Raw genomic sequence first — 121,896 nt, 5'->3', positions numbered from 1 at the left:
GTAAGGAAGCAAGCTTGATATCATAAAAAGAATTAAGAGCAAATGTAGATGATTCAGCATCTTGAGCCTGCTTGGCTATTCATCACAATCATGTGAAAGCAAAAGTGTCCTGTGCATGCAATCTGTGGCTATGTTTGTTCATGAAGCATTCTGGCAGAAGCATGCAAATCGTAGGTGTCCCTCAACTCCAAAGTTTAAGTGTTGAAGACCTAAACTGGTCTGAGGCTGCTGATTTGCTGATGTGAAATTGCGATGATGAAGGGCCAAGCAGGATGATAGCCATGGAGTATGCAGAGAAGCTATGCAGAAGAAGCAGTGGCAGCATGGCAGGGACAGGCATTTAGTGAGCAGTAGCCATCAGGCACCTGTTCAGTTTTGCCTGTTTTTGTGCCATTTAGTTTCTCAGGAGGAGAGGAGAATTGGAAGTAAGGCAATCTTGGGTTTTAGTGGTGTGTTAATGTATGTAAATAAAGTGATCTTCACTTAGTGGTAAAATTATGAAGTTACCATTTAAAGTTTCAAGGGGAAAATGGGAACATTTTTCTCAATGTTGAGAGTCTATTTTAAAATTTTCCCTTCATTTTGTCACCGCACTTGTTTATTTCAAAAATATACTTTATTTATTGAAATGTCTTTATATACATACATAGTTACTAAAGCAGTTCAGTTCTGTACAATAGCATAAGAAACAAATAAACATTGTACAGAAGTTGCCGGAAAAGCTCAGCAGGTCTGGCAGCACTTGTGAAGAAAAGTTTAAAGTTAACATTTCATACATATTTGAGGCAGTGGAGGCTCCGAAAACTAAACATTTAACTTTGGCAGAAAGACCTCAGGCTCTCCCCACTGTACCTTGGTGGCAGTTTCTCCAAGCTTTATGGTTCCCTCAGTAGGTAGCCCTGGACGTTAAAATGTCACCAGTCACAACACCAGGGAGGGGAACATTCTGCCAAAGGTGAGCCTGGTTCAGCCTCAACCAGAGTATTGTCTCCAACTCAGTGCACCACACTATAAGAGAGATGTGAAGAGAGAGTGTAGAAAAGATTCACAAAAATAGTTTCAGGCATGAGGAATTTCAGTCAGGTAGATAGATTGGAGAAGGAAGGCTGTTGTCCTTACAGAAAGTTGAGAGAGAATTTTGATAGAAGTATTCAACATCATGAGGGACCTGGACAGAATTCACATGTTAAAACTGTTCTGGTGGAAGAAAAGTCAAGCTCGAGAAGACCGTGATTTAAGGTGATTGGGTAAAGAACCAAATTCAACATGAGGAGCAACTTCTTTTAATGCAGATAACAAGGTGTCGAGCTGGATGACCAAAGCAGGCCAAGCAGCATCAGAGGAGCAGGAAGGCTGGCATTTTGGACCTAGACCCTTCTTCAGAAATGGGGGAGGGGAAGAGGTTTCTGAAATAAATAGGGAGAGATTGGGAGGCGCATAGAAGATGGATAGAGGAGAAGATAGGTAGAGAGGAGACAGACAGGTCAAAGAGGCGGGGATGGAGCCAGTAAAGGTGAGTGTGTTGGGGAGGAGATAGGTCAGTCCAGGGAGGACAGACAGGTCAAGTGGGCGGGATGAGGTTCGTAGATAGGAGATGGGGGCGGGGCGTGAGGTTGGAGGAGGGGATAGGTGGAAGGAAATACAGGTTAGGGAGGCGGGGACAAGCTGGGCTGGTTTAGGGATGTGGTAGGGGAGATATTGGAGCTTGTGAAGCTCACATTGATACCACTGGATTGCACGGTTCCCAAGCGGAATATGAATTGCTGTTCCTGCAATCTTTGGGTGGCATCATTGTGGCACTGCAGGAGGCCCAGGATGGACATGTCGTCTGAGGAATGGGAGGGGGAGTTGAAATGGTTCACGACTGGGAGGTACAGTTGTTTAATGTGAACCGAGCGTAGGTGTTCCGAAGGTTGCAGGAACAGCAACTCATATTCCACTTAGGAACCCTGCAGCCCAATGGTATCGATGTGGACTTCACAAGCTTCAAAATCTCCCCTCCCCTGACTGCATCCCAGAACCAGCCCAGCTTGTCCCCACTTCCCTAACATGTCCTTCCTCCCACCTATCCCCTACTCCCACCTCAAGCGCCACCCCCGTTTCCTACCTACTAACCTCATCCTGCCCCCTTGACCCGTCTGTCCTCCCTGGACTGACCTATCTCCTCCCTAACTCCCCACCTACACTCGCCTCTCCTGGCTCCATCCCTGCCTCTTTGACCTGTCTGCCTCCTCTCCACCTGTCTTCTCCTCTATCCATCTTCTATCCACCTCCCCCTCTCTCCCTATTTATTTCAGAACCCCCTTTCCCTCCCCCATTTCTGAAGAAGGGTCTAGGCCTGAAACATCAGCCTTCCTACTCCTCTGATGCTGCTTGGCCTGCTGTGTTCATCCAGCTCGACACCTTGTTTTCTCAGATTCTCCAGCTTCTGCAGTTCCTACTATCTCTGAAACTTCTTTTAATGCAGCGTGTGATTAGAATTTGGGATGTACTGCTTGAGAGTAAAGTGGAGGTATGGGGAGAAGGCTGTTGATTGTATAACTGAGCTGATCTTGTGGAGAGCTGGCATAAACACAAGTTGAACAATCTCCTTCAATGCTGTAACAATTTTATGATTCTACTCTATTCCCTAATCAAATTGAACAATAAAATGATTCTTTCTCTGCATTTCCACTGAATCCCTACAGTATGGAAGCAGGCCATTTGGCATATCGAGTACACACTGACCTTCAAAAAAGCATCCCACCCAGACTTCCCCACCCCCCATTCCTGCATTCCCCATGGCTAATTCACCTAACCTACACATCCTTGGACACTATGGGCAATACACCTAATTGTGGGAGGAAACTGGAGCACCAGGAGGAAACTCACGCAAACACAAGCAGAATGTGCAAACTCCACATAGATAGTGGCCTGAGGGTAGAATTGTACCCGGCTCCCTGGTGCTGAGGAAGCAGCGCTAAGCACTGTGCCGGTCACCGGACCCAAAACATTAACTCTGTTTTCTCCTCCACAGATGCTGCCAGACCTGCTGAGCTTTTCCAGCAACTTTGTTTTTGTTCCTGATTTACAGCATCCGCAGTTCTTTTGGTTCTTATGCCACAAATCTTGCTCCTCAAATCTTCCTGTGTTATTCCAACCAGAAATCTAATAACCCCTGCAATGTCATAAAACCTTCTTACCCTTAGATTCAGGGCTCACATATAGGACAGAAACCTGACCAAGATTTTGAGTGAGAAGCACCACTTGTGGAACAGTACTCCACGTGAGTTGACACTTTCAGGATGGAAGATTGGACATCATTTAGTTAAAAAAAAGTTGCATTTTACTTGTACAAAAGTGAAGCCTACGTATCGGGAAATACATTGTCTATCGGATATGGTCACTTCAGTAATTGTGTTCTGACAACTTCCCGGAAAGGACTTATCAACACAGTAATTGCATTGGGTCTGGCCATGTGTCCCAGGCTTTGGAAATGCATTATTAACTGACTGAGGAAGCTGGTAGTGCCATTGTCTGTAATTGCAGCCCCACCCAGAAATCTCCTGAAAGGAAAGCTGCTAATTCAACAATGCCAGTAATCATGAGAAGTCTCTTCTGGCATATAAAATAAAATGTCTAGAATTGTGTCAAATCATAGCATTGACATAGAAAAACTCTCGTAAGACTCGTAGGCGTCATTTCAGTTCAGGAACCCACTGAAAGTAATGATGAGAGGACCATCGGCACAATTTTCCCACTTTCAGCTAAAGTGTTTTGCTGAGTGAGATTCATGCCATGGCTCACAGTGACATTTGTCTCACAATTTTTCACCTTTCGCCTCTTTAATTTTATAACTGGGATCTTGGCCGACTTTATTGGGATCTCAAACAGCAGGGCCTTTTGCACTTATCAAAGACTGCTGAACTTTTAACTTATTTTCTTATTTTCCTAGTTTAGACTATGGAACATTTTAATGTAAACTATGACCTATCTCTTTATTTTTCTGCTATTCCATGAAGTAATGCCTAGCTTTCAATGCTCATTTCTATTACTACTATGTACCTAAGTTTTCTTTATACCTAAGTACCCAAGATGGCACCCTGTGTTAGGACATTATAGCCTTTTCACCGTACTCCTGAAATTCTGTACTTGAATACACGTGACAATAAGATCTAAAGTCTAAATCTAAAATCTACTTATAGCTGACACTATATATAATGCTCAGATAAACACACCTCAGGCACCATAAACCATTAACCACTCACGTGTTTCTCAAGGACATGGCCCAGAGGAAAGGAAATTTTTTCGGGACCTGGACGTCTTGATGGAGTGGAAGGTCAGTCCTTTTCCGGGTTGACTGTCAAAGAAGGCCACACCATCAGCAGAAGGCATCAGCCCAGGTCAGTGTTGTGTTCCAGGTAGAAAGGGACAACACAGCAATGCAGGGAGAAGGTCAATAGTCTTCAACGGTCTGCAAGGGTAAGTGCTGCCATCTTCTCTCCATGACCTCGTTCTCACAAGGCCCCCTCTCACTTATAACTGTGCTGCTGCAGACACATCTCATCAAGGCTCATGGACTACAACCCTCAGCTTTGCATGCGTGGTATCTACATAAGGACTCCACCCACCTCAAGCTTCCCAGTTACTAACCCTTCCTGCCTTCTGAACTTACTACTCACTCACTGGGGACACTGCATCCACTTTGGCATCACCTTTAACTGCTATTCCATCATACTTAATCCATGCTTTCATCTCATTGGAGGAAGAATTGGTCCACTACCCCATCCTGCCCCAGTGGTGTCTCAAAAGCAGTCTGACTAACCTGAGTGTAACCCCTGGATTGGTTTATCTTGATCTATAGGACTGACCGAAACACAATCCCCAGACAACAAAGATTTATGGCCTAGTCTGGTTAGACCAGCCCTCTGGACTGGAATCAGATGGGCCCCTTGGCTAACTGTGGCAGTACTTCCTGACTGACAGTAATGCCTCCTAACTGCACTAAGGATTGCTCCCCTTTGGCTTTGACTTTCACGCATTGCTATTAGTTTGAAGCACAGGTAGTATGTCTTCTTTTGAACTGCAGGTGCATACTTCAGGTGTGATGTCAATGTTGCTTGGAGCCACACAGCAATATGTCCACCTCCTTGACAGCTCAGTGCTCCCCATTGTGACAAATTGCCTGGCTCTCCCTCAGTGCTAGAAAATGCAATGCAAGCCACAGACTCCAGAAGCCTGTGTGTCAATGCTGAAGTCAGTCGATGTGTTCTAAGAGAGTGCTGTTAACTAGACAGAGGTTGTCAACTTGTGCAAAGAAGGCAAGCTATGAGTCATAGACTGCATCCTGAGTAAATGAATCAAATGCTTGCGTTGCTGCACACAAAGCAACTAGCAGAAGTATCTGAGTCATATGTGTCCCTAAACTCCAATGTAAAGTTTAAAGGGCTGCAGTAGTGCTTGAGTTGATCCATGAGAAGCTTGATATGTGGTGAGGTTCATGGTTTGCTCCTGCTGACCTGCATCAATGAAAGATTGTGGAGGATTGTGGTCATGAAGTATACAGGGCCCTTGTCGTTAGAAAGCAAATTTGATGAACTACAGTCACCAGACACTTGCTATGATTGATTTATTGTTGTCACAAGTACCAAGATACAGTGAAAAGTGTTATTTAGTGATCTACATGCAGATCATACCATGCAACATGTATCAGAACAGACTGCAGAATACACTGTTACAGCTGCAGAGAAGATGCAGAAAGAGAGATCAGACTTAACATTTAGAGATCCATTCAGAAGTCTGATAACAGCGGAGAAGGAGCTGTTCTGGAATATATAGTACGTGTGTTCAAACTTTCATGTCTTCTGCCCAATAGAAGAGAGTTGAAGACAGTCATTGTCTTCATGAATATGTTGGTTGCTTTCCCGAGGCAGAATTCATGGATCAATGGATGGAAGGCTGGCTTATGTGATGGACTCGGCTGTGTTCACAACTCTCTGCAGTTTCTTGCAGGCTTGGAAAGAGCAACTGCCAAACCATGCTGTGTTGCATCTAGATTGAATGTTTCCTATGATGCAATTATAAGATTTGATAAATGTCCTTGTGGACATGCTGAATTTCCTTAGCCTCCTGAGGAAGTAGAGGCATTGTTGTGCTTTCTTGACTGTTGCATCAATGTAGTTGAACCAGGACGACTGTTGGTGATCATCATTCCCAAGAACTTGGCATTCACAACCATCTCCACTTCAGCCCAATGATGCAGACAGGGGCGGGTCCTCCATTCTGCTTCACCTGAAGTCAACGATCAGCTGCATTGTTTTGAAGATATTGATGGACAGATTGTTGTCTCTACACCATGCCACTAAGCACTCAATCTCTTTCCTGTGCTCTGTCTCATTGTTGTTTGAGATCCAACCTACAAAGGAGATGTCACCAGCAAATTTAACAACATAGTTGATATTTAGTGAAGCTGTCGGCTGTTTCTTTAAGCTAACCTTCAAAAAATTTGGATTGCATTTTCTGCCAGACCATTGGATGATGGATGACATGGAGCTGTCCTTATATGACAAATACTATTTGACTTCAGGAAATACTCAAAATTCCAGCTGGTAAATGAAGGCCAGGTAACTGTGACCAACACTGCTGGGAGTCCATGAATTGCAAAAGATGGACACAGTTTTTCTATCATCGTCCCCGTGTTTGACAAATGAACTCTATGCGCATTCAATCATTTTGAGTGGGTGTCCACAACAACTAGGAACATTGAGCCCATGAAATGACCTGCATACTTGACATGTCCGGAGTCCAGGCTTTATCTGGCCATTCCTTCGAATGCGGGGAGCTGCTAGCAGTAATTTTTGTCCTTGATAGACTCTGGGCACTGATCATACCCCTCCCCCAACTCCCCAACGCAGCTATGTCTGCGTCCAGTCCTGGCCACTAGACATAATTTCTCATCAACATCTTCATTTTGGAAACCACTGAATGACCCTATTAAGCGTTCAGCCAGTATCTGGCGGCTATCTTTGCTTGCAACAATCGCTCTTGCTCCCCATAATAATGTTCCGTTCTCTACTATGATCTGGTCTCTCTAGGTTCAGACAGGCTTCAATTCTGGTTGTGACAGCCCTTTGGTTTCCCCATTCGCCACCAGCTGTTTCAGTTATGCTAGAACCAGATCTTTCTGTGTCCAAAGTCTGACATTGTCAGCTGTGACTAGAAGTGCGTCCAAAAAGTTTAAAAACATTATGAACTCTTCCAATGACAGTACCACTGGTGGTGTATCTGCCAGGGGGAGGCAACTCTATGCATCTGCATTTGCTACTTGGCCTCCTGGGCATTGTTCCAACTTGTTATTATATGTCCTTAGTATTAGAGCCTGATGCTGAATTTCACCTGAAGCTATGGATGGCATTGCCTTGTCCTCTTTAAGTAGATCTGGCAGGGGTTTGTGATCTATTATTATTACAAATTTACATCCGAAAAGGTATTGGTGGAACTTCTTGACTCCACGTATGACTGCCAAACCTTCCTTCTCTATCTGGACATATTTACACTCTACATTAATCAAAGTCCTGGATACATATGCTCTTGGGCAGTCCTCTCTGTTGGGCCACATATGAGCTAATATTACCCCAATCCTGTCTGGGGAGGCATTACATGCCAATACCAGATCTTGCTTTGATAGCTGTTCCTTCACTTCCATGAAGGCTGTGGCTTAGCTACACAACCATTTCCAAGGCTGATCTTTTTTTAAGAGTTGATGCAAAAATGCCAGGATGGAGGCTAGGTTATGTACTAGTTTGCCATCCCAAGAAAAGAGCTAAGCTCTGGAACTAACGTGGGAACTGGGGCACCTTTGATTGCCTTTGCTTTATCTTTCAATGGGTGTAACCCAATCTTGTTGACTTTGTAGCCCAAGAAAGTCACGCGGGATGCCCAGAACACACATCTTTCCATTTTAAGGCATATGCCCACCTGGGAGAAATGTTTAAGAACTATGTCCAAGTACTCTCGGTGCTCCTTATTGATCTTCCCTGTTATTAACACATCATCTAGACAAATGGCAACCTGGGGTAGACCTTACAAAATGCTCTCCACATGTGCTGAAATATCACATAGGCTGATGATAAAAATGCTAGTATAATATGTTGGTATAAACTCTTACGAGTATTAATTGTAGCATACTTCTAGGAATCCTCATCTAACTGCAGTTGCAAGTAGGCGTGGCTCATATCCAGCTTCATGAAAGACAGTCCTCCTGCCAGCTTTGTCTGCAAATTCTCTGTGTGAGGGATTGGGTATTTATTCAGCTGTGAGAAGCAGTTTACCATTTGTTTAAAATCCCCACAAAGATGAAGTGACTCATTGGCCTTTGCAACTGGCGCGACTGGTGTTGCCCATTCCGCAAACTGGACTGGTTTAACGATTTCTTTGCTTTCCAAACCCCTGATTTCTGCGTCTACGTTTGCATGTGGCAAATGGCACTGGGTGGGCCTTGGAGAATTGTGGAATTACTTCCTGGTCAACACGCAAGGTGGCCTTGGCTCCTTTGATAGCCCTTAGACTGTCCTGAGAATGTTTTAGGTATTTGATTAGGACTTCACTCAGGCAGCTATTTTCTAATCAAAAAAATGTAGAGCCAGTCTAGGTGAATCTTTCTCAATTTTGCCCCAGCAAGCTTGGGTCCGAGCCTTTTACTACAATCAATGGAAACTGAACCAGCTGCTTCTCATAAGAAATTGGAACTAAAGTTGTACCTTAATCTGTAAAGGTTTCCTGGTATAGGTTCTCAGTCTAGCCGAGTATTGCAAAAACTCAAGACTTTGAGCCCAGAGCAAATTTTGTTAAACAGTGGTTCTGCAGTCACTAAAATAGCCGTACCAGTATCAACCTCCATTAGAATCAGGTGACTATTTAACCAGATGTTTATTTTGATTGGTTATGATTTGGATGTTGCTGAGCAATTCGATTGTTCCAAACCTGACGTAGGTGGACTTGCCTGGGTGTGCACTCTCTTGGGAACCAGCCTATGAGTTCACTTACTCAATTTAGGTGCAGTGGGACTGTTTTGCTATCTCGAGCCTGCAAACTGGCAGCAAGTACAATGGCTTGCTGGCCTGGATCCTGAAAATAATTTTAACTGTTTGGCTGAGGCTTGGCTTTGTTTCAGATAGCCTCACTCAGGACATATGTAAATGCCCTTACTTAAGTGGTGTTTCCCAAGTTCAAACTGGTGAGAGTATCCACTTCCATCAGAATATCATGTAATATGTGCTCCACTTGCCACATCTTCCAACGATAAAGCTAGTTGTAGTGCCTGTTTGAAGTCTCTAGTTCAGCTTTAACTAGTGGTTCTTTTGCACGGTAACATCATTATACCCACTCTCATTGCCAATGAAATAGCTCCATAGAGGCTGGTGTCCAATCACTAAGGCAGACTTTACTTACACGTGGAGAGTCTTTGACACTGACCCAGTTGCCTCAGAGCCAGCTGTCAGAGTGAACAGAACCTCTGACACAGAGATAATGGGAACTGCAGATGCTGGAGATTCCAAGATAATAAAATGTGAGGCTGGATGAACACAGCAGGCCAAGCAGCATCTCAGGAGCACAAAAGCTGACGTTTCGGGCCTAGACCCTTCATCAGAGAGGGGGATGGGGGGAGGGAACTGGAATAAATAGGGAGAGAGGGGGAGGCGGACCGAAGATGGAGAGTAAAGAAGATAGGTGGAGAGGGTGTAGGTGGGGAGGTAGGGAGGGGATAGGTCAGTCCAGGGAAGACGGACAGGTCAAGGAGGTGGGATGAGGTTAGTAGGTAGCTGGGGGTGCGGCTTGGGGTGGGAGGAAGGGATGGGTGAGAGGAAGAACCGGTTAGGGAGGCAGAGACAGGTTGGACTGGTTTTGGTATGCAGTGGGTGGGGGGGGAAGAGCTGGGCTGGTTGTGTGGTGCAGTGGGGGGAGGGGATGAACTGGGCTGGTTTAGGGATGCAGTGGGGGAAGGGGAGATTTTGAAACTGGTGAAGTCCACATTGATACCATATGGCTGCAGGGTTCCCAGGCGGAATATGAGTTGCTGTTCCTGCAACCTTCGGGTGGCATCATTGTGGCAGTGCAGGAGGCCCATGATGGACATGTCATCAAGAGAATGGGAGGGGGAGTGGAAATGGTTTGCGACTGGGAGGTGCAGTTGTTTGTTACGAACTGAGCGGAGGTGTTCTGCAAATCGGTCCCCAAGCCTCCGCTTGGTTTCCCCAATGTAGAGGAAGCCGCACCGGGTACAGTGGATGCAGTATACCACATTGGCAGATGTGCAGGTGAACCTCTGCTTAATGTGGAATGTCATCTTGGGGCCTGGGATGGGGGTGAGGGAGGAGGTGTGGGGACAAGTGTAGCATTTCCTGCGGTTGCAGGGGAAGATGCCGGGTATGGTGGGGTTGGAGGGCAGTGTGGAGCGAACAAGGGAGTCACGGAGAGAGTGGTCTCTCCGGAAAGCAGACAGGGGAGGGGATGGAAAAATGTCTTGGGTGGTGGGATCGGATTGTAAATGGCGGAAGTGTCGGAGGATAATGCGTTGTATCCGGAGGTTGGTAGGGTGGTGTGTGAGAACGAGGGGGATCCTCTTGGGGCGGTTGTGGCGGGGGCGGAGTGTGAGGGATGTGTCGCGGGAGATGCGGGAGACGCGGTCAAGGGCGTTCTCAATCACCGTGGGGGGAAAGTTGCGGTCCTTAAAGAACTTGGACATCTGGGATGTGCGGGAGTGGAATGTCTTATCGTGGGAGCAGATGCGGCGGAGGCGGAGGAATTGGGAATAGGGGATGGAATTTTTGCAGGAGGGTGGGTGGGAGGAGGTGTATTCTAGGTAGCTGTGGGAGTCGGTGGGCTTGAAATGGACATCAGTTACAAGCTGGTTGCCTGAGATGGAGACTGAGAGGTCCAGGAAGGTGAGGGATGTGCTGGAGATGGCCCAGGTGAACTGAAGGTTGGGGTGGAAGGTGTTGGTGAAGTGGATGAACTTTCCCAATTCCTCCGCCTCCGCCTCATCTGCTCCCACGATAAGACATTCCACTCCCGCACATCCCAGATGTCCAAGTTCTTTAAGGACCGCAACTTTCCCCCCACGGTGATTGAGAACGCCTTTGACCGCGTCTCCCGCATCTCCCGCGACACATCCCTCACACCCCGCCCCCGCCACAACCGCCCCAAGAGGATCCCCCTCGTTCTCACACACCACCCTACCAACCTCCGGATACAACGCATTATCCTCCGACACTTCCGCCATTTACAATCCGACCCCACCACCCAAGACATTTTTCCATCCCCTCCCCTGTCTGCTTTCCGGAGAGACCACTCTCTCCGTGACTCCCTTGTTCGCTCCACACTGCCCTCCAACCCCACCATACCCGGCACCTTCCCCTGCAACCGCAGGAAATGCTACACTTGTCCCCACACCTCCTCCCTCACCCCCATCCCAGGCCCCAAGATGACATTCCACATTAAGCAGAGGTTCACCTGCACATCTGCCAATGTGGTATACTGCATCCACTGTACCCGGTGCGGCTTCCTCTACATTGGGGAAACCAAGCGGAGGCTTGGGGACCGCTTTGCAGAACACCTCCGCTCAGTTCGTAACAAACAACTGCACCTCCCAGTCGCAAACCATTTCCACTCCCCCTCCCATTCTCTTGATGACATGTCCATCATGGGCCTCCTGCACTGCCACAATGATGCCACCCGAAGGTTGCAGGAACAGCAACTCATATTCCGCCTGGGAACCCTGCAGCCATATGGTATCAATGTGGACTTCACCAGTTTCAAAATCTCCCCTTCCCCCACTGCATCCCTAAACCAGCCCAGTTCATCCCCTCCCCCCACTGCACCACACAACCAGCCCAGCTCTTCCCCCCCACCCACTGCATCCCAAAACCAGTCCAACCTGTCTCTGCCTCCCTAACCGGTTCTTCCTCTCACCCATCCCTTCCTCCCACCCCAAGCCGCACCCCCAGCTACCTACTAACCTCATCCCACCTCCTTGACCTGTCCGTCTTCCCTGGACTGACCTATCCCCTCCCTACCTCCCCACCTACACCCTCTCCACCTATCTTCTTTACTCTCCATCTTCGGTCCGCCTCCCCCTCTCTCCCGATTTATTCCAGTTCCCTCCCCCCATCCCCCTCTCTGATGAAGGGTCTAGGCCCGAAACGTCAGCTTTTGTGCTCCTGAGATGCTGCTTGGCCTGCTGTGTTCATCCAGCCTCACATTTTATTATCTTAGAACCTCTGACACTCCTGTTTATCTCTGTCAGTCAGGGGGTCCCGGATTGGACCAGATAAACTGCCCCAAAAAGGAACTCATATTCTATGAGGTCCACCTGGCTGACCTTATTACAATCACTCTATCACTCCCCTTCATTCTTCAAAGCTTCAATTAGTACTACTCAACCACTCCTCATAAGAAAATCACTCCATGCACATGATCAAACTAGTGAACCTTATCTGGTCTGTTTCAAATATCTTTCCTTAAATAAGCAGACCAAAACTGCTCACAGTATTCTATATGTGGTTTAAGTGCCTTGTGCAATTATAGCAAGATTTCTCTGATTTTATATTCCATTCCCTTTGAAATAATTGGTCTTCTCTATTACCCACTGAACTTGGATGCTAGCTTTTTGTGATTCATGCTGTTGGCTCTCCCAAATTCCTCTCTGCAGAAGTTTCTGTAGTCATTCACAATTTAATTCATAGTATGATTGCGAGAAACGTTTGAGGTCTCCCAAAGGCCCAGTTGTTAGATCCAAAACTGAGACTTCCAGATCACAGGGTCGTTATGTTTGATTCACAGTTTATACAAAATTATTTGATGTTAGTTTGATTAGCAATAGATGCCTTATAACAGGACTCAACTCTCTTGGAAAGGAAAGGGAAGAAAATCAGTCATGAGATCATACCGTTTGAAATTTACTGCTTCCTGCCAGAAAGTGTTAATGCATGCATGTGCATAGAGGAGGATTGAGGTTGGCAACCAGGCCTTTATTCACGAATGATGGGAAGAGCAAGGGTTTTGAGATATTTGATGGAATTTACCCAGGGCCTTCTAAGAAAAAAAGATGATAGACTATTTTCTAAAAAAAAATCACTTTAAAGTGGAGGAAAATTGAACAGTAAATTTACAGGATTCATTACAGAATGAAATTGAAGTGTGGAAAAATGGGCCAGGGACCTGCCCTTAAGCTGATCACTTCCTGAGTGCTTTATATTACAGAATGCCTGAGTTTTGGGTAATCTGCGATGATCCACCCTCAGCACAATTGGATACAAACTTTACCGTTATGTGACAATACTGTGGCTTAAGAGGTGTATTTTGTTCAGTGGAATGTTTGCATGCTTAGAGCCACTATAATGTATATGTATTGTAGCATACTAATAGCACAAGTCTAAGGTTTTAAAAATGAAGCCATCTTTCTATATTGATAGGTTTTTTTTAAAAGCGGGGAGGTGTGACAACTTCAGAGGTATATTTTGTTGTGGTTTTGTTTTTTTTTATGACGGTTGAGACCGAGGTACTGAGCCATCTGCTCAAAGCCAATAAACAGCTTGTGAGGCCTTGGGGGTTTTATCCTGAATGGGTGAGGTCAAGCTCCCACAGAGCCATTTGGAAAGAGTTACAGTTAAGTCAATTCTTCCACCTTGTATTTTAACTGTAGTGTAAAAATGAAGTGTGTTTTGCTTAAAGTTGAGTAGTTTGACCAATCAATTTGCATCTGGAATGCACCACCTTACACTTAGCTTTAAAATAAGAAAAAGCTAGGATCTAGGTTATCTTCTCAAAAGATTTTGAGGAGGTTTGGTCTGGTCCATAACAGTTATCAAATAGGCCAAACTTCCGAGACAACTGAGGAAGGTCACTCGACCTGAAATATTAACTCTGATTTCTCGCTACAGATGCTGCCAGACCTGCTGAGCTTTTCCAGCAGCTTCTATTTTTGTCTCTGAGACAACTGTCTAGTCATCATCATTTCTGATAGCGTTGTACTTTGTACAACCTAATTGTCAAAAACAGTTGGACGCTTGCAATGAAAAAAAATGCTTTGGGTCCTAAGGATTTAAAGTATATTTAAATGAGAATAATTATAGAAAGAGATAAAGAAGCTGGTACATGTACATTCCCCTTGAGCATGTCAGATAATATAAATCCATATTAAAAGCCACTGTTTTGATTATCTTTGTAACAGTTATGTGGTAGCTGGAGGTATGTTTTCTCCTCTGAATGTAGGTATGAATTATATTAAGGCACTGGTGATTATGTTCTCCACACTCCTGGGCATTAAACAACTGTCCAGGGCAACAGTAAACTGAAATAACAGCTTCAATGGACATGATAAAAGATATTCTGCTGGTAAATTGAGACAGGCCAGGGTAGCCGATCCTCTTGGTTTCCAATGTTTTAGCAGTTGCAATGACAAGGTAGGAGATTTTAATTTAGTTTGAGAGAGCTGGTAGTGGGATGGTGGTATGGGCCTGGAATAAAAGCGTCAATTCATTCAGTTATGACTGGCATTGGTGAAAAGTCTAGGTTAAAAAGCCAACATTAAAAAGAAGGGTGAAAGTTTGCTTTTTGAAAGGAGGTGGCTACATAACCTCAAGATACCTTTACGCAAAACGCAATTCTTGCCCTGGAAGAGGTTAACCTATGTAATGAAAAAAAATGCAGAGTGCAAAGGTGAAATTTTACTTTTGGATGGAAAAGCGAAATATCATGGGGAAACTATGACACAAAGTACTGTCAGAGTCTGCAATGTTCAGTATGTGTCATAAATGGAAGTCACTTAAATTGTTTTACAGCCGGATCTGATTATAAAACACCATGCAAACAAGATACAGAAGTTTTTCTACTCCCTTCTCCTCTAAACTAAACTAGGATGTACTATCCAATTGGTTTTGTTTGACAGGACTGAAGGTTAGTACAACCTGATTAGTGAAATTGCAAGCAATCTATTACATCAGATTAGGTCAGTTAATGTTACAATAATTGTGGAGTTGGGTTTTACATGATCATTGAAAGCACCCTTTGATCAGTATAAAGTCAGGTGATGTGTGTAAAATCCTGCCATTTGCGGGGTTACATTCTTGGAAACGTCACGAAGGAATGTGCAAATGGTGAATATATTTTATAATGGCAGTCATTTGGATAGGTTCCAACTGTCAAAAATTTGATAATAACAGTAGACAGTAAAATGTTATTGACAATAAATAATGTTTCTAATTTACATAGATGTCCTCTTGAAAAATGTGTTTAATCAAACAAAAAAAATCACACTTCCTCATTATAAAGCTCACCAGCAGAATATGCTGATTATAATCACAATGAATACTCACATTCAAACTCTCTAAGCAAACAACATGGCAGATAAGGCACACCACGTGCACTTTCGAGTCCAGGAAATACAGTAGTGTGCATCATGGACACCTTCAATGTCTTAGAGATAGCAAAAACTGCAGATGCTGGAGTCCGACAAAACACTGTGAGCTAGAGGAACACAGCAGGCCAGGGAGCATCAAAGGAGGGACAAAGTTGACATTTCGGGTTGAGACCCATCTTCAGAAAATCATTTAATTATATTACATCCATTGAGGCACTTCATTTTCTGATATTTTTGTGAAATTTGTTTTCCTCTGAAAACCACGGATGAGCAAACACAGGCCACACAATGGTCAAAATGATGTAAGTTTGGTTTGTACAGATCAGTGAATTCATGAATGAAGGCATGACTAGCAGGACTTTACTGTTGTTTCTCCATTCTTAGCATAACCAATCAGTCACGTGCTGAGAGTTGTTTGTTCCCGTTCAGATCAAGGAAGCCCACTTCAACATTTACAGCAGCATTTTGCAGTAATTTTTTTCTGCATTTCTTTCTTTCCTGTTTCCATTTACAGTAAGCCCTGATGGTGGGTGGCGAGGTATCAGGAATAGCTGGAAGTAAATGACTACTCATATACCAAGGGCCAGTATGTATGATTTTTTCCACTGCTGACGTCATTGACATGTGCCTATTGGTTAGTGCTAGTGTTAGTTTGTGCCTGCACAAGTGGTGAGACTGCTTACTCGGCCACTTTCTCCAGTGCATCCTGTCCACCTCTGGCCCTGTTTTTCCACCAGCCCTGTGGCCATGACACGCCACGGTGTATCTGGCAAGGACAACGAGCAGATATTTCACACAGCCAAAATAACACGGTGTCCACGGCAACCTCGACACCTTTCACACTAAAATAAGCTCTCGCAAAATGCTCATGAAGAAAATTATAGAGCATTAAGTATGTGACAATATTTGTCATCTACAAAAAAACATGCAAAATGTAACCTTGTATACAGAATTTATGGACGGGCATTTGGGTTGTTTCTCATGGGGTTAACACGTTACTCCAGACAGATTTCCAAATATCTGTGTACTGTTTGACTTGCTGTGTTTGATCTCAATAACCAGAGCTTTTCAGTCACTGGCTGTGATACCTCAAGCAGAGCACAGACACATGCAGGATGTGCACCCTCTGCAGGTGATATCACCAAAAACACCCTTCTTCCAAGTTAACAAAGTGTGAAGCTGGATGAACACAGCAGGCCAAGCAGCATCTCTTCTTCCAAGTGGTTTGCTGCAGCCATTTAAATAGATACACAACATTTGGACAGCAGATTTCCTGGAAGTTTTAGAAGAGGGCAACAAGGTGATTTCAGCCAAGTGCACACCTATAAATATCAGGTAATGGCCACCAGCCACAGTCTCAGCTGGAGCATTAAAGCACCAGATCAAAAGGTGTACCATCTGCAGTAGGGTTGGGGGGTGGGTGTGGGAAGGGTGAGGGTGGAATCCTACATGTAAAATTCAGAAGGCAGTCCAGTGACAGGGTACCAACTGCTCTTCTTCCACTACTGAGCATACTGTTGTCCTATGTAGAAGGGTTGGTCGAGGTGAACAAGCAGGATGAATCTTGTCATGACCACTTCATTCAACAAATGGCAGTGACTCATAACACAAGGTGCAAACAGGTCAGCTTTGGAAACAGAGAAGAATATTTAGTCAGTCATCTTCTCTTATCTACTTACTTTTAACTGAAGGCCAGCATCACGTGGAGAATGGGCAGGCAAAGCTACAAGGAAATAGTGAGGGAAGAAGGCAGTGTTAGACAGCTCTGAGGAATGCTCCATTCCACATCCATGGATACAGGCATTAATACCATCAATGATTAATCATCAGCTGAAAGTTGAATAGGGTGAATGAAGTTGAGAGTTTCATTAAAAAAAATAGGGTTAGCAGATCCATATTATTTGAAGTGAGAAATATCACAGAAAAGACACATTTGTGGTCTTGGGAAACTGGAAACAGGAATCTCTTATTCACTTCACACTTCTCACAACTAATTGTTTTGAGCCACAGAGTATGTTATAGTTTCTAATGTGGATGTGCAACTATCTTTAGTTCAACAATGGCCAAGTCCAACTTAAGCAACTAGCGCATAAGACGGATGCAATTTCTGTCTTTGATGATTTTTGGAAATTTCCAGTGAGGGACATTGGATGGGTAGCTGGTATTGAAACTTATTCTGTGTAACAATACATTACTTAAAAGCTAGGAATACTTGCGTAGGAAAGATTCAGCTTCCCAAACCTGACAGTTCAGGTCTTGAAGAACAGAAAACCCACCAAAAATGTTTTCAAAGTGCAATAAGTTTAACTGCTTTATTTTCTTTGAAGAGCAAGTGGGGCAGGCTTTGCTATTAGGTCAGTGTGCTTACAGTGCGTAGTTGAATCACATTGACCATTAAGTATGTGGATATGGCTTGCAGGCTGGAATTTTCAAAGGGTCTGAGACTGCTGGATTTTGAAAAAAATCAGTTTTAAACTCCCAATGCCTCTGGGATATTTCAACAAACCAGAGTAGCAGAGGGAGTAGGGAAGATGCTCACATCCAATTATCAGAGCCTTAGGGGGCTTTGAAAGAGGCCTCCTTAGAACAGAAGGAAAGTTTCAAAATGTATCCTGGCAAAATTGAATTTTCCTGCACATGCCCACTGCACAGCTGTCAGTGTCACTGTGGAGCCTGAATAAATTTCTTTTCAGATAGCTTTGAGAAGTATCTGTGCAGCCAGACAGCACCGACATGTGTGAGCAGTGTTCATTACCTTGTTGTACAATGCTGCTGTGTCTCCTGATCTCCTAGTCCCCTGGGGAGCTGCCTGCCCAAATTGGCAGGGCAACAGTAGCTCCCAAGATGGCAATTGCCAAGCAGGCAGCAGTTGCAGTTGGTTATCAAATGTGCCTCCAGGTTATATCTGGAGCATGATGCAGCGCATGCACAGGTTTAAGAACTGGAACCCCTCAAGTTAAAATCTGGTCCGAGTCTGTGGAAATTAGTTGATGTCAGCCAGGGTGAGTCAATTAGGATTTTGACCATGTGCGGAAATGCCTGCACATGCCACCTTCTCCATTCTTAGTTCTACCCTTAAACAAGCTGCTGACAATCAGAGATAATGGAACAGAAAAGTCATGACAACTTGAAGGCTTATGGAGGACAAAGTTCAGAGAGCTGGATCTAGCAGAGCGTCAATATCCTCAGGAGGGGATGGAGTAGTATTAAATATTAATCTCTTGGACAGAGTGGAGGGCAGTGGAAAGAGGGGTCAACCCAAGGGTTAACTGAATGATGGATGCGACAGAACTGTTACAGATGAGGTACGGTAAAAGATGAGCGCAGCGTACAAATAACAGATCTCCAGGCAGGAATAGCGACAAGCAGCAGTGGCAGCATTGTAAAAACATAATGATTGCCATTATCTGGACCTTCAATCTGAGATACAGTAAGTATTTTTGACTTGAGTTCAGAGAGGGTTCAGAGATTTGAGACGAAAAACAAGCAAAAGATTTACTTTGGAAAAATTTGGTCCTTCCTCATTAATTCAACTTTACCGTTGTTTCAAACTGGACATTCAATTAAATTAATTGCATTAGTAATTTATACTCTTATTGTAAAGTGTTTCTGTCATTCAGATAAGTAATCAATAGCTTATTTTGTAATTTGTACACTCATTCATGGCTACATTCTTTGTGCGTGAATCTGCTTTAAACTGGAGTTTGCCTTTGTTTGACTGATTACCATAAAAGGAAGTGTTCTGGACCAACTCATTGCGGAGACAGTGCCATCAAGTGGACGCAACAGACGTTAGGCGTTGCAGCACTGAGTGAGTGTTTCATGTAGAGTATATCAATATGTTGTAGCCAGGCAGACCAAGCGATACCCCAGTTTTGGTTCATGGGAACTAGGTGGGTTCTACAACTAGTCAAGTATGATCAAAGTGGGAGAGGTGTGCAGGGTGAAATGAGAACAAAATCACTGATCAGGTTCCTTTCCTGATTATTATCCATTTTTCTGTGCTGAAAAATGCTCATGAGTGGAGGGAATATGCCCAATTACAACTTCACTTCAAAGAAGGTGTGCGCTTTGATAACAACCTAGAGGCTTGTCAGCATATGAGCATTTATCACCCTAGTTAGATTGCACAATGTAGTGAAACAACTTTAGGTGTTTATCAAAAATAGTTTTTAAGGAATATGCAAAATGAGGGCAGCTGGAGAAGTTTAAGGAAGCAACTTCACTCACAGCATCTAACAACTGAAGGCATAGCTGCCAGTGGTGCAGAGATGTCAATCAGATGTATAACAGGGCAAACAAGCTGGGCAAAGATCTTGGATGACTGCAAATCTGTGGGAGATTACAGAGATGTGAGGGTGAGACCTTGGAGGAACGTGAAAACGAGGATCAGAAACTTTAAAATCAAAGAGATACAGAAGGATGACTGGTAAATTAACCTTGGTATGGCTTAACCAATCAATGGAATAAAACTTTACTCAGAGAAGGAAGTATTATTCAAGTTTTAATCCTCGTAAAATAAATGACGGTTTGCTTTTTAGTGGCAATGCTTAGGAAGTATATGGATATGACTTTTAAACAAGGCGTGTCTGTTCTCATTCATGATTAGGTTATAAAAATCTAATCTCTTAAAAAGAAATTTAGTGCAAGTCAAAAAGAAATTAGAGAGGCATTAGGACAGGTTACATTTAATGAAAAATTTGCTTTCTTGTGAGCTTTACAAGTGCTGAAGCCTAGGGAGGTGATGGCCTACTGGTATTATGGCAAGATTATTAATCCAGAGATCCAGGAAATGTACTGGGGATCTAGGTTCAAATGGCAGATGCTGGAATTTAAATTCATTAAAATAAAAATTCTGGCATTAATAATCACCATGAAACCATTATCGAATGCCCCAAAAATCCTGTCAGGTTCATTACTGCCATTTAGGGAAAGAAATCAGCCATCCTTGTTCTACATGTGACTCCAGACTCGCTGCAATGTGGACGCCTAACGTCCCTTTAGGCAGTTAGGGTGGGGCAATAAATACTGCCCCAGCCAGTTATGCCCACATTCCATGAACGAAGAAAGCAATAAATATTCAAACAGGACAACACTTTATGGGAGATAAGTTCTTGTAGTGTGATTGCTCCTTTTCATTAAATGGCAGGCAAGCAGTCATGATAATAGCAAACAACTAGCTAGCAGCTACTGCCTCTTCTTTGGACTGCACTATAGATCTGCTGTTAAATACATGGTTCTTACAATTGAACAGAACCCATGTGCTAACAATATAACAGCATGAAAATAAGCTGAATTTCACAAGTTTTGTATAAATTGAACTGTGGAACACAGAAGAAACCTCCAATCAAAGTCTGTACCAGGGCTTGAATCCAGTTTATACAAGTAAGAAAAAGCTTCCTTTATCTGACTGTTTAAGCACTTCAATGAAGTTTCTTGGAGTCTACGCATTTCACACACACAAAGACTACAGGATAAAGTACAATTCTACAATTTAGATGTGTTCATATTGAAAAATTTATTACAGACTTAGTCAGATATACTAAAAATAATAAAAATTGAAGTGCAGGGTGTAAAGTGAAATGATTGAAGGCACTATGACTGTAAAAAAAATCTGAAATTCTCAGCTTTTGAAACAAAAAAAACCCACCTCATTTACACATGCCTGCACTCAACGGAACACTGTTAGAAATTTCAATACATTACTCTCTGATTGCCCTCTCTCACCTGTTTTTCATTTCAGTCGTCTCTCGTTACTCTCTTCAGTGAGTAGCAGTCAATGCCTGCAGATGGGATCACAGCACAGCCAGGCTCACCCTCTATTTGCACTGTAGGGGCAGCATGACTTCCACTTGGCTGATTTTTGTCCCTCTTTTGTTTCCTTTTCCTCCAAATGCACAGCACTTGCCCAGAATAACAACACAGTCACGTGAAAGGGCTGAAGAGAGAGAAGGCTTACCGATTTGTTACAAATTTCCTCGGGAGTTGGAATTCACACCGATCCCTCAAGCTCAGAAATACTGAATACAGAAATAACTCCATTTTACTTTTCTTTCTGACAGCTAGTTACAAACTAATGTAGTATTAACAAATGGATCTTATTCACAAAAGCTTCAAAATAATCTAATTCCATATTTGATAGCTTAATGGCTAAGTATGAATTTCAAGCAGCCAGTTATTACACACCAAGATATTGATTGTGTCTTGCAGGTATTGATCATTATAATGGTAAATTTACAGGCCATTTCCAGTAATTTACTGAGCAGCCAAAGCTGCTCTTGTAACAAATCCTTGTGGGCCCTGCGGTTTGCTCCTTTCTGCAGCCATGTGTTCAAGGCGTTCAGTGTAGAATCCATTAAAATCTAACCTGCAATGGATAAATAGAAGAGTGGTTTCAGATAATTTTATCTGTTTAGGTAATAAAAGGAATTTTAAAAACTCTGAATTGCAAGGATGATTGTGAGAAATTCTTCTCAGTCCTCTAAAAAATTCACTCAGTGGCATGATAGGAGTTGAAGCATTAGTATGAAAAAGCTGGATCAAGTAGCATTAACTCTGCAATGACATGCTAGTGCCTGAACTGTGGCCTGAATTTCACAGGTTCATAGTCCCAAATTGCTCATCACCAAATGATAAGCTCGTTCATTCTTAACTCTTCCACTAGATGGCAGAACATCATATGTTTGGAAAGTGCTCTGCCAGTCATGTTACAATAGCCTCTTTTATGTCAACATTTTGATGTACCGCCTAAATTATAACTGAGGAGATGCCTGCAGTGCCTCTAATGCCTTCCTTCTACCCAATTAAAAAGGTTGAATGCTAATAATCACACCCGTGAGGAAAACAGGAAGCAAAGCCTCATGATTTATAGGCCACATATCAAAAGGATTAAATCGAATATGTGCGTTACTAAATTATCTTTCTAGTCTCCAGAATATATTCCCATTTACTTTGAAGAGTCAACATGATTTTCCCAATTTACCAATCCTGGCTTCTCAATCACTAATTTCACTTGCAGAGATTAAGCCAGTATCTACTAGCAGAGTAAGTTACTGAAATTTCCTTCAGGGGTTATCCAGGTTGGCTGGAGTAACTCCAGTGGAAACAGGATAAACCTTGTGAACAGGAATATTGCTGATCTTCTCACAGTGTTGTGAACCTAATTAAGAATGCTCAATATCCGGCATGCATCTCTTTAGTTGCTAGAAAGCCTTGTGTTTTCAAAATCTCTTTTCATCTCATGAGAATGTTGTGTTATGAATTGAAGTTATAATTTACTTTGACATGATTTAAAATTGAATAATTTGATTCTGATAGTAGAAGACATTCAGTTGTACCCAATTACTCTTCCCTGGAACACGAACATTAGTCGTCTCCAATAGAAAACGTTTCGGAGATTAATCTTGGTATATCAGTGGGCATCATTAGAACTGAAGATCAACAGGAAGAGACAAAGTATTCGAAATGCTCCTTGCACCTTACGCAGGAGTAATTGCTGGGGCTTCATTATGATAAACTAGAGAAATTAGAAATTACATCATGTTATGTATTAAAATTCAATACTGGATCATAAAAGTGGATATAATTTTTGCTCCCCCCACTGTCTGCAACAAGCACTCCCACGTCTTTCCAGTGTGCATCCCAATCCAGCTCTTACAACAGCATATCTACTGCGTCATTATGAATAGTTCTATCTTCTTCAACATCCAGCCCCTGATTTTATCAATTTTTGCAAAATTGGGGGTTCATTCTGATAAACAAACAGGGTTGCAGTTACCACGTTAGTTTGATGAAGAACCAGTTCATGCCAGATGGGATAGATTTAAATTGCAGCTTCATGAGTTTTTAACATCAGACTGTGACACACAAATGGAGGACGAAGGATTGAGCAATTAAAGGAACTATTAGGAAAATATCATTTCCCACACAGGTGTTAGAATATGAATTCTCTGGTACAATCATTGCTGAAGCACAGACCACCAATCTGTTTGAAATAGAATTACACTTCCTCTTTAAAATTCCTAGGAAAAAGAACGGCATGAACAGGGGATTGGGATTACACAAGATAGTTAATACAGAAAATAATACCAGGGAAAATAACCAGTTTCTGTGCTATTATTTTCCAGGATTCTATCAATTTTAAGCTAATAAGAAGAAACTATTAAGTTCACAAAATAAAAACATTAACTTTTCAGAAAAAAATTAATCGTAGGCTTGAGAGACAATATGATTCTTACCACTTGTTAAGACTGGCTGTTTTTGGCTATTTTTATGCAGAACAATCAAACGACAAATGACTTCAACATCAACAGTAATATACAGTTTTCAAATGCTGTATGTGGACAGTAAACCAATCTTGTGACCTACCTGTATATTATATTGATCATACTATGCTCGCAGTCATTTGTGCTTGAAATGCTTAATCTGTCCAGCAGGTCAAGCAGATTGGAAGAGAAATTGTTGTCAAATGTGTTCACTGTACCCTCAAATCCAGGTGTCGAATGCAGTGCATCTACATGCTCTGCTACAAACTGTGAAAATAGTCAAACTTCAATAATACGGCTAGACAACAAGCATTTAATGTACATTGAACCATTGTTTGGTTTGTAAATTAGATATGAAGGAACTGATGACAAACAAATTAGGGAAATTAGAAATTACATCATGTTATGTATTAAAATTCAATACTGGATCATAAAAGTGGATATAATTTATGCTCCCCCCCATTGTCTGCAACAAGCACTCCCACATCTTTGCAGTGTGCATCCCAATCCAGCTCTTACAACAGCATATCTACTGCATCATTATGAATAGTTCTAACTTCTTCAACATCCAGCCCCTGACTTCATCAATTTCTGCAAAATTGCTGGGGGTTTATTCTGATAAACAAACAGGGTTGCGGTTACCACATTAGTTTGATGAAGAACCAATTCATTCCAGATGGGATATATTTAAATTGCAGTTCCCAAAGTCAAAAGGGCTATGTTCTTTTCATACCACAACAATAATCCACAAGAAGCTGAATTTTACAAGATTACTGTATTTTTAATGCATAATATTTGTTGTTAACATGCTAAGTACATTGTCAGGAATTTTAAAAAAATCTATTAGAATATTTGCCTTTTTGGTGAGCCTCTTCTTTTCAATCTCTTCAGTTCGTTCTAAGTGAGTTGGTGGACCTTTCATTGTACCATGTTCCAGTGTCAGGCGTGACATCTCACTATCAATCTTTATGCTTTGAGTAAACCTCTGAGGATAAAGTGAGTAAATGTAAAACTCCAGTAGTTCAGACAATCCTAAATTAAACATACACTTGAGATAGGAGACCACAATAATTCTACTGTCACTGTCATGATCACACTACGTAGGCCATTAGAGCGGTGCATGAATTATGAGTTTATATAACTCGTTTCTATTCCCTTTGAGTGTTCCAATTTTGAAATAACTAGTAGTACAGCATTATGCTTTAATCAAAATAAAAGGTTATTTTATTACCACACAATTGCTGAAAGGTATCCAAGTAAAAAAAAATACAGTTATGAGCTAAAATACAAATACGAAAATTTAAAGTAAGGATGGTTATTCCTTATAAAAATAGAAGTCACACAGCACCAGGTTATAGTCCAACAGGTTTATTTGACCTGATGAAGGAGCAGTGGTCTGAAAGCTTGTTATTTCAAACAAACCTGTGGGTCTATAATCTGATGTTGTCAGACTTCTGCCTTTGTTCACCCCAGTCCAATACTGGCACCTCCACATCATGGCTACCTTATGAATATGAAAGCAAGATGAGTCTCTAAGATTACTGCAGCCTTGTTTCTGACGCAAATATTCTCTTTCCTAAGTGAAGGGATTGAAAATCTGAAGCCAGAATTCAGTCACTTTTGGGTGGACAGGCCACAGCCTAAAGGGTACTACAAGGATCAATACTTAGGCCCTAGTTTCTCATTGTCTAAATCAATGATTTGGGGGAGGATCATAAATAATATTTCCAAGTTTGTGGATGTCACAGAACGGAATGTGTTATGAGGAGTATGCAAAGAAGCTTCAAGGGATTTCTTAGATGTGTGCGAGAACATTGCAGATGAAGTATTATCTGGATAAGCTGACGTTATCCACATTGGTAGGGGTGTATCTTAAGTAACAGGAAGTGTTGATATCCAAAAAGACCTGAGTGCCCTGTTCATACATTGCTGAAAACTAACATGCACGTGCATCAAGCAATTAGGAAGGCAAATGGTATGTGGCATTTATGCAAGAGGTTTGAATACAAGAGTAAATATGTTGTTATGTTTCTTTTATATAGACTAGTGAGACTACATCCGAAATATTGTGCATCGACTTAGTCTCCTTACCCAAGAAAAATCCTCAAACTTATCCACCCACTTGCTTAGAGAGAATGCAGTGGATGTAGAAGATCATTTTGAAGCATGTTTGAAGGACTTAATTTCAATAGCTTTGTTGACTTTTTTCTTCGATTCAACATTTATTTTCAAATGCAGCAGTCATTTGTTCAAATTTTCACAGAGAATAATTCATTAGATGGCTTGATATAATTATTTAAAGAAATAATTGTTGCTATGGAAGAGAGATTAGAGATTACAAGCCCACTTTTCTTAGAGTTGAGAAGAGTAAGAAGGGACCTCATTTTACGAATTAAGGGGCTAAACAGAGTAGATACAGAAAGGATGGTTCCCCTACCTGGCTGTCTAGAACCAGGGGAAACTATCAAGTCAGAAAATTCAACTCTCTCATGCCATTCACAGCTAGTTTAGCTGGTTGTGGAAATGTTTTCACCCTGTTTCCTGACATCTCTGAAAGTATGATGGTTCTTTCAGCCAGTTTATAAAGCAGAATTAAATAAACAAAATGACTGCAATGTTAACATTAATACATTATTGTTCCATAAAGGAAAGTCAATTCTGCCGGTTAGTCTGCAGTAAGCCAATAGACTGTTCAGCCTGCTTTACAAAACATATAATTTCACACTCTCAACACTGAACACAGTCTGGCTTTGCTTAGGACTGAGGTTAAATACAATTAACAAATCCTGGGCTTTCGGTCCAGGGCTTGCCATAATTTCAAATTACGTAATTTGTTTGAAATTATGCTAAATGGATGCTCAGCAACAGGTTCTCATTTGTGAAAGACAATTGAGGTTTGATTTTGATCTCTGATTTTGCACTTTTAACCCAATGAAGGAGACATATGACATGCATATTTTATATCTGATCTATTATTCTACAGTTAGAATTGAGAAAACAAAAACTTAGTCAACTAACTTGGTGATGCCCCGAACTGGCTCCATGGATATGGAAAGAATCAGTTACAGAGTCATACAGACCTTTTGGTCCAACCAGTCCCTGCCGACCATAAACCCAAACTAAGCTAGTCCCACCTGCCAATGTCTGGCCTATATCCCTCCAAACATTTCTTATTTATGTACTTATTCAAATGTCTTTTAAATGTTGTAACTTTTCTCATAGCCACTAGTTCCTCCATAAGTTCATTCCGCACACAAACTCGGTGGTTAGCACTAATGCCTCACTGCACCAGGAACTTGGGTTCGATTCCACCCTCGAGTGACTGTTTGTGTGGAGTTTGCAAACTATCCCCGTGTCTGCATGGGTTTCCTGCCACAGTCCAAAGATGTGCGGGCTAGGTGGATTGGCCATGCTAAATTACCCATAGTTTGCAGGGATGTGTAGATTCAGTGATTTGTGAGGCGATGGGTCTGGGTGGGATGTTCTAAGGGTTGGCGTGAACTCGTTGGGCCAAAGAGCCTGTTTCCACACTGTAGGGATTCTATGATTCGATGAACCACTTGTCATTGGATAACTTGACATGATTTTTAAAGAATCACCTATTTATAAGTCACGTACTCCAAGGAAACCTTCAGAGAAGAAAACATAATTCTGTTAATCAGGTCTGTGATGATGTCGGTCTCTAAAAGAAAAGTCCTACGTGCAAATAGCTTCTCGGTCTCAAGACATCCTAATTAATGAAGTAATTTTGACTGGCAAGACACTATTGCAATGTAAGAAATGTGGCAACCAACTGGTGCACAGCAGATAGCATAGAGATGACCACCAGATAATCTGTTTTGCTGGTATTAGTTAGAAGATGAATGCACATTAGGAAGCTGGCCAGAACTCTCTTACCCTATTTGGAAATAGTAAGGTGGCAGGGTCCTCAGTTTAATGGTTCCCTCAAAAGATGACATTACCAATTGTACAGGATTACCCCAGTGGCTTAAAATTTATTTTTTCTCCAAAAAAAAAGTATGCTCTTTCCAGCTGCTTAAAGAATGCTGTTATGTTTGCACTAAAGTACCTTATATTGTTTGGTATAATTTACACACTAACTTAGGATGGATGGAATAGGCTCTTCAAAAGAAATTTAGTAATTGAAGAATGAAGCTTGGAAATTTTTTTGATATATATGGGGATCACTAAAACCTCCAAAATGCAGCCTTTCCACCTATTTTTAAATGGAAAAGAAAGATGGAACAAATTTAAACAGATGGTTTCTTTTTGACACAAAGCAACAAGTCAACAAAGGCTGAGACTGTAGATAAGTTTGAGGATTTGGATTCAACCATCGACACTTGCCTTATTTACCAAGTGATCAGGGTATGTGTACAACACAAGTTGTGTGTTAACTGCACAGTAATTGGAATCACTTACCACATGCAACTAATTTAAATTGTACCAGTTTTAATCCTTTCACTTCTAAACCTACTGGCTACATTTCAAAAGCTGAAAATACTTCAGAAAGCAGGCAGACGTTCTTAGAACGTTGTATAATGAATATTGAACATCAAGGTCAATTGGAACTAAAGCATTTCTGTACTTATTATGCCTTTAATAAGTCATGTGTTTTTTTCTCATTTCTGTTGTCTAAATTCTATAGATTCTTGAAAGGGTTAGCAAGCAAGGGGTAATGATTGTCAGTCAACGTTTGCCTGGAACTTTAGCAACAACTGTTCAGAAGTCTTGGCTTTGACATTCAGTGCAACCAGAGTTGATGTCAGATGGGACAATGGCTCACACACATGAATTTAAACTAGTGCCTCTGGGTTAGGAAATGAAATACTTGGTGGTACCCCAGCTGCTTATCCAAAGCAGAGGTGACTGGCTTCAAAACCATGATGTATTACATTCATTAACAGTTGTTCAGATTAGAAGTGGGGTGGTAATTGCCAATTCGCTCCTTTCTTTTACTCTGAAATGGCAGCCTCTGCTTTAACCTACTTTGTTGATTCAATGCTGACCAGGAACATTTCCCAAGCCTGAAGAAACACAGCAAGTTAAAGTGAGGCAAATACAGCTTCAGGTGAAATTGCTTCTCACCTGCCATTTCTACCACCAGACTACCTAACTGAGGGCATCTCAAACATCTGTCTGCCTCCCTAACCGGTTCTTCCTCTCACCCATCCCTTCCTCCCACCCCAAGCCGCACCCCCATCTACCTACTAACCTCATCCCACCTCCTTGACCTGTCCGTCTTCCCTGGACTGACCTATCCCCTCCCTACCTCCCCACCTATACTCTCTCCACCTATCTTCTTTACTCTCCATCTTCGGTCCGCCTCCCCCTCTCTCCCTATTTATTCCAGTTCCCTCTCCCCATCCCCCTCTCTGAAGAAGGGTCTAGGCCCGAAACGTCAGCTTTTGTGCTCCTGAGATGCTGCTTGGCCTGCTGTGTTCATCCAGCCTCACATTTTATTATCTTGGAATTCTCCAGCATCTGCAGTTCCCATTATCTCTGTCTGGCCACCCAACCAGTTACAGGCAATTTTTCAGAGATAGTACGAACTGACAATGCTGGAGTCAGAAATAACACAGTATGAAGCTGGAGGAACACAGCAGGCCAGGCAGCATTAGAGGAGCATGAAAGTTATGTTTTGGTTCGGCACCCTTCTTCAGAAATGTCAGAACAGTCCTGACCCGAAACGCCGGCTTTCCTGCTCCTCTGACGCTGCCTGGCCTGCTGTGTTCCTCCAGCTCCACACTTTATAGGCAATTTTTCTGTGGCTGTACTCCCTCAGCCAACAGGAGGTCAGGCTTATCAATCACTATTACTCCAGATAGAGAACCTATCAAATCAAACTCACTGAGCTGTCAAAACTCCACAGCAAACTGGGAAACTCAAATTTCCAAGTTTCTCACTGGAAACTCAACTCCTCCCAACTGTCCTCGGCTTCTGTTACAGCACAGCATCACTGGTCTTGACAGTCGCAGACAGATAGCTGATTTGACGAGGAAGAATGAAGATGGGACTACGATATAAAACAGCATCAAAACCTCAATACTCATCAACATGTACAATGAAATCGGAGTGGGCTTACCTGCATACAGTTGGTAAACATGACACACACTGACATAAGTTTTGAAAAAATCTTCAGCAGCACCGTATTAGTCAACATACAATCCTTCATACAGTTGTCCAGAAAACTGGTATGATAGCTCAAAACTTCGTCAATATTAGATGCCTAATGAAGTAGTAAACAATAACACAAATTATGAAAAGTACTGATTGACCATAGGATACTTCACATACTTTAGTTAAATACTGCTTTATGATTGAGATGATAGGGGAGTGCTGAATGTTATCCATAATTTAAACCTTTAAAAATATGTTGCTTGAGTTCTAAGAAGCTTCATTTAAGAGTTACAAAACTGAATAGGTAACTTCATAGGTTCCTAAATTGTGTTTAGTAGGTAAACGCAAAAGTTTTCTTTGGGTCATTGTCACGATCAGCCACTGGAGAAACATTTGCAAAGACCTCAAGTGGGCCATAGGAACAAGTCTGCAATGATCTTCAGTTGAAGTTCCGGTCTCTATTTAGGTGAACAGCTATTTTGATAGGCCAGAATGCCAACCCCTTCCACCTCCAAATGTAACGCTGTCTCTAAACAGTGCTAATTATTATTCAGCATGCAAAACAATGATGCACAACATCAATATACAAAATTAGTATCCAGTAACTGGTTGGAAAAAAAGTTTTAAATTTATTCATAAGATTTGGACATCACTGGTTGAGCTAACAATTATCATCCATACTTTATTGCCTTGGAGAAGACGATGGCGAGTTTCCTTCTTTAAATTGCAGTCTTTGCGGTGTAAAGACACCCATAATGCTAGTGGGAAGGTAGTTCCAGATTTTGACCCAGAGACAGTGAAGGAACATCCAAGTCAGGATGGTCTGGAGCTTGCAGGTGAAACTGCAGGTTGTGTTGTTCCCATACATTTAATGTTCTTGTCCTTCTAGGTGTTGGATGCTATAAATTTGGGAAGTGTTGTTCAATGAATCAGTGAGTTGTTGCAGTGTATCTTATAGATGGTACATTCTGCTGTCATTGTGCTTGAGTAGTGGAGGGTGCAATGTTTAAGGAATTAGACAGGGTGCCAATTAAGCAGGCTGTTTTGACCTAGGTGGTGTCAAGCTTCTTGAGTGTTGTTGGAACTGCATTCATCCAGGCAAGTGGAGAGTATTCCTTCACGCTCCTGAGGTGCTGCATCTTTGAAAGGCAAATCAGGGTTGGGCTTATACACTTAATGGTAAGGTCCTGGCGAGTGTTGCTGAACAGAGAGGCCTTGGAGTACAGGTTCATAATTCGTTGAAAGTGGAGTTGCATGTGGATAGGATAGCAATGGTGGCATACGGTATGCTTGCCTTTATTGGTCAGTGCATTGAGTATAGGAGTTGGAAGGTCATGTTGGGACTGTACAGGACACTCATTAGGCCACTGTTGGAATACTGCCTGTAATTCCGGTCTCCCTGCTACAGAAAGGATATTGTGAAACTAGAAAAAGGTGTTCAGAAAAGATTTACATGGATGTTGCTAGAGTTTGAGGATTTGGGCTATAGGAAGAGGCTGAATAGCCTTGGGCTATTTTCCCTGGAGCTTCGGAGGTTGAGGGGAGACCTTACAAAGGTTTATAAAATCATGAGGAGCATGGATAGGTTAAATAGACAAGGTCTTTTCCCTGGGTTGGAGGAGTCTAAAGCTAGAGGGCATAGTTTTAATGTGAGAGGGGAAAGATTAAAAAGGGACCTAATAGGCAACTTTCTCATGCAGTGGGTGGTGTGTATATGAAATGAGCTCCCAGCACAAGTGGTGGAGACTGGTACAATTATATTTAAAAGGTGCCTGGAAGGGTTGAAAGAGATATGAGCCAAATGCTCGCAAATGGGACTAGATTTATTTAGGGTATCTGGTCAGCATGGGTGAGATGGACTGAGGAGTCAGTTTCCGTGCTGTACATCTCTATGACTCTATGACTTATGCCACTGTAGATGGCACAGGCTTTGAAGAGTCAGCAGGTGAGTTACTTGCTGCAGGATTCCTGGCTGTTGATCTGTCAAAACGGCTGATACAAGTGACTTTCAATAAACCACAACTACTTTCCTTTGTGCAAGTTACGATTCTAATCATTATGAAGGCTTCCCGCTGAGTTCCAATGTCTCTTGTTTTGATAAAGCTTCTTGATCCACTTTGGGTGAAGTGATGCCTTGTTGAGGGCAATTACCCTTAAGGTCATTTTTGTCCACATTTGGACCAAGGCTGTAATGAGGTCAGGAGCCAAGTGGGCTTTGTAGAAAAAAAACTAAACCAACATCTTCCATCACTTTGCTGATGATTAAAAGCAGACTAATATAACAGTAATAGGCTGGATTCAATCTTCCTGCTTTTTGTGGACAGGACATCTCAGGGTAATTATCCATATTGCTAAGCAGGCGTCAGCGTTGTAGGTGTACAGGAATAGTTGGCTAGTCAGTGCACATAGGCTTTGCAATATTCAACCCTTTCTTGACATTATTGAAATTAATTTTATGCTAAATTATCTTCATGTCTAGAACCAGGTAGTTAGCAATTAAATAAACATCTTGGTCCTAATCAAAAACATATAGATTCACGGATTGTAACTCAGGCAAATAGCTTATCATTTCCAAGTTATCATAAGATACATGAATATGCTTTAGAGTACCGTGATCTTTACATCATTCACTTTCTGGATAGAATCAGGAAAGACGGAGCAGCAATCAGTATTATTATTATAAATTAGGTTTGAGACAAAAATGGACAACATTAAAAAAAATTCAGGCACTTGCATACTCTAATGAACTGACAACACCACAGAATGCAAAGAACTGCAATATAACTGAGGAAGCCTAGGAATAGCCATTCCACTCTAGGCTTCAAGGATGGCAACTTTCCAACTTCACCAACAAATGTACCCAGACTTCGAGCAAAACTTCCGGCACCAGGCCATTTGCCTAATCAGAACTCATCACACTTAATTAAATCCATTTCTGGTATTGCACAACTGCATGAAATCTAGTCGCTTACTGAATAATCATATGTTCAATCCAAGGACGATGCAATGTTTTCTTCTTTCCCGGTATGTCTATGAGCAGTTGAATTGATGTAGAGTACGTGTAACAAGCAGAAAGCACAATCTCAGACCAGTTGCACTCATCTTAGTTAGCAAAACCATTTCAAAATCCATTTCCAGAAGAGCACCATACCACCGAATACGCTGGATCCTGAATTGATTGAAAGTAATCAGACATCTGACGTATAACTGCAAGCTGACCCAAGTTCCAGGAATTTGCACACAAAAGGCATTTATACTATAGTTCTGAGCACCTTTCTAGTTGCTGATGATTCTCTCTTTACATATGCTAACACATTGTTTAATGATCAGTAGAACAAAGAAATTTTGGGGTCTATGTGCTTAAATTGTTGAAAATGGCAGGGTGGGGTTGAGAAAATAGTTAAAAAGGATTATAGGATCCTGGGATTTATAAATAGAATTTAAAAAAAAGCACCACACTTCCAGAAAAATATGAAGATTTTAGAGAAGGTGCAGAAAAGATTTGTGAAAATGTTTCCAGGGATGAGGAACTGCAGTTACCAAACAGGCTGGAGTTGTCTTCTTTAGAGAAAAAATATGATAATAACATGCAAAATAATGAGGGGTCTAAACAAAGCAGATTGAGATAAACTATTACCATAGTCAGAAAGGGAAGCCCAGAAGACAGAAATTTAACATGATTGACAAAAGAATCAAAGACGACAAGAGGAAGGACATCTTTAATGCAGTTAGGCTCAAGAAGGCAGTCTGTGCCTATGATGGAGGCAGATTCAATGATAGTTTTCAGAACGGAACTGGATAAGCAACTGAGGAGAAAAGAAATGTCAGGACTACGAGGAGAGGGTAGTGCAGTAAGAGTCGTTGACTTGTTCTTGTGAGGAGACAACATGAACATAATGGGTTGAATGGCCTCCTGTGTTATAATCAATGATTTTGTTCTATGCTTCCATGAAAAATAACATTTTAAAATTCTTTTTCAGTGTTAACTACAGAACAGGAAATGTCCTGTACTTCTGGGCACCAAAGGCCAATTTCTTTACTTCAATTTCAAGCATAAATTACCCTCTCAAGGCACAGTACAAACAAACACAGCTGCCATTTAAAGTCATACGCTGTGTGATCAAAGGAAAAGCTGTGCTCAAATCACCAATGACAATATTCTACTGTATAAATTTTGGCGTCTATGGTTCTAAGCTACAATCTCAGCCGACGTCCTTTTACTTTAAGTGTGAACAACACTAATGTTTTAAAACTGGAAACAACGCTTGACTGAGATTGAATGACCCCCGAATGTACATCTGAAGTATCTATAAACCAAACATTTTTATCCTTACTACTATCCATAATAAAGCAATGATGAAATTCTAACAAAAAATAACCAAAAACAATAATTTCAATGTGAAAACATTGAAGATGTACTTCTATTTCAAATACTTCCAATTATAAATATTAATAGGATATACAGTACAGGCAGTATTAACAAGGGGCATAAATAACTATGAAATCTTGTCTAAATATTTTATTAAGTACCATGAGACAGTATGACAACAATATGGTTAGCGTACATTTTGATTTAATTAGCTGTCTCTACAGTAATGTCTTCCACATTTAGCTTACAATTCCTCAGCAATTTTTCCATTATTGCCAAAAGGTTTACGTGAGGTTAGTGAGTAGGAAAAACAAAACACATTCAGAGTATTCATTAAAACTAAACGCTTTTAACAGCAGGTAATTTATATTTTCTTAAATGTAATTTGCCTCATGATTATAACCGAAAAGAAATGCTGAGCTAATCTTTTCCACATTGTCCAAGTTAAAAGCTGCACAGCGCAAAATACAGTACCAACTGTCCAGGAATTTGGCAATATTTTATACATTAAAATGGTTTCAGCAAAATACTAGGTGAAAGTGTGGTACCATTAGACTTTGTTAATTGCTCTCCAGCTATTTTGAAGATTACTTACGGATTTTAGATTATTTTCCATAATGTGCCAATTCGGCTCCATAACCTCAAACATCATGTAATACTGAATGTTCTGCACAAAATTCAGCATTCGCTGTCTCAAAGTGAAAGCTGCAGCAAACCTAATGGAAAAAGCAACACTTATGGTGAACACCTAAAACCTGAACTATCGAAATCCTATAACTAAAATCCCTATATTCAGGACAAAAAGGTGAGAATAAAATTGATTTTGTCTATCACTTTTTCACAATAAATACAGTTTATTATTACAATACAGTGTATTACAGCCTTAATACAGTTTATATGTCAAGTTATTCCTCAAGTTTAAATGGCTATAATTCCCCGTTTTCTTCCTCAAAGAAGTTCAGAGTCAAACATGCTTGTAAAAAAAAAATTACCCAAAACTAAAATGTATTGGAGACATGAACTTTGGCTCTGTGGTACCATTTCCAATCAAGTCAGAAGGCTATGCATTTGAGCTCCACTTCAGGCAGTACCATTGAGAAGAGAAGCAAAGCTCTGATGTCTGAATAGCAGGTTTATACCTAGCAGGACACTCATGTTTGAGGAGAATGATGTGGCTCTACTGTAGCAAACAGGAGGCAGAGCTCCAGCACCCAAATACTGAATTGACAAGTCATGTCCGATGGGGCATTGGGTGATAACTTCCTCACTACCTGCAATATATGCCCAGGCACGTCTCCTGGTTACAGAGTTGACTCTGGCTAATGACCTGCCCATTTATGAAGGGACTTGGTTATGGGAATGGTTGGCTCATCTGCTGTTTGACAAGAGAGAGGATGACAGCGTGATTGGACAAGTTAACATCTGTTTCTGTTGATACCAATTCTGAATCCATGTCTTCACAAAAACAATGCGTTATACTCAAACCTTTAAAGGATTAAAATACTTTTGAGGAATAGACATTTTGCATATTAGGTTTCAAATATTTATAACAGTCTTTGAATAACTGGGAGTAATTCACATAATGAATACATATTTCTAAATTGCGACTAACTTCAATTTAAGAAAGAATGAATCAATGTGGTTAACATTAAGAACAAGTAGACAACGTCTCAAAACAAAAAAAACGAGACCATGACAGATCAAATTGAATATTCATCCAATTACATGTCTCAAAAGAATTCTGTCAGATATTTTCTTGTGGTTTCACCCACTCCACAGCTGAAATTATGGGAACTGATTGGGTAAACCCAAAGAAGTTTCCAGTCAGTATGTTTTGTGCATATGAAGTTTGAGCCACACCTTGTATTCTGCGCAGATGGCAATGATGGAGCTCAATAAACAAGTTGGGTGGATAAATGCTACAAGGTTTCTCAATTTACAAAAGAAAAATCTGCTCAATGGAATTCTCATGTAAGAACCGCAATTTTTAGGCTTGGTTTCAATCAGCTAAAGTGTATTTACTTTATTCAATATAAATAGCTATTAATTCATATAATATTTAAACAAAATGCCAAAAATGAACAAGTAGCATTTTAATAAGTGGATCCGTATGTTGTTCTCCACATTCTTACCCTATGCTCTTATGACTGGCTAAATTACATATTTCATATCTTCCATATAAAAAGTGGATGTATTTTAAAGGACATTTGTCACAATGCAAGCTCTAATTCTCAGATCATTGATAATGTGAACCTATATAATTTTGTACAATTTACACAAATTGCAAGACCATTTTGCCCGTGAATTAAATTGAAATGATGCTATTTTCATTCAAGCAATGTATGATGTGTAACGGAAAGCTCTATTAGAGAAAAAAAATGGCTATGCTGTAAAATGTGAAAGAATCTGAACACTTCAAAATTGGCTTATGAGCCAACATATCCAGAGATGGAGGCTTACAATAGTTGGAAATACACTATTCCAGTAGCAATACAGCAATGCACTAAATCTTGAGAACGCATGGTACACCTTGTTCCAAAACATACTTACCATTTAGCCGAGTGTAATGAATTCTGTTTTGCAACTTTATTACTGATCCACACGTTGCACAGCTGCCGTTCCACATGTTTGCAGTAAAACATATGTCTGAAGAGCATTTGATACCTAGTCAAAGCTTTCCTATTGAGAATAAACAAATGAATAGTAAGCTTACAGAAATGCAACACTAGAAACAGAAATGAGATCTTTATTGTCAATGTTTGTTGGAACAACTACATAAAGCCTCTTTTAGACGGATGTTTAGAATGCATCTTATGGCATCATGTTTTCAAACTGTACACATATAATTTTAAATCTCAGTATTCTGCTAAAAAAATTGTTGCGTTATTGTTCCTAATGCCTTCTAGAATTTTAACTCATAGAGGGGATTGGTTAGCTCAGCTGGTTGAACGACTGGTTTGTGAAGTGGAGTGATGCCAGCAGCATGGGCTGAACTCCTTTACTAGCTGAGGCTACCATGAAGGTCTCACCTTCTCAATCACTCCCCTCTCCTGCGACATGACGACCCTCAGGTTAAAATCACCACCAGCTGCCTCTCTCTAATGAAAGCAACCTGATGGTTCTCTGGAACTATGGCGACTTTGCCTTTTAATATGCAAAGTAATTGGAATCATCCATGAAATAATAACAGAAAGTCTCTCGAGCATTTGTTGTGAAAGTATCAGGTTTGCTTTTAAAGTTAAAACTAAACAATTATTCACTATCATAAAGTTAATGGTTATAGTGGTCTCTACGTGATACTTTAGAATGATACGATGCTTATCGTACTTTCAATATAGTTCATCTTCCATTTAATCAAATAAATGCTCTCACACAAAACACATTTTAGGAAACTCATTCATACCATTCCAGGGCATTTAGCTTCAACTCCATCGTTTTAAAGAAGTCTTGTGATTACAGGTAGGAGGAGAGCAAAAATGGCAAGAAATCAAAAGTACAAAAACATGAAATATAATAACAAGCTGCATGTGCCTGAGAAAATTACTGAAGGTAAGAAGGGCAGTATTTACACACTGACTCAACTCGAATCAAACAATGAGGGTCAGTCACTTACTTATTGCATGTAACACATTCATGTCATTAACTCCCATGTTCTCCACTCAACAAGTCAATTGTGTGCAACATGTAAAACAAAAGTCTTGGAAACAATATTGAAGCCAGTTTGCAGCACAGCAATTGATAGCTTGAGTGATTAGATCAAGTCAATAATGATTTCAGATTTATTATTCCAAGTATTTATTTTGCAAATAGTGTTAAGCTTTCTATATTTGACCAGCAACTGTCACAAGACTTCAAAGCTGTTTCAATCTTTGAAACGCTTTGAGGAGCCTAACACAATTTTTAGATTAGTTCATGGGATGAGAGTGACGCAGACTAGACCAGAATGTATTTGTCCATCCCAAATTACTCTGCAGAAGGTGATGGTGAGCAACATTTATGGACTGCAGCTGTTCTTGGGGTTGGGGATGCCTAAGGGCTGTTAGGAAGGGGGTTGAGAGATGTTCATTGAAGTTTGACCCAGCAGAGTGGAGGAACAGCAATATCATTCCAAGTCAGAAACAAAAACAAAGTTTCCAGAAAAGCTCAGCAGCTCTGACAGCATCTGTGAAGGAGAAAACAGACTTAAAAGTTTCTGGTTCAACCTGAAATGTTAACTGTTTTCTCCTTCACAGATGCTGCCAGTCCTGCTGAGCTTTTCCAGCAACTTTGTTTTTGTTCCTGATTTACAGCATCCACAGTTCTTTCAGTTTTTATTCCAAGTCAGGATGGTGCCTCACTTGAGAGGTGAAGTTGCAGGCAGTGAGGTCTCTAGATACCTGCTTCTCTTACCTTTCTGTTGTACAGGTTGGAAGTGCTGTTGAAGGTGCCTCAGTAAGTTACTGCAGTGCATCTTGTAGATGGTACACTGATGCCACTGTGCACTGGTGAAGGAAATGAATGTTCAAGATGGTGATATGGTACCCATCAAGCAGGCTGATTTGTCCTGGATAGCGCTGAGCTGCTTGAATGTTGTTGGCACAACACCCATTCAGACAAGTGAACAGTAATTCTATTACATTCTTGACTGGTGAATGCTGGACAGGATCTGGGGAGTCAGAAGCAAGGTACACACCCAGAATTCCTACTCTCATATCCACAGTATTTATATAGCTTTTCCAGTTTTAATTTTTTGTCAATGGTAACTCTTAGAATGTGATAGTTGAGGTGCAGCAATGGTAATGCCATTGAACGTCAAGGGGCAATGTTTAGGTTCTCTCTTATTGGTGATGATCATTGTCTGGCACTTGTGCAGCACGAATGTCACTTGCCACTTATCAGACCAAGTGTGCAATGATGTCTATATCTTGCTGCACTGGGACGTAGACTGCCTCAGTACCCGAGGAGATGTGAAAGTACTGAATATTGTGCAAACATTAGGAAACGTCCCTATTTTGGTTCTTATGATGGACAGAGGCCATTTTTAAAACAGCTCAAGGTGGCTGAGCCTAGACCGCCACCCTAAAGAACTCCTGTAGTGATGTCTTTGGACTGAGCTGATCTATAATCAGAACCATCTCCCTTTATGCTAGGCAGGACTTCAGAGTACACAATTCCCATCGACTCCATTAAAATCAAGCTTTGTGATGTCAAGGGTTGTCAAATAATAGGTGCTTTACAAATACTATTTTTTCAAACTAATTTCCTTATTGTAGCTTTGCAATTAAATTTGATATTTTTGCCACAGAAAACAAAAAAAAACCCTCCCTTGGTTGTCTCAGTACAAAGGATTATTAGCCTTGCACATAGTGTAGATCTTACTCTTATTTAATTTTAAATTAAAACAGTCAAAACCTATTTTTAATAAAATCAAAAATCCTACAAAATAAATCTCTGAAATACATTGAACATTAGCTAATTTAATGAGGGATTCAAATTTCATATAGACATTTCCTGCCAAGCTTCCCAGGTATCTGTAATGACCCTGAATTCCATTGAGTATCAGCTAACCGAACTTCCTGCCAGGCAGATGATTGCTGGCATATGAATTCTCAGTAAGCTGGGTGACAGATCCTGCCTGGAAATCAGTCAGAAAGCTGAATGTCACAGCATAATGGGTTGTGGTAACAGTAAACAGAAAAAAATCCTGTTAACAGCAAATCTTTTCCACTGTTATCATGGTTTTATAATAAAAAAAGACTTAATATGCTGATTAAAAAAACTAAGTACCACTGGAATGAGAACTTACAAACTAGCTTCACTGCTATTTCATGATCAATATGAAAATTTCAGGAAGTTTTGAACTATCTTTTTAGATCTGAGTTAACTTACATAATATGGATTAAAAATACATCAGAAATTGGAAGTGGTTGCTCAAACATGCTTCACCTAAGTTTCACATAACTGATGTATCCAAATGTGGATCAGCTGGTGCACCTTAATTTATGATGGTGGCTAGGGTTTTGAGAGTGCAGGTTTCACTATATTATGGCTGCAGACACTTCAATGTTAAGTTAACTAACTTTCCAGGGCTTGTTTACCTTCCTATTAGGGCTGAAACCAATAATATTATATAATTTAATGAAGAGTTAACCAATTAATTTAATTCTTGTGTAGTGTCAGCTGAGGGAGAAACATTGGACATGAATCATCTTTGAATATTTTCTTAAATTCATTGATGAGATCTGGGTGTCATTGGCTGGGACAGCATTTATAGCCAATTCCTAGCTGTCCTTGAGAAGATAGTGATGAGCTGACTTCTTGAACCACTGCTGGGCATTTGGTGTAGGTACATCCACAATGATGTTAGGGAGGGAGTTCTGGGGCTTTGACCCAGTGACACTGAAGGAAGGTGGTTCGAAATCTGGATGGTGAGTGGCGTGAATGGGAAATTGCAGGTGGTGTTGTTTCCATATTTTACTGCACCTGCCCTTCTAACCAGCAAGCCCTGAGAAGACTTGCTGAATTTCTGGATTGAAACTTGCGCATAGCACAGGCTCTGCTTTTGAGCAGAGGTATTGGTGGGAGTGAATATTTGCTAACATGGTGCCAATCTAGTGAGCTGTTTTGAACTGGATGGTTTCAAGTTTATTCAAAGTTGTGGGACTGCAGTCATCAACTGCAGGCAAATCGGGATATTCAATCATACTCCTGACTTGGCCTTTCAATGGTTGGCAGGCTTTGGGGAGTTAGGAGGGGCGTTACTTTGTCAATGATTCCTAGCCTCTGGCCTGCTACTGAAACCAAAGGACTTATATTACCAGTCCACTTCAGTTTCTGGTCTTTGGTAACCCACATGATGTCTATATTGGGGGAAACAGTAATGGTGATATCATTGAATGTGAAGGAACCGTGGCTAGACTGGAGACAGTCATTTCCTGGCACTTGGATGATGTGAATATTACTCCTAGATACTGTCCAGATCTTGCTGCATTCGGGTATGGACTGCCTCAATATCTAAGAAGTCATGAATGGTGCTGAACATTCCCATTTCTGACCTTCCAATGGAGGAATGTCATTAATGCAGCAGCTGAAGATGGTTGGGCCTAGGACGCTATCCTGAGGAAACTCTGTAGTGATGTGCTGGAACTGAAACAATGGAACCCCAACCACCACAACCATCTTTCTCTGTGTCAGATATAGAACATAGAACACTACAGCGCAGTACAGGCCCTTCGGCCTTCGATGTTGTGCCGAGCTGTGAAACCAATCTGAAGCCCATCTAACCTACACTATTCCATTATCATCCATATGTTTATCCAATAACTATTTAAATGCCCTTAAACTTGATGGGTCTACTACTGTCGCAGGCAGTGCATTCCACACCCTTACTACTCTGAGTAAAGAACCTAACTCTGACATCTGTCCTATATTTATCACCCCTCAATTTAAAGCTACGTCCCTTCATGCTAGCCATCTCCATCCGAGGAAAAAGGCTCTCACTGTCCACCCTATCTAATCCTCTGATCATCCTGCATGTCTCTATTAGGTCACCTCTTAACCTTCTCCAAACTATGTCTTCAAAGTCACATGTGGCTCAGAAAATATGAATTAAAATGCTGTCCATGCACTGAAAATTCATGGTGAACTTGGAAATGAATATTAATGTTGCTGGGTATGAAGTTACACAAAGTCGCACTCACATTCAATATTTACTCAAATGTGCATAAAAACGTATTGGGAAACTATTTTGGTATTAAAGTTATAAAGTACAACAAAAGTTGCATCTATGTTAAAAAAGTTACTGAAATGTCAGGTAGTGACCTATGCTGAAGATTGCCTGACCATGTAGATTAAAAATCCATGTTGAAATCCTTCTAAACTCACTCCAACCAGTACAGAGTTTCCCCTTGATTCTTACTGATTCCAGCTTTGCTGGAGTTTTTTGAAGCCACATTAAGTCAAATAAGCCTTGGTGTCCTGGGCAGTCACTCTCACTTCATCTCTAGAAAACAGCTCTTTTACACTTTTGACTAAAGCTGCAATGAGGTCAACAGCTGAGTGGCCTGTCAGAGCATAAACTAGGTGTCAGTGAGCAGGTTATTGCTGAGCTATTGATAATTAATAGCACTGTTGATGACACCTTCCATCACTTTACTGATGATTGAGAGTAGACTGATGATGTGGTTATTGACCGGGTTGGATCTGTCCTGCTTTTTGTGTACAGGACATACACGGGCAATTTGCTACATGGCTGTGCTGATCCCAGTGTTGAATTTGTACCGGGACAGCTTGACTCCAGACTCAGCAAGTTCTGGATCACTGGACTCTAGTACTATTGATGAATGTTGTCAGGGCCCATAGTCTTTGCAGTATCCAGTATCGCCAAGTGTTTCTTGATATCACATGAAATGAATCAAACTCTCTGAGGGCCAGCACATGTATCACTGGGGACCACTGGAGGAGGCCGAGATGGTTCATTCACGTGGCACTTCTGGCTGAAGATTCATGTGAATGCTTCACACATATATTTTGCCTTGATGATCGAGGCTTCCTCATTACTGAGGATGGGATGTTTGCACAGTCTCCTCTGTGAGCTGTTTAATTGTCCACCACCATTCAAGACTAGATGTGGCAGAACTGCAAAGCTTAGATCTAATGTGTTGATTGCAAAATTGCTTAGGTCTCTCTATTGATTGCTATTTATGATTTCTAGCATGCAAGCAGTCCTGCTTTGTGCAGATTGACAATTCATTCTTAGGTATGCTGTCTTTCCCTCCTGAATCAGGGTTAATTTCCTGGCTTGTTGGTAATGGTAGAGTGGGGCATATGCCAAGCCACAAAGTTGCAAATTGTGTTGGAGTACAATTTGGCTGCTGTGGATTGCCCAGCACACCTTAAGGATGCCCAGTTACGAGATGTATTTGAAGTCTATCCCACTTGGCACAGTTATATAAATGAAAGGGATATTTTGTTTCCATTGGAGGAGGAATGCAGTGCCTCTGTTGAAAGATGGTACCCCCAACAACCTTCTCATTATGTTATCTAACTTTTGTAGATAAATCTGTAGTGAGTCTTAATGCTACATCCAAGTCAAACTAACATTAACCAGATTCATTCAGTTGGTGAGCAGCATATCTTTTTTAAAGCTGTAGTGAAATTCCAGAAACTAAACTATATTCTAAAGAAGGACTTAAGTTTCTATCATCACAAGAAATCTGCATTGCCTTGATCAAGTATTGTTCAAGTATTGTTCGAGTCCCAACCAAACAAATAAGTTAACTGAGGAGGACTTTTCTGGTAGAACTGCATGCTGCACTGCAGCTAAACAAGATCAATTACCTATTTATAATCAACGAAAGTGGCCATTTCACAACATAATCAAAGGAGAAAGCTTCCAGGCCACTAAGAGCAATCTCTGTTGGATCTGCATTGATGATAGCTTTTTCCTGTTTGGTTTCAATAGCCAGAACCCGCAGCAGCTGAGTAATGAGGTCATGTGGCATTAGATTAATCTGCAGAGGAATAAAATCATTATTCAGTTTCATCTACTGAAACAAAAACTCAGACAACTGGCAGATAGAGTAATGTAAGATTTTGATTAATAAAGCTGAATAGGAATACAGTTTAAGCAATGGTTTTGAAAGTTAAGACCACAAAACATATGACCATAACATTTAGCAGAAGCAGGCCATTCAGCCCATTTAATTGCAAAACAGATTCAATGAGATTATGACTGATCTGATAACCCTCAATTCCACTTTCCTGCTTTCTCCCCTTAACTCACTGATTCCCTTACTGATTAAAAATCTGTCGATCTCACCCTTGAATATACTTAACAAGCACTGAAAGCCCTCTACAATAAAAACATTTCATAGATTCACTATCCTCAGAGAAGAAATTCCTCATGTTTTAAATGGATGACTCCTCATTCTGAGATTATGCCCTTTGGGACCAGAGTCTAAAACATGGAAATAACCTCTCTGCATCTACACTGTTAACCAACACCCCACCCCCCCCCCCCCACCACCACCACCACTCCCACCAATAGCACCACTAGCCACCACCCACCCATCTCCAATGCAAGAATCTTTACATTTCAAAGAGATTGCCTCTCATTTTCTAAGTTCCAATTAGTACACGTCCATCCTATTCAACCTCTCTCCATGAATCAGTCCATACCCAGTATCAGCATAGTGAATGTTCTCTCGCTGCATCCAATGCCAATATTTGTTTCCAACACCCAAAATTCGTCACAGCATTCCAGCTGTAACCTGACTAGTGCCTTGTACAGTTTTAACAAAACCTCCCTACCTTTGTACTCCATTGCTTTTGAAATAAATACCAACATTCCATTTGCCTTTCCCGTTACCTGCTGAACTTGGCTAACATTTGTGACTCCCAAAGCCCTCTGTGCTGTTGCTTTCTGCAGCTTTTCTCTATTTAAATAATATTCAGTTCTTCTCTTCTTCCTGCCAAGTTCATAACCTCATATTTTCCCACATCTCATTTCACTGACATGTTTTTGGTGTCTATGCAGGTTTTGGTGTCATCCACATTACACGCTTTCCACCTAATTTTATGTCATCCACAAACTTGGTTACACTCACATTTTCCTCATCCATGTATGTTGTAAATAATTGTGGCCTCAGCGCTGATCCCTGCAGCACTCCTGGAAATGCCCTCTGCCTTATCTAAAATCTTCTCTATTAGCCAAATCGCTATCCTTGCTAATATACTACCTCCGACACTACGGGCTCTTACCTTACAAAGCAGCCTAACATGTAAAACTTTATCAAAAGCTTTCTGCAAATCCAAACATATCCCATCCACTGCTGCCTCTTTATCTACCTGCTTGTTGTCTCTTCAAAGAATTATATTAAATTTGTGAGGCACGATTCCCCCTTCATGAAGCCATGCTGACTCTGCGTGACCATATTACGTATTTTTAAATGCTCTGCTATTACATTCTTGGTAAATGGCTAACATTTTACCAAGTACGTTAAGATAACTGGCCTATTGTTACCTGTTTTTCGACTCCGTCACTTTTTAAAAAGAATTGTTAGAGGAGCAGTTTTCCAAACTTCAAGAACTTTTCCAGAATCTAGGATTCTTGGAAGATTACTATCTGTGTACGTACTATCCCGGAACCTACCTCCTTTCATATCCTAAGTTAATTCCCATAAGGACCGGGACTATCAATCTTTGGCCCATAATTTTCCGAAGCACTTTGTTTCAAGTGATAATTTTTTGTATTTACTTCCACTCATCCCTTTTCGCTTGATTATTTAGCAATTTTGGAATGCTTTCAGTGCCTTCTACTGTGAAGACTGATGCAAATTATTTATGCAACTTCCCTGCCATTTCCTGGTTTCCCCATTATTATTTACTCAACCTCATCCTTTATTTGGCCTTATTCACTTTGGCAGCTCTCTTCTTTTTTATGTATTTAAAGAAGGTTTTGATATTATCAAAGTTAAGACCATAGATTTGTTAAATGCTTTGCAAAACTACACAAATTTAGCAGATCCTCAACACTGAGGCTGAACCTATTAAATATTTATTCAATTCTTTCTTGTTTACAATATATATTTGAACAAATGATGACAGTGAGAGAAAGTTTTGGGGCACTAAAAAGCAAATACAGTGTGAAAAATGGTTGTACACCTGTCTGTTTGAAGTTTGAAAGTGTTTGTGAAAGGAAGGAATGTGTTAAACATGTAATAGCAAAGCATTTAAAAATGCATAATACAATCAAACAGAATCAGCATAGCTTCATGAAGGGGAAGTCATGCCTGACATATTTACTAGGCTGTTTTGAGATGGTAACAACGAATGGATAAAGATGAACCAGTAGATATAATACAATTGGATTTTTGAAACATACTCAATAAAACATATCATGCACAAGGCTACTTAATAGTCTATGGTGTTGGGATAGTATTTGAGCATGAATAAAGAATTGGCTAACTAATAGAGGACGAAGTTTGGATAAAGGGGAAATTTTCAAAATGACCTCAATTTCTTAAAGTAATTTATTGGTGCTGTTTCTGCAATGATTTATGGCAAAGAATTTCACTATCAACTTGTGTATAAAGATTGCTGTCTTCAACCAGTATAAACCATCTAGTTCACTACTTATTGCATCACAATCCCTCATCATATCAAAAAGCTCTATTAGGTCATCCTTAAATCTTCTCAGCTCAAGTACAAAATCTCGAGCTTCCCAAGTTTCTTTTCAGAATTAAATTCTCAACCCTCATAATGTCTCAAATAATTTACAACTACTTTTAAATCCCCCACCTATAATGAAGTATCAAAACTGTACATAACACTTATGTAATATGTTGCACAAAAATGTCTCCTCTTGCTTTTGCATTTAGATACAAAATTAAGACCTCTTTTTCGATTGAAAGTTTAACAAACTCAGACAACTTTCCTTTCTCGGAAGTGGTAAATTTAAAAAGACATTGTATTGCATTTGTAACACATCAGCCTATCATGTTAGACTACGCCCTTCTACAGTTTCATATGATCCTCATGACAAATTGACATGATCCTTATGACAAAATCCCACTGTTCCAATTTCAGAACTTCCCCAATTGTAGGTCACAACCTAGGGATTTTGGGGTTGTGATTTCCAAAATAACAATGGTCACCATGGTGCTCTGCTTGCCTGTTCGAGTTCAGCTCCAAAAAACACGCAGGAAGTTCAACCCTATCTGGAACAAAGCAGTCCGCTTTATTGATACCCTATCGACCACTGCCTTAAATGTTCACTTCCCCTGCCACTAACACACAGTAGCTGTGCATCACGTATTGCAACAATCAACACTGGCTCTTTTCATCCAAGCATGCTACCTCCATCATCTAATAGAAAGGGAGCAGATGCAGGAGCACCACCAGCTGCATATTCCTGACATGGGACTATACCACTGTTCACTCACTGGGTCAAAGTCCTGGATTTCCCTTTCTGGCAGCACTGACAGTGTACCAACATTACAAATCTGCATCAGTTCAAGGCAACAGATAACTAACACCTTTGATGGTTAATAAGGAATGAGCAATAAATAACTATTGGCTGAGTCAGCAATGGCAACAACCCATGAAAGAATACTTAGGGAAGAAAACTGTGAAGGTTCTGTACCTTTAGTTTCTCTTGGTGTCTTAGGAGATACAAACAAGCAGGGCTGTTTTTTTGAGGGTGTGGGGTGGTGGATAATATTACTAAGTATACACAACTTTCCGATATTGAATAGAGTTCTGTTATATGGGCCATTGAGCTGCCCTGATACATAATTTACTGAGATGCTCAAAATTATTTCAATATTCCTGAACGTGTCCAGTGAATAACAATAATAACATGTTTTCAGCTCAGAAATTGTTCTGCACAGTTCACAAAGCTTATATTATTGTAGAATTTGCCTAATAATTCCACCAAGTACAATGTTAAGACAGGCTCATTCTGACCCTAACCCTAACCCTAACCCTAAACATTTTTCCACAGCCCTTACATTAACAGGAGTTATTTTAAGGTTCCATTAACTATGCTCCAACACACCTTCAAATCATCTTTAAATGGGTCAGTGTTGGCCGTGCTCATTCTCAGTGCCAGTTCCAGCAGGGCTTCTAGTCTGGTAGGAATAATGTCATCTACAGACTTTTTCAGCTCCTCTTCCGTAAGGTCCATGAAGTGGACAAAGAAATCCCCTTGGTCCATGAGGAAATAGTGTTTTATTGACCTGGACAAATAATAATCAACACAGCAAGCATTTTATTGAAGAACCATATTGATGAATGCATGCTGTTTTTATAGTGTAGTACAGCATAATGATAATTTTCAAGCATAAAACCCGACTAAGGAATGACAAAATACATTTGGAAGCAATTTACTCAGTCTTATTATGTTAGCACAGAACACGTAATGAAATACAGCTTTTGACAATGCATGTTAGAATTAATGTGTCTCAAAACTTCTCCAGCAATATCCCTCATTCCCAACAAGACAACAAGTCACAATTAAAGGGGCTTCCAAACAGATTAAACAGGATTAGGACGGAATGGGTACCAATACCAATCAATCATTATATTGCTGAATTCAGTTAACTAAGAGTCATATCAGAGGAACTGAGAAAAATAAAGACACAGTCAATTTTCTTCTCAGAAATTCAAACAAACATTACAGAAACAAATCTATGATTTGCAGTACTTCTATGTAGTACAGTTTAATAGTATTTTTTTTTAAAATTGCATGTCAACAAACTAACCTTGCTTGAATGGCATTTAAAACAAATCAACTGTGGTATTCAGCAACAGGGGATTACAACCCTTTACAGGGTTCAAAATAAATTCTGCTTTTAGGATTTTTTGAAAAACTTTTCTTTGGACAAGTGTAAAATTCTCAAAATACATTCATCTTCTGAGAGGGTACCAATGCAAATTAGGATTAGGAATAGGCCGCTCAGTCCTCGATTCTGCCCTGCCATGTTGCTTTATTTGGATGGTTAGTGCTGACAAATAGAGTGCCTTTAATCAGTCATTATATTTGCAGACTCATGAACAAAAGAGACCCCTCAACATTCAAACCACATTTTGACAATGAACCTATCTTTGTATTTGGCTGAGCAAAACAATGAGATTTTTATAGAAGGGAGGAAGCTTCACAATGCACAGGTGTTATTCTTTATGTTCTTTACTATCAAGAAATATAATACTTCAGCTTGCATTTGATATATACAGTTAAGGATTTGCAAATTGGGGAAACACAAAAAGCAGACTGCCAGCTACAGTGGACAGAAGAATGTTGCATCAACTAGTCAGTCATGAAGGAATTCTGCTAGTACAGCTAATTTAAATAAACATCATAAACATAAAAGCAGATACTTTGTAGAGTTTTTCCCTATACAAACCTCATATTAATAGTGTTTCAAAGAGTAGGATAATTGGTATTTACTGCATTTTTAACATAAATCTTCATTATACTGATAAAGAAATCTCAACAAATGTCATTCTACCCAAGAGCCGCCACTATACATTGCACACTAGTCACAAGGATTTGGCAAATCTTTTTCAGTGAAGAAGAAAAAACTAAGCCACCCAGCAAATGAGTGAAGAATACATTCACTAATTTGCCTCAACTGAAAACAGAATAGGGTCTCGGCCTGAAACATCAGCCTTCCTGCTCCTAAGATGCTGCTTGGCCAACTGTGTTCATCCAGCTCCACACCTTGTTATCTCAGATTCCAAAGTTATACTGTTTGGGTGAAGTTCCAAATACAACTTTATTTATTTTAGCAAATATTCATTTTTTAAAAAGTCAACATTTGAAAAACTATTATGAGTAATAAAAGATGTGACAGTAATTTTAGTTCTGCACAATAGTCATTCTGGCCTTCAACCCTGCATCTTTGATTTAAATGAGCCACAACTTGTTATGAGAAGTAACCAGTCAAGTAAAATATTTCCTCATTCACCCAAAGACAGTAACAACACATCAATTCCGAATAAACATCCCTTTTACATATGCAATAGGTTAAATTAATAAATACTAATTATACAAGTCGAAACTCACCAGGAAACTATGAAATGCACAATTAATTCCATACGTGGTTTATTATTTCATGGGATTATTGGCTATGTAGTCTACTAGATTGCACAAATCTTGTACAAAGTAGTGCAGTTAAACTAACCTGGGAAATTAACAGCCATTTTACGATGACTCAAATACCATAGGCAACCAACATATTGAAAAAGGAATTTTTTTAAAAACAATTTGAAGCCTTGTACCTGAGTCGTGCCAGGAGTTCTTTTTCCTTCATTAAGAAGTCTAATAGAACTTTGCTGGCATAGTTGTAAGATTTTTCAATTTGTTCCACATATGCTCTTTCCTTCAGAGTATAGATCACTTCCTTGGCATCGGGACAGGTCACATCACGACCACATTCTCGAACGACATTAAGATATTTTCCTATGGGGGACGAAACAACTATTACTGAAAACCGACTGGCCAAGGTAAACTCATTCATTTCTTTACAGGACAGTTTTGCCCCTGGGCCATCAAGTCCAAGGTGGAGGAAGAACAAATTTTGGAATGGACTGTTTAGAAAAAATAATTGACTAAAATATGATCAAACAAAATAGGAAAAAAACAAATTTTGTACTTTCTTTCATATAGAAAGGAAGGGACCACAGAGTAAGGAAGATTTTCCACTTTCAAACTCTTGCAGAATATCAGGAAATTGCACACTTCTACCCAGTGATTGTCTGCCTACTAATTCTAATGAAAGTTACAGGCGAGAGTGTGCAATCACAAACAGCGTCTCTCAATGTGCCTTGGGGAAAATATCTGATACCTACTACCTTTTTTTTTGGAAAAGACTTTCTTTGTACATATTTTAAAATTTAAATGAAAGTATGTTCTTTAATGGTGAACCATTCCTTGTTGTACCAAGCCTGAAATTGCACAAATATGGCAAATATTTAGGGTGAATGTAATTGTGACAGATAACTTAAAAGAAAATAACTAAAAGGAAAAAACAGAATGTTGGGAACAAAAATTGTTTAAATAAAGTTTTCACCCGTAGAGCAACTGGCAGTTTGGGTATAGGCCATGCTCACTTTGAGAAGTGTTCCTTCTTCTCGAGTTTCTGCTCAAACTAACATGAACCAGCATAACTGAATGGCTTTTTAGCACAACTTTTGAAAAAATGCATTAAAAAATATTCCACAACATATTTAATTGTGTAAAATCTGGTGTTGTTTGATTGCCATCTGAAAATGTCTATCACAACAAAAGCATTTCAATGAGAGCATCAAGACCACCAGCTATGAGCAATCCAATATTAAATAACAGAAAATTACTTTTAAAAAAACAGGAAATTTACTGGTTACATTGGTGTGCAGTAGTCAGTTCTTTTTGCAAAAAAAGAGCAAGTTAGAAATAAATTATATCTGAAAGCTTTTTAGAAGTGTCCATGAGCATTTTTTTTCTTCTTTTAAATGGAAACAGCTCAATTTCATTTGAATGGTTTTCTCGATGGTGATTAATTCAACCTTGAAGCATGGCCAACATTGTGTAACTCTAGGCCAATGCTTCTTAATCTAGCCCTAAATATTGTATCAGTCAATCTATGGGGGGCATAATATGCACTCAAAATTCTACTATCACTTGTGTTAGCTTGACTATTTTGAGAAACTGTGCCACAAGATTGGAAAGCTATGTGGAAAATTCTGACAATTAACTGAAAGTTACATGCGTTGAATTAATAATGGGTGCTACAAACAATCTGTGGACCTTCTTATCTCAAGGCAAGGAGGAGGGTTTCTTTTCCTAACTATAGTAGAAATTTATAAAGGGTGCATATTTACATCAGAAGAACATTTGAAAGTTTAATTTCATCGCTGATTCTATCAACTTTTTACCATACAGGAGCATAAACCAAATCTTACCTTCTTTCTTGGATAGAAATTTATTAAGTAGAACTAAGCCCAAAGACATAGTCTGCTTCTTCGGTTCCTTTTTGTCAAAAGGATTTCATTTTCTGTGTCCCTGGAGCCAAAACATGCAACTATTTTGTCTTCCTAGTCATCATGCTAGACCAGTCCATAATCCTTCGCAGGAAATAAGTACTATTGTTGAAGAATAATTATACTAAAGCTACAACTCCCATTAACGAAGCCTTTCTGAGCTGCTACATACAAGGAAGCTCTCACGCACAAATCGTGATCTTTAAGTTCCCAAACAATCCCTTGAAAAAAATCTCTTTTGATAAAACTCATCCATGCAGTTTGTGTGAGGTACTGTTATGCATAAACAGCACACAAATAATTTTCCACAAGCAAACACAGCTTGATTGCACAGTAGTTTAATGAGATATTCAGAGCCTGAATGTGGAGGCAGCATGAAAATCTAAGCTAACAACAGTTAAATAGTCATAGCAGTAGTGTATTTTTATTACCGTTCATTCCTCAAGAGATACAAAGGAAGTCTGTCTAATGTTTTAACAAAGACAAATTAATTTGCTTCAATCCTACGCAAAGATACAAATTTAATTCTAATTTAAACTGATGGTAAGTCAACCACATAATACAACAGGACAAATAGATAATGGGAAGAGTATACAAAGTATTGTAAAGACCTGTACTCAGTATCTTGTCAGCTAACTTCTGCAGGAACGAAGGGATTCGGTGCTGGATGATGGTGTACCTCTGATCCCAGTACTTGTCATTGTAATCCTCCTGAATTTTCTCTTTTTGCAATTCATGTTCTTCCACCATGAATTCACTGTAAACCATAGAGTAACTTGTTTATTTATACACTAATATTACTTTGCCGATCTTAAGATGCAGATTACCACTTACAAACTAACCAAAATATTTTAATCTGAGCAGATGGGTATATTTTTCCATACACAGCATTATTGACCCCTTTAATGAGCCACATTCCCTGCAACATATAGACAACATAATCTGTTACCACTCTGCCTAATAGTCAAGTGTTTAATACTTCTGGACAGTAAGATTAATTCCCATTAATTCCCAGTCACACCAAGCAGTAACAACATTAACAAGGTGAAGCGACAAAGTTGGGGTAGAATTTACTCCATGAAATGCAGAGTCCAGGACGGGGCAAGGGCACAGAAGAATTTTGTCTGAGCAGAATGATAGTGAAGAAAAGTAAAAGGGTTTGATCTATTTAGTAAGACCAACATTTAAAATAAACTCAAGGGAATGATGATTTCCAGTGGCTAACCTTGTACCTGTAAGGATCTTGTATGATTCCCCTGTAGATCCACTTCTCTAAAATTTCAAAGTATGGAACACTGGCTGCTTTAGTCAGGTAGAGACACAGCTCTTGTGCCTGACTGTCTCCTGTGTAGTTAAACGTCCGATCATGGAGTACACTTAGTGTTGAACCCCCCATGCACTCTCCTTTCTCCACAGAAGTAGCTGATACAAAACAAAGAGAAATAATATCCTTTTATTAAGTACACTTATTTTTCCATCTTTTTACTTGCATAAACTATTTATTGCTCTTTGCGGCTGGGAGATAAAAATCCTGTTGGCTATGTTGGCAGTGACAAGCATTACGTTCCCATCTTTCTAACCGGGCTGTTCACAATACTTGAGGAATTCTTCCAATTATAAATATTTTAGTACAAAGAATTAACCTTCTACAAATAGTTGCTGTTTTGCTTGCGATTTCTTTTAATCGAGATTGATATGCATGGCTGAACTTTGCCTTCACCTTTCTTCGACAATTTTTGAAAAAACAAATTAAGTTGAAAACAAACATTAAAATACCGATTGAAGCCAAGATCTGCATTGTTCTTATAGTTGGCTGGACATAAAACCAAAGTTTTTGTAACGAGAGCAGCCCTTGTCGCTGTAAATGTTCCAGTTGTGTCACGAGGATCATGTACTCCTTCACAAGAGTCCGCATTGCTGCAGCCAAAGCGTGGTTTACTTGACCATGTTCAAAGGAGGACTTATCTTCAATGAACCTGAGTAGAGACACAAAGCAGAGTTACAACAAAACTCAAATATTCTCACATACTTATTTGTCAAGGTATAGCCTGTCATAGTCCTCGGTCAATTTAGAGGACACGACAGTTTGGGCTGTCCAATAAAAACTGCGCATTTTGTTTTGTGCATAAAGAAGTAATGTAAATATCAGGTCACTAAGCTCACCTGGTGACAGAGGAGTAGCTGGCTGCTATTGGAAGGATCCTATTTACAAGTTCTTTAACAGACATGTCCAATGTGGGATCAACAGTAAAGGATCGACTCTGCCTTCCCATTAACGGTTGTGCTGTGATGTACTTCCCATCTACTCCAATCAAAACGTACAGCAAATCTTCAACTATCATTTGTTCTTGCGCAGGAAGAGCTAATGTTCCTAATGAGGTTCGATATTGAATTAGATAAATTGCATCTCAGTTTTGATGGTTACAAATAGCTTATTCCAGAAGTTTCTGAACCAGAATTTTCCACAAGTTGAATCATATCACTGTTAATCTGTATAACTATATATTTAAACCCACTGACAAAATCTTCTGATCTCAAAAGTAAACAGCCAAATATGTTTTGTATACAAGGGAAATGTATGTATAAAATAACACTTCATGGAACTTAGCAACAGCTTTACAATATACATTGTCCATGGCATTCCTTAATTATCTTTCTGCAATATGTCATGCTTTATCAGAGATTTCAAAGGGAAAGAATAAAAGGAAATTAGTTCCAGCAAGTTAGAACTTTGCTAGGATACAGCATATTTTGATTTGAAGCTGGCACTACTGGGAAATTAGGCAGTTTTATATCAATGAACAAAGCACAAATGTTACACAACCTAGTTATTTTAATAGCATGACAAGTAGTTTAACACAAAGAAAGGAAGTTCTCATGTACAAAATCAAGATGTCTCTAACACCCAAAACATAGGTAAAACATAGCTGTGTGTCAAGGTTTCAGATGATATAAATCACAATGCAAAATATACATTGCCAAAATTGGAAATCAAATCACTCAGGTAGCTCTGACATTTCCAGAAACCAAATATAATGGAGAAACGCTGTGCTATTAATAGATAATAAAACTGAAGTACTGACAAACGCCTCACTACTATTGTTACAGTAAACAAACAAAAGGATTAGTTTTTTGGCAAACCGATATTGTCCAGGTCTGCAGTGAACTGCAATGTTGCATGGGTGGCATGGCAGCTCAGTGGATAGCACTGTTGCCTCACAGTGCCTGGGTTCAATTCCAGCCACCGATGACTGTCTGTATGGAGTTTGCACAATTTTCGTGTGTCTACCTGGCTTTCCCCCAACATTCAAAGATGTGCAGGCTAGGTGGATTGGCCATGCTAAATTGTCCATTGTACCGAAGGACGTGTGGGATATGTGGATTAGCCTTCTACAATCCAGACTTACGGGGATAGGGTAGGGGTCTAGGTGGGATGCTCTTCAAAGAGTTGGTGCAGACTGAATGAGCCAAATGACCTCTTTCCACACTGTAGGGATTCTAAGATATATGGAAATTTTGCACTAAAGCATCTTGAAGCTAATGGTTCAAGCCCTTCAACATTTGAGTCATGTATGAAGATATTGTTACGGTAAAATGTTAACAATTGGTGGAATTTTCAGAAATAAAGTAAGAATACAAAACAGTTTCATCGCAGCTTTGACAAAATGCAACTTTTTTAGCAATACAGATAGTCGCTGACAGAACAGCACCCCCAGTTTCAAAGTTTTAATTCAGCACTGATAAGATTAAGAACAAACAAAATAGTCAGTGTATACTCCACATACCTATAGAGACTACTGTCTCAGTGATTGGACTGGAGCTGTTTATAAAGTCTCCCAGAAGGGCTGGCCTTTCATACACCCATGGAGGGAAATGTGGAATTATCAGCCCTGGATTTCTCTTGTTATGCTTGTCACGAAGGAGCTTTCGGATTACTTCAAGTGGCTAGAAATTACAATTTCAAAATATGAAAATGATTCCAGAGTTCAGATGTACAGTACAACTTAGCCAGAAAAACTAAGACCCATCAAAGATTCAAACATTCTAACATAATTATGGGAGTCTACAAATTTGGTATTCTAACTCCTGACAGTTTGGGGCCAGCCAGGACCACACAGCTCCTGATCCCATCACAACTTTAGTTTAGATAAGGATAAAAGAGCTGAATTCCAGGTGTGAGGTGAGGGTGACTGCCGATTCATTCACCACCCCTTTGATATTCAAACAGTTTATGTCCAAGAACAGCAAAATCTGGACAATATCTGGGCTTGGACTGACAAGTGGCGAGTAATGTATGCAACACAAGTCCTGATCTCCAACAAGAATCTAACCACCACCACCTTGATTTTCAATAGGATTACCAATGCCGAATACACCACTGTGAACAGGACTAGCAATATAAGTACTTTGTGCACAACAGTAGGTCAGGGGCTAGGAATCCTGCAGTGGATAACTCTTCTCCTGACTCTCCAAAGCCAGTCTACCATCTACAAGGTACACGTAAGTAGCACAAAAATCCTTGTAATTTAGAATACTGGACCAAATCCCTGAATTTTTAACAGAACTTTTAAAACAAAAAAAAACAGCCGGGGTATGCTCTGAAACACACAATCACAGTAATAGCTATCTGGAACCATGGTTCAGTTAGAAATTCTGTTCCCACCTCATCCCTAAAGGAAAAAATGAACCAGGCCTAAGACGACAACTTCAGACATTTTGGACTCTTCAGAGGTACCAAGGCATTCGACTTCAATTAATATTGGCAGGAGTTTCTGGGTGTAATTGAGGACACAGTACAGAGGTTCATCCCAAAGAAAAGAAAGGTTATCCAGGATGGGATTAGACAGCCATGGCTGACAAAGGAAGTCAGGAAATATATCAAAGAAAAAGAGACAGCCTATAAAGTGGCCAAGAGCACTGGGAAATCAGAGGATTGGGAAGGCTACCAAAACAAACCGAGGATAACAAAGAGAGAAATAAGGAAGGAGAGGATCAAATATGAAGGTAGGCTAGCTAGTAATATCAGAGATGATAGTAAAAGCTTCTTTCAATACATAAGAAACAAACAGGAGGCAAAAGTAGATATTGGGCCGCTCCAAATTGATGCTGGAAGGCTAGTGATGGGAGATAAGGAAATAGCTGAAGAACTTAACAAGTACTTTGCGTCAGTCTTCACAGTGGAAGACATGAGGAGTATGCCAACAATTAGGGAGAGCCAGGGCGCAGAGTTGAGTATGGTAGGCATTACAAAAGAGAAAGTGCTAGAAAAGCTAAAAGGTCTAAAAATTGATAAATCTTCTGGCCCCAGTGGGCTACAGCCTAGAGTTCTGAGGGAGGTGGCTGCAGAAATAGCAGAGGCTTTGGTTGTGATCTTTCAAAAGTCACTGGAATCAGGGAAAGTCCCAGATGATTGGAAAATTGCTGTTGTAATCCCCCCTTGTTTAAGAAAGGATCAAGGCAAAAGATGGAAAATTATAGGCCGATTAGCCTAATGTTGGTAGTTGGTAAAATTCTAGAATCCATTGTCAAGGATGAGATTTCTAAATTCCTGGAAGTGCAGGGTCAGATTAGAACAAGTCGGCATGGATTTAGTAAGGGGAGGTCGTGCCTGACAAATCTGTTAGAATTCTTTGAAGAGGTAACAAGTATGTTAGACCAGGGAAAGCCAGTAGATGTTATCTATCTAGATTTCCAAAAGGCCTTTGATATGGTGCCTTATGGGAAGCTGCTGAGCAAGGTGAGGGCCCATGGTGTTCGAGGTGAGCTACTGGCTTGGATTAAGGATTGGCTGTCTGACAGAAGGCAGAGAGTTGGGATAAAGGCTCTTTTTCAGAATGGCAACCGGTGACGAGTGGAGTCCCGCAGAGTTCAGTGTTGGGCCGCAGCTGTTCACCTTGTATATTAATGATCTGGATGAAGGGACCAGAGGCATTCTGGCGAAGTTTGCCAATGATACGAAGATAGGGGGACTGGCAGGTAGTACTGAGGAGGTGGGGAAGCTGCAGAAAGATTAGGAGAGTGGTCCAGGAAATGGCTGATGAAATTCAATGTGAGTAAATGTGATGTTTTACGCTTTGGGATTCTCTCAAGGTTAACTTGCAGGTAGAGACTGTGATTAAGAAAGCAAATGTAATGTTGTCACTTATCTCAAGAGGGTTGGAATATAAAAGCAGCGATGTGCTTCTGAGGCTTTATAAATCTCTAGTTAGGCCCCATTTAGAATACTGTGTCCCATTTTGGGCCCTACACCTCAGGAAGGACATACTAGCCCTGGAGCGTGTCCAGTGGAGACTCACACGGATGATCCCTGGAGTGGTAGGTTTAACGTATGATGAACGGCTAAGGATCCTGGGATTGTACTCATTGGAGTTTAGAAGGTTGAGGGGAGATCTAATAGAAACTTACAAGATAATGTACGGCTTCAAAGGGGTGGATGCTGGGAAGTTGTTTCTGTTGGGCGGGGAGACTAGGACCCGTGGGCACAGCCTTAAAATTAGAGGGGGGGTAAATTTAAAACTGAAATGAGACAACATTTCTTCAGCCAGAGAGTGGTGGGCTTGTGGAATTCATTGCCACAGAGTGCAGTGGAGGCCGGGACGTTGGATGCCTTCAAGGCAGAGATTGACAAATTCTTGATCTCACAAGGAATCAAGGGCTACAGGGTGAGTGGAGGGAAGTGGAGTTGAAATGCCCATCAGCCATGATTTAAATGGCGGAGTGGACTTGTTGGGCCGAATGGCCTTACTTCCACTCCTATGTCTTATAGTCTAATATTCATTCACAGAAATATTGGACATTCCATTTAACCAAAACATATTTACATCTACTCTAAACTATCAGGAAGCCAATTCACCACAAAAGGGACCACAGAAAGACAACGGATAACACAGATTTGCAAGGTGATAACGGCGCACACAGTCTGTATACCTGCTGGCCGTGATCTCGGGGAGAGAGAGCCAACCCTACATATACCAGCAGAAGAGGGATCCCAGGCAACTACTCTTGCCGAGAACTTTCTGCACAGCTATCCCCCTGAAACTTACCAACACAGGGCTGTTCCGTACCAGGGAAACCAACGGCAACTGATCACGACCAGCAGATCTGACGCCGATGACCTCCGAAAACTACCAAAATGATTGACAAGGCCTCCAACACATCCTGAGGTGAAAACCAGTTCATAAAACCACCACAAAGAAAGAAAACCCAGGTTCTCAAACCAGATTGAACACTGCCCGAAATCTTCAGTGTAGCACCGGCTACAGCAAGTGGGAACAGTCAACTGTATTTCAAAACTGTGTTTATTCCGAGCAGTGAGCCTATTTCCTTTGAGACCCAAAGCATCCAACCTAGCTAGTAGGGAGGGGAAGGTGGATTGGTAACAGTGCAGGGAGCCCTAACGTCAGGAAGTCTGATTAAAATGTGTGCTTTTGTGCTCCTGAGATGCTGCTTGGCCAGCTGTGTTCATCCAGCTTCACACTTTGTTATGCTGAAACTACTGTTTAGTTTCTGATAGTAATTAGCCCGTGTTAATAACTGATAGTGTCAGTTTTAATGTTTTGAATTTGCCTTTTTAACTCTTGTATTTTTATTCACCTTTGTTTATTTCCCTGTTTATTATTCGCCTTTTTATTTCTTGTGGTTTTATAGATGCAGAGATTCTTTGCCCTGAAACACCTGCCTATAGCCTTCTTCACATTCCTCAATTAAGTCCAGTGTCAGGGCCAAGGATCTGGGGGTGATTTGAACCACCTAAAAATCAGCAGATTACTGATCACAAACCAGAATCCCTACAGAATGGACCCACAGCAGAACAATGACAGAAGGAATTCAATGCTGTAGGAGGTGTTACAGAAGCAAAGTCTCTGATGGACGAGACAATCTCCTCCTATGTGTTCAAAAAAGTGAATATATGTAATAAATGGATCCTGGATCTTTTGAGAGCAGAACATCCAGCAGAAGCAGCAGCCCAATTAACTGAGAGCCAGGAGCATGAGCACTCCATAAGGAAGGCAATCTGGAGCTTCTGTCTCCAGCAACAGGTTCAGGTGCTGGTCAGGAAAGTCAGGGAACTGAAGGCAGCGTTAAGAGATGCAGAGGAAGGGAGCAGGACTGGGGAAATGCTGCATCCAGACCTGCAGCGAGAGGGGCAAGACTGGAGGAATGGTACAGGAATCAGATTGATTACCTGCAATGTCAGGTTACAGAACCCAAGGCAAATAAACAGACACTGAAACAGGGCAATCGCTGAGGTGGAAACAAGTTAAAGAGCAGGAGGAGAAGCTGAGTGATATCCAGGCAGCCTAAAGGTAGCCTGCAGTGAAGGGTTCAGTCACAGAGAGCATTGCCAGGAGCAGATCTGTAAGCCAAGCCTAGTTCTGTCCTAGGCCAGAGGCATTGTTTGCCGGATCAGCCCAGGAGCGGCCCAGACGGTAAGGGAAGAGGAAGGGAACAAAGGAGCCTGCTTGACTCGTACCAAATCCGTTCCTTCTATCACTGACGCAGCAGTGTTACCATTTACAAGATGCACTGTAGAAATTCACCAAGATTCCATCGACCGCACCTTGCAAACCCACAACTACTAACTTCTGGAAGAACAAGGGTAGCAGATACATGGAAGCAACATCACCTGCAAGTTTTCCTTCAAGCCACTCATGATCCTGACATGATACTGCTGTTCCTTCATTATCACTGAATCAAAAATTCTGGAACTTCCTGTTACTCGCCCAAGCCTAGATACGATACCTGCTGTACACCTATCCACATGCCCTGAATTTTTAAAAATTAATCTGGAATATTACCTCACGGTAATATTCTACATTACCAGTGCACTTTAATCCACTGTGAAAATGAGTTTACATCTTTTTAATAAATAAGACTGAACACCACAAATTGGGACTGAAAAAACTTATGAATAAGGTAAATTCAGATTTATCACATCCCAATGTTCAATTTTTGTTACTCAGAAGACTTTGTATCTCCAGTATACACAAGAATATCAAAGATTGCTTAAATAAAAAAGCTGATGTTCAATTTCTTTACCTGCTGTGAATTTGTAGTTGTAGTGACACTACCGAGCTGTTTACGAAGTTCTTCAAGTTCCTGTATCGAGAGTTTGGCAGTCGTAGTTGGGATGTTGAACGTTGCACCACTGCTAGCTAAAACATTGGATGAATGTTCTGCTCTGTCCTTAGCATTCTGTTGCAAATACTGCAGAGTCTGTAATAAAAGAGAAGACAAATCTGTTTCTAAGCTCACAGTAGTTAAATACCTATGGAAAAATCTGTAGACCTCACAATTTCATGGTTATAACTGTTAATCAAAATCAAGGCAAGATATCAGGATTTTTAATTTTTTTTTTAAAAAAAGTTTAACAAACTGAATTACTGAAACTTTTAATCATTTTTACCAAAAGCTTTTTTCCCCAACCTTACTCTTTTGCAACTGTAATGAATACACAAACATTCAAATCAGAATTGGGAGTAGACCAATTCAATAACAAAATGTTAGGAAAAGCGTTCTTTATTGGATCTGTGCAAACATTTGTCAAAAACAGCAACAGGATAAAACCAAAACTGACCTGTTCAATAACTTTAATCAGAACTTTAAAAGTAATACTGTTATTCCCAAACTTTTCTTATTCGTTCATGTGATGAGGGCGACACTGCCTCGGCCCGCATTTATTGTTCATCCCTAATTGTCCAGAGCGTACTTATTAGTCAACCATATTGCTGTGGGTCTGGAGTCACATGTAGGCCAGACCAGACAAGGATGGCAGTTTCCTTTCCTAAAGGCCATTAGTGTACCAAATGACCTATGGTGCTACATTAAAATGACCTATGATGGTAGATTGACAACAACCTTCATTGGAACTGTATTAAACTATATGGACAATCACTTCAATTTAAGTTTGCATTTATGTACTTTTATGTTCACTGTGAACTGAACTGCGTGTACATAATGCAAGTTTGCATTTCCAAATTCTTATTCTTAACTTGTGCTGAGTTTGCCTAGTGCACACTTGATAACGGCAAAACATAAGAATATTTAAGCACTGCTGACACTCGTGATTAAACGTTTATCATGGAATGTAAACAGAAAGCGCTTTAATTTCAAAGAAGAGGCATATTGGGCTCAAAATGTTAGCCCTGTTCCTGTCCCAACAGATGCTGCCAGACCAAGAGTCACTTCTGTGCTTTACAACTGCTGAATTTCTCTAGCACTGTTGCTATTTTAGATCTCCAACATCTGTACTACTTTGCTTTAATTTTATGCTGTGCTGTGAATTGACAAGGTGCAATTTGCAGTACTGCACCATTTCCGTGGCAAGTTCATAATCAATTATGCTGTCTAGCAAAGCCAAAAAATGGTGGCCAAGTTACATCGCACATTTTACCAACTGCCCTCAAGGCAGCATCAGTAACAGGCCTAGGAGCAGATGACCATGATACTTCACTCAGTCAGAGAATACAAGACAGCATTCACAGAAGGCTGAAAGAAGAAAGCAAATTGTCAAAAATGATAAACAAAAAGATAAAATTCCCATATCACTTAATATTGTTGGGAGACCAGAAATGATGGTCCAATAAACTAGGTAAAAAAAATTTACCCACATACAAAAAATCATATTGGAATAAAGTATAACATACGCGGAAAAATTACAAAAGAACTGTGGATGCTGGAAATCAGAAACAGAAATTGCTGCAAAAACTCAACAGGTCTGGCATCATCTGTGGAGAAAAGTCAGAATTCCTCCACTTCTGAGAAGGAGTCACTGGGCTCAAAACATTAACTCTGATTTCTCTCCACACTTGCTGCCAGACCTGCTGAGCTTTTCCAGCAATTTCTACTTTTGTTGTTGTTGGAAAAATTACAATGTTTTATAGAATTAAAATTATAAAGGTTGCAAAGGCACAGATAGCTCTACAGGGAATTTCTGAATGGCCTGCAGATTCTTTCCAGCTTTTACTGAAAACTAGAAATAAAAGCAGAACCAAAACATTTTGCCTTTATCCAAGCTCTTGGTCTTACAAATTTCTGGTTGCAATTTTTCCCAGGCAAGATAATATCTATAGACACAGACTCAAATTTAAATAGTGGTTCCAAACTAAAATTCTACCTTCAGCAAACTAACAATGTCACAATAATCTGGCTGAGAATTGGGTTAGATTAAATTTAATCTTGTTTGGCTGCATCACTATTTAGCACAATGTCTGAAGGAGTCGTCACTGGGGCTCAGACAAGATACAAATTTTGAAGTGTAGACAATGAAGAGCACAGAATCTAGTATTCTGTAATGGTACTGGATGAGGTTGCATAGAATAAAAGAAGTATTACCTTATGATCAGAAATTGAAGTTGAGACAAACATGATATAAGGTTGAAAATTAAATATTGGATTTTGTCCATCAAAATTCAATGTAATTTTGATTTACAGATACCCTAATCTACTTTTGAACAGCTGTAGTCTGTTTTACTGAAAAGAGTGGAAACATTGAAATCAATTTACCAGAGTGACGTAAAAATATCCATCACTGAGAACTGATGAGAAGTCAAGGCAAACCAAGGCAAGTCACTATATCTCTCTTTAAGACAAACAAGTAACATTTGGGTTGAATCAATGCCACAAAAACTATACAAGCACCATCTATGAAATGGGGTGTTTCAAAGGGAGCCATCTCCATACCACAAAATGAGGCGCAAATCTGCAGACATTTTTGGCAAATCCATGTACGACTAAATTAATTAAACAAGAACTGGATTTTCTCTGTTAACCATCTGATGGTAACAAGGTGGTTAAAATTTAATTTTTCTTGGGACATGGGCACCACTGATGATACTGGCATTTGTTGCACATCCCAAATTCTCACAAACTGAGCTAGGTCATTTCAGAGATGAGTTAAGAATCAACCATACTGCTATCAGTCTGAAGTAACATGTAGGCCAAATTAGGCAAGGACAGAAAATTTTCTTTCCTCAAAGCACATTAGCAGGTAAAGTGAGTTTTATGACGACGGATCATAAATTTTATAGCCACCATTATAGAGGCTAGTTTTATATTCTTGAACGATGAATTGAATTTAAATTTCACCAGTCCTCATAGTGGCATTTGCACCAATGACCCCAGAGCATGAGGCTGAGCCTATGGATTTGTGACATCACCACTACACCATTTATTTCATGAGGAGATTTGTTCCTAAGTTTATGTTTCTTCACTTCAACGCCACCTTCAGATCAACAGTCATTTCGAAGGAAACATTCAATCACCTACTACCATAATTTACTGAGCTGTCAACTCTCAAACAGATCGGTGTACCAGCAGGTACATTTCATCAAATGAGCTGGAACGTTACTTAGGAAGGAAGAGAGTGGGGCAACAATGCCCACATCCCAAGAAAAAAGGAATTTCAGCATTCTTGACACCATAAAAAGGCTAACAGAGATAATCCAGTTCTTCCTGAATTAATTTTGGATCTTTTGGAACATTGTTTGTAATAATTAACAGAGTGTGCAGCACAGAGTACACTTAATAGTCTGGTTCATTGTCAACGTGTTTTGAAAGCAGAGGGTACTTGAAGAAAATCTCAATCCACTCACACTGTCCTCCAGTGCAGAGTGAGGAGTGCAACAGTGTACGCATTTTATGTCTGGATTCCAAAACTGCAAGTCACGTCACAGCTATGTTTACCAAATGATTCCAATAATAACATCAATCAATATAACAGGAAGCAGGCAGGTTCATGCAATAAGAGGTATGAATTTTATTGCAAATCGTATCAAACTGGCTCAGAAACACTAAAGATATACTCAAGCCTCATTACCTCTTTATCTTCAGTAAGCTTTGATAACAGGTAAACCAATGGATCCACGTTCCGTACATTTATTGATTTCAGTTCATCATACTTCCTAAGAAATTCCTCAGGAGTTCTTGAAAACTCGGCTATTTTTACCTGAAAAATAAAAATATTAAAAACGCATCAATTTTTAAGCAGTGGACACAGCTTTACTCTATTCCTTCCCATTCAATCTGCCCTGTAGCCTGTCCTTGGTTACAGAAGCCCAACATCTAGCTTTACCTTCCAAGCACCAATGCATCCTTTATTTAGCAATCCTTTACTTTGGCTCAGTATTGATTGCACACAAGTGTTCAAACTCAAAATCCAAACTTGTCACCTCACTCTTGAAGCAGGTGGAAACTAATCAGCCCATCAGGCGAGTGCTAACATTTTGATAAAGTTATCCAACTAGTCCCATTCCTCTGCTCTATTCCTGTAGATCTGCAATTTTTTAACCGTTCAAGTACATATCCAACTTCCACTTGAAAACTATTATTGAAACTCTTTTCACTAATGCTACATTTTCACACTATGTTTTCAGGGTAAGCATTCAAGATTATAACAATAACGGTATTCTAAATACAGCAATTCAAGTTCCTAGAAAGGTGAAACAAATACTTCGCGGATCAACATTGGGCATATTACCTTTGCACTATGGGAGGACACAGTAGTTGTGACGTATGGAGTTCTATTTTTTTGAAGAAGATCAATGTACACTTCAGCTCCATCACCACCACGAACACGAAGCAAACTGATCAGTTCATTTACATCATGATGGATTCGAAATTCACTCATGATTCTTTCCTATGTTAACAAGAAACTGTAAGAAACTGCTGAAAAAGGTCCACTGAAAATGTTAAATAATTTCATTATATCTACTGTACTCTTACAACAATTTATTTCAGTAGAACATTTTACAGCCCAGTATATTGAAGACCAATTTTAATTCCTCCAAGGAACACATTTAAAACAAAGAAACCAAAACTAGCAAAGTGGTAAATCTGACAAAATGTGGAAACAAATGACTGTGTTCCAAAAGCTGCACTTTTGAATCTCAGAAATGGTGCAGTGCTAAATAAAGGTCCCATTTCAAATAAAGGAACTTTTTTTCAAAACTCAATAAACACATACATTCCAAATGAATGTGCGTTATGGCAGCTGAGATACAATAAACTACACTCGTATTGAAACAAAAGTTCCTAAAAAGAAGACATTTCAGAAAGGAATCACAACTATAAAGTAAAAGTTTAGGCCACCCATTTCATAGATTTACATCTAGCACATGTTATTCAATTACACTGAAATCAATTTTGCCTGAACAGGTCTAAAATTCTCTCCTGTCATTTACACAAAATAAAATTGTACATAAGCACAAAATAGAAAGGGCAACAAGTTGTCTATATATGCCAAGACTAACTTTGCACAAGATTACAAAACAAAACTACTTGCAGCTATGACAGGCAGCACTTTGCTTAAGGAATTGGCACCGAGTTGAAACTAAGAATGCTTAAATCAGACAACAATATACAGTAGGTTGGCTACAAACTTAGCAATTATGGCTGGGAACTCACCACATGCAAATAACAGCTTAAAGTCATTAGTAAATTGTAGGCCGTGAGCTTTCCCGAATCTCAGCAAGATACTACTTATTCTGGAACCACAAAATCCTCAACTACGGATCAATATTTGAGCACCAGCTTCTACAGTCCATATTTTAGTAGTTACAGGAGCAAGAACTTGAACATAAATAATCACTGATGTTTGAATTTAGTAACTTACCTCTGTCTACAAACATTTTCTCTAATAATGCTACAATCACTTAAGTTAATTAAGCGGCAGTGATATACATTAAGCAAGGAACAAAAGAAAAAGATCTAAAATCTTCTAATCTGGAAATTAATATTTGAAAATCCATAAACTGCAGTATAGTAATTATAAATGAAACAGGCTTGAAAATTAAGTTTACACAATTTGAGGTCATTCTCTGTTTCAATATCTAGTCTAGTAACTTCCAGCCTTGATATTCTCTACCTTTTCCATTCCTCCCCTTACACTCTTAAATTCCCTCTCTCCATCACTCTAAGCTCTTTAACTCTCCTTCTCAATTCTTGTATCAAGTTTCATCTCTCCTTCTTGATTTCACTGTTACTGGGATTGCAATAATGTCCCAAACTCAATGATCATGCATGTTGTGTTAACTGAACTCTTCATGATATAAAGCCTCACTGAAATTTCTTCTTCATTTTATGGTATCAATAATAACATCAATCCATTATGAATCCAACAATCAGGTAAAGTGTATTTTCTAATAAATGTTTTCAACATTTGCATAAATTCAAGGATAGAAAGCAATTTGCTGGAAAGGACTGATACAACTTGAGTTGCAGAAAACTGCTACAGATGCACTGCTTACAATAAGGCAAGGTCCCAACCTTACATACAGCATTTATTAAAGTAAAACATTCCTAAGCCTTTTACAAAAACATGTCCAAAAAATTCCTTTGACACCAAGACACAATGGGCAATTCAGGACAGATCAGGACACACTTTAAGAATAAGGGGTCTCCAACTTAAGACAACTATGAGGAGAAATGTTTTCTCTCAAAAGGTCATGTGTGCAATTCTCTTCGCCACAGAGTGGAGAAGTTGGGATCATTGAATATTTTTAAGGCTAAGTTAGAGAGATTCTTGACTGACAAATGAGTTAAGGTGAATCAGGGATTGGCATAAAAGTGGAGTTGAGGCTAATATTAATTCAGACATAATCTTGTCAAATAACAGAGCAGGCTTGAGGAACCTCATGATGTGCTTCTGAGTCATTGATTGGGAAAAGAAAATCCTGGTCCAAATAGTAGGTCTTAAGCCATGCTTTAGGAGAATCAGATAGGTGCAGCATTTAGGGAGGGCGGTTCAGTGGTTAGCACTGCTACTTCACAGCGCCAGGGGCCAGGGTTCAATTTCACCCTTAGGTCACTGTCTGTTTGGAGTTTGCACATTCTCCCTGTGTCTGCATGGGTTTCCTCCCATAGTCCAAAGATGCGCAGGGTAGGTGGATTGGCCATGCTAAATTAACCATAGTGTCCAGGTGGGTTAGATATGGGGAAATGGAGGGGTAGGGGAATGCGTCAGGGTGGGATGCTCTTTGGAGGGGAAGTGTGGACTTGTTGGGCTGAAAGGCCTGTTTCCACATTTGTAGGAATTCTTTAAAAATCATAGAGGTTAAGGCAAGAATAGTAAAGCAACCAAAACACAAGTGCAAGATGGTCGAATTGTCAGAGTGCAGAGATCATGAAAGCTTGTAATAAATAAAAGCAAAATTTTACGAATGCTGAAAATCGAAATGACAGCAAATGTTTGAGAAACTCAGTAGGTCTGAACGCTCAAAGATTTTATTTTTATTTTACATGTCCAGGTACCAGTGTATTTTGCTTTTGCGTACAAGAACTTCGTCTTTATTACTAAAGGTCTGAGGGGTCGGAAAGCGATTTAAAAACAAAGTTACAATTTTTTAAAATGGGGAAACCCGCATGAGGTGGGTGCGCACCTGATGCGATACAGTAATGCAATGACCTGTATTCGGAATATAAAAACATGAGGCCCTGTGGTTTCCCCCCGCTTCAGATATTAATACCCTCGGTTTGTGGAGGGATTGAGGTAAACTGTTTATTCCAATTCTACCCCAAGACTGAGCCTGCACGGGTTAGGGGCAATACAAGAGGCTGCGAGAGGAGGAGGTCGACCTAAGGCGCACATCGGGAGTTAAGAGCCTGGAAATGCCCCTTAGCTTTTTCAGTCAGGGCGGTTTGATTTTAGACCGGCAGCGGAAAGCTGGTCTCCCCGGATCAGGGCCCTTGCAGCAGCCCGGCCTGTTTACCAAAACAAACAGCCAGACCTGCTGGGGGAGATCGCGCTCATTTTTAAATATAACCCCTTCCCAACGCACACGGAGACAGAGGCCCAGGCCGCTCCTCCCGCTCTCTGCCCGGGGCCGAACCTCACCTTTCAGCTGCTCCACTCACATCAAACAGACAACAACATCCCCTCTCCTCCGAACAATTGCAACCGCGCCGCCACTTCCCCCTGGAAAACCCGAGGCTCCGCCGCTCTGTTCCACCTGAGTTTTGCACATAAAGAAAGAGGCAGGGAAGAGAGTAAGGAGGCAAGGAAGACGCTTGGAAGGGGCCTGATGTCGACGGGCGCTTGGACCCAGACGGAGACGTCAAGAAGGGACGCGCGCGGAGGCCAGATGACGGTTACTACGCACGCGCACTGAGGGGGCAACGCGGCGGCGGTTGCTGAGCATGCGCAGTGGTGAGTCCGCCGACTGGATGAGTGTACGCATAGTGGGTTGTCGGTCGGTTGTTGCTGATGAGAGGGGATCTGGACGCCTTGGTCTAGGCCAGGCTCGCTACTCTGGCCGGCGGTGGCGTTCGTTGAAGCCGGAGGGGATGGGGCGGCTGGCGAGTCAGAGCTGGGGCCGTCACCTTTTACTTTCAGGTCCAGGAGGATCTTCCTGCAGAAAGAGGACGAATTTTTCGAGGTTAGTGGCGGCACGTTAATTAAACTGAAACCTTGAGTCCTTGGGGCGGGGAGTGCAATGTTGGTGTCCATTCAGTTGCATTTAAACAGGTCAGGTCATTCCCTCGTTGCTGTATATATGTGTGTGTGAGACAGAGAGAGAACTTGCTGTGTGTAAGCTGATGGCCGTGTTTCCTTTATAAGTAAAAACTTGTATTTCTGTAGCGCCTTTTACGATTTCAGAGCATCCCAAAGTGTTTTGCAGCCATTGTAGTAGCTAATTAACGGAAAATCCCGCAAACAACAATGTGATAATAATCAAAGCGTTTGCAGATTTCCTTTCTGAGAGCTTTCTCTTGAACATCAGGTATGGTGAACGGCCCAAACAGTTGCATCTTTAGAATTGTGGAGAGGTTCACTAGAGGTTCACTACTTACTTAACTACTTACTTCGTGCAGGCGAACAGCCAAGTATTTAAAAAGTGATGGACATGAGATTTATCGATGTATTTGTTTTAACCACAATGTGCAGTTTATATTGAGCCCCCAGCACCTTCCAGTCAGCATTAATCAAATCGGCCAAACTGTTAAGGGTTTTCTGAAGGAAAGTCCCAACCCGAAACGTCAGTTTTCCTGCTCCGTAATGCAGCTAATTTGCATTGATGCCTAGCTGACGTTTAGGTAGCGACTAAAAGGATTGTCACACTGCAACAAGTATATTTCCTTACCCTTGGAACTAAATTACCTACATAATAAATGGAGTTGAAATTGACCTTGCTGTAAAGAAACTAAATTTCATGGACACCTTTAGCTGATGACTGCATTCACTTTGATCGTTAGAGATGGTGGTTTTGGTAATAAAGGAAATAAATTTAAATTATATTCTGACAATATGAGCGTATAGTAAAAGAAGCATTACTATGGGATGCCTTGTTGGATGATTTGCTGGCAGTCAAAACGTGGGAAGTATGTCCTTGGCTAGTCAGACATTGTGATAAGTTTCAATGGATGCTGATAGTGTAGAACCGTTGATAGCTTTGTGTCTTCTGATTATATTACCTCTAGTTTGGGTTTACTATCTCATCCAACAGTCCCACGGACTTGGCTTTTCAGTGCATTACTGTGTTTGCCCAGTGTTGATAATATTAGCTATTAGATGTATTGTTGCTTACCTTCCACTACAAGAAGGTTCTTTTATACCAATAAAAAATTGAAGTTTGTATGTAACTGATTAACTTTTAACTACTTCGCAAACCAATGATTTATTGAAAATAATTTAACCTATTGTTTTAGGATGGTGATGTCTGTAGACATTTATATCTGCAAAATTCTATAACAAATGTGGAAGAAGCAGAAAGACCCAAGTAAGTAAAGCTGTTTGCATTTGAGGATTGCCCCTTTACTAACTGGATTCCACCAAAGCCATTTTAATTGTCCGCTACTACTTTTCTGAAGAACTAACTTATGTATATTTATGTTTCCATTTTTTAAAAAAATATCTAGGGTTTCTGAATTCTGTTGCCAAATAGCAGGTTGTAGTCAACTGTTTGATGCCTTAGAAAACTACGAACATCATTATAATACATTTCACCGCAATGTCTGTTCCTCCTGCAAGCGCTCTTTTCCTTCCAGTCATCTGCTAGATATTCACATCCTGGAATGGCACGACTCATTTTTCCAAATTTTGGCAGCGAAACAGAACATGGTAAGTGATTATGAAACTCTAAATCCTGAGTTCTTCACTGGTGTGTGTTAAATCTGTCAATATTTGCTGTAATGTATAGAGTTGTCTGAACTCCATGCAGAACCGTGTGCACTTGTCTCTGTACAAAGGCAGGATGATCTAAGCAGGAATCTCAGTAACTTCTGCTGATGCAATACAGTGATGATGAACTGTCTTAAGAGGAACCATTTGGATACTGCCAACTCAGGGTACATTGTGACTGTTGAGTGGGAGAAAATGAGAGCAAACACTTTTTATTACTGTTACATCTTTTCAAATTAGCCAAGGCAAGATTATGGGAAAAGAATTGTATCAGAATCAAGCATTCAGAGGTGAGAGCTATTTAGGAGTCTTACTATTCTTCCCTAACATCAGAGATTGCATTTGTAATTGCCACCAGAGTCAAAGATTGTAGCAATTCCATTAGGAAACTAGGTTATTAATAGTATCCTTCATGTGAGATTAAATGAGGGAATAAAGTGAACAATAATGTTCCTGTGGCATTATTCACATCCTTATTGGCTCATATTCTATCAAAGAACCCTTGGCCCTGACTACTACCTTGACCTGCTGAAGAGGATTTTGGAGACATTTATATTTGTGAAATCTCTAGATCGTCTGCATGTAGCTAGAGTAACAAACTGTACTACACATCAACTTAGCAGATCTCCAATTCTTAAGGAGGGTCAGGAATAAGGCATGCTAGTACTCAATGCTTTTTCATATCTCTACTATGCAGAGTAGAGACAGTAGTGGTGGTAGGTTTACCTAAATCAATATAATTTATAAGGACCTTGGCTACCCTGGCTGCAACACAAATTATGACCAATGTACAAAAAAATTGCTGAACATCGAATGTAAGTAAGTCCATCTCTTGATTTTTTCAAACATGGGATATCAGCCTTTGATCCATACTTTGTGCAATGCAAACAAACATTGTTTTTAACTTGAAAAAACATTGTGAAAGCAACTTTAGTCAGTTAGCAATGTCAGCAACCCCTAGTCCTTACTGACTAGAGGGAGCACTTTTCTTTATTAGCATGATTTAAGGTCTGTCTAATCTGTGGTACCGAAAACCTTTCCACATGTGACACTTGGATTTTTTTTCTAATAATGAGATTGTTGTTCTTTTTCATACTGTAATGTTTCCCATGATGGTTGTCACCTACAGTATGATGGGTTCTCCTTTATTTTGTAATATCTTAGCATTGGCTTGTTGGTGATTTTCAAATGTGATTTTGTTGCCCTTAAGGGGAAAGCAATGACATAGTGGTAATATCTGTAGACTACTCATCCAGAACCCTAGGCTAATGTTATGGGGACATGGATTCGAATCCAGCCATGGTGCCTGATCAGATTTGAATTCAATAAAATTCTGGAGTGAAAAGCCAGCCTCATGGCAACTTATGAGACTATTGTCGATTGTTGTAAAAATTGATATGCTTCACTAATGCCCTTTTTAGGGGACAAAATCTGCCATCCTTCCCAGGCCTGGTCCAGGTTTGACTCCAGACCCACAGGAATGTGTTTGATGCTTAACTGTCCTCTGGGCTATTAAGGATGGGCAGTAACTGCTGGTTTAGCCTACGATGTCCACATCCCATGATCAAATTTTTTAAAAATAAAAATGGTATCTCGATTAATATACATCATTTCTGATAGTCCTTCAGTTATGCACTAAAGTGTCAACCTAGATTATGTGCTCAAGTCTATAATAAGCACTTGACCTTCTGATCATTTCTGCCAAAGCTTTCTTTATGTAATCAGTATTTTCATGGTAATTAGGCATGTAATAAGTAAGGAAATAAAACTACTTTGTCAGTTAAAATAAGGGATTCATACAGCGAAAGGACAGATTCTGCACAGAAGTTAATCGATTAAGTCAAGGACCCTGTCCCCAGTTGCGCCAGGGTGGGAATGGAAAGAGTGTCTCATGACCATGAATGTCTATGGATTATACAGTGTTTAATATATTAGTGCTGCCATTCTGCACCAATAGTGGGAGGGAGGCCCAGGATATGCCAGGAGGCAAAGTTGGCTATAATCTTCTACCTTTAAGAATGCAAATGAAATGTCCAATCAGGTCACTGACGTCTGTTAGATTGATTTCCTTTCCTGGAGAAGCTTTTGAGAATTTATATGGGCATACTGAGCAGATTTCCTACGGTTGTGTGGGAAGTCATGACCCCCCCCCCCCCCCCCACCAATGCCCAAACTAGGATTTATATGCCACAATCCACAGGGCAGTATGAAATTTGTCTCCAAAATTCGTGCCATCTTACATCATCATAATGGATTTCTGGAAAAATCACTGTTTGTAACTGAAATGCTATCTTTGATTTTCCAGTATATGTGCTTTGTAGAGAGTTGTAAAGAAAAATTCAAGGCTCCTGGTGACCGGAAGAAGCATTTGATCGAAGTTCATGGTTATCCATCTGACTTCAGATTCAACAAACCAAAAAAACCTAAATGGTAAAGAAATTGTTCTTTGCGGGGTTTGCATTAAACTTACTGGTTTGGATTAATAAACTATACAATGTGTATAGCGTCTCAATAATACACCTGTGGTTCTTAAATATCATCGTCTTCAATGAACTTCAATGGCTTATTATCTTAGAATGTATACTAGCTGCGGAGCAATCAGTTGAAAGCAATCAGTTTTGTTGGAAAAACTGAGGTAAAGAAATTTCAGTTTAATACTGCTTAAGCAAATGCAATAAAATCATAGAGTAATATAGCACAATCTGAGACCATTTGACCCACCTTGTCTGTACTAGCATTTTGATAACATTATCCAATTAATTCCATGTTTTGCACTTTTATTATTCAGATAATTATCCAATTCCTTTTTTAAATGTTAATATTGAATCTAATGCCTCTCCTTTTCCAGACAGTGTATTCCTGATGACAGATACTCATTTTGTGGAAAAAAAAATTCCTCATGCCACGTCTGATTATTTTTGTATTACTGTGAAATCAGAGTTCTCTTGTTAATGAACAACCGATCATTGGAAACAGTTTCTCTTCCTTTTCTCTATCAAAACCATTCATGATTTTGAACATCCTTTTCAAACCTTTCCTGTTCTAAAAAGGACAACCCCAGTTTCTGTACAGAGCTGAAGACCCTCAGTGTTAGTGCCCTCTAATAAAACCACTGCTGCATCCTGCATTAGGCATTGGCTTAAATCCCAAAGTACTGCATAGTACCCAGAACTGAACAATATACACTAATTGTGACCTAACCAGTCTGGCTAAAGTTTCACTGCTTTATTTACTCTGTTGCTGTAACAATTAATTAGCAAAGTCAGGGATTTTTTTTAAAACACCGTATTTCCCTTGTCCTGCCATCTCCTAAGATTTATATACACAAAAACCTCAGGTGTCCTTGATAATGTTTTAAAATTGTATCATTCAGTTCCTATTGCTCTTTTGTATGCCTTAGCATTAGCTACATTTCTAAGCTTTATATCAGCATATTTTATATGGAAGTCCTGTGTGTTTGTATCAAAAAGGTTAGCGGATCTATTACCAATCCTTGAGTAACACCATTGAATATTTCCCTCATTCTGAAAGACTGCTGATCACGGCTACACTCTGCTTTCTGACACTTAACCATGCTGCTACTGTCACTTTAATGCCATGGGCTTTAATTTTTGCACTTAATAAGTGCCTTTTAAAAGTCCATATGCACAACAGTCAACTTCATCAATCCACTTCATTACCTCATCAAAGAACTCAATTCAAGTTAGTCAAACTTGACTTGTCTGAGACAATTCCATGCTTGTTTTGCATTTAGAAAATAATGCTTTACTGTGCACTAACTAATTTTGGCTTGAATTAACCCAGTGTCACCCCTTAGCAAAATTCCCTTTATAGGCTAAGTTTTCTGCCTCACAGAAACAGTTCTAATAATTATTCAGAATATATTGAGATTAGCATCTCATCTTTGAGAAACTGAGTCGCAGACAAACACACATTATGTAAATATATATATCAAGATAGTACCCAAGTGATTATTCATTGTTATTGGTAGTAGAGCGCAATATCCATCTGTCTGATTCATTACCTACCTGGAGTTATCTCTCATAATCGTCGTTGATGTGTTTGCCCTGGATTACCTTGGGGTCCACATCTGTAGTAAGTGTTTGTAGCTAAAGGAAGCTGCAGAGATTGAGCCACGTCAGGGAAGGGGAACATTAGTTGGACACTTGGCTCCAGGATGCAGGCACAACCTTCAGACCAGGTAATTCAAATTCAGATTTGTTCTGTGATCAACGTTAGGAAGGTATAACTTCAGGTGAGGCCGGTAGGGTGACGATTGAGGAGTCTCAACCCCTGCAGTTGCCCAGCAGTTGAGGTTCCTGCAAGCTGTACGGACGCGAGTAGGGATTGCGATAGAATGATGCGACTGCTCCGATGTCTTACGGTTGGTAAGCCTAAGCCTAGCCACTGCACCACGAGGGCCCTAATACAAGTGTATTTATTACACCTTCACTTTTTTGGCTCAATTAGAGTGGGAAATTAAATCCCCGTGTCTGTTCATGATATGATTAGCAATGCATCCCTGCAGCAACCACAGATTATTTAAGGAATGAGAGATGAACAGATTGAAACTTATAGATCCTAATGACATAAAGATATATGGAAATAAGTATGGGAAAATAGCATTGTGATAGACAATTATCCATGATTGAGAATGGTGGTGCAGGGTGAAAGAACAGAATAGTCTACTCCTGCTCCAATATGTTTCTAAGCAGCTCAGTTCAGATCAGCCACGTGACACAAAGTGCCTTAGTCTCAAGCAGACTTTATTTCTTTTCCCACTTAAAAAAATCAATGCTAAAGATGAACTTGAAATCATAGCCCTCTTTTGAAAATAGTAGTGTGGTTACTTTGCTCCTCACCGTGGCAGTGCAGTAAAATAAACATGTTATTTTCCTCCCTGTCCACAGCAATCAAAAGAATCAGAGCTCACATGACATAGAAATGGAAACTTCTAGTTGTCAAAAAGAAGCAAATGATACTTTCAGCAGAACATCCACTGAATTAATGGACTATGCACCTGCACAAACAATGGAAGCTGACAGTCCCTCATTGTCAGAAGAGAAATCCAGTATTCCTATAGTGCAGCAAAGGCTGTCCTTCTCATGCAGGTTATTGTTACTCTATCATCTTAACTTTCACTTTTGAATGTTGTAGCATTTTTAAAGCATCAAGTATATATGATCATATCATCTCTATTTAAAATAAATAAGAGTAAATTGCTGTCAACTTATTTTGTTGTTTCAATGTTAGTCAATGTGTGATTTTTTTAAAATCTCTGTACGTAATGTAAAATGTAACGGTTGTAACAAAAACAATAATTCAAATGCTGTAAATCTGACATAAGAACAAAAGACTGCTGGCTTAACTCCATTAGGCAACTTCAATAGCGAGAGACAGTTAACATTTCAGGTCATTGGGGGAATAAAATACCAGAAGTTGTAGAATTTTTGCAGCTGTGGTGCAGCTTCTTACCTACCCAACTGCATGTTTCCTCCAATCCCTTTCAAAGCTGCTAAAATTCAGTTGCACAGGCGCTGTTGGCCCTCCAGGACCTCATTCAAGTAGCAGTTCTTTGTATGTACTTAGTGAATACTGAAAGATATTTACAGTGAGGGGTGTCAGAACTGAACCCACCATGTTGTCCTTCCCGCTAGCATCAAAACACTTGGGCGTAACATAAGGAATAATTGAGATCACAAAAAGAAGTGGAACCTGGGCTGGATTTATTTTATCCCATCTCCATAAACCTGAGCACTGAAGCCAATTTACATAACCACAGCTGCCTTGGTTGAGATGAGGTAACTGAGTAAAGACAGAAAAATTCCTGATCTCAATGGCTCTTTTTTTTTCTTTTTTAGGGTACCAGCAACAATTTGTTTTGGCCATGGATCAGTGCGTGGCTTTAAAAACGCAAGGAAAAAGAAGTGATCTGTATTTCGAAATAACTAGTCAGTGGAGAGGACGACTTTGTACTGTAAAAGATTTCAGTTCTAAATATGAACTTGGAAGAACATTTTGTCATATTTCTCCTTATGGATTTGAAGAATCTCAGCCTCTGAGAGGCAGCCTGCTAAAATTATTGGTCGCTGGTCACAGTTGTTATCTTTTAAAGGGTTCTCTGAAAACACATATTAATTACTACTAAAGTAAATGCATTTCATTTCCACTTTTTTTTAAGAGGCCCATCGTTTCCAAGCCATTTCCACTGGTTTTGTTTTGGGATATTTCAAATTAAAAGGTTGAGATTAGATTTTACTACACATTTTCAAAGGAGATGTTAAACTAAGGCCTAGTAGGCCTCTAATATAGATTCAAAAGAGCCCACAATAATATTCGTGAGAGGAAAAAGAAGGAACTATCTCTGGTCTCTTAACCAATATTTGCCCCTCAATTAATATTTGAAAAAAGATTATCTGGTCATTATGTTCTTTGTGGAATTATACTTTTTGCAAATTGGCTGCTGTAGTTCCCACATTACGAAAGTGACTACTCTGTAAAAGTACAACAAACACTTTATTAACTGACACCTGTGAGACCAGGAGCTCACCAACTGATCAAATATTCCAGATAATCAAGAGATACATGTAACCGCAGTAAGCCTGGACAAAGCAAAGCTTTGAGACATCAACATCTATCAAACAATCTATGTAAAAACACACAGTAGTAATAGTAACATAAAGGGGTCTACATGTTACTGTTATACTTTATTTACAGCATAAATGCTTGGACATGGCAGTACTTGAGGTATATTATTTCTGCTGGTTTATCAAGTGTGTTGGTTGTTACGATGCTGGTTAAAGCAAAATTTGCTGTACTTTGTTAGCTCTCAAGTGCTTTGAACCATCTGATGATTGTGAAAGATGCTATATCAGTGCAAGTATTTTTTAAATTGATATCCAGTATTCTAAATATTGATTTCCTGGTTGTATTTTTGGATTGCTAAAAGGTACGAAACATTTTCTCGTGATTTGATTGCATTGATTCTCATGATTGAGATTTCTTACTGTAGAAAAATATTGAGTATGGTGACAGCTAATGTTTCTGCCATTTTGTTCATTTGTTTTTACCAAATGAGTCAAAATACTTTGATTTAATTCTGTTTTTATTTGGATATTTTCAATTAATAGGCAAGTCCAAATTTTGAGCATTCTGTTTATCCCAACCTGGGTACTTGCCACAGTCAAATCCAAAGAGATCAGCTGTAACAAAGTAATGTGCACTAACTGTGGTAATGATATTGTTATACATATATGGACATAGTTAAAATATTTTGCACCAAATGTATAAAATATGCAGCTGGCCCAAATTTGTGAGGAAATTATTTTATCTTGCGTTTAGTTATAGGATGAAATAAAGAAGGTAATCATATCAAATGAAAAGGCAGGAACATGGAGTTGAAGATTCAGATTAGCCATGATTTCACTGAATAAGGGAGCAGAATTGATGGGTTGAATAGCCTGTTTCTGCTCCTACATCCTATAGTCTTATTAAATTAAAGCAAATTGCTGCGGATCCTGAATATCTGAAATAAAAACAGACGGTGCTGGTGAGACTCAGCAGGTTTGGCCGCATCTGTGGAGAGAAGAATAGAATGAACATTTTGAATCAAATATGGCTCTTCAGAAGTGTCATGGGTCTCGAAATGTTTAAGTACGTTTCGCTGTCTGTAGATGCTGACAGACTTTGTGGGTTTCTCTAGCACTTTGTTTTTATTTATGATAATTGAATCAACTAGGTGAAGTATACAATGGGGAAAGACTTGACAGGAATAAAACAAATTCAAAAACTGCATTTGAGCTACCTAAGGCTGAAGTTATTTCTTCATTATAACATGAATTTTGTTATGAATGTAATTGTGAACACCCTGGGTATAAAGGGCATAAATAAACAATATTATTAAAATATAGATAACTAAATAATTTGTGCCAAAATCATTATACTTATCCAAGTTTAGACATTCTTGAAAGAAGTTTCACATTGACCTGGTCTTTTCTCTGGACTGAGGTTCCAACTATAATCTCAGTATTGCAAATTTCCTGAGCTGTGAGCCTGGTGGATTTCCAAAGCTTCTGAACAGAATGTGAGAGAATGTAACATGAGAATTATCGTCTTCATCCTTCTTTGGAACTACATATGCCCATGGTACATACTGCTAATTCATGTCAAAATGATAAGGAAACGTTGGTGCAGGCTTTCCATCTGTAATGATAAATTCTTGGTGAGGAGAGAAAGATGAATAAAGAACAGTGTATTTTCACACAATCTGTGGCACCACAATCCACACTACATAGCTACACATTGTACTTATACATAGCATGAAAATATTTATAAGTATTTTATCTGGCCAATAGTTTGTGCAATTTAAACTGTTAAATCGTAAGCCAAAGTTACATCTTGGGAGATTTTCCTTTGTGTTAACCAATGTTTGAACTACAGCCAGACATTGAAGTTAATATTTCAGGTACTTGGAAATTGGGCCTCATGCTCTACAGCTAGTCTGCCTACCCACATTCCAAGTGCTATTATTAGAATCTCACTGGCATAGTGCTGTACCAATGGTAGCCTCAGCAAGAACTGTCCATTCTTTTCTAGAAGAGACAGACATAAAATGTTCTTTTGAACCATATTTTAAAATGGCTGATAAATGTGATTTTACAGTGATAGAACACAGTCACAAATATTAAACATAAACCATCTCTTAACTTCCCTCAGGATGTGAGCATTACTGACTAGGTTAGCATCTATTACCTACTTTGGTGGTAAGCCACTTTCTGAAATACAGCGAGCTGCTTGAACTTCACAGAGTGGTTAGCAGTCAACCAGGTTGCTATCAGCTTGGGTAGCAAGCAAGAACTGCAGATACTAGAGTTAGAGATAACAAATTGTGGAATTGGAGACACACAGCAGGCCAGGCAACATCAGAGGAACAGGAAAGCTGACATTTCAGGTCAGGACCTTTCGTCCGAAAATTTTTCTGACAAAATGCCAGCTTTCCTGTTCCTCTGATGCTGCCAGTCCTGCCGTGTTTCTCCAGCTCCACACTTTGCTATTTCTATCAGCTTGGAGTCACCTATAGGCTAAACTGGGCAAGCACAGCAGATTTCCTTCCCTCAAGAGCAATGGGTTTTGTGATAGTCCAGTAGATTGTGGGCAATTTTGGTATCCTTTTCTGAGGAAGGATGCTCTTGCTCTCAATTGCAGCAACAGTTTACCAGGCTGATTCCGGGGATGGTGGGTCTGACATGAGGTGAGGTTGACTAGGTTGGGATGTTTTCACTAGAGTTCAGGTGCATGATGGATGATTTCATAGAAACATAAAATTCTGACAGTACTGGACAGGGATGATGTTCCTGATGGTGGGTGTGTCCAAAACCAGGGGTAACAGTATGAAGATTTGGGGTAGATGATTTAGGACAGAGATGAGGAGCCATTTCTTCACCCAGAGAGTGGTTAGCCTGTGAAATCCATTACCACAGTTGATGCCAAAACATTGAATATATTCAAGAGGTGATTAGATATAGCACTTTGGGGTTAATGGAATCAAAGGTTATGGGGAGAAAACAAGATTGAATTGGACAGGCAGCCATGATCGTGAGTAATGATGGAGCAGGCTCGAAGGGCCAAATGGCCTCCTCCAGCACCTATGTTCTATCTTTCACAATTACCATATTTAATACTTAACTCCAGAGTTGGTGCTTCCTGAAATGGGACTACACCATAAGGACAAAGAAACTCCTAAATATTGACTATTCTGAGTTTGCTATTTTCAATCTAGCTAATGGTCCACCAGCTTTTCTTGGCAAAGGCATTCTGATTCTGAACTACAACTGAAGGTCAGCCAAGGCTCCCACTCCTGGCTGACAAAACGGTCAGGAAGTTGCACACACATTGACGGGAAGAGTAGGCATGTCTGGGATAGAGGATACAAAGTCCAATAGCTTTTAGATTCTGACACCTCTGCCTCATACGAAGAATGGCCCTTTTCTCAATCGATCCATATCAGTCAGTGTCATCAAGAGGGAGATTTAAAAAGAATCACTTCATTTGGGATTTAAAGGCGGTAATTTGCCTCAAGATATAAAGGAATTTGTAAAAAAAAATTTAAATACAGGATTATAAACATTTAAAACAAAGTGGGAGCAATGTTGCCCATGAAACATAGTTAATTTTAGAATATTGTAGAATTAAGCAGTGTTCTAATCAATGTATTTATCTTTCTTTGTATCAATCTATGTGTCATTGTTTAGCTCCAGCCCAATGTTTACGTACATTTTCTGATAACCCTGACTCGTGATAAAACACTCCCTGATTGTTTTATTTCTTGAAGTCACTGCAGCCCTGACGAATGATCGTATGGTGGTAGAAATTTGCAATACAATACGTAGTGCAATTACGACGATGCCACGATACCAAATCCCCATTGCATTTGACCAATGTAGTTACGATTGGTGATGAATTGTGTGAACTTGTGTAAGTAGCAAGTGGATTGCCCAGTTTTTCTGATGTGGTGGTAGTAGGTGGGCCGGGTACGAGCCAAGTCAGCACAAAATTTGCAAAAATGAAATACATGCCTGAAAATCTGGGCTCATAAGTGTTATTGCAAGTGTTTTCTTAAATTAAGCTCAGCGCACAATTTATGAATATAAATAGCGACAACATTGTTCAAATATATGGGATTCGAAAAATGTAATACACATGCGCAAAGGCTGGAATATAGTGAAGTTTGAACATTGCTGATGACTGAAACTGCTGAAGGGCGGATTGAATTGGAAACAGCGGGCTGCCGCTAGATGGGACTGTTGCATCGTGTTTGGAAAACAAGAGCGCAGGCCAGACGCTGGGGAGTTTGTTGAGACTAAAACGCTGCCCATACCAAACTGGAATAACTTTGAACATATTAAATCGATGGAAAGTGGTCTGTTTTGGGTCGCGGACTGGTCACGATGCCCAGTGTGAAATCGTATTTCATAGATATTAGGAACAGCAGATGCTGGAGAATCTGAGATGACAATGTGTAGAGCTGGATGAAGGCGGCAGGCCAAGCAGCATCAGAGGAACAGGAAGGCTGGTGTTTTGGGCCTAGACCCTTCTTCAGAAAACCTTGTAATCGTATTTCATGTTTCATTTTTTTTCATTTTTCAACATGAAATAATAAAACATCACTCATTATAAGGACACAGCGCCAGGCGATCATTTGACCCACGTTTTGCAAGTCTCTTCCGTATTGCCCGAAACATTTTTTTTCTGGAATCAGTGACCTCATCCTTCAAATTACAAATGATCACAATGATCTAATCACTTAATTTCTGGAAACAATCGTTATAAAGTGTTGTCCACTACATAGAGAGAGCCACCCCCAACCGTGCCAGCTCTGGGCTGGGATCCGCGTAAATGCTAAATTTGATACCAATGATGTGAACCAAACAGGGGACACGGGATGTAATGATAAAACTCAGCCTCCGACTAGCAGATCATATTGGGGAAATAAAACCACAGAATTATCAACTATCTTGCAACAACTGTCTTCTTAATTATAAATCAGTGGCTCGCTAGAAAACAAAACATATTTTAAAATAAACGTTCTTTTTTGAGTAATAATTTAATCAACCAAATTCAAAACGGTCAGAACTGCAATATTAGTGATTAAGACATACATTATAAATTAATCAACTATAACTGGTTATTCTAACTGAAGAGAATGGTTTATATTTCGCTTAAAAAGCAGAAAATTAAAGTTAAATATTGTGTAGTCAAGACTCGAAACGATGTATCAGAACCACCCGCCGAGAATTTATTTTAAAATGTATTTGCTTTATTAAGGGCCAAATCTCACCCAAACTCCTCGTGTCACCTTGCAGAGTGCAGGTTGGCTCTGGGTGTGCGCATCATCTCCGGAACTAAAGTGCCTTCCGTCTGACGTTCATTTTCACTGGACACCTCCCGGAGGAGTATGTTCGAACTGGGCGGACTTTGGGATGCTTTTACAACAGCCGCTCGGCATTAGCCCCAAAGTTATACGGACTCCTCAGCCACTCAGTCTGTAATTCTCACTCTCTTTTGTTATTAATCCAAACCCGTCCGCTAGTTCTGGTACAATATGTTTAACGAATTTCCGTGAATCAATTATGAAATAAAATGAAATTAGAAAAGGGAACAATTAGAGAGTTTATTTAATCATCAATGTACAAAAACACATGAAATTCTCGTTACCCATGTTACCATCTGCACATAACATAACTGTACACCATTTAAGAAAATGTAAACAGTTTTTTTAAAGAAAACGTATTTTAAATGCACTTAATATATATTTAAATATTGGTAAACAATCTTCAGGCTGGTCTGGTCTGATTCAGAAATGCCACGGCTGCGAAACCAAAGTCCCAAATCAAACTCAAGCCAATCCCAGACCCATCGATACATTTCTGTATTTACACGAGTCTATACAGAACATTAGGAAGTGAAAGCGGATCGAAAACAGATGAGCAATTCCTCAATCGAACAGAAAGCTGGCCATACAGTGCAACTTTCCCTCTCCAAAGGGTTTGCTTTAAAGTTTGACAATGATTTTTTGTTGTTGTTGAAAATGACACTGCCAAGTCATAGCGCTCTCCATTCTGATGAGAAAAAGTCTCCCCGTCTGTGTCGCGGCCTGTACCCAGGACACTTCTTACACACAATGGTTCAGCGACAGCGCCCGCGAGATATGCAGTAAGGTTACAGGGACTCGGGCGAACCTCCAATACGATTGTTGAAAGGGAATCCGACACGCTTTCTCCCCCCCCCCCCCCCCCCCACCCTCCCAATTCACAGCGAGAATCAGGACAAAATGCAGGCTGCGAGGTTCATACGTCCACTGTATCAATCAATGAAGCCATGGTGCTTGAGATCAAATGGCAGCTTTATTATGTGGCGTTTTATCACCCACTTCTTATAGAAATCAGATTTTGTTTTGATCTGCAGAGACTGAGATTTCTATATAAATTATTCTGTATATTTTGATGAACTTTAATTGCACTTTTAAAAGAGAAAAGGAATGACTAAATGGGTCAATAACCCAGTTTCGATATAAACAAGCCAATGTGAGGGAGGGTTGCAGTGATTCTGGAATTCCCTGAATGACGCTTCTTTCCCCCTCTGGTTCTGCCCAGTAGACTCTCAGGCATCAATGCCTAAGAGACGGCAAGGGGCTAGTCTCTCCAACAACTTACGACAAATAATACATTCCGTATGTGACCGGGGCGGTGAACAGTCCCGGCACTGGAAGAGCAGGCCGTTGGAAAGCGTTAGACGGTCCATACAAGTTGGGAGAAGTGAGATGGGAGGCCAGAGGGAACGGCAGGCCGAAGGAAGGTAACAACGGCTTGGCAGCCAGTTTGAGTTTCTCCAGTTCGGCCTCCTGCAGCCTCTTCGCCTTCGCTCGCCGGTTCTGAAACCAAATCTTGACTTGGGTCTCGGTCAGGTTGAGAGAACTGGAGAACTCGGCCCGCTCCGCGATCGACAAGTACTGTTTCTGGCGGAACTTGCGCTCCAGCGACAGCAGTTGCGACGTTGTGAAGGGGGTTCGAGGCTTCCTGTTGTTTTTGTGTTTCCTCAGGGTGCACGGGGGTGGGCTCGGGTGTCCTGCAACCAAAGGCAGAGAGAAAAGAAATGAATTTCAGCGGCACTGGGAGTAGCCCGAAGTTACACGAGTCCTGAGGAAAAGAACGGAAAAAGCACAAAGAGTTCCACAAGAAACAAACTTCCCAAAGGTTGTCCCCATGACAACAGCTGGCCTCTATACGGGACGTTTAATTTCTTAAATACATTCGCTCACAGGACGGGAGCATCTTTACAGTCAAATTGACACCTTGTTACACAGTCAAACTTGAATATTGCTACACAGTCAGACAGGAACATTGTTACACAGGCACACTGGAACATTGTAACAATGTTCCTGCCTGACTGTAACAATGTTCCAGTGTGCCTGTGCAACAAGGTTCCAGAATGCCTGTGGAACAGCCTAGTATGGATAAATATCTAGCTTAAGCCCTTGCCGCTGTTTGGTGGGGTTAGCATTCTATGAATATTGTTACCTATATGTGGAGCACATTCTGTTAACTCTCGTCTTTCACAGGCAATAAGGAAGGATGTTTGAAGGGTTTTTTTTTTGGCTCGATATCAATTTGGAAGAGGATGAGGAATGAGCTCCGTACCCCTGCAGTCTACTGGGGCATGTAGCGCCCTGTCAGTGGCTCACAAACTCCCCTTCCACTCCAATATGTCTCCTTTAATTGAGGGCCACTTTCTATCCCTTCAGAAGTTTGTCGCTGTTCTAGAATATTTAGAATGGGGCCTAGGGAAAACGAGTGAGTTATTCGCTTTTATTTGAATAAGGTTGAGCAGCGTCCCAGCAGCCGGAATATACCTTTCACTTCAATTTAAGTTATGAAACAAACGAATCAATCAGATTTCAATGCCTGTTAATGGCCTAGGGAGAGTGCATAGAACCACACACCGCCGTGCCAAGGCTTTGGGTCCGTTAGCAGGACTGATACTCCCGAGTCAGTAAAGAGCCTGCTCATTTCTAGTGAATACATTTACTGTTCCCTGCAGATCTCAGTTTGATTTGGACTTCCATTTATTCAATAACTAGCCCGCGTCTTTATTCAGAATAGTTCAACGTGGATTTTGTAGAATTGCAATTAAAATGCAATTACATCAAATGCAATCGGAAGGAGAAGATTTTGCGTAGTGGGGTCTGTGGGGAGGACACTTCTATACGCGGGCACACATCCACAATTGTTTGAAGTTGGCAAAACTTGCCATTAGAGTCACTTTTTGTTGCTAATCAAATCCTAACTCGTCTAAACAACAAACTTGTATATATACGTTTGTACCACCATCCTGTTTCTAACGAATTTCTCAATGTCCCACAGCCCAGTCTGTGTCCCTCTGCCCCGTCTGTAACCCGCAGCCAAGTTACAACCTGCAGTTTCGTTCACAATCCACAGCCCAGTCTATAATCTACAACCCAGGTTATAACCCGCAACCCAGTTTACAATCCACAGCCCAGTTTGTAACCCAATGTATAACTCACAGCCCAATTTACAACCCACAGTAAGGCCCATAACCCACTTAATCCAGTCCATAACCACAGTCCAGTCGAGAACACAGTCCAGTCTGTAGCCCAAAGTCAGGTCTATAAATCATATTCCAATCTATAATTTACGGTCCTGACTAAAACCCCACTGTGTGTCTATAGCCACAGTCTAATCTATAATCCCGAGTTTAGTCTATAACCCACAGTTCAGTCTATAATCCACAGTCCAGTCTACAAAAGACGATGTGGTCTATAAAACACAGTTTGGTTTATAATCCACAGCCCAGTATATATATATAAAACCCACGATCTGGTCTTAAGCCCCACAGTTCCAAAATGAGGACAGTGATGTAGTGGCCATGTTACAGGCCTAGGAATCTAGAGGCCCGAGTTAGTCCTCAGGCGAAAGGAGGTCAAACCCCTCTACAGCAGATGCTTGGTGTATGTGCATGTGTATGGGGTGGGGGGCAGGATTTTAAATTTCGTTCATAAATCCGAAATAAAATGCTGGTAATAAATAGAGGAATTTGCAGCGGACACATTCACTACCGCCCTACAGTGAAGGGTGTCTGCGCCCCCCCCCCCCCTTACTCGACATGTGATTCCAGACCCATAGCAATGTGGTTGACTCTTAACGGCCCTCTGAAATGGCCTAGCAAGCCACTAAATCCAAATGCAGTTGAAGGTTAGAAATTAATTACTGGTCTTGCCAACGACTCCCGCTCGTCAAGAACGATTTTTTTTAAAGAAAGTCGTCCAATCTGTGCATTTTATTATTGTTTATGAGTAAACTGCTGGAGTTGAGGTACTTCCATGGAACTTGCTACAATTCCACCAAGCCCCACCATTTACATTCTAAACTGATGTCAAAGATTAGAAGTCTTTAAAAAGAAATCACTTCTACGGAATAAAAAGCGAAACTACAGTAAAACGACGCAAAATCCCGATTCTGCCCGTTCAGTGTGACGGCCCTCACATCCCCCCAGTGAGGTAAGGAGGGAAGGAGTTTCAGGGGGAATGAATGGGAGAGAGGAATAAATTACTAATAGGAGTGAAAGAGGGGAATAAGTTAGTGAGTAAATGAGATGAATGAGGGAGAGTGAATACAAGAGGCAGTGAGTACAAGAGGGAATGAGTGAGTGAAAATGAGGAGCTAGTCAGAGAAATGAAAGAGTAAATGAGTGATGTGCAGGAATGAGAGGGATGAGTGAAGAAGTGAATGAATGAGTGGTGGGGGAAAGGCATGGGCTAGTCAATGTGAGTGAGAGAATGACTGAGGGAGTGATTCCGAACGAGAGGAATAAGTGAATGAGTGAGAAAGAATGAGTGAGGGAGCGTGAGTGAATGAGTGAGTGAGAGAGAGGAGTGAGTGAGAGGAGTGAGTGAGAGGAATGAGTGAGAGGAATGAGTGAGAGTTAGAGAAGTGAGTGAGTGAGAAAGGAGTGCATAAGTGAAAGGAGAGAGAGAGGAGTGAGCGAGCGGAATGAGTGAGTGAGTGAGAGAAGTGTGTGAGAGTGAGAGAAGTGAGTGACTGAGGGGAATGAATAAGTGAGTGGAATGTGAGTGAGTGAGAGGAATGAGTGAGTGAGTGAGAAGTGAGTGAGAGGAGAGAGAGACAGTGAGAGGAGTGAATAAGAGAGAGGAATGTGAGTGAGTGAGAGTGAGAAGTGAGTGAGTGAGGAGTGAATAAGAGAGGAATGTGCGTGAGTGAGAGTGAGAGAAATGAGTGAGTGAGAGTGAGAGGAACGTGTGTGAGAGTGAGTAAGTGAGAGGAGTGAATAAGTGAGAGGAATGTGTGAGTGGGTGAGAGGACTGTGAGTGAGCGAGGGTGAGAGGAGTGAGTGAGGGTGAGAGGAGTGAGTGAGTGAGCGAGGGTGAGAGGAGTGAGTGAGGCTGAGAGGAGTGAGTGAGCAAGCCGTATACGGCACTTACTTGGAGGCGGTGAATATGAAGGATTGTTTTGAACCCAAGTGGATTGCTCCTTGTGGCTAAGGTTTTCGGGTTCGTGCGAAGAAGAATTCTCGGGTAAGTGCTGCAAGTCTTCCCCAGGGTAGTAAGTCCTGGAGGAGGAAGAGCTTTCCTCCTTTAAAGCTGAAGAGGTGACGGCAGGCACTGAGGGCTCTGAGGGGGAGCCCTGGCTCCTGAAGGGCTTTCGCTTTGCGATCAAGGATTCCACACTGAACGGGAGGCTGGAAATCTGAGAGTTACATCCATTCGAGTCCATGAGGGAAGCGTCGCTGCAGTCTCGCCCCTTGGCTGCCGCCTCGGAGTCTCTGTGCTCTTTAATCCCCTGGTTGTGTGTGCCTTGGACAGTGCTCATCATCCGGCAGGAAGGGGCCATACACCTGGGGGTAAAGCACTTGTCAGTCAGTGCAGTAAAGCTCTCAGTCCCTTCTGTTTGACATGGAGGGCCAGAGAGAGACGCTCCCAAAGTCAAGCTCCTCAAGTCTGACTTGCCTACGCCTTGGAGCCGAGTTAGATCCGCTTTAAACTTCTGAGAGGGTTTGCTGTCATGCTGCTGCCCTCCAATGAGATGACAGGCTCAGGGAGCTGACGAGCAGAAAGCGGAGCCGATTGGTTTCTGGGTTGTAAAAGGCAGCGATCATTCTAAAAGAAATGAGGAGTTACTCAGAGATCTCTTGCTGGGCACGTTTATTGATAGCTCAGGGGCGACTTGCTCCTTGGAACACGGTCGCAGGAGCAATTTCAACGCAATTAAGCAGTGGGGCAGCCTTTAGCAAGATCTCATTCTCATTACGAGCTACTTATTGAAACCATACTTTCAGAGAATTAGACAAACAAAAATAACCAGCTCGCCTGGTATTTAACTAAAAGCTTCTTAAGTATGAGTGGTTCAAAATACATTTTCTGCATATTTTCAATTAGGGCAATCTTCCTTCTTGTCTGTCCTAGTCCCTGCAACGCCACGACCCCCCTCCTCTCAGCCAAAGCCATGGTTCATCTAAAAGCAAAAGCAATTCTTCAAGATAAGTCAAGGCATTTAATAGGCAGACAAGTTATGTTATGAAAGGCGCCAGCATCGGCAAGATCAAACAAGAGAAGAACCGTTAACCAAACTTAACCAATTGTCCTCAGAACTTTCATGTTTGCTCGACAGTACTCTAGTCCTGTGCTAAGAATATTCTTACAACGTCAAGAAATTTTTTTATAAAGCTTCCTGTAACATATACACACAGAGACACACAGGTCATCATATAGATATCAGTCGCTTTGCATGCCGAACACATTCCGAACCCTAACCGATTTTACTGCTAACTTTTTGCTTCTAAATTTGACACGTTTTTTTGGGACTGCAGACCTTTCTTTAAAAAAATGGTGATTGTTCTCGGTGCCTGATAATCACAAGCGACGCGGGCGCCGGTTTGCACTTAATTAAAACTCAAACTTAAGCGATGCACCATAAATTAGCACGGCCCTGACACGTCTGGGCAAGCTCACTCAGGACCCCGTTCACCGGAAAATTCTCATCAGCCGTTCGTTGGAAACCGTTTACCGTAAAAACAGGAGCGAATTCAATTCCCCACATTCACATGGATTCGCCTCTGATCGCTGGTTTTTAGTGAGAGAGCGATACAAACTGGATGCATTTCAGGCGATGGGAGAGCGGTCAGCACTCAATAGGTGATAGAATTTAGTCCTCTCCTATGACACATCAAATGTTCTGAGGCAGGGTAACCGGACCGAAAACATTAACTCTGTTTTCTCCTCCACAGATGCTGCCAGACGTGCTGAGCTTTTCCAGCAACTTTGTTTTTGTTCCTGATTTACAGCATCTGCAGTTCTTTTGGTTTTTAAATGTTATTTTATCTCGGTTCTCACGAAGTAATGATTTGAAAGTTTGCAAGAAGTCCGCTTTAAACAGATTTGCAAACTTATCACGCATAACATTTGCCATTATTGGACAGAAATTCTGTAAAAGAAAAAAAGTAAGCTCTGAAATTATCTTTAAATAAGATCGTTTTAATGAAATGAAGATGCATTTGTTTCGTTTTGGCCTCGCTGGAGTAACTGATTTTTTTTTAGTAAGCGTTCGAGCCATTGATCCTGACAAGAGGGTAAGATTCCACTGGTCTTGGGGAGATTGGAGTAAGGACAAATTCCTGTAGAAAGCATCCCGCGTTAGAAATCCATCAAATCTACTTTCCCCACTTCCTCCGCCCCTCACGGGTTCGGGGTGATTCAAGAAACGGTTGTTATTTTGTAAAATTCTTCCAGAAGTACTTCTCTTCATATTCTCAGCAGCAACTTGTCGCATGTGTGAGGTAAACCCCACTGCTCCTCTCCTTGCTATTTGAAAGAAACACCCGTTTTGGGCTGTAGTCGGCGAGAGGTTAGGAAGGACGCTCTTGACTAGGCTTGCATTAAACAGGAATATCGGACCGAACGAAACTGCGGCCTGGGGGAAAGGTGTTGGAGTCAAGGATGTGTCACGGATGCACTAGCCCAAACAGTGAGAGCACAGCTGCGTCTGAAAGACACCGCGCCAGCCTTATCCAAAAACTGCCAAACGTACGTTCATTTCAACAACATTTCACAGAGCGTTTGTTAGCAAAGACTCCCTTCCTAGTGTTTCTCATTGTGGGTTTTAACGTATCTTAGACTGCACACTTATTTTTACAGTTACATTCGAAGTGTTGACTTCGCAAGGGTTATAATCAATTATAACATTTCCACTCAATTAAACAAACGAAACTCAAACGTCTTCACTTCGTTTGAATTTACATTCCAGGACCCAGTTTATACATTGGTCCTGTTAACATTGAATCGAATGCCCCGTACCCCAAAACATTAACTGAATTAAATAAATGCTCTTGCCTTGTCGCCCTCTGGAAGAGAAACGAAAGTTTTGCGTGTACGGGATGCAGCGCTGGAGGGTCGTATAGTTACTGCATTCTCATTATCCGCCCGGGTTCTGTGATGTGGTCAAAGGCGGACAGATCGCAGCGTTTCAGGTAGGAAGAGTTCAGCTGGAACAGAGCCTGAAGTAAGTTGCTACTTTGGCAATCCGTGTTCCTCTTATTGTAACAGCCAGAAGTGTCAGTTTTGCGGAACACATGCCATAAAGGAGGGTACAAAAATGGCAGTAAATGACATAAGGCCCCAATAACCTGTAAAGGGAGTTAAAAATAGACTGGTTATATTTTAAGTAATTGGTCATCATTAATCTATATTCGTTATATCGGAGCTTTCGTTAGTATTGGCCGTTGCGCCTGAGCCCACCTTCAACCGGATTACACTCTTGTGAAATTTCACGTTCCTGATTATTTTAATGCATTTTCTGTAGTTCTTCTGTACGAACATTGTTCGTTTCGAGTTGGGCTAAACTTCATGAATAGCTATTGAGTTCACACGTCTTTTTTGGGATTGGGGTGCGGGGCTGCGTGGCGGGCGTACCCTTAAAAACTGTCCATACTATAAACTTAATACCACGAACAAGGAATTTAAAACTTTTTCCAAATGGAAATCCAAACGTATAAGTCGCTCTCCCCCCTCCCGATTTCTCAAAAGCCCTACTTAAAATAATTCTATCAGTGACCCACTCGAGCCTTTCCCGTGTCTGTCCGTGATGCGGCTACACAATACAAGGGGAGACCCCAGAGATGTACTTGGTTTGATGGCTGGATTTTAGATAGATAGATAGATGGCTAAAATGCTTCTCTTAAACTTCTGCCTATAAAGTTTTAACTACTTGTAAAGTTAAAACAGAAACTGCAGATGTTGTAAATCTGTAAAGAAAACATAAATCGCTGCTAGAACTCAGCAGGTCTGGCAGCTTCTGTGGAGAGAAAGCAGAGTTTTAACGTTTCGGGTTCGGTGAACCTTCCACAGACGCAATTTCTGTTTGTTGTTTCTGTTTGACAACATTAGTGCTAAAGTAAATTCAATCAATCATTATATTTTAGAACTTTTAGGAGTGTGTTGCATCCAGTCTGTAACGTATTAAGTACAAATAGGATTCTAATTGCTATCGTCTTTAAATTCATTCGTCGACTCATCAAATTAATTAAGTCATCAACTTCAAAAGCACACGCGATCATTGTCACTCGGTCCATTTCGATCGGTTTCAGCAGGTCAACTTTTCAGCCTGGGACTCGAGATCAGCCACGGCGGAATGGCTGTCAAATTTTGGCGTGTGTTGCACCCAATTTACATTAAATCAATATTTTGCTGTTTTACGTGTAAAACGCACAAACAAAAGAGAGCCATAGACTCAGCTCAAATTAAAAAGATTGCGCTCAGCAAGTAAACATATAAGGCAAGAACATATGTAACATTTCGAAGCGGTTTTGCCACAATTATCCGAGAGACCAACAGATAGAGCATTTCATTAGGCCTCCAAATTTGCAATTTGCCCTCAGTCTCCAGTTTAATTCACAAAACCCTCCGGCGACAACTGGGTCACTGTAAATCTCTACAAAAATTATACTCCACATCACCCTCTTCATGGATGTTGTGTTTCTCCCTTAAAGTTCAAGTGCTGCTTAAAAACAAAAAAAAATCTGACTGAGACATACATCTTGCTGAATACCTGCACGTTTGAAAGTGCACCGTTAGGAGAGTTTGTGGGAAATAGGGTTTTCGTTGTAGGAGAGTAGCCTTGAATAGAAATGAGATATCTGTGTTCGGATGTAAATGTTGTCTGTCGATCACAATCCCAATAAAACAAGAGCGCCCCTTTGTAACGCTGATCCTGCAGATAACATAGAACCACTGGGAATTTTTTTGGGCTTTTGAGGACAAGCAATGAAAATGGCAAACTCCACGAAGCAAGTAAAATAGCCACCTCTGAATTTGCTAAGTCGCGATTTATGTGCCTGCCTGAAATATAGTTATTTTTAAAAAAATACGTACAAAACGTGTTTTGTTTATAACCAGCTGACTGTCAGAGAGGAGCGGAGGCTTGGAGCCGGGGGAAGATGCATGTTAAAAGCTCTTTGTCGTTTGACATATGTTGTTAGTAATTAATTCAGCCCAGCCTAATTTTTGGTCTTTCACTTACTGTTAATTTTAAGTGGAACCAGACACTGAGTAATGATATTGTTAACATCTGCACGCGGGAGAGCTTTTTGAAAAAAAACAAGCCCCACTGCGACTTTGATTCCGAACATTTTAAGAAGCGGCCAAACTTGAGGAACGTTTGCAGTGCATTCGGGCCGCACCCCAACTCAATGGGGATGTGAGTGGGGAACTGTGCAGATTACTCAGTGTCCAAGGGAGGGCTTCAATTGCTAATGCAGATACTGTTAAACTACTCTGTAAACGTTATGCAATCTTTGGAAAGAGCTGAAAGTGCTTTGAAATCAGTGCACTCAATCGCTGCTGGAACGGCTTGTCTCGGTTAGCTTTTGACAGCGTCCAAATGGGCGTTAACTCGGGCGCCTTGCCTGTTAAAATGGCATTACCCCGATCGGGCTTTTTCAATGGGGTGGCTGATACAAATTTCCGATTGCCCATCCCAGTATTGCTCTGCTCCCAATTGCCGTCCATTAGTGCCTCTCAGAAGGACAGGCTTGCTTGCAGAGGGTAAACATGCGGAATAAATGATCTTGCAGTTCAGACTCGGAGTAGATGGTATGCAGTGGAAAACACGGAGAGTGAAATGTGCTCTCGCTTGAATGAAATCAGCCCGAAGATCAGGGCTCCCAGTGAGCCACTGACAAATTCCCAACAAGGAACTAGTCTCTCATCCTGATGAGTTCTCCCTGAAGCATCTACAGGGAATCCAGGCTTTAAGCTGATTGAGACCGCCCCCCCTCTAGGGTCGGCGAACGGCGTTTATTGCTTAGAACTGAATCCCCAACCCTAGAATTCGCAGACGAGAAGCTCCGCTGGCCTCAGGAGAGTTAAATAGCCCCCCTCTCCTGGGGAAAACCTAAATCTCCTGGAGGTTGTCGGAATTCTCACTGATGATTGATAATTGAACGATGATTGTACTGGGATCTGTTCCTTGCCGAGACATCTCGATGTAGAGTGATGACTTCCATTACTCTGGTGTTCATGGCTTGTCAGCAAATCCGTCCAGGAAACACAAGCCATACCACTGAGCACCACGATTCCATCACCATCCGTAAAACTCACTGTACATCTGCCGCCCAGTCCATGTTAATTTTGCTCGGTCATATGAGTGAGCTAATGTACTTCCAGGGGTTTGAGCGTAACCGGAGCGTTTCTGGCACCCCTGTCCTGCCCAAGCCCCTCACATCTTCTGTGTCCCAAGAGAACCCCAAACAACAGGCATCTTTGTAACATTGACAGCAAGTTGATCAGGAGCAGAAATACATTTGAAATGGTGCCGACGAGATATATAATCTTTCCAAACACTCCCAACCCCTCCGGAGCTCCCAGTCAGCTGAAAAAGGAATGAGAAAGAAATATAATTTATAATGCATAGGACAGGAGGAAACACACATCACACTGACATATATATACCCCACAGTATATGCAAAATATTACAGTATATATACCCTGTAGGACATGCAAAATATTATAGAATTTATGCTGTATAGATCACACAAAACAATTGATTATAGTGATTTCAATTTATGATATTGATATCTCCTTTGCCATTATAAGAACATTGTTGTCAATTTCATTTTCCTGGAATGGACTCCCTGTGCCTTGTGTTGTGTCTTATACTTCAGGTTATAAAGTTTACCATCCCACCACTCATGATGAACATGGCAGACCATGTTTGTGTATATTAAATGCTGTCCATCTGGGACCTCATGTTGAATCAGAAGGTTGTGGGGCTCAAATTCCTTCCCAGGACCTGCACACAGGCTGACATTCCTGTAGTATTCAGGGAGTGCTGCACTGTCATGCATGCAATCTTCTGGATAAGATATTAAATGGAGCTTCCTTCTGTCTTATCAGGTGAATGAAAACTATCCCAAGGTGTTATTTCAGCAATACCAGCAGTTTATCCCTAGGGCCAGGAAAAATGTTCATCTGCAATGAATTTCATAAATACAGTTTAACTGTTCATTAACACCTTGTTGTTTGTGGGAGTTTGCTGTCTACAAACAGACTGCACTGTGTTCCCTACATTGCACTGTTACATTTGAAGACTGGCTCTTCACTGGCTGTAAGGAATTTACAATGTCTGTCCTATGGTTGTGAAATAAGTACAAATTCTTGTTTAGATACATGTGGTGAGGTTGAGATTTATTGGGAATCTGTTGGCCTAAATTAATGGCCTGAACAAATCAGAATGTGTTGTTGTTGACTATGTATTTCACACATAGCTACAACAAATGTTGCAATCTAATTTACTGTAGATGGGTTACTTGTGTGGAATATCAAGGGAAGGTGATGGCTGACTGGTATTATCAGTGTCCTGTTAATCCAGAGACCCAGGTAATGTTCTGGGGACACAGGTTTGAATCTTACAATGGCAGATGGTGGAATTTGAATTTAATAAGTATCTGGACCCAATGGAGTCTAATGATAACCATTGATGCATCGTCAATTGTTGGGAAAAAGCCTATCTGGTTCACTAATGTCCTTTGGGGAAGGAAATCTGCTGGCTTACATGTGACTCCAGACCCACGACAATGTGGTTGACTCTGAACTGTCCTCTTGACAATTAGGGATGGGCAATAAATGCTGCCTGGCCAGCAATGTCCCCTCTCTGCGAAAGAATAAAGGAAAAAAATTCTTTCACTGATGTCTCAATGAGCAGCTCTTTAACCTCTTAAGCCAATTTTAAAAAATGGCATTAACACTTCCACTTAAAGAGTGCACCAAAGAATGTAGCATGAAAGAGTGCAGAATATTCATTCCAGCAGTCAATTTGGTGCTAATACAGGAGGAAGTGCTAAAAAGCAATGGTTAGTTTATATTTTTATCTGTAAAAAATATTCACTTCAGTTTGCATTTACATCCAATTTGTAGGACAGGAGTAATCCTTTTTGTTCAATTGATCTGTGGTTTTTGCTTCAAAGTATGCACCTTCCATGCAACTTCATCTAACCTTATCAACATTTGTTTTCTCCCCAATTGTTTTAATTAGCCTTGACTGATTTCATATTACCTCATTCATTGGATGTAGTAGTGAGCTTCACATTCTTCCTACCCTTTGGATAACAACATTAGAGCAACAAATTTGAACAGCATGTGAATAATGTACCTCTTCCATAGGACTTGGGCCAATATCTGTCTCAAGAACTATCTGTGCAGTTACTATTTTGATTGTAATTTCCACTTCCTTTGGAACTTCTGGATACATACTATAAGCACACAGCTTTTCCTTGTTATGAGAGAGGTCTCGTGACTGCATGAGTGCAGCATGATGCAACCAGAACACATGTAGACATAACTAAACCCAATGTTAATTGACAAGAGAGTAGGCTTACTAAATGTCATAGCCTGGATGCATTTTACAAATAGTAAAGGCATAATGACATGGCCATAGCTAACCACTGAGCCAGATGTGTTGGGATGATTGCTTTATTTCTCATTAATATTTTAGTGGATAATTGTCAGAATGATTAACTAATGATATCATACATGGAAGCTGCACAGATCTGGTGCAATAGTTCCAAATATATCACATGCAATTATGAGGAAATGCTTCTTAGAAGTTTGTGCTTTGTCCTTTAGTTTAGTCTTTTGATTCTTGCTACAATTGCAACAATAATGAATTCCATTGTTGTTTCTTCTTATACCCTCTTTTGGGAATAATGGAAGACTTCAATGGCACATTATCTCCATTCAATAAATTACTTAAAATAAAGCAAGCCACATCATTACTCTAAAAGCAGCGAGGGAAAAGAGAAAAAAATTTTCAGGCTTGTTCTGATCTGTAATTTACTGCTGAAGGGCTGACGGAAGCAAATTTAATCATAACTTTTGAAAAGAACCTGGATAAATCGGAAGTGGCAAAGTTTGCATGGCTATTGGAAAAATGCAGGGGCGAGAGACTAATTGGATCATTTTTTGAAAATATTTTGTTCAAGCATTGAGGGTCACATAACCTCCCTCTGTATTGTATAATGCATCAATTTTGAGATGATTCATATATCTGTGAACTGTTTGAGGTGGCTGCATGTCACATTAATGGATCGTTGGATGAAAATCATCTGGCACAAATATCACAGAGGTTGTGAGTATTTCTAGAGCCATGGCTTCAAACCAATGTGTGCTAGACCATAGCTATTGGGCTTCACTTGCTGCAATAATACGTGTTAGCTTGTATTGTGAGAGGTTTATGATTGAAGTGGACAAGCATTCACCAAAACATGGGAGGAATGTTTTGCCAAGGTGAGGCATGGTTCCCCTCCATTTTGCCACAGAATGCTCCAAATAATTGGACCGTTCCATATCATCTGTTTCTCATGGAAAAATCTGGAAAGAAAATTTGAACACAAGTCCATCAGCGTGTAATATCCTCAAGGCCCTGTGGGAAAAGGAGAGTATTGATTCTGTCGAGTGGCTCCCTGAGCAGACTGTCGAAGTAAGTTAGCAGAACGTTTCATCACTAGAGCATTGCAACAAGGACCAAAATATAGATTGGCTGGTGGTGAGAAGGGCACTACCTATCCAATCCTTCATGGTCTGTCTATGCCACCTCACAGTGCACTTGAGAGGGCTGTGGTGGTGAAGAGACTATCACACAGCTCCTTCTGGAATATCTTTGCAAAGAAGGTCTGGAAACAGATGCAGTGGTATTTGTTGAGTTTCGTCATGACCAGATCCATGATGCAGTACTCTGTGCTCTACGGTCTTCTCCCCAGGACATACATTGAGACAAACTTTGACAGTGTCTGGAGGGCTTTCAGTTCAGTAAAAGACACTCTTTGGTCTGCCAGAAACATGCTGGCCTTCCAGTGCGAAGAGTTAACCTTGACCAAATATTCCTGACTGGCACATTCCAAGGCCCAGTAAAGCCATCATAGTCTTACCAGACCTAAAGGCTGTTCTCTCATTGGAGAAGGACAACTGATTGTAGCTTGACCTCAGGGTCACTGCATCTCAGGTGAAGGGAGGGGTTGAGAAGGAGAGGTCTTCATGGTAACCTCAGCTAAAAGGGGGAATTGAACCCACACTGTTGGTATCACTCTGCACTTCAAGCCAACTATTGAGCCAGCTGAGCTAAAGTCCAGGATTATGGGTAAGGGACACACCAAAGTTTGGGGCAACTGCCACCAAGCTAGTGTCTAAGGTCTTTCTGCCTTGAAAAAATGAGGGGTTGTGAAGTCCAAGACACCACCTCCCCAACCTTGTAGCTTTAATTGGAATATAAATACGGTATTTTCATGTTCAGCAAAGGTTACTCTTTTTTTCAGTAGATTGGAATCCAAAATGAGAGATGTCATAATTTCACTGTATTCTCTGTAATGTCCAAATTGAACTGCTTTGTACTGTTTTTACAGATAATTCATGAGTAAAGTATACTTTTGCAATTACAAAATAAGTAGGATCAACAGCTTCTCAAACAATGTGAGAGAGTGCTGAACAGAAGCTTCGCAAACAGAAGAGCAAAGCTGTGTGACAAAGGCAGCAGCCAAAGGAGATAAAAACAATGGAGGAGAAGCTCTTCGACCTGCTTTTACCTGTTAAAGCTGAAGTGAGATATCACTCAAAAGCAGGAAGATGTTCGATTGGTGTTTCTTCAATGTCTGTCATCATTTGTCAAGTGGTTTAAAATCAGGAGATGTTATTGCAGCTGAAAAGCACAGCTAAGAGGTTCACTCCTAAAATATATAAAATGCAAGATAACAAATTAAATAAAATAGAGAAGGCGGAGCCAGTGATGTGATGCTACTGTGGGATCTGGCGGAGGAATTTTGTCTCAGTGTTGCTGAGATGGACTCCAGGCTCCAGACACTGTGACACATCAGCGAGGGGGAGGGTTACCTGGACATTCTGTTTCAGAGACGGTCATACTTCTTTAGATAAAAATTACATCATATTTAGTACGTGGCCAGGGACGTGAGTGTAACTGTGAGTGAGGCAGGTTTTGGAGTTCAGAATTTAGCTTTTGATGAGCCTCAACCTATTGTTTTTTTCCAATAGCTCCCAGTGTGGCCAGAGACTGCAGAGACAATGAACAAACTGACTGGCCAGAGCACCGTTCGAGTAAGGAAGATAAATATATTGGTAATAGAGGATAGTATAGTTAGGGAAATAGATATCATTCTCTTCAGCAAAGACAGAGGGTCCCGAAGGCTGAGTTGCCCAACTGGCGCCAACATTATGGGCTGGCAAGGAGCTTGGAGGGAAAGGACCTAGTTCTCATGGTCCCCATAGGTACCAGTGACATAGATAGGACTAGGGAAGCCATTCTGCTGAGCCTTCACAAGCAGCTGCATAAAGATAATAATTTCTGGATTACTACCCGAGCCATCTGCAAATAGGTGAAATAAAGAGCGAAATACTTGGCTCAAAGATTGGTGTGGGAGAAATAAAATAGCTATGGAAAAAGGTAGGCTTCATATAAAAGTTAACGTTCTTAGTTTGAGTTTGGCCTATTTTGATGATAGGAGACAGGAACTTTCCAAAGTTGATTGGGGTCGACTTTTCACAGGTAAAGTGGTGACTGGAAAACTGGGGGAATTTCAATACTGTTCAAGAGTTCAGAGGCAGTATGTTCCTTTTAGAATGAAGTGTAAGGCTGGTAGGAGTAGGGAACAAGATGAATAGAGATATTGAGGCTCTGGTCAAGAATAAGAGGAGCCATATGGCAGGTATGGACAACTGGGATCAAGTGAATGTCTTGAAGAGTATAAGGGGAGTAACAGCATTCTGAAGACAGAAATCAGAAGGGCAAAAAGGGGATATGAGATAGCCCTGGCAGATAAGGATAAGGATAATCCAAAGAGATCCTACAAGCATATTAAAATATTTTCATGCTGCAACTGTACAAAACGCTAGTGCGGCCTCATTTGGAATATTGCGTGCAGTTCTGGTCACCCCATTACAGGAAGAATGTGGAAGCATTGGAAAAGGTGTAGAGGAGACTTACCAGGATGTTGCTTGGTCTGGAGCGCAGGCCCTATGAAGCAAGGCTGAGGGACTTGGGTCTGTTCTCATTGGAGAGAAGGAGGCCAAGAGGGGATTTCATAGAGTCATACAAGATGATCAGAGGATTAGATAGGGTGGACAGTGAGAGCCTTTTTCTGAGGATGATGACTTCAGCTTGTACAAGGGGGCATAGCTACAAATTGAGGAGTGATAGATTTAAGACAGATGTCAGAGGCAGGTTCTTTACTCAGAGAGTGAGAAGGGTGTGGAACGCCCTGCCTGCCAATGTAGTTACCTCAGCCACATCAGGGGCATATATACAGTGCTTGGATAAGCATATGGATAATGATGGGATAGTGTAGGGGGAGGGGCTTAGATTAGTTCACAGGTCACCGCAACATCGAGGGCTGAAGGGCCTGTTCTGCGCTGTGTTGTTCTATGTTCTATGTAAAAGCGAAAAAGCCACTAGGGAGAGAGTAAGATTAACAAGGTCATCAATGTGTGGAATCAGAGGAGATTTGAGAGATACTAAATGAAATTTCACCTTCGTATTTACTGTGGAGAAAGACATAGAAGTGAAGGGATTCAGGGAAACAAATATTGATGTCTTGAAAACAGTGCACATTTCAGAAGAGGAGATGCTGGAGGTCTTAAAAAGTCTAAAGATAGATAAATCCCCTGGACCTGATCAGGTGTTTCCGAGGATGTTGAGGGAAGCTAGGGAAGAAATTATGGGATCATAGCAGAGATTTTTTTTATCGACAGCCATGGGTAAGGTGCCTGAAGACTGAAAGATGACTAATGTTGTGTCTTTATTTCAGAAAGGCTGGAAGGAAAAGCCAGGGAATGATAAACCAGTGAATTTGTTGTCTATGATGGGATTCTGAGAGAAAGGATTTACAAGCATCTGGAAAGGCAAGGACTGATGAGGGATAGCATTGACTTTGCTTGAGGGCATTCATTGTTAATGTTAGGGCCTGGGGAGTGTTATGGAATGGAAAGACCTAGGGGTTCAGGTTCACAGTTCCTTGAAAGTCACATCACAGGTAGTCAGGATGGTAAAGAAGGCATTTGACAAGTTTGCCTTCATTGCTCATGTAATGGACCAGACCAAAACTTCAAGCAAACCAAGAAGATAGCCTAGACCCTAACTGTTTCTTATTTAAAGGCAAGTGTATGTTCTGCGTTCCAGGTATAATTTGATTGGTTGCACAACTCAGCTTTAAGCAAAACACTCTTTATTCTTAACCTTAGTTAAAATACAAAAGAAACAAAAGAAGAATTGGAACAACTTAAATCATTTGGAAAAATTAACAGAATAATAGATTATTTAACTACTAAACAGCAACTATTCCAAAATGGTAACATTCCATAAACACACTCTTGGCAAAAGCAAATTCAGTAAAATAGATGGTCTTACATATGATTCTGGCAGCAGGAAGAGAATCTAAGTGTTTATCTACACCAGGGCGAAAGATGTAGCAGCTTTGACAACCAGCTCCAATAAACAGAAACTGCTGAAAGCTAACTAAAACTCTGGTTCCGTGGAAGCCCGACTCTACCCATTCAAGTTGTTTCTATTGTTCCAACGTTTAGGAAAAAAACCTAAGGCCTCACAAAATTTATTGACTTGGAGGAGACAGCTCAGCACCTTTAGCTCAAAGCCTCTTCAAAAAAAAGCGGGATAAAATACACTTCCTTAAAGCCAAAGTGTTGCCATTTTCAGACCATTGAGTAAAGGAGTTGGGGTGTCAGGTTGCAGTTGTACAGCATGTTGGTGAGGGTACTTCTGGAGTACTGTGTACAGTTCCGGTAGCACTGCTTTAGCAAAAATATTATTAAGTTGGAGAGGGTACAGAAAAACTTTACAAGGATGTTGCTGGGCATGGAGGGTTCAAGTTACAAGCAGAATCTGGACAGGCTGGGACTTCTTTCACTGGAGCATAGGAGGTAGAGGGTTATGGAGGTTTATAAAATCATGACAGGCGTAGGTGAGGTGAATAGCAAAGGTCTTTTCCCTAGGGTAGGGGAGTTCAAAACTAGAGGGCATACTTTTAAGGTGAGAGGGGAAAGATTCAAAAGGGACTTGAGGGACAGCTTTTTCACGCAGACAGTGGTTGTAATGTGGAACGAACTGCCAGAAGAAGTGGTAGACGCAGGTATAATTATAACTTTTAAAAGACATTGGGTAGGTACATGAAAGGTTTAGAAGGATATTGTCAAGATGCAGGCAAATGTGATTAATTTAGTTTGGGAGACTTGGCATGGATGAGTTGGACTGAAGGGTCTGTTTCTGAGCCGTATAACTCTATGACTTTCAATGAGTTCTGATTCGTGGGGCACTGACACTAGTGCTGGTGAAAGAGAGAGCTGTTGGAACAAGGTTCATTTCAACTATACTGGGACCAGTGCCCTGACAAATCAAATGGCTAGGATTATAGACAGGCCTTAATTGACTTAGAGAGAGGAGGGTTCAATTGAAGCAAAGTTTAAAAAAAATTAAAAAGAAACATGAGAGCAGAGGCACTGGGTAGGAGAGAGGTGAACAAAAATTAATGTGTGACTCGAAAGAGAGAAAAATATATGTAGGAGTGTGCAGCAGAAATTAGAACCAGAGTGGGTAGCAATAACAACAAATAAAAGTTGAAGGCTGTTTATCTGAATGTTCATGGTATTTGGAACAAGATAGATGTGTTTACCGCACAAGGAGAAACAAATGAATATGACTTGATATCTATTAGAAAACCATGGTTGCAGAGTGACCAAGATTGACATCTTGATATTCAATGTTCTCGAACAAAAGGCAAAAAAGAACGGGAGGCGGGATAGTTTTGTTAATAAAGGACTGTGTCAGAGTGAAGATGAGTAGAGATGTAGAAACATCAGATCATGATGAGGAATTAGTTTGGGTGGAAATGAGGAGCAGCAGGGAAAGAAGTCATGGGTGGAAATTGTCTACACTCCCCTGAAGATTCGCCTCACTGTGGGTCAATGTATAAATTGAGAAATAACAGAGGCACATAAGTGGGTGTTACAATTTTCATGGGTGACTTTAAATTGAATATTGACTGGACTAATCAGATGGACAAGGGCACGTGGAAGATGAATTTTGTGGATTGCATCAGGATTGTTTCTTAGGGCCAAAAACAAAGTTCCTGGAAAAGCTCAGCAGGTCTGGCAGCATCTATGGAGGAGAAAACAGAGTTCTGAGGAAGAAAACAGTTCTGAGGAAGGGTCACTGGACCCGAAATATTAATTCTGTTTTACACAGATGCTGCCAGACCTGCTGAGCTTTTCCAGCAACTTTGTTTTTGTTCCTGATTTACAGCATCTGCATTTCTTTTGGTTTTTGTATCTTAGGGCTGTAAGTTGCACAATCTCCACAGGAACAGGCTGTTTTAGATCTAGTAACAGAAGTTGAAAAGAGACCTCTTAGTTAACAATCCTCTCAGAGCTAGTCACTCACAATATTCGTAGAATTTGAAATTCAGTTTGGCAGTTAGCAACTTGGCTCTCAAACCAGTGTCCTCATCTTAAATAAGGGCATTTATAGAAATTTGAAGATGGAATTATCTAAAACAGGCTGGGAAAATAGACTAAGTGTGCAGGTAGTGGATAAGCCAAGACAAACTTTTAAGCAAATATTTCATAACACTCAATAATAATTTATTCCAGTCATAAAAAAGTACTAAACGAGAAGGATGACCCACCCATGGTTAACAAAAGTTGGTCAATGAGAGTATCCAATCAAAAACTCAGGCATACAAAGTGGCAAAAGCTAGTCAGAGGACTGCGAATATTTTAGGCACCAGCAGCTGATGACTATAAAGCTGATAAAGAGTGAGAATATTCATTATTAAAGTAAGTTGTTCAGAAATCTAAAGGCAAACATCAAGAGTTTATGTATGTAAATAAAACAAAAATGTGGCTAAAGTAAGTGTAATGCTCTTGGCAGATGCAAGTGGAAAATTAATACCATGGAACAGTAAATGGCAGATAATTTCAACCAATATTTAGTATCAGCTTTCACAGTGGAGGATACAACACTAACATAAGTGAAGTGCTAATGGGAGTAAATGTCTTGTAACAGCATCTATCACGATGGCTAAAGTATTTAACAAACTAGTAGGACTGAAGGCAGACAAGTTGCCAGGACCTGATGGCCTATTTCCAAGGGTTTTAAGGGATGCAGCTGCTGAGATAGAGGAGCCATTGATCGAAATATTCCAGACCTCACTGGATTCTGTGAGGGTTTCAGCAGATTGGAAAATCATTAACGTGACATCCATGTTTAAGAAGGCAGAGAGAGATGCAAAGCAGAAACAACAGTGTGGTTAGCCTAATATCTGTCATTGAGAAAATGCAATTATTCATTATTAAGGAAGAAACAGCAGGACATTTGGAAAACTTTAATGCAGTTCACACAGAGTAAGTATGATTTTGTGAAAGGGAAATTATGTTTGACAAATTTGCTTGAGTTCTTTGAGACTAACCAAGCAGAGTTAATCAAAGGAAACCAGTGGACATAAAGTATTTGGATTTTCAGAAGGCATTTGATAAGGTGTCACAAAAGGTTATTACACAGACAGGAGCTCACAGTATTGGAGATAATGTATGGGCACAGAGGGTCAGGATTAATGGGGCTTTTTCTGGTTGGATGGATATGACTAATGGAGAACCATGAAGATTACTCCTAGATCCATAATTATTTACTGTCTTTACTAATGCTTGGAGGAGGGGGCAGAGTGTAACAGCTAATTTTTCTGATGATACAAAAATAGGTGGAATGACATTGCATATTTTGGTAAGGATATAAGAAATTGTAAACGAGCTAAGTTGAGTGAGTAGGCAAAAACTTGGCAGTCAGAGTTTAACACAGGAAAGTGAGGCCATGTACATTTGTATGAAGAATCAAAAGGCCGACTACCATTCAAATGGAGAGAGTTTCCAAAAGAAAGTGCAGTGCAGGGAAATCTGAGTGTTCTTAAGAAGGCAAAACTCTGTCAATATTCAGATTTGAAAGAATTTTTTCCACCAGAGGATATTGGGTATCTGGATTTTTTCTTAACCCACCGAGATGTGGAGGCTAGATCATTGAAAGGATTTAAAGGAAATGTAAATAGATTTATGCAATACTGGGGAGGTGTGGGCTTAGAAAGAGGACTTGCCATGAAAGAAGAGTTGAAGCCTGGGTTGATCAGCCATGATCTTGTTGAATGGTGGAGTGGGTAAGCAGAGTGAATGGCTGACTCCTGCTCCTATTCCTTATGCTCTCATGTACTTGTTGTTTCTCACATCAGGGACCTACCAGTGACTCCAGAGATTCAGTCTATGGGCCAATTGCTTTAGGCCATGTTCCAGAAATGTGACATTTAATAATATTCCACACTCCAAGCCAGCCAGCTTTGCAGTCATCTTAGCCTAAGTCTCAAAATTCATATGCAAATTTGTGGGTCCAGAAAATGCGCACATATGGTGTCGATCCCAGCTATTTGGCACACGCATACAAATATGAGTTTGGTCATAGACACATGTTATGTACATGAGGTTGGGGAAACAAATTAGCATTGGAATTGAAGGGAAGAAGATGTCACTCGACATCATGGATAGAGAGCTTCTTTTCGATCTGAATTCCAGCCTCCCACGTCTTTTCTTTCCTATGGAAGCCATTTTCCATCCTGCAAGCTCTTTTTTCCCCAGCAGAATTAGACAATATGGTCTGTAGACTGCGTGACATCAGTCTCGCTACACTATGCTGTTGGGTAATAGATAATTTCATTTGAGCTGTGTTCATGGAGCTACATTAACTAATTGTGCTCTGGCAACCACACAGATTTTTGTTTCTTATTGTTTTTAACCCAAGTAATTTTCTAAATGCATCAACGTGGGTGTATGTCACCATTTTAAAAGTTTTTTTTAGAAGTTCTCTTTCTTCTGCTGTTTGTTCGGACATCTACTGTCCAAAAGACAGGTGGACTTTGTCACTACAAACAACTTACTTTTCTTTACAGCCGGTTCCATGATGAACAACCAGATGTCCCTTACAGAAAATTCAATAGGAGAGTGAATTGGAAGGGAATTGCATTTTAGTTGCGGATAAAGGTTGAGTCACTGTGAGCAAATGGGGGCAATACATAATAGACCAAATTTAGAAGAACAAAGGATGAATGCTGATAGAAAGGTTTTTGAGTGGAATATTTAAATAAGGCTAGGGATCGACATGGATTGTTGAGGAGAAGGGCAATGACTGCTTGAGTTTTCACATTGAATACTGTACAAACAACAGCCTTCTGAGAGCAGACATCAGAACAATAGAACAATCAGATCTGGAAGTCAGTCAATAGCATTGGTGAGGTTTTCTGCACTGGGTAATCTCATAACACAAGTGGACAATGGTCTGGACATGGGAGTAGATGATCTGAGTTATGTGGTATTGAAGTTTGAAGGAGACAAAGAGAGACCAGAGATAGGTTGGTCATTACACGGATCAAAGATCCCCATTTTCCTCACTGCTATTGATAAACTATATGTGCACAAACAAGTCCAACTAATGGCAGATAACACAAGATGTCCTGCAACCATTGTGGGAGCCCAGGAATGATTTAAAAACCTCCACTCAAAGATGATAGCTTTTGGCTATCACATATTACATGTGAACATAACCCAGAGTTAGCATGACAAAGTACTGTTAGAAAAATATAGCAATGATTGATTGGGGTGGGTTACAACATATTTCCTAAGTAACGGCGACAAAACAATCAGATTGTTAGATGAAACTAGCCATCTATTTCACTCATGTCTAAAATTCGGAAAGTTCATTTACTTAATTTAATTATTATTTAATTGTCATGCTCAAAATGAGAAGCTTAGTTTCTCCATGCTGGTACTTTATGTGTCTTTGTAAACTGTGACTTTCTCAATAGTTTTGCATTCTTTTATCTCTTTCCTTTTTTATATCTTATTTTGCTTTTCTGTTCTATTCACCTTGCTATAAGCATGGAAAGTGGTTTACTTATTTCTTTGCCTTTTTGTATTAATCTTGCAATCATCTGATCTTTGTTCCACCTGGTCCTTGTTGCCTGTTCGAAAAAGATCTTAACTCGATCTGTTTTAAGCATTTTAACTTCTCAGATGTAATAGCTCTGCTGCAACAGTGTCTAGTTTAGACTCACTACAGTGTCCCTTTATATCAATATTCGCTGACCAAAATTCACTGTGTACATTGTTAATCCCTTGTTGGATCCTATCTTCTGTGGCTTTAATTGTCATTTAAATTCTGTTTAAAATGTCACCATTTCTTAAAATGACTACGTCTGCCATAATTGTGGTATTGAGTTACCCTGCTGGCAATCATCTCAGTTACGTACTTTGTTCCGTTTGCATCTGAAGTATTTAAAATGGCAGCTGGTGTGCTTTTGTACATTTTTTGGACTTTTGCTTTGGCCTGCTTCATGTCTTGGGCTTACAAACTGCACTAACTGTTCTTGCCTCACCCTCACCCCATATAACGCTCAGTTTTGCTCTTGGGCGTTGAACAGCCTCAATAACTGGACTGCCTTTGCAGGCATTAAATCCTTCTTGCAGTGTAAAAAAATCCAAGCCACATTCATCAAACTGTGCAGTAGTGTATCAAGTTGTTCCTAAAGACTCTGAATGCGCAATTGCTGGCTAATCTGTAGAGGCTGCAAGTCTCCTTCCCAAGTGATGACAACTGGTGAGTTGGAAAGGTTTTTTGTTTTCTTTTGGATTTACAGTCAAAGATTTTGTCTTTATTTTTGCAAACAAACCAGAAAATGGGAATGTGGACTGCTGTGTTGCAGAGAGTAAACCATTCGATTTATTGATCTTATTTAAGCTTTAATATCGCACATACTGAAGTACAGGAGTACAGTGAAAAATGTACAATATCGCCACACACGGCACTATCTTAGGTATAAAGGTACCTAGATACAAAACTTAGATACAAGAATAACACAGAGAAACAGAATTAAAAGTAAAGCATTATCATTGTTCTTCGTATAAGTAGAAAAATAAAGCAAGTTGAAAGTTAACATTGCAGTCTTTCCCAGTATTAAGTGGAAAGATAAGGAATAAAGGTAAAAGTTCAACAGTCTTTCTTAAGCGCACTCCCTGCAAGAACTCAGTCTCCTCTACTTTGGCCTGCTTTCCAGAGAAACTCAGGCTTCCTCCTCTCGACACCGCACAGAGCAGGGGACTGCCACTTTGGGTTCGCCTTACCATGTTGGGCTCAGTCCCACTGTTGCTTCCCTGCATTGGACCTCCTGCTGACACTGCTCGAGACCCACAGCTGCTGCCAGACTCCCCATGATGCAATCAACGCTGCTACACTCTGTCCAGAACTTGAAAAGGTAAGCCAAAAAAGACATGAAGGATACAGAAGGGAAAAAGGAAGAATATGGTCTGCCTGGACAGGCCTACCGTGCTGGTATCCTGATCTTGAAGTTGAAATTGTTTTATCTCATAACTTGAAGGAAAAATGGAAATGTATGGTGATTACTTATTACTTACAAAAAGGCATTTAACTTCTGTAGAAACTAGATTTGATACTTTTGAGACTAACTGCCACCAGGAGCCTTTGGTTGAAAAAAAGATGTTCACAACAACATTTGAGATAACAAGGTGTAGAGCTGGATGAACAGCTGATGTTTCAGGTCTTGACCCTTCTTCAGAAATGCATTTCTGAAGAAGGGTCCAGACCTGAAACATCAGCTGCCCTGCTCCTCTGATGCTCCTTGGCCTGCTGTATTCATCTGGCTCTACACCATGTGATCTCAGATTCTCCAGCATCAGCAGTTCCTGCTATCTCTGAGTCGGTTTTAACCCAACAACATTTGGATTGGATTTAAGTTGCAGTTTCATCATTGAACTGAGAAGAGAACAGTTGGACTCAAACCTTGAAAAGCTTGCAAACCATGACATATCTCTCACTCACTCTCTCTTTCTCTCTCTCATGCTTTCTCCCTCCCTGTCTGTCTCAGAGGAAAAAAGACCTTGAAAAGAAGAACTTTTAACTCAAACAAAAAACTACGTCCAACCGACCGGCTCCTGTACTGACCATAACTGAAACAAACAACACCATAATATTGTTGCCAGAATCCAAAATTACTGTGAGAAAGTCACCTCATTATATCTTTATGGTTTGGGTTCTTGATCCACAGAATTTATTCCATTTAGCCTACATTTTCCAGCCATAATATTTCTGCAAAAACTGTCTTGTTGAAAAACAGGATGGTCTGGAGAATCTCAGCAGATCTGGCAGCATCTGTGGCGAGACAAGCAGATTTAACATTTGCCAAAGAAGTCATGTTGGACATGAAATATTATTTCTGTTTCTCACCTCATGAATGCTGCCAGTTCTGCTGTGTTTCTCTAGCACTTTTCCGGTTTTGTTTTAACTATCTGGCATCTGCAATTCACCCTGTTATCTAAAAACCAAAACAACTGCGGATGCTGTAAATCAGGAACAAAAACAAACTTGCTGGAAAAGCTCAGCAGGTCTGGCAGCACCTGTGGAGGAGAAAACAGAGTTAACCTTTTGGGTCTGAGGAAGTTTGTTTTTATTCCTGTTTTTTTCATCCTGTTGTCTCTCTGTTGTGCCTGCTACATTTGTGAATGAATGCGTGCATGTTTGCATTTAATAACAGAAGAGTTGAAATTTGCCAATTCATAATTAGTAATCATTTTACTACTTGTTAAAGGACAAATTTAGTATCATTAAGCAGGTTGGTTTCATTGTTTATTGATAAAACCTAATGTGAGTTGATTTTATCTTAAATAGTGATCAAAATCAGAAAAGTTAGCCATCCTAGCCAAGCGTGCATTTGTGACTGCTCATGGAACAGTGAAGCCTGATTTCCAGTGCAAGCTTTCCCTCTGGACAGTATAACTTTGGTTCCACTTTATGACAGGTTGCTGCCACTATGTTTTGTTTTGTTTAGGTTGGAGTAGGGGTGGTCTGATGCCTCTCAAGTGATCTTGAAGTAGTCTAGGTATAGTATAGCATAACTTTATAAACAAAATAACACTACACACAGACACTGATGTACATTCGTTCATTGTCTTCCCCATGGATCTCTCTCTAGCTCTCTTCTTAGGCTTATGCAGTTAAACTGTTACTCCTCAGAGTCTTCCTGCCAAATGGTGTATTTTTGGTTTTAATCTTATGCAGAACATATGATGCAGTGGAGTGACCAATGGGACTCACAGGAAAATCAAAGTACCCACACTCACTAGACTTACACGCATGAAGCTCTTAATTGCTTACTTGGCAAAATAAAGTCTGGAAATGTGCAGCCCAGCTTGTAATTAACTAGAACAGTCTGCAAACAAAGAAATAGGTCTTTTACCCACAACAGTTATCAATAAGCCCCACCACACTAGTGAACACCACATCAGAGTGTGCAATGCATCATGATTAACCAGGAGCCCAGCATATTTTGCTTATATGCAGCATCATTTGACTTGTGGTTTCCTGCAGGAGCTCTCTGCAACATTTTCGTTATGTTCAAGCATTGATTATTCTGCCTGATTGACAATTGTGCTAAATGAGATTCTGTTCAGAGTCTGTAATTTCCTGGATTGCACGTAAACAGAAATTATAGCAAAATGGAAACAGGTTTCTCCACTAACCTTGCTGATGAGAACTTACTCAGAAATTTTCCAAAGTTTACCCATGCAAGGCTGTAAAAACCTGGCATAAAACAGGCACATCACCACCAGGAGTAAAAGTGAATGAGTTACAATCTTCAAGCTTGGAATCTACGATTGAGTGCAGGACTCACCAAAACAAAAACTGAACTCAAAGGATAGAAGTAGAACAGACAATCATGATCAAAGTCCAGAAGTTTTCCAAACACAGATATCAGGTAAATTTACATCTAAGTGTATGAGCACAGATGTACACCAATAAGTAATTCAAATGCATCCATAAAGTGTGTTTGAGCTAGATTTTTTGCAAGTGGCCAATCTGTACAAACGAGTGACATGAGTTTCAGCAGACAATGCTTGGAAGTGCCATAAACAATTCCGTCAAATGTGATGTGTTAATGCAAAGCCAGCATAAGTCAGTGACATGCACATTTCCTTGAAAAGAATTAACATAATTCCACCCTTGCATCAGCATTATGCCTCAGAATTCTCAAGCTTTGTTCTCTGGACACTAACTTTGTTAATGAGCTTTGTTAGGGTGGCACGGTGACTCAGTGTTTGACACTGCTGCCTCACAGCACCAGGGACCCGTATTCAATTCCAGCCTTGGGTGACTTTGTGGAGTTTGTACATTCTCCCCATGTCTGCGTGAGTTTCCATCAGGTGCTCCAGTTTCCTCCCAAGATCCAAAGATGAGCAGGTTAGGTGGATTGGCCATGCTACATCATCCGTAGTATCCAGGGATGTGCAGGCTAGTGGATTAGCCATGGGAAGTATGGCGTTGGGGCAGGGCTGTTGTTTGAAGGGTTGGCGTGGACTCGATGGGCTGAATGGTCTGCTTCCACATAGTAGGGAATTTAATGAAGGCATTCCTCAAATTTAAAACAGCTGCATTGTTTTCCAATTCCAAAGGTGCATTGACCTGAAGATTTAGTCAATATTCTAAATCATGCAAAATCCATTCACTTACATGGAGCTCAAATTGGCCCAGTTAACCCTGTTTCTTTCTCCAGTTATGCTATCTACTGTCGAAGATTTCCAACATTCTCTCTTTCTATTTCAGATTTCCAGCATCTGCAGAATTTGAATGTTGCTGTAATTTTGATTAATTGTTGCCAACAATGAATGCCCACCATATAATCAACCAATTATGTAAGAGGGTCAAGTGCCACTTGAGAAAATGTTGTTTTATGTGTGACTCTATGTCAGTCATCTGGGCATTTTGAGGCATTTTGATTGGTTAATGTTGACTTCCTGCAGTGAAATGAATATTTGAGTGGCACGTCACTGATTTTGCAAAGTAGGCTGGCTCACAAAAGCGCAATTAACCTTCTATCGCATAAATCAACTGACTCTTTGGGGGCCAAAAACATATGAAAGCAATACTTCAAAGACATTCATGCATTTACAACAAATAAAGGCAATCTAGTTACAGAATTCTAAACACAAAGAAAGAGAAAGCCAGTACTTGTAAAGCACATTTTTTGATGTCAAGACATGTCAAAGCATTTGACAGAACTGCTGAAATGATGGCATGAGCTGTGATATGGTAAAATGTCAGCCAGATCCTATATCCAGTGATGAGATAAGTGATCGGATAATTTGCTTGAGGATATTGGAAAAACTCATGTTCTGATAGTGCTATGTGATGTTTAATGTTCACATTGGTAGACAGATAGATCTGGGTTAATGGCTGCAAAAAACAGGTGATGACCCAATTCACATTGGCTTTACTCAATATCAACAATCTATATTGAAAATGTGTGCATACGTATCGGCGTCACAAGCTCCCTTTGCTTGTGACTTTGACTTCCTTTGAAAGTATTCAGACTTTAGAATGAATATTTGTGTTTTCAATATATTCCACAATTTTAGGGGGCTTTTAGAATATTAACTTCCTTAGGGTGAAGCAAGCTGGTGTCATAATGCATTTTCTGATGGTCTAGGCCCGAAACGTCAGCTTTTGTGCTCCTGAGATGCTGCTTGGCCTGTTGTGTTCATCCAGCTCCATACTTTGTTATCTTGGATTCTCCAGCATCTGCAGTTCCCGTTATCTCTGTGTCATAATGCACACCATTTCATATTGTCCAACATAAACCATTCTGCCCTGGATGTGTTGTGCAGTGTAAAGCTCAATATTGTACTTCTGTTTAACTGACATACCGATCATGAAGAGCAAATGACTTAAAAATATGCCGATTGCTATACTATGATCACCAGCCATCTCAAAACACCTTATAGCCAATGAAATAACTCAGAAGTGTAGTCACTGATAAAATGTAGGAAACACAGCAGCCAATTTGCATACAGCAAACTCTGGTGAGCAGCAATGTGAGTTTTTTAAAAATGTACCAGTATTGCTGAACCAGTATTTTTAACCCGAGTAATGCCCAGATGTCTGTTCTTCTGATGCTAGTTGAAGGATAAGTATTGTCTTGATCACAAGACAGGCCTCTCAATTTCTTTTCTTAAATAGTGTAGAGTTCCTTTGCATCCAGCTCAGAAAGCAAACAGGTCTCACACTAACTTCTTGTCCAGAAGACAGCACTTCCAACAGTCCAACACTCCATCGGTATTGTGTTAGACTGTCAACATGGAATTTTGGGTTTAAGTCCTAGATTATGGGAGTTGAAAGCACTGGTAACTGAACCATTTACATAGACCACTGAAACTGGATCAGCCTCTCAGAGTTAGGTTCTTATTCTCTTACTAACATGGCAGTAGCAATCAATGACTCATCCAAGTAGAGCCTGCAGTGGCCTCGTATTATACCCGACGTGAAGGACAGTCTAAAATGTATTCTAAACCAAATATGACTAACTGAACAAAACTGAGCATACATTTTCGTAAAGTAAAAATAGGCTCCACTTCTGGCTGTTTCTATGTCAGTATTAATCTAATTTTTTTCAATTTTAAACAAACCATTAAACATTCATGTCTTGCCTTCAAATTTATTTTCAGGTTGTTGAAGGTTCAAGATTGAAATTCAATGTTTTGAATAAAAATGATAACAATTACTTTTCCTTCCAAACATTTTCAGAGAGACTGGTCACAATACCTACTTAACTAAAATGTCAGATGGACAGAATGCACAACTGGTTTAGGAGTTGGCTTTTTATACTTATGAACTCACAGAGATAGAGGTGTTCAAAGGAGGAGTATTTCAGTCCCCTGAATACTGTAACTCTCAAGTACATGTATGACAAGTTTTCTTGTGATTTTGTTTGCAAAGACAAATGCTTACTATTCCACATCTGGTTGTCTCTTAAAATCCAAAAATTCACTGCCACATTTACATATTTCAATTATGAGGTCTTTAAAGCATTGCAGTCCTGGAATATCCATTCGGTCAACTGAACAAGGAGGTAAGAAATTTCTGAAGATAGATTCACAGTTGCAAATATAATTTGTTCTTCAAATTAAAACATAAAAGCCAGTCCAAATTCTCTGTCTCCTCATGGATTTCAGGCAGGGCCATGTTCTTTTGCTGGACTGGAACTCTTCTCCTTTCTGTCTTCCTATTGCCATCAAAAATGTGTCTCCCTATTGCCGCCAAAACTGTATCTCATTAAATGTTCTTGATTTGTTGTGTGACCACAGTATCTGTTTTCAATTGTCCTATCCAAAGGTTTCTGATGTTTGGCCATTGACAGCAGTGTTTGAATTCCACCTTGTGACAAAATGAGACTCTTTTCACCTTCTTTGTTTGGAATTCCCCTCAAAGTCTGCAAGTTTATTATGAATGGGTTTCTGGAACCAATTGGATACATTTGTTGTGTTTTAATGCCTTCTCAAAGAAATGTTCCAAAATATGTTAGGGGCATTTAAACAGTCCTTGGATAAGCATGTGGATGATGATGGGATAGTGTAGGGCGATGGGCTTAGATTAGTTCACAGGTTGGCGCAACATTGAAGGCCGAAGGGCCTGTTCTGCGCTGTATTGTTCTATGTTCTATGTTCTATGTTGGGCATTTGATTGTCCTGTCCAGATATGCCAGCTGTCTTATAAGGCGTTGTGTAGTTCCATGTATGTTGACAGAAAAGGAAAAAGCCACCTTACCTCTCAACTCAACTGTGTACCAAGAATAGTCTTCACTCTCTGTTGTGTGTTAAGGTAAAATTGTTCATCTCAAATTAATCTATGAGTCCATACTGTGTGTGAGTAACATTACAGTGTAGATGAATGCAGACAACCTCAATAAAAATCTGTAATTTTGCTTTCCGTGACCCCCCTGGAGAACTGCTTTATTTTTTATCACACCCTGGATTAATATGGTTAATATCAGCAATTACATTCAGAATCTCCTTCCAAAGCTAAATAATTGCGACTTCCTTCTTATAATTAACATTCCTGTTGGTTGCTGAAATGCTTTGTCAGGCAGACCATCATAGAAAACGCTGTTTCTGTAATTATTTATATTACACAACATGTGTGCACACTACAAACACTGCTATTTATTTATTGCTATAGATATTAAGCTACATTTTGCTAGTTTAGCTGAAACTAAATTAGAATTAAATGATGAGATAACATGCAAAACCTGGTGATTTCCTAAGATTAGGAAGAGCTCACTGTTTTTTTGAAGTGTTTGTATCAGGCTGAAGGAATTTGCATGTTTGTTTACATCCAGCCTTTTAACTCAGCAGTAATGGACTGAAGTGCCACAGTAACTCTGGAAAAGTTCTGTTTAAAACAGACTCAATGAATCAGACATGATAATGTGGGCTATTTATCAGGTAGATTTGTGACAGTCATGGAATTGTGCTGTGTAGATATCATACAATTGATTGGATGACATAAAATTGGTGAACGGTGAGCACAAGTTAGATTTTATATCAAAGTTCATTAGGACCCTCACCAACATCTACAGATGCACAATTGAAAGCATACTGCCTGGGTGCATATGGCCCGGTACGGCAACTGCTCTGCCCAGGATCGTAAGAAACTGCAGAAGGCTGTATATAGCCCAAACCATCATGGAAGCCAACCTTTGATCCATGGACTCCATTTACACGGATTGCTTCCACAGAAAGGTTGCCAACATCATCAAAGACCCATTGCAGACTGGTAATGATCTACAACAACCTCTTCTGTCAGGCAGAAATACAGAAGCCTGAACACATGCACCAACAGTTTTGGGAACAGCTTCTTCCCCACCATTATTAGATCGATGAATGGGCTGTCTAGCCTCAAATAATGCTGATCTTGCTAATGTTGATCTCACCTAGCACACACTCTGTGCAATGTAACTTGTATGTCTCTGTATAAGCCTTTTTGATCTGTACATCCTTGCTTACTATTGTTCGGCCTGTACTGCTCGCAGACAAAGCTTTACGCTGTAATTTGGTATGTGTGACAATCAATCATTCAATTGAGCATTAAAGGCAAGAGATGAGCCTTTTTAGTTCACAAGGACAACTAAGCAATTCTTGATGAATTCATTGATCAAACTGACATGGAAAATATGACACAATTGTAATGTTTGCCAGTGGTTAAACTGGTCATTTTCTGGAGAATGGATAGCGTCAAAGGCTTTGCTTCCACAACTTCCTTGAATGGAAAGAGTATGAAGCAGCTTACCACTGAGTAAAAATTTAACCCACTCAGAGAACAGGTCAATTAATCAACAGTGAGGAGTTCAGATGGAATGGGTTGATCACCAGTTCTGGTCTGATCTTCAGACAATTTCATGTAGATGGGTTCACTTGTGATTGTAAGCATTGTACGGGTGAGAGTTTTTGCAGAACTTTTTATAGAGAACTTTGCTTTAATAAAGAACATTGGATATATTCCATTATGGAACTGCTTTGGGTTATTGCTATCAAGAGTAAATTGGCAAAGCAGGGAAATCAGGAATAAAAGCCTTCAGCCTTAACATGGAGAGAGAACCAAAAAGGATTAGGAGAGAAGGCTGAAGTGAACAAAATAGCTTCAACAACAAAAAAAAACTTGCTCCAAGAGAATGATCTGGCTATGAAAAAATTGGTCAGATTTCCAAGACAATATAGGAAAAATTATGAGTTAAAATTTTCTTCTGCACCACTTAAGTTTTCCATTGTTTATTTTACAAACTTTATTTTTAGCATTTTGTATGTTGGTATTTTAATAAGATGGCAGGCAAAACTATTTTCTAAAAAAAAATTTGGCCATTTTGTTAGCTTCTTTGCTGCTTCTCACAAGTAGCTTGCCAGAGACAGTTTATCAACTTATGCTGACTGGTCTCTGTAGCTGTTTGGTAGTGGTTCAATGTGGGTTCCTATCCTGTCTGGGAGGATGACAGGCACCGAGTGCTGGTAGGAGTGAATTACTGCAACTGCTGGAATCTGTATTGAAAAGAAAAATACTGGAAATCATTGCAGGTCAGGCAGCAAACTAACATTTCATGTCTGGATGACTCTTCATCACAGCTGCTGTGAAGAGTCATCTAGTCCTGAAATGTTAGCTTGCTCTCTCTCCATGAACGCTGTTTGACCCGCTGTGATTTCCAGCACTTTTTGTTTTCACTGAATATTTGCCGACTTTTAAAAGCATTTCATAATAAAAGACAAATCTTATGAGCAAGCATATCGGAGAATATGACAAACATTCCACATGTGTGACTCTTTGAAGTGTGATGTACATGTCAGGTGGAATATTTTTAATTATACGGATATAAATCTGAGCTTTTCCTTGGTTTGTACATGTTAAAAGGAGTCATTTAAATTGTTTGATTCACTGCACTGCCCACAGTGATCTTTGATATTATTATATTACTGTAATATCTGAAAAAGCATTTCAATGTCATCAAACTTGTCTCTAAATTCTCTCCTAATATTACAATCTATTATTATAAGACTGTATGAGCCTGGGCTAGGACAAACACACCTTTACACACCCGACGAATTGACATGGATAAAGCATAAATAAGGATAAATGGAGCATAGATGGCGTTATAAGAATGTAAATTGAAAGCAGAAATGCTGGAGAAACTCCAAACCAGTCTGAACTGAAAAGGTGCCATATCAAGTTCCAAACCTTGATTCTGTTTCTCTCTCCACTGATGCTGCCAGACCTGCTGAGTTACCCCAGCAATTTCACATTCCCAGTATTTTGTTATTAACAAGAATTGTGCATGTTTTAAGTGAAGAAGTAAAGCAACAGTTTTAAACTGGGAATAAAGGCAGAAAGTGCTGGAGAAACTCAGCTGGCCTGGCAGCATCTGTGAAGAGAGAAATAGACTTAATGTTTCGAGCCTGGTGTGACTTTTTCAAAATCAAACAGCAATAGAAATTTGGTGTTTCTATAGACGGGTCACGTGACTCAAACCCTTTGTCAGAAACACCAAATTTCTGTTTATGTTTATTTGTGAAGAACAATGGGACTTGAAGTGTTTTTTTTCCATTTCTCTCTCCACAGATTCTGAGCTTCTCCAGCACTTTTTGTTCTTTTCAAATTTCCGATTTCCAATATCTGCAATATTTAGGCTGGGAATGTCACTTTCTCGGTGATTCTCTATTTGATGGGTCTGTGTAATTTTGATTCTCCAAAGCAATAAACTTAAGCTCACCATTGTGCTTTTCAGGGACAGACATAGAGTCATAGAAATATACAGCATAGAAACAGACCCTTCGGTCTCACTTGTCCAAGCCAACCAGATATCCTAAATAAATCTGGTCCCATTTGCCAGCATTTGGCCCATATCCCTCAAACCCTTCTTATTCATGTACCCATCCAGATGCCCTTTAAATATTGTAATTATACCAGCCTCTACCTCCTCCTCTGGCAGCTCATTCTACACATGCACCACCATCTGCAAGAAAAAGTTGCCCCTTAGGCTCCTATTATATTTTTCCCCTCTTACCTATGCCCTCTGGTTTTGGATTCCTGTACCCTCAGAGAAAAGACCTATTCTCCCTCTATGGCCTTCAAGATTTTATAAACTTCTATGAGGTCCCCCCTCAGACTCCAAAGTTCCAGGAAGAATTCCTATACATGTTTTGTGCTTGAGCCTACTTTTTGGTGGATTCTATGGATAAACCTGTTGAGCTGTGAATGACATTTACCCTGTACACTGTTTATGTATCACCCCGGGAGGCTGGTGCTAAAGCATTTGAAGGCAAACTCATCAGCAGCTTTCCTCAGAATGCACTGGAATGTCTTTTTCATTCACACACGTTATGGTTGGTCTTTCAATCTGTGCATTTTCCACACATTGTTTCTTTTTGGCTTTCCATTCTGTGTTGATTTGAAGAGGCTATCCAAGCCTGTTGTTAATTTCAGAAAGCATGTTGCACTGTCCTGACTCCAATTTTCCCTTTGATAATGATCCCATTACAGTCAAACATAACTGTGGTGAAACTCTGCACGAAGAGAAATTTGAGCGTTTGTATCAAGTTAGCAAAGGCACGGAATTGGTTAAGTTGCAAGAAAAATGGCCTGATAGGAATAATGAAGTCTCCTCTTACTATTTATAATGTTTCACTAAATGATTTTAAGCCCATCACAGTTCAGTAGGGTCTGACAGATTTTAGCAATTTAACCTCCTGGAGGAAAAGTGGTATTTTGTATACAATTGGGAATCTGTGCCCCAGAACACACATAAGAGTAATATTCCAGTTTCAACTGTCATGTTTTGTGATTAGGCAAATAAATGTCATCGACCAAGAAACTGTGCAACCAGGACAGGAGGTACTCACTTCTTGTTTTCCTAATATAAAGCTTTCCTCATTGCATTTCCAAGTGGTAACCAGTGTTAATGATAAAGCAGAATCTGGGTTTATCAACTAAAAATTTTCTCTTAATAAGTGCGTCCAGTCCTCCTGTGAATCATTTGAATGAAAATGATGGCAAACATCTTTGAGAATAGGCTACTTCTTCACACACAATCTCTGTGCCTATGAAAAGGGAACTGTCCTGCAAACAAACACAGCCAGTGTTGACTTTCAGGATGTTAGCATTTTGAAGGCAGGGCCTCACTCAGGTGAATTGAATCTTATACCATGTTAGGCATTGCAGGAAGCACAAAATTTGTTAATTCTAGGTGGAACTTTCTTTCGTTTAAAATTCTTCTGTATCAGTGGCTTGCAATCGCTGAGGGGGCCCAACAGTGACTTGGCCATCCATAGAGACAGTCACTGAGGCACCAACAATGCCAATCTCCAACTGTTTGCATCATTTAAAACACAACCACAATCTTGTCATGACATTGCTACTGGAAAGAAGCAGAAAGTTAACTTCGAATAGTTTAGGATGGTAACTTTCTGAGTGGCAACTTTAGAGCTGGAATAGAAAAAGAACACTCGGACATATGGATTGAATTGTCATAATGTTGGAAGCGAAGCCAAGAGGAGACCCCCGGCTTATTCAGGCCATGTGTGGTATGGGGAGGGGCGCAAGAGTGGCAAGAGGACACCAGGAATCTCCATGAAATCACAAAGAAAGCTGAGCAATATATAACTGGCTTGTAAATGACAAGCCACATGAGGTCAGAGTGTTCACATTACCAGAAGCTGTATCATAGTTTAACTTGTACAGTCTGGGGTGGATTCCAGATGCTCCATGCATTTGGTGCATTATCTTAAAGCTATCACTGGATAGAAGCTGAGCTTTGCAATGAGACTAGCTGACCTATTGCACAGCATCTAGATGCAGTGGTGTAACCAATGCTTTGAACTCCTAAACCAGCAGTACCATTATAGGCTATTATGTAAACATGAGTTCTTTCAAAGAAGCATGTGAACCATCCAGTCTCCAGAGCAGGGCTACATTACACCATTACAGTCATTGACAGAAACAGTACTGCTCCAATCCAGCCACATCTATCACTTGTGAGTCACAGCCTTGGAGGAACAAGGACCTCCGGTAATTGAATGTTATTTGGAGATGCCAGTGAGAGGTTACTGTGATCCTACACTCCTGGTTCTAAGACTGAGAGGTGGGTATTTAAATTGGTGCTCATGCAGGTAGATGGGGAGCATTTCTGTCAAGTTTACGCCATTACAGTCATATATCCCACTTGGGTGAATTGGAGATACTTATGTCAGGTGATTTCCATTTCTGAGCTCAATGGTTACATCTGATGTAATATTTAACTGATGGTTTTGTTAATCCTGTGACATAAGGGACAAAGTGACATATCGACATCATTCCACAATCCACCTTGTGTTTGAGGTGCCACTGATAGGTTCAAGGCCAACTCTGGAGCCTAAGCAGGTAATCGAGGCTGCCACCTGAATGCAGTACTGAGGAGGCCCTTCTCAGGTGAACATGAAAGATCTTATGGCACTACTTGACTTGAGGAGCAGTGGAGTAATCCTGTCTGAAAGCTTCTGCTGCAATAAATAGAAGTGTGAGGAGTTGATGCAACCTATCATTCATTCGCTAAGCTTACAAGCCAACAGCGCCCACAACTTCTCACAAAATTATTTAATTGGCTGGAAAGTACTTTGGGCAACCCTGAGGATATGAACGGGTTTTTGTAAAAGTAAAAACCAAAATCAATGCAAATCAGTCAATAATAACAAGTTGCATTTAAGAATCTTTAACATCCTGAGTTGTTAACAGATGTATTACTATAACAAAAATAAAAGCAGCATATTATGGAGTCAGACAGCATGAAAACAGATCCTTAGGTCCAGCCAGTCTATGCCAAATATAATATATTCCACATAGAGCATAAGAACATGAGAAAGGGGAGCGGGAGTAGGCCACTTGGCCCCTCAAACCTGTCACATCATTCAACAAGATCGTACTGATATGCCCTAACCCTCAAATCCTCTTACATGCCAGGTCATAGAATCATACAGCATGGAAGCAGACTGTTTGGTCCAACCAGTCCATGCTGACCATAATCCCAAACTAAACTTGTCCCACCTGCCTGTTCATAGACCATTTCCCTCCAAACCTTTCCTATTCATGCACTTATCCAAATGTCTTTTAAATGTTGTAAAAAACAAATGAACTGCAGATGGCGTAAATTAGCAACAAAAACAAAGTTGCTGGAAAAGCCCAGCAGGTCTGGCAGCATCTGTGAAGGGAAAAACAGAGTTGCATTTTGGGTCCAGTGATCCTTCCTCAGAACTGATGGTGGCTGGGAAAATGTCAGTTTATTTGCAGAAAACACGGAGGTGGGTGGGGTAGGGAGTAAATGATAGGATAGAGCCCAAAGAGAGAGAAAGACAATCAGACAGACAAAGTGTGTGGCTTCTTCTACATTGGGGAAACCAAGCGGAGGCTTGGGGACCGCTTTGCAGAACACCTATGCTCGGTTTGCAGCAAACAACTGCACCTCCCAGGAGCAAGCCATTTCAACTCCCCCTCCCATTCTTTAGATGACATGTCCATCCTGGGCCTCCTGCAGTGCCATAATGATGCCACCCGTAGGTTGCAGGAACAGCTACTCATATTCCGTTTGG

General features: G+C 40.4%; 3 protein-coding genes across 3 annotated transcripts; 1 reads left to right on the top strand and 2 right to left on the bottom strand.

Annotated features, from left to right (window-relative positions):
- Positions 1-20,903: 20,903 nt before the first annotated feature.
- On the bottom strand, positions 20,904-68,736 carry tubgcp2 (tubulin gamma complex component 2). The gene is made up of 18 exons (XM_059640237.1): positions 68,484-68,736; positions 65,130-65,288; positions 64,470-64,598; positions 60,692-60,868; positions 55,438-55,597; positions 53,816-54,023; positions 53,429-53,628; positions 52,885-53,074; positions 52,264-52,409; positions 49,913-50,093; positions 47,688-47,868; positions 43,469-43,641; positions 36,701-36,829; positions 34,746-34,866; positions 29,747-29,890; positions 24,518-24,646; positions 23,765-23,928; positions 20,904-21,764 (listed from the first exon to the last, which is right to left on the bottom strand). The coding sequence occupies exons 2-18, from the start codon at positions 65,277-65,279 to the stop codon at positions 21,653-21,655; spliced, it is 2,694 nt and encodes an 897-aa protein (XP_059496220.1). The 5' UTR covers positions 65,280-65,288; positions 68,484-68,736; the 3' UTR covers positions 20,904-21,652.
- A 49-nt stretch (positions 68,737-68,785) lies between these two features.
- znf511 (zinc finger protein 511) lies at positions 68,786-78,653 on the top strand. Its single transcript, XM_048563269.2, has 7 exons — positions 68,786-68,795; positions 68,858-69,024; positions 70,295-70,365; positions 70,505-70,706; positions 73,072-73,196; positions 75,677-75,877; positions 76,628-78,653. Exons 1-7 carry the CDS (start codon positions 68,786-68,788, stop codon positions 76,695-76,697), a joined length of 846 nt encoding a protein of 281 aa, XP_048419226.1. The 3' UTR covers positions 76,698-78,653.
- Positions 78,654-83,584: 4,931 nt separating this feature from the next.
- Positions 83,585-88,299, bottom strand: LOC125467582 (homeobox protein MSH-C-like). Its single transcript, XM_048563649.2, has 2 exons — positions 87,781-88,299; positions 83,585-84,389 (listed from the first exon to the last, which is right to left on the bottom strand). The coding sequence occupies exons 1-2, from the start codon at positions 88,187-88,189 to the stop codon at positions 83,974-83,976; spliced, it is 825 nt and encodes a 274-aa protein (XP_048419606.1). The 5' UTR covers positions 88,190-88,299; the 3' UTR covers positions 83,585-83,973.
- Between the last annotated feature and the right edge of the window lie 33,597 nt (positions 88,300-121,896).

This window comes from Stegostoma tigrinum, chromosome 37 (genome assembly GCF_030684315.1).
Source record: "Stegostoma tigrinum isolate sSteTig4 chromosome 37, sSteTig4.hap1, whole genome shotgun sequence".
Taxonomy (NCBI): Eukaryota; Metazoa; Chordata; class Chondrichthyes; order Orectolobiformes; family Stegostomatidae; genus Stegostoma; species Stegostoma tigrinum.
Note: the sequence above shows the minus strand (reverse complement) of the source record. Positions and strands in the feature narration are given on the sequence as shown.

Excerpts from the sequence above, each read along its gene's own strand:
- znf511 (XM_048563269.2), top strand. Across the intron at positions 69,025-70,294 it reads AAGAGGACGAATTTTTCGAG|GATGGTGATGTCTGTAGACA; the intron begins GTTAGTGGCGGC and ends CTATTGTTTTAG. Across the intron at positions 73,197-75,676 it reads AAACCAAAAAAACCTAAATG|CAATCAAAAGAATCAGAGCT; the intron begins GTAAAGAAATTG and ends CCCTGTCCACAG.
- tubgcp2 (XM_059640237.1), bottom strand. The coding sequence starts at position 65,279 with ATGAGTGAATTTCGAATCCATCATGATGTAAATGAACTGATCAGTTTG. Across the intron at positions 52,410-52,884 it reads ATCATACAAGATCCTTACAG|TGAATTCATGGTGGAAGAAC; the intron begins GTACAAGGTTAG and ends TATGGTTTACAG. Across the intron at positions 24,647-29,746 it reads TGTTTACCAACTGTATGCAG|AGGTTTACTCAAAGCATAAA; the intron begins GTAAGCCCACTC and ends CTTTATCCTCAG.
- LOC125467582 (XM_048563649.2), bottom strand. The coding sequence starts at position 88,189 with ATGGCCCCTTCCTGCCGGATGATGAGCACTGTCCAAGGCACACACAAC. Across the intron at positions 84,390-87,780 it reads TTCATATTCACCGCCTCCAA|GACACCCGAGCCCACCCCCG; the intron begins GTAAGTGCCGTA and ends CTTTGGTTGCAG.